The 144,179-nt window shown below is 25.1% G+C and overlaps 3 protein-coding genes and 1 non-coding gene across 5 annotated transcripts; 2 read left to right on the top strand and 2 right to left on the bottom strand.

Moving 5' to 3' along the window:
- Positions 1 to 52,701: 52,701 nt before the first annotated feature.
- On the bottom strand, positions 52,702 to 55,094 carry LOC129609100 (uncharacterized). Of its 2 annotated transcripts, none has more exons than XM_055520971.1 (4): positions 54,687 to 54,922; positions 54,132 to 54,615; positions 53,709 to 53,879; positions 52,702 to 53,642 (listed from the first exon to the last, which is right to left on the bottom strand). In XM_055520971.1, exons 1-4 carry the CDS (start codon positions 54,695 to 54,697, stop codon positions 53,277 to 53,279), a joined length of 1,032 nt encoding a protein of 343 aa, XP_055376946.1. In that variant the 5' UTR covers positions 54,698 to 54,922; the 3' UTR covers positions 52,702 to 53,276. The 2 variants fall into 2 exon arrangements, with proteins under 2 accessions (XP_055376946.1, XP_055376945.1); XM_055520970.1 differs by lacking the exon at positions 54,687 to 54,922 and adding an exon at positions 54,969 to 55,094 and having other exon boundaries at positions 52,703 to 53,642.
- A 1,161-nt stretch (positions 55,095 to 56,255) lies between these two features.
- LOC129609135 (O-phosphoseryl-tRNA(Sec) selenium transferase) lies at positions 56,256 to 57,698 on the top strand. The gene has a single exon (XM_055521025.1). The coding sequence runs from the start codon at positions 56,286 to 56,288 to the stop codon at positions 57,690 to 57,692; it is 1,407 nt and encodes a 468-aa protein (XP_055377000.1). The 5' UTR covers positions 56,256 to 56,285; the 3' UTR covers positions 57,693 to 57,698.
- Positions 57,699 to 58,006: 308 nt separating this feature from the next.
- LOC129609133 (ankyrin repeat and BTB/POZ domain-containing protein 2) lies at positions 58,007 to 89,319 on the bottom strand. The gene is made up of 5 exons (XM_055521024.1): positions 88,360 to 89,319; positions 59,313 to 62,359; positions 58,885 to 59,248; positions 58,369 to 58,693; positions 58,007 to 58,302 (listed from the first exon to the last, which is right to left on the bottom strand). The coding sequence occupies exons 1-5, from the start codon at positions 89,301 to 89,303 to the stop codon at positions 58,039 to 58,041; spliced, it is 4,944 nt and encodes a 1,647-aa protein (XP_055376999.1). The 5' UTR covers positions 89,304 to 89,319; the 3' UTR covers positions 58,007 to 58,038.
- Positions 89,320 to 110,621: 21,302 nt separating this feature from the next.
- Positions 110,622 to 110,695, top strand: Trnan-guu (transfer RNA asparagine (anticodon GUU)). Its single transcript has one exon. It is a non-coding gene; the product is annotated as a tRNA-Asn (tRNA).
- Positions 110,696 to 144,179: the final 33,484 nt, after the last annotated feature.

The raw sequence follows: 144,179 nt of genomic DNA, 5'->3' as shown, positions 1-144,179 counted from the left end.
TTCGCTTTTAATATGTACACAACATACCTACACATAAGTAGGTGGTATAGTAATTTACAGAAATGTTCGCAAATTTTTCTTATTGTTGAATTTTTTAGCAACAAAATATTAAGTAAAAAAAATGAAATATTATCAAAAAAGTTGTAAATATAAGACGCCAATTTATAACATTAAAATACATATTCGTATACATAACCTGTAGTATATTGTGTTATAAAATATGGTATACTGCATAAGAGACAAACATACACAACCATAATTACATTATAAATATTATTATATATAAGTACACGAATAGAATAAAACCAGCTTCTGAATCGGATGCTTAAAAACTGATTTATTACCTCTAGTGCATCCTACATTATATTTTACATATTTATATACATATATGATTATTGTATATAGTACGACAATAGCAACAAAAGTAAGAGACATAATAAATAAAATTTACTTTAAATTGTAACATATCCAATATAATTATTCGAAATTGTCGCACCACAAATAAATAAACTATGAAAATATATGAAATTTTAAAAAGAATCTAATATTCTCTAATAGTGTCTGTAATTGTTATATATCTTAAATATCTGGTGTTATCTGCGACAGGACATTAGCTTAAATACTGCTCCGTGACTTTCACTTACGACAATTTCGAATAATTATATTGGATATATGAAATCCCTCCTCTAATTCTATCTTGTAGTATTACAGTATTCGGTATTATTTACAATTGTTATACGACAGCAATATTACAGTATTATTTACGAATTCTTGTACGACAAAATATTTTTCTAATTTGTAAAAAAAATTTCCACGAAAAATTGCTACAATCATTAATAGAATCTTAATACAAAATTATAAATATTCGTAATTACGTAAATTTACTACAAACATTTTTTTTTGTTATGCAAGAAAGTTTCTCCACAAAAGAATGGTATTACTTCAAAAACGAGTGAAATCACTTTCGCAGATCTAGTTTCACTTTCATGTTGATTAATTTTACATTTGATACGAGTATATTAATTTTATTGGAAAAATATCAGTATTTCTTATTCAGTCTTCCCTACTTATCACACTAGTTTACAATCAAATAGAGTGGAAAACAAAATTCTTTTGAAATAAAATAAAATTTACTCTTATACAGCAAAAATCTCGCCATGAATGTAGTACAAAGAAATTTTATTTATTATAGTAGTTTTAAAACAATTTTTAACCAGTGCAGTCAGATAAAGGGCACTTTATTTTCACAATACATGCAAAATATTATATTAAATCCTGTAGACAGAATTAATTGGCGATGTGACAAACAAAAAGAATTGCACTATTTAATCTAAACTTAAACTAATTTTACGTACCAAATTAAATTACACTGTTTCCAAGACATCTCTTATGAATGCCCATATTTCGTAGATTCTTTTTTTTTACAATTTAAGTTGACAATTAAGACTGAGAGCAGTCTTAATTAAGACTTAGAGAGCATTGCCATCTAATATTGGAGTGGCACACCACTGATAATAAACTTAAATAGTAAAATTAAATTACATTATAAATTTAATATATACCAAAAAAAAAAAAGATACCTACATACTCTCGTTTATCACCAAAAAATAAGAAGAAAACTACAACAATAAATAATAAAAATATTAAAAAAAAAAGTGTAACTATACAACAAACATGTCTGCTTGCCTGTCTACCTTCCTGCCTTCCTGCCTTTTGCGATGATATTAATGTAATTTTAATGTGTGGTATGATTATTTATGACGTTTTTTGGTTCGTGGTTTCTTTTTGTGGTAATTTTTTTTTTCGTTTTTATAGTTTTCCCGATTTTCTTATTTGATATACAGTAATTTGTAAATATGTGCATATTATTTAAAATTAAGTGAAATTAAACTTGATTTAAAGAAACACGTTTAAAAATTTTTTTTTTCAGTATGCAAATGTAAAATTATTTTCGAAAACTTTTTCTTTTTCAATTAATTGAAAACAAAAATAAAACTATAAATTTGCCAGTTCAAATTCAAGATACAGTTAAGTGTGTATGTGTGTTTGTATTAGTAAGAGCAAATATTTTAAATTGAAAAATTTTCATTTAAATCAAGGATTTTAAATTTTATTGTAAAATATTTTAGAGGAAATTAGTGAAAACATTTAATTTTGTATTTGAAAACTAACAATTTCATAAAATAAAATAGAATTTGTTTCAGGATTTTAAAAAGAAGATTTTCAGGATTTTACAAAGATTTTAAGAACAATTATAGGAGAAAAAATTATTCAATTTCACTGAAATTTAAGCGCCAGTCCCTAACTTTTCCATAAACATATGCCAATTTATTTGATTATCTCACAGATTGAACACAACTAAGATAAAACTTCCTAAGTTCATTTAGCATAAAATTGAGATACTACAATATTTTAATTCCGCAGCGAAATTTAATTCTTATTAATGTTAGTAATTAATAGAATATGGCCAACCTTAAGGTATAGTCAAATTATGATTTCGAAAATATAAAAAATATATTTGAAAAAATGTTTATATAAGGCCTGGGAACACATTTTATAAATCAAGTTGAAAATAAAATTGTTTCATAAAAATATTGGACAGAACTCTTTTGAGCAGTTTTGTTTAGGTACCACAGTAATAACTGAAGAGCTTAAATTCTTGTACTCGTATACTGATAAATATAAAAAAATCATTCAAATATATTTAACACAATTGTGCTTTAAAACTTAACAATTGTTCTTTAAAACTGGCGAAACTTAACTTCTCTATCTCGTCAATAAAAACTCATCAATGAGGTATAGCATAGACAATATTGACTCGCCATATTAAACAAAATTTCAATAACTTTATTTAAAATATTTTTTTGTAATGAAATTATCATATCATACACCAAATATTATTGATGCTCTAAAAATAATTATATTGTAAATAGCAAACCATTTTCATTTATTTAAATTGAAAATAACAGAATATTTAATGAAAAAAAAAAAAAATTTTCGCAAGTGATTAATTCATTCAATAATTAAGATGGTTATATAATTAAATAGAAAACAAAAAATCAAGCTTTTAAACTTATAAATCCTCTTAAAACCTCTTAAAAATTACTTGTTCTTTTATTTTTTTCAATTTTGTTTTTTTTTTTTTGCCTGAATTTCAAGTGATTCAACTTCGATTGGTGAAAAGAAAAACTTTTGTATATAAACTCAACCTAATTATAGAATTATTTCTGATTTTCATAATTGTATTCTTTTTTTTAATCGTAAAATAATCTGAAAAGTGATGTTATAAATGCGTTTTCTATCATAATGCCTTTCCATATTTAGTAAATACCATAAGTATTTTCAATATTGGGAAAATTTTATTTATAATGTAATTATAATTTTTATGAATTCGTGAATTTAAAATAATCTATAATATTAATTATTAAATTATTAATCAATTAGACGAATTACAACGGAATATTTACAAATTGTGTATAAATCAATTAAATTTCTTATAAGCTTCTTTAATCAAAAAATTGCATACTTTTAGGGATGAATTATTTTATCATTTAAATTTCGATCTGTTAAAAATATAAGATCATTTAATATTCAAAACATATAATACTTTAAACATTTCATATAACGTAGCCGTCGACAAATTGCAGCCCATGAACAAAATGTGGCCCATTCAACTTTAAAATGTGGCCCATCATACTGTTTGCGAGAGAATAATTTATTCAACTACGACTTTTAAAATTTTTTTGATTTAAAAATTGAGAATTCAATCATAAAAGTTGTAAATTTGCCGACAAAACTTGTATATTAACCTTAAAAGTTTGCCAACGGCTCATATAACGTATACAGGAGGGTTTAATATTTTTAACTACATATTCTAGTATATGTATATGCAGATGGCTCATAACAAAGTGCACTGCTATATGCCATTGTATAGGCCTTCATGAGTAGATAAAACTATTGTATGGAGACCATGTTCACTGCTCAACAGGTTCGGAGCTACAGGGGGCTTAAAGTCAATTTATATTGATTTTTTTACATTTTGAAATTTTAAGTATAACTCCGCGACTGTTCCCATTTAGGAATCACACCACTTTAAAATTCGAAAAAAATTAAATTTTAACTTTTCATTTTTAAAAACCGTTAATTTTCTAGGTGACGTAACATGATAGCTTTTTCCAATGTTAGCACAGATTGCAATCTTGACTACTGAGCTTTAATTTAGTGTATGAGTTATCATGCTACCCGATCTGATTTGGGAGTTATTGAGAAAAATAGAGTAATGTAAACGCTATTTTATTCTACATTTTTTTCTAATAATTGTATGATCGAACCCCTAAAAATATGCGAAAATTTTTAGCAAGTTTTTTTGATTACACAAGCCCACACCAATACGACATGAATAGTAATTCTTTACACCTATATTATTATTAACAAGTCTATTTTTAAAAATACCAATCCTATTATTAACAAGATCAATTATATATAAAATTTATTTTTTTTTTAACTAAATATACTTATATGTATGCATTGTTTTACTTATTCATTTATTTATTATTGTTTTTATTTTTTATTTCATTTTTAATTTATCATAATTGATTTCTTATTACTGCTTGCATCACGTTTTTTTTATTTTTGCTATTTTTCATATTTTTTATATTATTCTATCAACATTAAATGTATATTTGTATATATACATAATATATGTATTTAGGTATATAATGGTATCAATGTATAAATATGAGGTATATAATTTATTTATTTGTTTTATTTATGTATTATATATTTTTCCTTTACATAGGCGTCATATATATGGGTAAATATAATGATATAAATGTAGATCCCAGATTGTATATTGGGAGTAAAGTAATATATTTTAGTATATAATATATACATATATACATAATGTATATTTATTGCAACAATAATATTTCCTGTTATATATAAAATTTTTTTTTTTAATTCTTTTTTATTTGTTTTTGGTATTTTTCTTGTTAAAAAAATTGTTTTTTTTTTTTTTTTTTTTTTAATAGCCAACTTTTATGCTCAATTGAAATATTGTGGTATAATATATACATTTTTATATTAACAAATATATATACTTATATTTATTCATAAATATCCATACACCTATTTATATAACAACAATATTTGTTTGTTTTTTCTCCACAATTCTTTCTCAATATTCTTTTACTCTCTATAAAATATTGAAAAAGAATTGTAGAGTTATTGTTGTGTCTACAATATGAATTATATTATGTGTGTATGTATGTAGGTATGTGTTCAATGCAAAAAGGAGGCTCTTTTTTTGCACACTATCTGGCAATAATTATAAATATACGTACATATGTTTAAACAATTTACATTTTCATATATACCAATGCAATTTTTATTAAAAAATATATATTGAATAAAATAAAGTGAAAATATGAAAAAATTGAAAATAAAATTTTTTTATTTTATATTTTACTCTTTATTTTAAAATTTTCATTATCTTTAATTATTATTAGTTGAAAGTTATGAGTGAATTGAAGTGTATGTAATAAAAAATTTACGCCATATTATTTATTTATGCATATATTTGAATTTTATATACATTTGCATATATACATGGTTATGTATGTAAGCATACGTACATACATATGTATTGTATATATTGGAATTTATAATAATTTTTTCAATTTCATACTTTTAATAAATTGTAAGAACATTTTTGTACGAATTTACAAATAACTTGCATACATACATACGGAATTGAATTGAATTCAAAATTTTGAAGAATTTGTAATTTTGATTAATAAAAATTCAATTTGTGAATGTGGCCAGCACATAATCGATTCCATTATAATAAATTTTTGAATTGAAACCAAACTATATATATTTTCCTCTAAAGAAGATCCAATTTTCGAGCCATTAATATAGAGAAATAAATTAATGGACGCAGTGAAATCGGTTGATTTTTTCTCTGTATATATATGGACACAAATTAAAATTTACAGCCCGCCGTAGCGAGAATTCAATTGCTGGTATCTAATATCTTTGAAAAGTCATGTGCCTCGTCATATTATCATTGAAATTTTAATCATATTATCATTTTAATCAATTTATGTTACTGAGATCTGTGATACTTCAAAAGTTCCAAATTTTGATCACTCGCCAAACTTAACCCAAATAAAATTTTTACATCAAAATCTGTTCAGTCAAAATTGAGATACGTGAATGTATAAACAATTACAAATATTTCAAGTACTGTACAAGTAAGTCAAATAGCAAAATTAATATTCCACAACTTGATAATATGCTACGTCACTATATCTGCTTTATAATCGTCACCATATTTTTAAAATCAATAAGTACATGTTGCTTATAACCGATGACCTTATATAACAAATAGGATTCTACTTTTAGGAAATGTACTGTAAGTTGTATTGTACTGTTATACTGTACTGTAAATTGTGAATGTGCTGCAATAAATTGTAATTTTTGTAAACATATAAGTACAAACATTTAATGTTCAGTTATTAAAAAGAATTTTGAATTTTGAATGGCTATATGGCATGCAACTGTGGATAGGGTTCTACGGGGCATGGTAAATGCGCCATGGTATATACGTAACAGTGATACCCACAGGGACTTAGGATGAAATTGGGAGTTGTGCTACAAGGCATAGGGCTCGTCTAGAACAGCATGCAAATATGGAGGCAGCTCGGCTGCTAGACAATAGCGTTATGACAGAAAGACTTAAGCGAACAAGACCATTCGATTTAACACGAAATACCAATTTCCTTATGGAAGGTACTTAATTCCTGCACGGAAAAATCAAATTAGCGCGGAGGTCTGTAGGACCAGTTTTATCCGTTCAGAGTTTAGGTAATTTTTTAGGGTAGGAGTCACGCTCCCCCACTGTCGGAGGAAAAAGGCAGATAGAGCCGTCCTTCTTTGTCTTTCGAAATTTTTTCACCTAGTAGAGAAAAAATTCAGTAAGTAACATTTCACTTTAATTGGGTCATGAGTAACCAAATTTTTTTAAATATCTTCAATAGTAATGATTTTAAGAGCACACGCAAGAAGAGTTCATTATGTTTACTTAAAGTTATTGTTAATATTTAAAAACAATGTCATCTAAGTGTAACAAAAAATAATTTTGCATCTCTAGGCAAACTTTATCTTTTAGCCGAATAAATACGTTTACATAATTTCCATTCAAAATATTTCAAAATTATCCGTGCAATTATATTATATTTTCAGAAAAATACGAGCGTATATTCAATTAAAATTGCGGGACATTTATTTCTTATAATTATTAAAGTAGTGATTTAACATAAGTAAATTTCAAATTTAATTTTACACTAATAAAAAAATAACTATAAAATTTAAAAAAAAATCGAGATTTCACCGGAATTATATAGAGAAATTGAAGCATGAATGAGTTTTACCCAGCAATTTTTATATACTAACTACTTTAAGGGAAAACTATCTTTATTGCAATTCGACATAAATGGGTAAATTGTATGTAAGTTTTAAAATTTGAAACAGAAGACTCAATTACTAAATGAATAAATTTGGATCACATTATTGATTTTCATAGTAGCACTTTTCCTTTGAACAACTTAAAATACTTTTTCAAAAAAGTCATCTACCAGCATTTTAATGCTAGTAGATTTATTAAAAATAATTACATTTATATACATAAATGTTTAAAATTATTGCATATAATTAGGATGAAAACAAAGATATTACGGGCTCAAGTAGAGTTGCAATTTTTAGTTAGTAAATATTGCGCTGATTATAAAATCGTTGCACATTCATCTAAGTGACTAAATTATTGCGTCAATTCAAATCGATTGCTTTAACTAAAAATTGCAAATGAAGTTTATGAACAATTACAAATTGTTTCATTGCTTATAAACCTATGAAATGCAAATAAGCGTCCAAAAAGTTGTAAAATTAAAAATTACATGTCAGCCTGAGTCCTAAAAGATTCGTTTACATATAATGGTCGAATTGTACGTTTATGTAAGTAAGTTATCTAAATAACAATATTTTTTCATACGCACGACGGACAGACATTTTTTATATTTTGTTGTGGGAAAAGTGCTTAAAATTATACGTAGTGTTATACAAAATTTTACATGTTTTTTTAATTCTTGTGTTTTTGTCATTTGTCATAGAGTGTAAATAACTAAGTAAATTTTATATATACTTATGTTATTTACAATGTGACAAGAAGAGCAAATAACACACACACACATAATATGTGAATACGTACGTATATGTGCATGCAATGTATATGTTTAGTGCTATATAATTTAAATAGATAAAAGGTTAATAATATTTTATCGAAAATTTATGTTAGAATCGATTTATAGTTTAGTTTTTTTTTGTACTTATATATAAATGAAAAAAAATACATGTGTAGTAAGCATGTACCTCAATTATTAAGAACATATTGAAGTGCTCTTTATAGTTCATTTCAAATAATAAATTTTATATTTAAATAGATGTTAGTGTGTCAAACCGATATTATTTCATATATACTATATATAGATATAATATAATGCATGCATAGTCAGTCTATAAATTAAAATTTGAATAATTAGTACATATATGTGTGTATATACTTGGAGTATGTGTTATGGCTAATAATAAAAAATGAAAAAGAAATTATCTTTTAGTTAATATTGATTTTGTTTTTGATTATTTTTATATTAATGATTTTCAATTACATATTAATTTGTGAATATGGCAATAATTCGGAAATACTTGGTTAGGAGTTATTCGCACTTAACACGCAACAACAATAGGTAGCAGCATATTTTGGCAAAATATAGCTACTTATATATTTCCAGAATAGGAATACGAGGCTTAAGATGTTGTCTCTAACTCTTCTTCCTAGGGCCCTCCAATTAGAATGTTATGAGATTGGTAAGGTAATTTACCCATTATTTATCAATTGTTAGTAAAGGCAATTTTTGTCTAAGATATACAATTTATTAATCATTTCATTAAAATATCATAAAAATCAGATTTGCACAGCGAAATATATAAATATAAAACATTTGATAAAATATATAAAAATGCATCTATATCGCTTTATTAATAATTATAATATTTTAGGGCAAGAAAACCAAATTTGTAATTAAGCTAAGACAAGTAGCTCTATTGTTTATTGTTGCCGTCTAACCAAACTATATTTTAATATTCATTTATATTCGTTTTAATATTTTTTAATTTTTAGAAATTATTAATTCTAGAAGATTGTTAAGTTTGATTTAGAAATCAAAATATTTTCAATAATCTAACTAAACTCTGATTACAATTGTAACCAAATTATTATTCTGAATTTCATGTAATCAAACTAATTACTATTCGTATTTCAAATTAGAATCACAAAACCTTTATTAGAAACCTTAATAAATGTAAGTATAACGTTAATAATATTTTTCCTTTTTTACTGTATTCATGGAAAAAAATCCCTTTACTTAGTTATGATTACAAAAGTTTTGCAAGGAAAGATTTTATAAAAGACTTACTTGCGATAAGATAACAAAAATGATGCCATTAAAATAAAACTATATACAGTAATGTGCACAATTACTTCAATACACAAAAACTAAAATAACAAAGAAAAACAGAAATCGTGAATAACATTCCGAAACACACATACTTTATCTATGTTATACTCGTATATAAATATATTGAAATATTTGCAAAAATTTCTTTGAATTTTTGTTGTTGAAAACTGAGCTCTCCCCCCTCCCGCCCTCCGCCATTTTCAAGTTACTTTTGTTTGAGTTGGTTTTATAGTATAATATTTTACTGGTGATATTGATTAATAATAATAATGATGGTTGTGTTGTGATAGTGGTAGCGATAATGGTAATGGTGATAAAATTGATGAAGATAAATTGAAAAAATATTTTATTTCTTTTTTTTCATTTTTTTTTTGTTGGTTTTCTATTAATTGTTTTTTGTTATATTTATATATATAAGAGTACAATATGTGTATATATGAGTTCTTCATCATACAAACTATGTGTCTGCCATCATATTGTTTTATGATTCGTAATGTTTTAATTGTTATTTTAATATTAAATTTTTCTTATTCTCTTTTTTGTTATTTTTCTCTTATTCACAATTTTTTTTTAAATTTAATCGGATCCGTATATACAAACAACAGTGTTTTTTTTTAATATTAGCAAGAGAACAGTAACTAAAAAATAGAATTGTTAATAATTTTTGTGAATTTTTTTATTTTTCTCCCTATTTTAGTGATTACGATAACAGCAAACAAAACAAGTCTATTGGATGAAAACATTTTCATGTTTTAAATAAAATTTTTAATATTTAAATTTTATAGAAAACATTTATAGTAAAATTTAAATTATTTATGCAAAAGAAAACAATGGATTACTTTAAAAATAACTTGTTTCATATGGAAAACCTTTTTGACCTTTAACTGTTTAAATTCGACCACTGTTCATGTGAAATATTTCATGAAAAATATAAAATTATAATGACACTAATGCATTTTAACCCATTATTTTTATTGGTTTAGTGTTCACTAATCCTGTAATTGAGTTTCGACGAGTCGAATCTTACAAAATTCAAAGATTTTGTTATTTCGATTTTCATACACCTGGTTCGATTTCATACACTAAAGGCTATTCAATTATGAAGCGCCATTTTGTAAATTAAATTAACAAATTATTCATTTTTAAACTGGCCATATTGCATACAATAACAGAATTTAAAATCTGTATGAGAAATTATGAAATTATGAAATTATGAAGCAATTTTCTCATATGCACATTTTTTAATGTATGTATAGCCAGGACCTCAAACTCTACGGGTTTTCATTTTTTCAGTTCTAGAATAGTTCTAATTTGTAGTACGTTCGAAAACTCACACTACACGCACTAAAAATATAGATCGTTCGGATATTACTGGCTGCAATAAAGCGTGTTCGGAAATTCAATCTGCAATAAAGAAATTTTAGAAATGTAGCGCAGACCTCTAGCATAAATTTTATCGCTGCCTCATGAAATTTTTTTTTCTTTTTTATTTTAAAATTCAAAATTTCAAAATGTCAGTTTCAGCTATTGAAGGCTATTAAAGTAAATTTTCTTTAAGTCTTCAAATCTTGTTAAAATTTGGTAGGCGAAAAGTATTAGAATATAATTTCATAAACAATGCCATTTATGTTATTTTCGAACGATAGATTATTTAGAAGTTTCAGAATTTGTAGACTGCGTAAACAAAAAAAGCTTAGCTAAAGTTTTTGCATATTCTTTAACGGTTGCGGCTTAAAAATTTTAGTTCTAATGTAGAACTTTCAGCGCAGCGTGCATTAACGAATACAAATTGTGATCAGAGAAAAATTTTAATTGAATTTTAATTACTATTCCGAAAATATTCGATTATGTGTACTTACCAAATTTGAATAAAATTTTTAAATATTTTACTTATTTTGCTAGGACATTACAAAATTATTGTACACATTACACCCGAATGGCTTTAGTTATAAAATACTTATTGTATAAATTTCATATTATCAAAAACCAAACATATATAGATTATTATACAGATAAGGTAGATGTTCTACAGAAATTAATTATAATTTTAAAAACTTGAATAGCAAAATGTCAGTTATAAATACGAAAATTTAAAGATTCAATATTTACAATTTTTTTCGATTAATAATTTCTGTCTAATAAAATGCGGGATTAATGATTAAATTTTCTATTAAATCAAAAAAAAATTTATAAAAAATACAAAAAAACTTTTACGAAATATGGTAATAAAAAACTTTGGTTATCAAAGTAATCGCCTCTTTTAATTTGATTATTTTGTAGGTCAAAACAAATTTATGTTACACCTTTACAGTTAAGGTATTTTTATAATTAATTTGAATATTAATAAAAATTAATTAATTAATAAAAATAAATTAATTAATAAATATTAAATATTTAAATTAATTAAAAATAAAAATTAGTTATGAATTAATTATTACATATATGGTTTATGCCTAAAATACTGGCACGAAATTCAAAGTGAAACAGTAATTTCAAATGCCGGTCTTTAGTTAAGTATTTTAAGCAAAAAATATTAAATTATTGTTATCTCCTTTTAATTGACAAAAAATTAATTTTGTCTTTAATGCAATTCATATAAGCGGCTTGAATTTTTTGTATTTTTTATTAATTTTTATTTTCAGTTTTTTTAACTCTTATTGCTCGTAATTCAAAGAGTCTGAAATCAAATTTATTTTTAGTACAAATTTTACTGAAGAACAATATTTTTTCCTTCAATATTTTTATAACTTTGTTAGAAAAATCTAAATAATCGTTTCAATATTTTATTTGATTTTGTTAGAAGAAACAAGTATTTTTATATAATAACTAAATTGAGTGATCTGAAAGCTGTTGGAAGAATCTAAAGACAAGAACAGAATCTAAAGACAAGATATCCCATAAAAATGCAATTTTTAAGTTTCACTTTCGGTACCTTTAAAATTTCAATTGATTTATTTAAAGTTTCAGATTTTCTTTTGATAGAATATTCTAATTTAATTATTATAAGTACTTCTATTTTATAAGTTATAATAGACAATATTTAAAAAATACAGTAAAAATTTTTATAACTTGAAATTTCTCTGGGGAAATTTTTCAATTCAAATTGAAATAATGTCTAGAGAAACTAAAAATTTAATTAAATCAGTTCAACCATACAAACAAACAAAGGTGAGATTAACCCAAGACTGGTTACGATGTAAGCGTTGTCGTATATAAACTAAATCAAAATAAAATGAAGACAGCGTTTCAGTAATGATAAACTATTCATCTAATTTTGTAGGGCGAAATTTTGGAAATTTTTTTTGGGAATATTAAAACTTATACGCCAAATCTTAAAAAATCACATGATCTCTCACATCATCTCTATGCTTAATCTTTATAAAAGTCATTGTAAGAAAACATCACTAGACTAAAACAAATAATAAAAATTCCTTCCAAGTTGGATATTTCTTAAGTCCGAATTGGATTTCGAATTTCAGACTAAGAATAGTTTTAAAATATAATTCATGGCTTTCTTTTCTGGCCCAAATAATTTTTTTTTAAAATTGATTTTTGTTGTAATTTAAAAAAATTATATCGGGGAAAAATTATATTTTCAAGTTTTCTTTAAAAAAATATTATAATTTCTAATATTTGAATTCAATATTCTTTAAATAAATTCTTGGAAATACTTATTTTTTTAATTGATCAGGTCAAGGTAATCATATATGTGTATTATATTTCAATCAAGGACAGTATAATATATTTGATATTCTCATTTCACCTACAAAATTTATGTATGAAAAAACTTTCTTAAAATAATATGTTTTTTTCTTTATAAAAAATATCAAAAGACAAAATATGCTCAAATATTCGAATTTAAACAACAACTTGTTAAGTAGGAATATTATAATTTTTAATTAATGTTCTTTAAAACATTAAAAATAAATTTATATTATATAAAATATTTTTCAAAAAAATCATCATTCTTTTTACTATATTAATTAATTTAAAAAAAATATATATAAAGTTCTTTGATTCATTTTCACTCTATTCAAAAATTTCGTTTTTTTTTTTTGGTTAATTAAAATAAATTTTATGCTATGGCATATAAATAAATCTTTTAACTCATTTCTTATACAATAGAAACCTACATAAATTATATCACATATGGTGACTGCATTTGTGTGTGTGTGCATGTGTGCAAATTATAGATTTTTTTTTATAACACAAATAATATAAAAAACATTAACATTTTTTCTCTCTTTTCCAAATTTCAAACCATATGCCCCGAGTATAAAACATTGCATATGCTTCTCTTTTTAATTTATTTTTTTTTATTAAGCATAATTCACCATAACTTGTATATAAAATATATTTGTATGTACATTAATTTATGTCATAATTTTAACAAATTGACAAACATAAATTCTTAAAATTAAAAGGAGTCAAAAACACACAAACTTTTGGACATTTAAACTATTATATGAGCAAAATTAATTGTAAGTATATGAGTTTAAATTTGTAAATGTTTTTATATGGTTTACACATACGTACATATGTGCGCCAATACTTAAATTAAATGTAGAGTACATACAAGTATTTTTATACATTTTAAATTTCACTTTAATAATAATAATAATTTTTTTTTTTTTGACAAACTGTTATACTCTAATTTAATTAATAAAAATATTTTATGAATTAATGTAACTGTAATAAAATTATAGATAAAATTTAAGTGTTTCTCATTTTCACATATTTGCTTTTTTTGGTTTTATATTTTGTACATTTTGAAATTTTTGACTTGTAAGTAGCTATTGCAGTTTTTTTGAAATAATAATTTATTTAATATCAAGTTTATAACTACGCATACTGTAATAGATGATTTACATTTAATTTGTTAAAATACATGAATTTGGAGCTCATAGTCGGATTGAATTGGATGAGATTTGAAATTGGTAACGGGATTTTTGTCAAGTACTATGTACATATGTGTTGCAAGATCGACGTTATTTCATGTAACTTAATATAGGTACGAACGATTATTAAAGTTCAGGAGTGGAGTATTTTAGAAGCGGCTTTAAAATACCCTCTAGAATCTTGTATCTAGAAGTTGATTCTCACCTTTGTTTGTTTGTGTGGTTGATTTAAATTTCATCAAAACTTTTACATATCAGTCCACATTTTTCACGAAATAATTGTGTAGACAATAAAATTATTGTTTAGTGAGCAAAGAGTATAGCAATTAACGGATTCCGGTCCGGTACTTATTATATTAACTACATACAAGAGAAAGATATCATGATAATCGGGAAATAGTTCTGTTATATAAGTAGCCTATTCAACCTTTTCCAAATTAACAGAAAATTGTATTATTATTTTTAATTGAATAAAATTTAAATTTGTTATTTTTTGATCAATTGCATGTTACCATAACAGATGATCACTGATGGTTATGACATGGTAGAGGAAGGAAATACAATACGATTACTTCGTTTTAATTTGACTTATGTAAATTTATAATTCTTTTAATTACTATACTTTGTAATCATGTGTTCAACGTTCATGTTCATGATAACAATTTCTCCTTGCTATAGTACCGAGACTTACTATTCTAACTACTCCGAGATTTACTATTCTATTTACATTTCTAAGTAATATCATTGTGTATACAGCTTATAGCGATATATACAGAAGAAAATTTTTCTAGTTACACAACGAAATACTTTTTTGAGTTACGCTAGTTAATAATAATGGTTTTAATTAAATAAGAGCAATTCTAATATGTCAACGTATTTTCGAAATTGCAGAAAATTCCAGAGAGCAGATTGAGAATATAATTATCACTATTAATAATAAAATTTGCTCACCATTTTATAAACTTATAAATTTAAATTCATAATAAAAGTTTTTTAATTGTATTCCTAAACTTTTTTTAAATTTTCGATAAGAAAAGAAAAAAAAAACAACTGCACATTTTACATTTTTCATTCCACCATTTTATATTCGAAATTTTGAAGTGATCGTTATTTTAAAAACTCTTATGATAAACGTAATAAATTTAAAAAATTAGTCTGCCTTTAATTTTTCATTTCTTGAATTCAAATTCAAATCAAGTATTTTTAAATGAATTAATAATGGTGGCGTATACTTATTCTTAACAAATTTATTATCATTAAAATCGAATAAAAGTTATTAACTCTTACCTCTTAATGCAACACACATAATTTTGAAAATTTAAAAAAAAAAATTATTAAAAAAGTTTTAACCCAATTTTCAAAATATTTAAAAAAAATTTTTTTTTTTTTTAATTATACGGTAATTTTTAATTAGGACGAACACATGATAGCATACAGAGCACGTTAGAAATTAATGTTAAAATTCTTCAGTTTAAAATTGAGTGCGATATTTTTACATTTTGCTATTTAAAAATAGGAAAAGAATTTTTCAGTAGTGGTTGGTGGTGGTGATGCGGCAGAATGCTTAAGGTTTTTTTTTAAAGTTTTCCCCTCAATGAATTTTTAGAAAATTATCAGTGTACATGTTGAATACTTTTGAAAAGGAGGACAATTTAAGTTGTCTTTTTCTATATACATTAAAAGGAAGAAGGAAGAAAACAAAAAAGAATTATTGTCCTTTTTTTTAGATGTTTTTTTCTATTTATCGAAAACTTTAATCTTTATATATGAAATTTCTTTGTTCCGTATATACGATATACGAAAGAAATTTAATTTTACATAAAAATTATTATTCATACATTTTAATGTTATAAAAAAATAAAGAAAAAATTCACGTTGCTCCTTGAATACGCTAAATCAATTTAATATCCTTTTTATATTTTATTAAAAGTCGGCTCTTTTCTTTTGTTTCCCCATATACATATATATGTAATATGTATATATGTAATTAGAGAGAAAATATAAAAGAGGTACCGACTGGAATGATTTTTTCTTGCAATAATACATATGAATAGTGTCTCGAGTGTTAAAGAATTTTTGTTACGATATTAAAGATTTTATAGATTAAAAGTCAAGTGAAATTGTTAATATTGTTGAAAGAAACATACTAAGTATACGTATATTGTTGTCTACAGCATTGTGTATAAATTTAAATAATATTTTAGTTCATGTCAGTTAGTTAGAAAGGGATGGAGGTAGGGTTAATGCTACTGCCACCCAGCACTAGGCCAATGGAAGGCCACGTTAATTCACGTTAATTCTGAACACTATTTATTAAAAATAGAAATTAAAAGTTTATGTATAATTAAAGCTTTGAAATTTTGTTTTTTAAACAAAATAAAAATTTTTCGTAATAATTAAACAAATGGTTTCAGATCAAATAAAATTATCAGATATTTGTTGTTTACTACAACAGTATTTCCAAAAGACAATTAGTGTAACAGTCGGAATTTTTATTTTTTACAATTAGTGTAAGAGTTAGAATTTTCGGAAGACCAGAAATTCGCAAAAATTAAACATAAACCGGTATAGATGATAATTAATATTCGCGCAAGTGTTGAAATTAAACTAAAATTAAATTTTGCTTAATCTGAACCTAATAAACAATTTATTTTTAAGTTATTGGAAATAGGTCCTAAATCATGTTCTATCATATTTCCTGCAACCGACCGAATATTTAAATAAAAAAAAAATTGGAAAACGATGCTTAATTGAGGAATAAAGTTCTGCGCAAACTTAATCTTTTTAATTAACAATTTTTCGGTCTGTGGTCGGTCCATGCTCAGGCACCGGTATATCTTCTAACTTATTCTATTCATTTTTAAATTTCTACGTTTCTCATGAGAAAAAATATTAAAAATTTTTTAATTTTACATTTCACTTAAATGCCTGTTAAACTTTCATAAACATGACACTATTTCCAATTCTTTATTGCAGCTACATAGTAATCAGGCATCAATCGTATGGAAAAATGCATCTTCTTTTTAGTGTTGCCGATGTTTTTTTATCTTAATTTCAAAAAAAAAAAAAGATGTTGCTTTTTTTTTTTATGAAAATTTATTTTTTGTCAAAAGGTCTTTTTACTTATATTTTTTAACTCGTTTTTTTTTTATTTTTATTTAATAAAAAATTATTTATAAATATAAAAAAAAAATATATTTTTGTCTTCCACGAAAATATTCATAAAAAAAAGAAAATCAAAAATTTTTTATCAGTTCGGCGGATTTGAGTATGCTCGTCTGTATGTGTAAGTATATGTAGATAAGTAGGAGCAAAGTTACCTACACTTTATATTTATGCACAAATAAAAATAATCAAAAGTTTTTTTGATGCCGCCTTTTCATACACATAATAATTTTATTCAATTTTATTCATATATATACGACAGGGTACACAAAAAATAAACAACTGTTTGTATAAAGCAGGTGCTGCGTTATGATGAAAATATAATATGTAGCATTCTAAGAAAGGAAACATTAAACTATAGACACAGTCAGATATTTCTGAATTTAGAATCGAATTCTGAATAGATTTAGCTATGTTTACCTGCCCATTTGTCCTTCTCAGTGATAACGCTATTTACTTTGAATGCGATCAAATTAGCGATTTGAGTAGCTGCCATACAAGTCACAAAATAATTTACTAATATCTTAAAAACTCTAAGAAATAAATTTAATCTTTTTTGTGTAAATTAGTTTGGTAATAGAGCTAATAAGCAGTTTGATAATGAGGCTATTATTATGATAAAATTTGGTTGTAATTGCATAACTATCTCTTCTAATATCTATCATAGAATTTCAAAAAGTAAAGATGTTATATCTCGGAAAACATAGGTCAAACGACAAAATTTTGGTTGCAATTGCATAGGTACTCACGAGAGTTGCTAAATGTTCAAATCTCAATAGTACAAGTTTATTAACAAAGAGAATATTACATTGAAATGCTAACAGATATTGTATGGAAAATCTTATCACAACACTCTTATAAAAAATATTCGTACAGTTATTTGCAGAATTAGCACAGTCAACTCTATTTTGTTCGACTTGTTTTGCAGTTAAATTTGGAATCGAATATGGATCCTATAAAATATATTGGCTGTTACTTTATGATTACTTATAACTATAACGAATATAACACTTAATTCGAATAAAATTTTGTATTAATTAATTCTTCTAATTTTAAAAATTTTTTGGAACAACATGTATTAAAATTATGAGTCAAATGTGCATGTAGATATCAAATGAATAAATGTTGATATGCGCACATATACACATATAATATAACAATCTCCAAAATAATCTACATAATTTTAATAACTGTATATATAATATATATAGTTAAAAATCATGGTTAAATAAAAATCATAAATATAATAACATCGAAATGTTATATTGCCGTTCTTGTTGTTGTTGTTGTTACAGTTGTCATTATTGTTGCTATTATTATTGTTATACTCATGATGATTTTATTCTAGTCGTTTTCATATTAATGTTGGCGAAAATGCATCTAGATTTATTTCAGTTTTTCGCTTTATATACAAATTTATGTATGTATGAAAGTATAAAATTATTTCTTTTATTACGTTTTTTTTTTTTTTTGAAGTTCACAATACCAGAAATATTCTTTAGCACTACTACTATATATTCCGCCAGGGAAAAAAATTATGATGAGAAGGTAGAATACAGAAAAATAAAAAAACGAGAAAAAAATAGAGTTGACCTTGTCAACTCTGTGATACCCGTACGAATTCGTTATCCTATGTGCGAATAACTAATGTGCCATAACTAACTATGGGACAGACTATGACTTTAAGTTGCCGTATTATCATATTAATTTGTGCAAAATTTCAGTACTGTGAGTTTTTCAAAATACTGTGTGTGTCAAACTACTATTTAATTTGTATGGAATTTTATCAAACACATTGGCCCTACTAATATATTCACTTGTGTGAAATCTCAATATCACAGCTTTTATAGTTTCTGAGATATAGCCAAATAACTTTTGAAGTTGTATGGCAGGTACCCGAACCATTACCCCGATCATGTCCAATTTAAATAGGGTTCTGGCACTTACTACAATAAATCATTTGTGAAAATTTGGTGAACTTAGCTCAATTAGTTTTTTGAGTTATCGTTCGGACGGACAGACAAAGCTAAATCAACTCAGAATTTGACGCTGATAAAAAACATACACTTGAGTCTATATCTAAGACCGTTATTTCTTAGCGTTACAAACGGTAAGGCAAATTTAGTATACCCTTCGAACATACGTTCGTACGGGTATAAAAAGAGAAGTACATAAACCGAATTTAATATTGAAAATGAGTAAAAGAATTCTACCTATACATACACGTATACATCTAGTTATGCTATCATCGTATATAGGTATTGCTTAAGTTATATGAAAGAGGTATAAAAATAAAACAATAAATGAAAAAGGTATAAATGTAATGTATTAATGCAATTTATATGCAATTTTTTTTTACATTATTTCTCTTTTCTTATCAGAGCTGCTTACCATACCCCTTCATAATACCCACCATACAATTGAAATGCACTTTATACATAATCAGAGATTGTGAACCTTATTTATGTGTTTTCTGTTTCCTGTTTCAAATAATAATTAGCATGATATACGAAATGATTTTTAAAGAAAGATATTTATTTTATGACAACAGGGAGTTCAGATAGAGAATAATAATGTGAGGCAGTCGGTGATTATGTTTTGGGTTTTGCAAAAAAAAAAGTTTGTGTGTTGAGTTTTCATAATCAAAGTCCAAATAAATTTCTTTTAAGTATTTTCTTAATTTTCTCTAAAAAATTTTTTTATAAGTTCGGTAGTTTCAGATACGTTAACATGTTTTGATAAAAAACCAAACCTTCATTTATATTTATTACTGATTATAATCATTATAAAAATGTGAAAATTAAAGTGAAAATATTCAACACGTTGATGACATTTATTTAATGACAACAAATGTTATTGTTACGTTTAGTTAAGAGTTCTGATTTTAAAGTACTTAGTGGGTGGTCTAATATAAAAAAAAAAAAAAAGTGGCAAAAAGTTATCATCATTTTTGTCACTAGTTACATTCATGGAAAATAAACTTCACTATATTTGTAAAAATTTTAAAATTTGATCTGAATAATATGATCAGGCAGTTTCTTTATATTCGTTTTACATATTGAAGTAATTACATTGTTAGATTAATAGAAACAGTATTTGCATTACAAATTTCATTCTTTGCCGGTTCTGAAATTTAAATTAGAATAGGGCTACGGTAACAGAATAAGAGTTGAGGAGTCGATATTTTAGTATTTATTCATTGCTGCAGTGGGATTCAAAACCGATTTTAGATATTTAAGAGGGCGAATCCGGATCGGAATTAGAATCACAAAATTTGAAGGTTAAAAACCACAATTCTGTTTACACAATCATGTGTGAAATTACGCGATAGTACAAAATATTTTCAATAGTTTATTAGTGCTAATTTTAAAGGACGCTTTTTCATTTAATAAAATAATATAAGAAAAAATCGCTAATAATATAAATTTACTATAAAATCGAAATCGTTTTTATTTTGTTTAATAAATTAAAATATGTAATTAAAACCTATACACATAAAATTTCTACTATAATAAATTCAAAATAATTGAACAATAATTCTAAAAGCCCCGTTCTTTCGTATTACTACACCATTTGAACTTCTGTATTCTAAATATGTATAAAAGAAATTGAAAAAATATACCTGCAATGACCCAATTATAATTAGTGATATAATTAAAAAGAGCGTAAAAAAATTTTAACCTCACATGTAGACACACACACACTCGTAAATAAAATAACATAAAAAATTTTATTATAGCCTAATAATATGCAATTATTGTTTTATAATCTGAAAACTATATGTATGTACTTATTTCTATTTGTAATAAAAATTATTAAATTTGGCGGAAATCCAAAATATTGTAGATTATATAAAATTTTTATTTAAAATAAAATATCAATAATTAAAATTTATTATAGAATAAAGGCACGTTTTCTTTCAATCTTTGGCACCTATACCAAAGATTTTCTTTTAATACCAATATTTGTATACCAATATAATATAAAAATCATTAAATTATTTTTACATTTAACTTATATATGTATGTATATGAATATTAGGTATGCATGTATGTATACATAATATTATTTCTATACTACATTATATTGATGAAACACCAATATATGAGCAGATTAAAAAAAGAAACAGAAAAGAAAATAAATGAAATAGTAAAAAAAATAGCTACAGAAAAAAAAAATAACAAGTGGTTCGGAATAGTTTTAATGCTATTTTTTTTTATTCCCGTTTTCTTCTTCTTCTTCATCTCTGCTCTATGTACATATTTTGCATCACATTTTGCAATTGCATCGTTGAATTCCTGAACTTTAAGAACGCTTTACTCTTTCTATTTGTTTTTCGCTTTTTTCTTTAGTTGTTGTTGTTTTGCTCCTATGACTGTTATACAACAGAAATTGCTTTTTTATAACCGTATATCCATTATATTTAAAATGGGATTACCATTTTATTGCCCATACATTTATAACGCATTTAGTAAAATTAAGCAATAAGAGAAAAGAAAGCTAACCGTATTTTTAAATGACTAAATAAATATACAATTTGAGAATTAACCCTTTATTACCCAGAGTGCTTTAATATTTAGACACATTTGTGAAGAAGTAAGAATCCAAAAAAAAAAAATTCTTTAAGATAAACAATGTAAAAAGCATTTTAGATATAGATGCAATTTAAAAATCTAGATCAATATTGTAAATTTATTGGAAATAACGGGTTAATTTAAGAAAATCATCACAGGATTTCTAAAATCCATTTTGGCCCAATTCAATATTAAATTATTTTAAAATTACATATGAATTAAGTAAAACAAATATTAACAGAGAAATAGTATTACGAGTATAATCTGGACCACTTTATTGAAATCGTGTACTCGAAGTTCTCTTAACAGCAAGTACATAATAAAACAATTGTCGAACCTACAACTATTCTCCTAAACCAGAAAAAGTTTTAAGTTAAGTCGAATTTTAGTCTTATTCTAAATACTCAAACTGATTTTGGATTAAATTAATAAAAACTCTATATATATATATATATATATATTAGCTCAATAGCAGCGGGATTTAGCAGTGACACGAAAGAATAATTGCATAACATCGTATTCATATTTTATCAAGTTTTTAATCTAAACCCTTTTACCAATAACAAGGAGACACTAATTTAACAAACGAAGGCAATAATTTGAAAATTAATGCTCTAAACTTGTATAACAATAAAATTGGCTATACGAGTATTAATATAACAATAACATTGTATAACAATATATTTCTAATATTTTGCAAATAATCCTATAGTTATGCAACTACAAATTTTCTTTTAACATTTTTTTTAACATTATTTATTTTCAAAGTAGTTTTAAATAATGTGGGTATATATATAAATATATAAATATATGTATATACATGATACGATTTAGAAATAAATTTTCTAAAGAAAATGTTTGACTTTTGAGAATTGATTCATTTGAAAATTTGTCTTTTTTATTATTAGATTCGTTTTTTACAAAAAAAAAAGTCTTTTTGATATTTTAATGTATAACCTTTAAGTGGAGTACATAAAATGTTATGTTTTGTAGATTTTTCCTATTTTTTTTTTTAATTCAAAACATTTAAAAATAAAAAAAAAAGGAAAATAGAAAATTGTAATCGGTTTTTTTTTATACTAAAATCATTAAATGAATGTTAAGTATAGCTATACTTTACTTCGAGTTTAAGTGTATACCGAAGATTTTCTTTACAAACAGGAGAATTCAAATTGAAATTTTATGTAGGGGTTATATGTAAGTTAAATGTATATATATATATGTTGCAAAAAGTAGTTGTATATATATGTAGAATGAATGAAGGAGATTTATTATATCAATAGATTAAAAATATGATTATTCAAGCTTAAACATATTATTGAATATTATTGAAAAAAAAAATATCAAATTCTAGAAACAAATAATGTATAAGTAGTTTATAAAATTTATGAGGATGATATACAGTATGATTATAGGATCACAGAAAATTTGAAATATACCTATATTTGATCAAGTATAAATATAGATTCTTGTATTTTATATTACATTTTTTGCCTAGTACTGGTAGAAATGCATTTCATTAGTTTAGCTTTGAAATTAGTATTATGCTAGTATTGTAAAATTTTGTATTGACATTGTGGCGAATATTTGTAGAAAAGCAAATATTATAGACTATAGAACATTTGTGTAAATTAGAAATTAAAGTTTTGATTAATTAAGAGACTAAATTTTCAACTTATAGCTCTTACTTAAACAGAAGCACTTATGCTACTTAATATAATTTACTCAGATATTTTCTGAAAGCCGAATATGCTCAAGCAACATATTGGGTCAAATAAATTTTACTCCCGAATTTTAAAAGAACGAAACTTTAATTTTTAAAGATAAAATTTGGTACAATCCTTAAAAGATTAAGATCAGTCTGAGGCAACCGGAAATTTGCTTTTCTAAGAAGCTATATTTTATATTCTTATAAGCTAGTAAGTGCCGTTATTACTGTTATATAACTTGTATTATGCTTAATTTTTGGCTAATTCGAATAGGTTTGCTGCTCATTTCTAATTTGTTATACTATATAATTGAAAATATTATTTAAAAACCCATACATTCAATAAGATTAATTCCAATATTCTAACTTAAAATACTTACGAGTCAAATATTGGAGGAAAAATTTTACCAATAATAGTTTTTAATAATTGTCAACAAAATGTCATTGAGTTCTAAAAATTTTCATATAGTTATTATATATATATACTTTCTTTAATAAAATTGGTATACTACTGATGATATTCGCACCTATACTTATTCGATCTTAATAAAAATATTGATGATTAATGAGCAAAATATTGCTAAATAGTTAAAAAAGAAGTTGAAACAATAAACTTTTTATGGAGACATAAGAATGAATGTAAAAAATATTTTAAATGAGCGTAAATAAGTAAACTTTTTTATAGTTCTGCTCTGCTTCTTCTCTGATTATGATTGTATATCAAATTCTAAGAAAATATTAAAACTATACAAGCGATTTTTGAATTAATTTTCAATAAAAATGCCAACTTCGCCGTACTAAATCAAATTTGAAGTAAAAATTAAATAAAAAATTGTAAATTTTTGAAGAAAATCTCGTAATATTTTATAGAGAATGTAAATTTTAGATTGCACTCCTTATAAAATATTATGAGATTTCCTTCAAATATTTTTTTGCTACAACAATTTGGTTTAAAGATTACACGTTTGCATTATTTAATTATTGCACAGCAGCATATCAATTATCAATTAAGATCAATTCTATATTCAATTCTGTCTTACTCATATTTATAGAAAAAATAAATTTTATTCAAATCATTAAACAAAATGATTATTTCATCAGAACATTAATTTTAAAATCATACAATTGCTTAGTGGCAAATACGCACGCATATTTACTTAAATTATAAATTTTATTCTCAAATAATTTTAAAAAAAATTAATTGCTTATATAACTAATTATTTGTGTAGGCATTTTGAACACAGTCACAAAAATCACATTTTTCTTTTAGTTTCTTTTTTCGAGTGCAAATGTCTAAATGATTTACATTACAATATTTATAGTAATGCACTTAAGTTAAAAGATCCCGTATATTATAATATGTAGGTATACGTAAATATTTCATTAATGCGCTCATTATAATACGTATGTATATACAGGGTCATTCAGAAATTCATACTATCATTTAGTAGAGCACTTTGTAAATGGCACTTTCCCGGAACATGATTTGCATACAATTTGCATAAGTCATGAATCAGGCAATACTTTTTTGACGCTAGTATCATGAATCCCATTTATAATTGCTAACGCAAGTGATTAAACAGTTTTTGATTTTTCTTTGCATTCGCTTTTATGTTATTGGATTTTTCAGAAACATTTTTAATAAGTGAATGATATATGAAACAGGTAAGTAAAAATTATTTATGAATGAAATTATTTCTATATATAAATTATGAATAAATTGTAAATTTTTTTAATTGACTACTATAGTAGTGAAGAATTTTTTAAAATATTAAAACGTCATTTGACAAGAATTGCTTTAATTGCATATGATTGTCATTTGCAAATGAAAGTGATTGAAGTGATTTACATGATCGTCAGAATGATAATGTTCTGTAAAGGTGCCAAATTTTTGTTCAGAACTGTAGTTGTCAAATTTCAACGTTTTCCAAGGTAAATGAATTTTAACGAATTTTTCTCTTTCGATAATTTTCTTTTTGAAACAGATAGAAGGTTTATACAAACAGTTCTTAAAAGGGCTAGTAAAGGGTTTAAAAGCGAGGTATTACTTGATTACATATTTTATGTACTTTCGGAATACCAAGCATTTGAACTTTGGTATATGTTTGCTGAATCATATGTTTACTAGCTCGGATTAGAGAATCACCCTATATATTTATATGTACATAAAAGGGTATTGTACAATTATAATTTTTTCAAAAAAAAAAAAAAGGAAATTTTATACAAAAATAATTTTCTTTCTTTCATATTCATCGCATCGCATATACTCAAATAAAATATAAAATGAGTTCAAAAAGGTAATTTTAAGTACATTAAGTTTTCTTTGTACATTTTAATATAGTAAAGAAACTCTAAAGTTTATGTAAAATAAAAAAAATAAAATGAAAATGAGAGAAAAAAATTTTTTATCTTTTAAATAATTAAATAATCTTCGCAGTTTTTTTTTTTTTTCTTTAAGAGTACGTACTTTTAAGTTAACTTTCTCCTGCAACTTCTCGCTTAAAATGCAGATATAAGGAACATTTGAATTTTTATAGTTTTTAAATACAAAAAAAATTTATTCTTTAAAATGAAAAAGTAAAATAGGTCTAAAGACAGAAAAAAATAGTTTTTCATTTGATTTCAAATTTTCTTTTTAACTCAAAAGTATAAAGCATAAGTACATACTAAAAAAAAAAAAAAACAATTTTAAATGAAAATATTTTAATAGTCTTAACTATAAAATAAAGTTGGTCAAACCAATGGTTTGTATTGTAGCACTTTTCCCTTCAACAAGTGAAAATACTGCTTTTAAAAAGAGTCTATGTATACCTATCACACTATTAAAATTATTTTCATTCATATAAGAAACTACTTCTAGGATAGCATATATTTGGGAGGAAAGATTTATGCAGTATTTGTAATAAAGCAAAAATTACTTTAAAGAGAGGTTAACATAATGCTCAATTTTAAAAATAATTATATTTTTTAATGTCATGGAATTTACTGTTAGCTTTTTGCGTTTATAGAAATTTTAAAAAGCTTGCGATTTCGGAAATATAAGGTGTCAAAAATTCAAATTTTACAAATTTCAAGAGGCGATAACTTGAGAGGGGGTGGAGATGGAAAAAAAATTTCTTCTAACAAAATGAACAACTTGTTAATGTCTAAAAGCCCCTAAAATTTCAAGCTTCTACAGGCTGGGGTCTAGAAGAAAAATGACATCAAAAATTTGGAAAAAAAAGACTTTAGATATCGGTAAATTTGAACGGCCATTTTGTTTTTCTAAAGTTTAATTATAGTATAGCGCTAGGGGAAGCAGGCCGCTGCCTTTCTGCGTTTGCAAAACTTCAAAAATGCTTATGGTTTCATTACAACATATAGTTAAAAAAGGCCATTTTTAGGGTTTTTGGGGAGTATAACTTCTAGAGGGGGGAGATAGGTAAAAATTTTGTTCTACGGAAATAAGTTTCTAGAAGATCTATGTACGTATGAAATTTCAGCTTTCTATCTTCAAGGGTGTAGAAGTTTTGTAAACAAAAAAAGTGTTCAAGGACGGACGGACTGACGGACGGATAGAGTGAAACTAATAAACACTTTTTTTCAAAAATTTTTTGGAAAAGTGCTAAAAATACAAAAAATTATGAATTGAAATTAAATAAACTTGGGAGTATTTTTAAAAAATATGCAATTATCATAATAATAAAGTGAACTTGTATACGCATTAGAAGTTTTGTATATGCAAAAATTATGCAAAAATTTTCATCTATATAAGTATGTATAATGTGTATGAATTTATGGTACAGAAATGTGCATTAAATGTGTTTATTATTGCATTGTAAAAATTGTTAGAATTCTTATATATATATATATATAGACATTCTTATCATGAGCCCACTAGAGATCGTTAAGTATTAAAAAAATATAAAAAAAAAAAACAATCTCAATTGCAAGGATCAGACAGTCGACATAATTATAATTTTTGTATTCAAAACAACATTTAACTGCAAATATATATTTTGTGGTAGAAAATATAAGTCTTATAGAATAAAATGATTTCCTATTTTAATGAAAATTTTATTTTATACAAGTTTAATTACAGTAAATGATGATTATATAATCAATTTATTGTATATACATATATTAACTGATTACAATTTTCTTATGTATAACAAGTTTGGATTTTAAAAGCGCACGGCAGTGTGTAATTTAAAAAATTTGTTTTAAACGTCATTTTTTGGCTATCTATCTATTGAAAAAAAAAAGAGGCAAGCAACTAGATTTTGAGTAGAAAGTAATGTATCCTGACATAACCATAACGAAACAAGGAAATGAGAATTTTTGAAATTGCTCATTTACTGTACACATTGACATAATTCAAAAAAATATTCGATTTCTGAGTTACTTAGATAAAAATAAACAATTAAGATCTGTCTTGCGAAAAAACGCCATTATTTTCTCTAGCTTTAAAATTGTCGCTTATACAATGAGTTACAAAATTTTACTATAACGCGAAAAAAATATGTACACCAAAATTTTAAAATTCATTTTTTCTCAAATGTGAAAATTTTGAATTACGCCAGTATTATTTCACCAGCAGCGAATAGGTAAAATGCATTTCGTGTTAATCTACAATATGTGTACTACGTCTGAATTTTTTCTTGGTTCAAATGGTGGGGCGGGGAGGACTTTTCTTGCCCAAGTGGAGATTGTGAATCTTTTTATTGATTTTTTATTTTTAAAAAAATTTTGACTTATACAAACTCAAATTGGAAGCGGAATTGAGCCCAAAAAAAACTTTAGTTCATTCTATAATTGAGAATATGAAAATTGTATAGAATAGAAATGATCTGTTAATTATTAACCTTATTAACAGATCATTCTTCGTTATCCAAATTACCGTTACACAATTAAGTTCACTTGAGTATACTTGCAATTAAACGTTTATTGAGCATTGTGAAAAAAGTTATAGATATTAAATATAGTAAGTATGTTAGTAGGAACTACGGCTCAAATTGTCTACACTTACGAATTCATTCCGAATATATTTTTCAGCTAAACCCTTAAAATGCACAATACAACCTTTCAAATTACAACTCGTACACAACATATGGTTAAATATTCTTTAATAAAATTAAGCTTAAAACATAAAACTATTTCTCAATAAAAATATTTTATTAATAACTTCAAAACTTGAAACAACGATAACATTTAATTTTATCGTATCTATATGATGGATTATACGCCTCTTTTTGAACGTAATTTATAATGAAATGATGAACGCACATATGCAAATTATCAAGATCGTTCGCTGCTGTAGCGTTCATGTTTCATATTATATGCTTTTTTTATATGTCAGTATGTACAAGTAGCATGAAGCAATGGCATTATTAATTTCCTTTACACTATTTTCGCAGTTTTTTAAATTAATAACAATAATAAATGATAAATGTTAAAATATATATGAACATAAGAAAAAAAAACAAGGAATTTTTTACAGTTGATCAGAAGTACAATGGGATAGCAAAGACCAATTAATTGTTATAAGCAAGTGATCATCTAAAAATTTAATTTCACGCCCAAAAGAACAGATATTTATAAAAATTATAATAGAAGGTGTCCAAAACACCTACTTCAGATCTTAAAAATGAAAATCATAAATAATAGGGAATTAAAATATATTTTCGAAATTGAGGAACTGTTCTCCTTTCCTCAGTTACGTATTTTCATAAAATATGATATTTAATATATCCTCTTCTAGATAGAGAACTAATCTATTTAGAAGTAATTTAAATCTTCTAGAGATTCAAATAAGTGCTAAGGCAAAAAAAACAATTGCTAATTGAATAACTCTTTCACATTATTGAAGAAAGTTCTAAAGTTCATCTTCAATTAAGTAAATGCAGGTGCCCGTTCTTTGTTTCAAATTCAGTTTTCTTACTTTTCTCACAAGTTCTGTTTTCCTACTTTTCATACATAATTCCTAAATTCTCTTCTTTCTTCTATTTCCCACAAATTCTGTTCTTCTATATAAATATTAGAGAAAACTTTTATACAAAATTTGTTCAACATTTCATTTGGACATAAAATTCGTTTAAATATTCAAAATTTTCGCAAATACGAAATGAATGAATGAGTATTTCCTCTCCATATGCTCAATTAATGGACAAATTCATAATACCTTTCAAATTATTTTTATTTAATATTGTAATAAAGAAATAGAAAACTTGATATGGTTGCTCCTTGAAATCGGATTAAAAAAAAAAACTAATTAATAAATTTTTGTCATTTCTGTTATGATTTTGACTTATTGTTTTAGATTATTATTAATTTTATAATGTTATGAAAATGATTTAAAAATAAAATCATAATATTAAAAGCAAACAAAAACAAGAAAAAAAATTTATTAATAAAATCATCATAATTAATTAATTAAGTTGACAACAAATTAATTATAAAGTCGGCGTAATTTGTTTGATTGGAAAAAAAGAGAATGAAAACAAAAAAAATATTTTTAACTGTTTTATTATAGTAAAATAATGAAAAAAATAAAAAAAAACGCCTCTGAATATGTTAAAATTTTTCAAATATTGCGATTTGACTCTTCGCATAATTTATGATTTTTTAATTAGGATTTATGAATATATTAAGCATATTATGTGTTTACACGAATATTTTTGGTAAAATTTTTTTGAATATTTTATGAAAACAATTAGCAATAAAAACTGACAAAGTGAAATCGCTCAATATGTATGTATATCAGATGTATATCAGACGTACATATATCAGTTATAAAGAAATATCGATTATATACAGCGATCATTTATCCCGGTCATGTTAAACTCAGTTGGTATTTATTGCATTAGTATTTGGAAATTTACAATAAATTTGAACGAGTTTCATTGATTTCCTAATAAAATCATATTTTTTCATAAATATTTTAGTATACCCAAATGACAAACCGTAAAGGAACGGATGAAATGACAAAATTGATGAATTGATTAAGAAGAAAGTTAAAGAGTGACAATAATTGACATTCTTATAAGATGCGCACATACATACATTATAATATACATAGATACCATATATAAGAAATATAGACATACAAACATAATACAATAATATTGAAGCCTTAAATTTTTATATTCCCGATATTCTTTGATTTAGCGTTACAGATAATAAAACAGGAGAAAGGATAATTAAGAAATTTCGAACTGAAAAATAATTGTTATATATGTACGCATATAAATGAGTAGCCGTCAGCGTTAAATGTGACAGTATATTTCCTATACAACAGATGAAATCAGTTAAGGTTACTACAAGTATACGACGATTACAAATACTATGAGTATAATATTATGTGTTATTTCTAATACTGTTTACTACATGAGAACGATTTCAAAGTTTTTTACAGTAAAAATTATAAAAATGTTTTAAATATTTTCATGATAAACTATATTTATACTTGAAGCAAGTCAAGAACTTCTAGTCTAAACCTAAACTATGCCATATAAATCAAATTTTTTCGAAATTTCTCGCACCATTTTCTCTTAATTTGAAATATTAAATTCTAATTTACAATTAAACCGTAAAATTTCATGAGAATACAAATTTAAATTATAATGTAAATTTTCAATCATACCTAAAATTTTAGAAAATTTTCTTAAATAATTTTTTTTGTAAATGCCTCTACAAGAATAAAATATTAAAATTAAAAAATATGTTCTTAGAAAAATTTAAGAAGCAAGAAATTTTCTTAATTTTCACACTTGTATTTAGTTTAATTAAATTTTAAAAATAGAGAATTAATAATAAATTTAAAACTAGAATGTTAGTAAATAAAAAAATTTATAAAATAATAAGTTGTCACGACATGTTACTCATTAAATATGCCGTGTGACTTAAAATGGAAAACAATTTTTTTTTTGTTTTCCTTTGGAATTCCAATTATTTATTCTGTGGAACTAAAAAATTAATGTTAAAACTCAGATTTCTGTTCTCATGCATAAAATATATAAAAATTATATTTAATAGATTCCATTTATTAAAAATTCATATGATATTATAAAATAATTATTTATGTTAATTATATATAAGCGCCAATGTTCGAATAAATATGCATATTTAAATTGAAATTATTGGATTTAGTGAATCAATCAAATATAATTTATTTTTTTATAAAATTATAATAAAAATTTCTTATTTGATATTTTTGATCACATATTTATAAATTATACTTATAATATTGCATTTCTTTCTGAATTCAATTAAACGTAATTCAATGTCTGATATTATTAGAGAAACAGCATTTCATATTAAATTGAATTCAGAACTAAGAATACATTCCTCAGATTTATTTTTTGTTTAAAATGTAATTTTATATCGGTAGTAAACGGAATTAGTGGCAGTAAACAACTAATAAATTATTCTTTGAATTTAATTTTAATATTTTATACATATAGAATATCAGTGTTGTATATAAAAGAATATCAAATTTGTTTTAAAACTTCAGTATGAATTCTTAAATATAAATTTATTATTATAAAAATTCTAATTTCAAGATTGATAATGCAATTAAATCTGATATGTGCAGACATGCAGATTTAAATGGGAAAGCATATTAAAATCTGATATATGCAGGCATGTTTTATTCTAGATAGCATAATTAAGCGATTCTCAAACTAATTTAAAAACGAGAATGGTAAGAGTTTAACGTGTAAACTATGTAATACCCGTACGAATGAATGATTTTAAATGATTTTGTGAATGAATTATGGTAATTACAGCATTGTTTCACACATACTCCTGATTTTTTATATGTATAAGTGCTTTTATACATACATACATATGGCAGTTATTACATACACTTATAGGTATTATCTCAATGAAATTTTATTGAATATAATGGCTATATTACGAATATTTTAACGCAAAATTTCAGTAGTGTGTAACTTTAATAGTTTTCATAATATACAATCAAATAACTTTCGAAGTTATATATGGCAGTTATCTATAAGCGCTTACGATATTTTAACTTCTTCTTCCGAAAATAATGGTTTCATCATAAAAAATTTCACCATGTTTTTGCAAAATTTTAGTACTGTAGTTTCAACAACCTATTAGTTATGATCAAGAAACTTTTCAAGTTAGTGGCAGGGCCACAGGGAGTCAAATAATTTCAACGATCTATATAACACATAACAGCCCTAATAACATATTTGGTTGTGAGCAAAGTTTCGATATCATAGCTATAATAATGTCTGATATATAGCCAAATAATTTTTGAACTTGTAGGACAGCTACCAGAACCACTGTCTCGATCATATTCAATTTAAAAAGGGTTCTGGTATATATGTATACTGTTTGTAAAAATTTTGTGAGCTTAGCTCAATTAGTTTTTGATTAAAATTAAAAATTTTGTAATCAAATTTTCCTAAAATCAAAAGAAAATTTTAATATTTCAGTTAACAAATTTCTAGAACTGAGTAATTTTATTATACACATACAAATCGATTTTCATTTTGATAACATAAGTTGCAGCTACCAGTTGCTCCACATCAACATTATGCTTGTACAATCAGTCAACTTTTACATGAAAAAATAATTCAAATATATTTAAAATAAGCATGCTTTGTACTTATTTAAATTTCTTTCAAATTTAATAAATTTATTTTATTTTCTCCAAGTTCCTAGAACAATTTAAAAAAAAAATTATCTTTACTTCAATCTTAATTGAAACCTTTAATAACCACAAGTGATTTATAGCCTTAGCCATTTATTTTTAATTAATTTTCTAATCCAATCAAATATGTGCATATAGTTGATCTTTTCAGAAGAAAATCCGAATAATATTTAAGATTTAAAATTGCCAAATTATATTAATTTAAGCCAATTAACTTGATTACGAAAATTTATTGAATATTTTATAAAAAAAAATATGTATTTAAAAATTTATTTAAAATTGTATAATATCCTGACAACCAAAATGCAGTATTAATGTAGTATTATATATACATTGTATCTGTGATCCATATTGCAGGATAAAAACTTTATGCAATGTAGTAAGATTCAAATTACTAAAAATTGTAGTACCAAAGCAAACAGCGTAATGAAAGAATCGAAATTACAATGCAGTCATTTTTGAAGTTTTGATTAATATCGTAGATTCATATTGCAGTTAAACTTTAGTACTTAAAAATATTTTTTTAAATACATACATTTTGGATGTCACGGTTTAAAACAAAAATCAATAAATAATAATTAATTGGAAAATATTGTAGTTATTACCTTTAATATGACAAAATTTATTCCAGCCATTATTGTTGTGCCTAATTTCGTAAAATTTTCCATACACTTAAATACACTGAAATTTTTTTTTTTTTTCAAAATACTTTTATAATAAATTATATAACATTTTCTTTTTGAAATATAAATTTATTATTATTAGATATTTGAATATTATTTATTAAAATTATTAAATTATTATTATTGACGATTAAGAATATTATATTATTTCTATATTATTATTTATATATTCACATTTATTATAATATTAAGTTAAATTTATTATTAAACTAATCAAATAATTTAAAAAAATTTCATCATATCATCACATACTTTTTAAATTTTCATCACCTATTTTGAATTATAATATTTTTTGATTAACTTTTTAAATCGAATTTTCTAGAAATTTTTTCCTTTTTTTCTTCGAATTTTAAAGAAAAACTTTAATTTATTATAATTTTATATTTTTATATTAAATTCACTTTTATTTTTATTTAATATTTATTAAAATATATGCATTATATTATTCGAAATTAATTTATTATACGAAACTTCTTACATAATTTTAAAAATGGAATTTTAATTTTTTTCATTTAGAAAAAATTTTTTTTTCCGTACTCTTATTTAATTTGAACTATTTTAATATAAAAATCATGGCTTACTTATTACCACCGAATATTTGAATAAATTTTTATAATAAATTTTAATTTTTTGATTTCTTCATAGATTACTTTAATTTTCTTTTAATTTTTATTCAAAATTTTTAAATAATTCAAATATTTTTAACCTTCTTATATAGTTTATTTATATATAAGTTCAAGATATATAAATATTTTAATGATTTCAATTCAATATAATATTATTTAAGTTTTAAATAAATGCATGAATATTGATTGATATTGAATTTTAATGGTTCGAATTAGGAATATTTAAAATATTTATGAAATTTATATATAACGTAAGTGCTACTTTTGTATATTTTAATTAAAATGCATTTTATTTATTTGCTTGAGGCTTTTACAATAAAAATTTTCTAATATTTTATATGTAATTATTTGAAAATTGTTATACTTATTATTTCATTTTGTTAAAAATTATGTGGGGTGTTACCCTATTAAATATATTTAATATTATTTTAATTATTGTATTTAATATTAATAATATTTTTATTACAATTTCATTTAATCATGTATGTGTTCAATATAACAAATATAATTAATTGTATAACTTAAAATATTGAACAGCTGAAATTTTGATTAATTAATTTTATATAATTAATTATAGTTATTATTATTAAAACAAATTGTATAACATATGCACGTGTTATTCTTAATCATTTTTTTTAATGCAAATTTATATTATAACACTTTGAATATTCACATGACAAAATCATATAATAATTATTATTATACTGATTTTGAGTTGTTATTAAAATTTAAAATCACTTTTATTTAATTATATAATTAAGTTATTAAATTTGAAATTAATACAAAAAATTTTTGCATTACTGTTATATTGTTTTCTAAACAATTAATGCTGTATTTATTTTTTATTGTTTTTCAATATTACTCAATTGTTATTTTTATTGAATACAATTTTTATAAGTAATATTGTCAAAATGTGTCTTAAGTACGGTTCTGTACTCAAATTTTATGTACCTATATTGCGTTGATGCTAAAATATACACAACAAAACAGTAAATTTAAGGAAATTTCAATTTGATTTTTTTATTGTTATTGTTATAATTGTATTGGTTATACATTAAAAAGATCAAAAATCAAAAACAAGAAAAATAACAAGAAAAAAAAAAACAAATAAATAAACCGGTTATTTTGTTTTTCTCTCTTGTATTCTTTACAGTTTCACTTACAATGTATAGTAAGATAATTTAAAAAGAAAAATTTCTCTTCTCCTATTGGAACTCTTATATTACTCTCCTATTGTGATTATTTGTTATCAGTTTTTTAAAAAACTCCTTGATCTATTCACGTGAAATGTGATTAAAGCTATTAATTACTTAAATTTAAATACACTTGAGCGCTTGTACATAAACTTGCACATAGACAACAAGTATGTATGATTTTTATTAATTTGATAATTAATTTAAATTTTCATTATTTTCAGATGAAATCCAATAATTATTTTTTTGTATTAATTAATTTATTATATTTATTTTGCAACACATAGATTTTCTATATAGCAGAATAATTATTGTTATATATTTTTCAATTAATTAAATATTTTTATTAGTCAAATATTATTTTATTTATTTAATAATTTTGAACTCATATATTAATAATATTATTGTTTCTCATATTATTTACATTAAATTAATTTAATATTTTATATATTTTTTAATATTTGTTACTACTGTTATATTCATTTAATTATTTTCACTAAAGAGGAACTTAAGTTTTGTTTATTTAAATTTTTTATTATTATATTTTCTTTTTTTTTTAAATAATAACAATTCAATTTATTAATTATAAATTTTTTTTTTCAATTAATATAATTATTACAATTTTACAATAATATTATTTAATATTTTTGTTTATTATATAATATATTTATATAGGTTTTTTTTTATAAATTGTAAATAAAAATAGACAAACAAGCAACAAACAAGTTAAAATATTATATAGCAATAAAATAGAATGTTATACATATTAAGTATTATACAGTATATATATCAATATGTTTGGTGCATATTTATTGAAAACATCTGCGATATATATATATTTTTTTTAAAATTTATTTTTGTTTTTTATTTTGCTGTTGTAATATGTGTTCTAAGTTTCTGTCTATATTTTATTTACATTATTGTAATAAATTACAATATAAATATACAATTTGTTATTTATATAACAGAAAAAGCAATGTAATTTATGATTTTTTCATTATACGGTTTTTTTTTGTTTCATTTATTTACATTATAAATATGTGTATGTATGTGTGTACCTACATACATTCCTCTTATCAAAATTTTTATTAAATTTTAAATTTATACTTTTGTTAAAGAATTTTGATTGATTGATTGATTATAAATTGATTGATGAAAAATTTTAAAACTGTTATACTGAAGTATTCATTCAGTATTAAGAGATTATTGGTTTTGTTTTTTGTTTAATGTTCATTAATATACTTTATTTATAGTATTTTCTTGCCTCATTTTATAAAAAATTATTATTATAATAGTGTTATATAGTGTTATTATTATATTATTATTATATACTGTTCATATTTTAGATATAATTTTAATAGTTACAAATAAATCAACAAATTATATTATAAAATCTTTTCCAGAATAATATTTAAATTTATAAAATTTTATAAAATAATGTTATATATAGTTATAACACAAAATTATTAAGTTTCAATATTACACTTTTAAGTCAATTATAAATTATTTAATTTTTCTCTCTTTTATTCTGTAAAATTCAATATAAAAATGAAGAAGTCACGTGTTAATTATAATCACTTTGGTATTATAATAATTATACAGTTTTTATATAACATTATTTTTGGATCTCTTCTTCACTCTATTATTATAATTTCAAAAGCCAATTGAAAATCATCTCTTTCTTACTTTGCACCGCTTGTTCACAACATTATTGTAACACTTGCATGATTCTTATTTAATATTCTTTAATAGATTCCTTCTTGTATATAATTTTTGAGGTATAATATTAACTTCATTATTATAATATTTGAAATTCAAAATCAATTACACTCTCTTATTATTTTCCTTCTTCATTAATTTATTTCAATATCAACTCTTTTAAATGATATTTTCTTAAATTTCATTTGATTCCATTCATTTTAATTATTATTATGCAAAGTCATCAAATTTTTCATATACAAAATATCAAAGTCAAAGTATTCAGAAGATCTGTTGAAAAACACATTGACTATAAAAATTTTATTAAAGAAATAAAATATTGTATAAGAAAAACAAATTAAAAAAAACAAAATTTCAAGAAAAATATACGCGGTCGTGTTTATTTTTGTAATAGTGTAAGTCTATTATATTTCTATTATAATTTCTATTTTAAATTTTTTTTCTTCATTTTTTTTAAATTCTTATAATCCTTAAATTTGTTTATATATTTTCTGTTTTTATTATTATATTTTTTTTCTTTCTTTTATACAAGTGCATATGAACTTTTCTCACACGCGTCAACACTATAATCTACCGTCTTTCACAGTCGACCGTTAAATATTAACTGAAAACTGAAAATATGATATTCTGTTATAAAGTCTGCTGAAATATAATAGTGAACTATACAACAACCATATGGAATTTTTCTGAGTGATGAAAAAAGAAGAAGAAACAAAAACAACATTTTTGTTTTCATGATTTCATCCAAAAAAAAAAAAAAAAACCGATTCTGTTCTGTACCAACAACAATATACACCTATAGATATATCATAGATATGTCGAATAATACATACATATTTATGTTTATCTAATTATATCCATATATAATATGTTTCATATTCATAGTATTTGTTATACAACATGTATATATTTTATCATTATTGTTATACATATACACTTTGTATTAATATGTTTAAAAGAAACATTTTTTTTTCTAACTCTCTATGAAAAGGAACTTGAATTAAAATGAGTGACTGCATATTAATAATAATAAATGTAAATATGCATATATATACATACATACATAAATTATATACGTATACGTATACATTCATAAATACATATCAAATATAAACGAATAACCGAATAAACAAACAAATGGTAAAAAAAAAATATACAAAATAAACATAATTATATCATACCTGTATAAAATATAAAAGATTTATATCGACAATGTATATAACAAAACGAAAAAATTGAGTTAAAATTAAAAATGATAACAAAAGTACTCATTATAATGAGAGAATAGCTATGCACAATTATAAAACACGCACAGCATGATTCATGAACTTATACGAGTATTAAACTCATTTTCCCCTCTTTTAACTATATTTTTTATTCTCAGTAATATAACAGAAAATAATGAGTGATAAATATTTCAGAGAGTTCGAGTGAAATTTTTGTTTTTCTTTTTCAATTTCAGTGATGGAACTTTTTTTTATGTGATATGTAGATATTGGAGTGAAAATTTTTTTCTTGGTAACTTGGTAATATTTTTTAAAAATTTTTAATTTTAGTACTTAAGTAGTGGCATTTGTACGCTTTCTGTGAGTTCACAATTTCCCGATATACTCTTAATTATAATATAAAATTCCTAAATATGCGCATAATTGTTAACAAAAACGCCCGAAAATTTTTATCACGGCATTTTAAAAACATCATTTTATAAAAAATAATGGTAGGACCTAATACTGATATACTGATACATGAAATGTGAGTGATTTTTTTTTCTGCAAATCTGCAAAACACATGGTTTGTGTCCGTTTAAAACCGTTATAATACGAAAATTCAGTTTAACTCAAAATTCAACTCAAAAATATTTATTAGGTCTCAAGTTATACATAATGTCACTAAAAAATTGAAAAACAACTTTTATTAATAACGGCAAAACAATTTAAAAAAAAAACCTTAAAACAATATTTATGCACTTTAAAAAATTATGATGAATTAAGAATTTGCTAAGAGAAATAATAAAGATAGTATGTGCGATATATACACTCGCGAACTTAACACAAGAAAGCCGCTTTGTTAATACTTTGAAGATATTTTCATATACGTGGATAAGATACTTACATAATATGTATATTAAAAGTAAACAAAAATTTTGTTCTTTTCTTTATCAAAAAGATATAAGGATGTAAAAGGACCCCTTATAACATCTTATAAACTTTCACTTTTTGTTTCGTTTTTCAGACATTCAAAAAGAAAATTATTAGCGGTGATTTTGAAAGGAAAAATTATAAAATTTACAAAAAAAAAAAGTAGAGTAGAACACATTATTTTGGTTTTAAAATTAGAAAAATTACAAAAGAAAAGAGGACACCCCGTTTATATTTTTAAAAGGAGTATTTAAAGCCTATTTCAAGGAATTTTGTCACACACAAAATTTCTTGGAACATAATTTTTCAGTATTTACACAAAGTAGCATTAAAGTGATTTGTATAACACATTTCTAAGCTGTTCATTAATTTAAAAAAAATGGTAGGATCTTTTTTGCTTTTGAAGAAGAAAATTGTTTAAGTCTAAAAAAACTATCGGAGATTCGCTCATGTAGACAACCTTATAAAATTGATAATACAAAGACAATTCAATATAACGAAAAAGACAAAACTAAAAACAAAAGATGCAAAGGTAAATTTCCTAAAAAATTTGTAATTTATCAAGTAGTCCCTATTATATTTGTTAGTGCTTTCCTCTTTTGTAACATATGTGGTAAAATATGGAGAATTTAATTTTGTATACCGTACATGCTTCTTCCCTCACAAATTTATCTTTGATAGGATTTAGTATAATGCTCCATTTCTTTCTTTAATTTCGAAATTATTCTCGAAAAATTTAAATTATTATAAACGATACGCTGTTATTTTACAGAAATTCTGTTATACCTGACGTAACAGGTACCTTTAGTATCAAACATTTTTAATTTATTTTTCACATCACGCTATCTATTGGAACAAATCTACCTTACTACCTCTCTGAAATTTATTTAAAATGGTGTTACAAGTGTTATGCACTTGGAGTAATAAAGTACCTGAAAATTTACATGCAACCTATAAAAAGGAACGCACTCATTGTAATAAGGATACTTTTTATATTCACCATTAACTTGACGCTCGTCAAAAATAACGTTTCATAAGCATTTGTTCCAGCAAGATGTCAAAATATTTCATATTGCTAAATATGTTTATGGTTAAAATATAATGTTGCATAAACTTGGGCGAACTAATATAATTCTGCAATATTAGTTCGCCGAACTTTATGCAAAATTTTCATTGTTCTTAATTACTTTAATAATATAAAGTAGTAATAAAAATGCTCGATTGTTTCTCTTCTTAATAAATATTTTGAATATCATTTTTTATTGAATTATTTTATACAATATAAGAGTTCAGATTATTCAAGATAATTTTAATAGTTTATTTTGTAATTTACTTGTTTTTTAAATAACTTCATTTAATAAACATTTTCAACTATCCAAAAGCCACATAATATTTTAATAGTTAGTTTTTTCTTTATTAAAATTATTATGAGTTTCGCATTGCATTATATAATTTTTTTCTATAATTTCAAATTAAGTATTGTATAAATAATTATTATAAACTAGAAAAATGAGTCCTTGCATTTCTTGTTTTTTTAATAAAGTGCACTTTTTAAAAAAAAATGTTAGTACTTAAGCAACATATTAAATATAAAATATAATATGTTAAGTTGTTATATTATGTTTGTTAGATAGTTTGTTATATAATGTATAACAGAAAAATGTAATTATCATAAAGAAATAACATTAATGCATAGTGGAAGTTTAAACTTTAACTTAACCTACATAATTATTTAAAAAAAAAAAAATTTTTTTTTCCTACTGTAATTTATGACTATTACTTGGTGTCCTTCAATCTTATATTTAAAATATATAGTTCTATGTGTCTTACATGTAAATATTTTTTTAATGAGACAAGAATATAATAATATAAAATATAAAATAAAATATAATATAATATAATAATTTTTCAGTTGAAAATTTTAAATCTTAATTCGAGATTATATATTTATGTAATTATAAGAAACAATTAATAAATGGGATATTAATAAAGTTGGAAGTACATTTAATATGATACTTTGTTAATTTTACTGCAAATAAATGAATATCTATTTAGTAAAGGATGTTCTTAAGTAATATTGTTTGTATATTGTATCATTGTTTTAATTGAAATTTATTAGTTATAAATTTTAATCACATTATTCCTATAAGAACTCTTGAAAATATGTGCTCAAAACATACGCATTACCGATTGCTACACATATTAAAATATTTCATTTACAGTACCTTTCTTACAGTACAGTACCCTTCTAACATCTTCCATTCATCTAACAATGTTTTAATACATTAAAAATTTACCAGTCAAAACCAATAAATATTTTAAGAAATTGCTTAAATTTAAATTCGTTATTTAGAAGAGAGTATAACAGAGCATCATGCATCCGGACAAAATAATCAAAAAGAAAACTATCTTTCGCAACTTAAGAGTTAATGGTACCAGAATTAAATGCTACTGACAAAATGTATTCGATTATCGAATGAGCTACTGACAGAATTAATATCGGAAAATGTCCAATTATAAATCGATTGCCAATGAACTCAATATCACAATATGTGTCCGTTTTACTCCTATTTATATTGAGGTATTCGAAGGTTAGCCTATACAGCAATTTGTTTAATGGTATTATAAAGGTCATATTTCTGACTGACAATCTCTATTATGCTGCTCCTTTGTGGAATTATCATCAAAATTAATTTTTTAAAATTTAATAAATAATTTTCTGAGAGTACTGTACTAGCAACTGAAGTAATAATAGATTTCGTAACTAATTTAGCAAAAATAAATATCTCAACAGTTCTAATTAAATTTAAGCTATAGAAATTAAATTATCCTTGAATCAAGTATACATTGCACACAGAAAATTCAAATTTAAACACAAAATTTTACAATTATTTCAGTTTCTTACAAGAAACAGAAAATCCTATACAATCGCTGAAGAAATGGCTAATTCTACACTGATAACAAATTAAAGAATGAATTGCATTTTTCAAAATTTATCAAATACAATTATTTTAAATTTTAAAGGATATATAAATCACCATTCTAAAAATGTATAATTAGCGAAAATGAATACTTAAAAATCAGCCAACACCGTTTCGTTTTTAAGAACTAGAAATAAGAAAAAAATTTAAAATTCAACAAAATTTTAAATGGTAAAGTCCTTACCTACGCCGTTTGCTATATAACAAAAGTATAACTGAAACAAAAAAAAAAAATAACAAAAAATGACGAGAGAAACAAACAAAAATCAAAAAAACGAAAAAAAACTTCCCGTTTATTTTCATTTTAATTTTTTTTTTTTTGTGTCCTTAATTTCCCTTTCTATATAATTTTTCTTTCCAATAAGCACCATTGCAAGTTTTCATTTTCTTACTAATTCTTTTTTTTTTTTTCTGTGTAAAACATTTAAGGAGTGCAAAAATCTCAAGTCTGGCGATGAAAATACTAGAACTGCTTGCATTTTTTATTTTAGTTAATGATTATGATTATATTATAATCATAATGATTGTAATGATGATGATGATGATTATCATTGTATACTAATTCATTCTCAAAAATAAATTTTTTGATATCCTTAAACACAAGAAGAAGAAAAACTACAAAAATTTTAGAAATCTGATAACGCTAATGCGTATTAAACGCGATGTAAAATTTTCATTCTTTGCTATTTTTCCTTGTTTTCCCTGTTGTTATTATTATTATTTTTATTGTTTTATGTATATCCTTTTTAGAACTTTTCCAAAAAAACATTGGAAAAAAGGGGCTTATCAGTTTCGCTCTGTTCATTTGTATGTCTATTTATAAAATTTCTATATGCTTTAAGATAAAAAACTGACAGAAATTTATTTCTCTACAAGAAGGTTTTAATGTACATAAATCTACTGCCCCCCTCCCCCCCCCCCTACCTCTTCAACCCCCATCAAAAGTTAAAACCACCAAAATTCCTTAAAAATGCTAATTTTTGTCTATTTATCATATCGAAACTACAATTATTTCCTAAGTTCCGCAAACGCAGAAAGATGGCGACATATGTTTCTTCTATCGCGGAACTGCATAATGTCTATTTATGACAAAATTACAATGAAAAAATTACCATTATCTGAAACCAGTTTTTTTTTTTAATTTTGGCTGTCATTTTTCTTCTAGACGTAAAGTTATAAAAGTCTAAAACTTTCACAACTTAAAATACAGAATTTATTTTTATTAGAAGAAAATCTTCGAAATTCCTAAAATTTGAATTTGAGCTTGTATTTCTAAAACTGTTAGATTTTCTGAATTTCTCTGAAAACCAAAAACTAACCGTAATGAAGCTAATTTTAATACTGCAGTGAAGTGTTTTTAAAATTAAAACTCCACTTGTTCAAGGAAAATGTACTACTTTGCATACCTTTGATTCGAATCGAGTTCATTTCTTATACTTTTTTGTTCCCTTTCTTAATATTTATGTGTATTTTCCTTTTTCTTTATACCGTTTTTATTATTTTTGTCGTTTTTAAACAGTGCACTTTCATTTTTTATATAAAATTTCTGTTTCAATTGAGATACACAGAGGTATCATTATATATAGGATATACATATTACATTATTTAAGAATTTTGAATTAAAAAGATAAAAACAAGAAGAAGGAAAAAATTTCTGAGAAGAAAAACGGTGTTTAAAAGAAAAATTCTTTTTCATATTAAACTAAATGAAAATGTAAAAATACACAGACATTTTGTATACAGTTTTTGTTAGATGTACCGGTATTTTAAGATAAATGGAAGAAATTGAAGATTTACATTAAAAGTGAAATACTTATAGCCAGGGATTTTGACGCAAAAGTAAAATACACCCTTTTTATAAAATTTTTAGAAAAATTAGTAATGATTTGCAGTCCTTCAACTCAAATAATTTCGTGGTTTTAAATATAAGCTACTTAAACCAGCTATAAAATATTTTAAGCAAATTAAGAACAAACTTGCGATTTAATTTGAAAACGTTTTATGCCCTTATCAATTATTTAATAACTAAATTTTGATAGCATAATTATTAAATTATAGAGAAATTGAATTTATAAGCTACAAGGAATTCAACTTATATAGTTTGTGTTCACGACCATTGAATTCATTATTTAATAATATTTTCAAATTTGCAGCGAAAATTTTTCATTTTCATTCTTTTAAATGGTTCATAAAGCCAAAAATTGTAGAAAAAAAATGTTCCTGCCCAATATAAACTATGAAGTCATAATTTATGATGCCATTTCCTTATAAACCTAAATATAACAACTTCCCTTACCCTTAGTGGTATTCTAATATCAGATTCCTTTCTTCCCTTAAAGGTATTCTAAAATATTAGGTGCTTTTACCACTTAAGAGCTCAAAACAAAATTTATTTTCACGAATTCCTCAATTCAAATAATTCGAATTTTCTTTAGCACCCTTTTCATTATTGTGCCTTAAAATTTTCCTCGTGAATGACTTCAACTTTAAATTAATTACAAATTTGGAAATAGATACAATCAGCCTGAAGATATCAATTCAGATTGCTTTTACACGATGCATAAACTCAATGAAAATTAACTGACAAAAGGACAAATCAATTTACATACTATGATTAGAAATCCTTAAACACCCTCCAGTCCAGCACTTTTTTATTTTATTTTCCTCATTTTTTGTTTTATACAATTTTTTTTTCCACAAAATCGCTTGTCGACAAAAAATATACCTAAGAAAATAACGTCATAGACTTACAAGTACATATATAAATACACGCTTAAGATTAAAGGAGGAAAAGCAAAAAATTTAAAAAAAAATGAAAGGGAAAAGAACTCTAAATAAGCATTAAAATTTAAAAAAGAATGAGAAAAGAGAGAAAATGATAGATAAAAATCATTTTAGATTTAAGAAGATTCCAAATCTCCGGCATGAATACAATTTAAAAGACACAGATTTGAAATGAAATAAAAAAACAATTTAGTAAATGGTAGGCAGTAAGTAAGTGAGTTTATGCAAAAATAATTCTCCTATAAATAGGCAAAGAAAAAAAGATTATAAAAGTACACTAATTTTCATTTTATTTTTTTTTTTTATTTTTATGAATGAAAAAACTGTATTTAAGGATGCAAAATATGAAAATCTTTCTTACTTGAACATTTAAAGATAAAAATTACTTTTGTTAATAAAAGATAACATAAAAAAATGGCAGAAAACAACTTGTGAAATATTTGTACAAAAGGACTTTCTTTATCTAACTTGAATCTCAGAATCAAAAAATGAAAATTCTGTGTGTTTAGGTACAAGATTTTTGTTTTTATATTTTTGATATTTATACTTTTCAGCACATACCCTCTTCATGTTTGTTTGAATGTATATTTTGCTCTTTGTAAAACAAAAAGGGGGTAAAAGTTTCATCAAAATCAAGGCGAAAAGCCAGAAATGAAACTGAAAATAAATAAAAAAAACAAAAAGAAATTTTAAAAAGTAGAAAGAAAGAAAAAACGTAAATATTACCAAAGAAAAATATTGCAAAAAATAAAATAATAACAACAAACTAAAACAAAAAAAACGTTAAAATATCAAACTAACTATAAACCAACTAGACTAGAGTATTTTATGCAAATATTTTATAGCTATAATAATAATGTCCTATTTGCTTATCTTAATTAAGAGAAGATTATGAAAAGATATGAAAATGATATGAAATATTTGTTTGTAAATAAATATTAAAAAAAAAAATGTTGTTTAACCCCATAATGCATTTGAAATGAAAAAAAAAAAATGAAGTAGAAATATTTTTCTGAAAGAATTTATTTTTTGCTTTAATTTTCGTTTCTTAACAAATTTATTAACAAAATATGGAACCAAAATTATTGAGGAACAAAAAAATTTATAGTTTGTTACTATTCCCCAGTTTTCCCAGTATATTAAAAATTTCCCAAATTTTTTATAAAATAATTTTAGGATTAACATTTCTGCTGAATTAAATAAAATGGGTATTATGTTACAAAATGCAATATTATTCCATAACAAATTAAGTGTCAGTGAATTTACTGTCATAAAGTTACAACAAAAAAAAATGCCTAAGAAAAATATATATATCGTATTTTTACCGTACCCTTCTATATCTGTTCTTCTATATTAAATAAAAATCTGGTATCCATGTTTTCGAAAATTCAATTCCATCTAACTTATTATACCACTTTGGCAGCTTGTGGAAAAAATAACCACTTATCTAGATGTTTTCCAAGCTAGAAAATACAATACTATTATATCAGTATATTAGATATATTTTATTAAATATAGATTAAAAATGTCATAATTATCAAGACTAAAAACAGTACAATCAATATTATAATATTAAAAAATTGTATGTGTAAACTATGTATAATAACGAGTATTCAAAGTTCTAAGAAGAGTAGTTTCAATATTAATACTAGTAATTACAACATATTATTACTATACAATTTTGATATTATACATTCGTACATTCGTATGGTGTAAGTAAACTCAATTTTGATGACATTGAATCGGTAAATAGTGAATGGTGCCTCTGCCTAAATTTAATGTGCTTCTGAGATGTGATAATTTTCCATTTAGGAAATTTAGAAGAAATTATATTGAATGAAAGAATAGGTTAAACAAAATTATGTTCCCAAACAATAAATAGGGGGTTTTCGTTTATGCACGCTGCACTGAAAGTTCTACATTACAAAAGTTTTTTTTGTTTACGCAGTCTACAAATTCTGAAACTTCTAAATAATCAGTCGTTCGTTGGAAAATAACAGAAATAATATTGTTTATGAAATTAAAATTTTTTTGAACTCTAAATTTAAAAAAAAAAAAAAGAATTTTTATGCGGCAGCGACAAAATTTAAACTAAAGATTTGCGCTACATTTCTGATATTTCTTTATTATAGATTGAATTTTCGAACGCATTTTATTACATCCAGTAATTTCCGAACGATTTATATTTTCAATGTATGTAGCGTAAATTTTCAAACGTAGTACAACCTAAAACTATTCTAGAAGTGAATAAACTAAAACACCCTTAGTAGTTTGTTAGTTTTTTTTTTTGATTCTACAGCAGCAATTGAATGGATATTTTCGCATAATACTATTATAAAAATCAAATTAACAAATCATTTGCTATAATGTACAGGCTATGTCATGTTAATTATGTAAAAGATTTTTTAAAAAGTGAAGGAAAAATTTTAAAGACATACCAATTCTTTATCGCTATATTTTTTTAAGTAATTTTTTCTTTTCTTATTTAAACTAATTTCTTCTTTTGTAGATTAAATTATTTTTTAATTATAATAAATTAAATAATACTAGGTATGAATTAGAATAGAGAATTTATGGTGGGTATGAGTGAAAAATTTGTTATGAAAAAAATCTCGTAAAGGGTTAATATGCAAAAGAAGTAGAAATTTATATGTACATTATTGCTCTATATATAATATGCTATAAATAGCATGTAATTGTATTTATATTTATAAATATCTAGTTATATAATGTTATATAACATAAATATAATGTTGTTTTTAAAAGTCTTTTCATTTTCAGTTTTAATTTCTATTTTCTTTTCTATATCTTTTCTATATTATATTAAATACTAATTTTTTTTTATTCTTTTGATTTAAATTTTTTATAATCTCAATCTAAAATACTTAATTGCCTTTAGGTTAAGATGGATATGACTACTAATAACTAAAATATAAAAAAAAAAGTAGTTAGATTATAAAACAAAAAAAAACAAAAACAAAAATAGGTTATCATCATTTTTTTTTTCTTTTATTTCTTATTTTTTAAGATAAATTTAGTGAGGTTATCTTTAATATGCGAAAAAAAAAAATTAAAGTTTTAAATATTTAATATTGGAAATGATTGAATTTTTATTTAAAAAATGATGTTAACAAATAAAGACTAGATAAAGAAAAATAAAGCGAATCATCCATATAAGAAAATTTAAACCAAATAGAAATAAAAGTATCTTTGCTGTTGGTCCTTGTGTTTCTTAAAAGGTATCCAAATATTTATTTAAAATAAATGTTTTCCTATGTTATACTTGTATAAGATAAAATTATAAGAATTTTATATTTAGTATTTGTAGGAAGAAATGAACATTTTTTGTACTATTAATATTATTTTTTTCATATTTAAAAATGAAAAACGAAAATAAAATCTTATTTTTCATATCCTTCTTACATTTAAAATAAGTATGTATGTATATATCTACATACATATATAAAATCTAGGTCAGTTATTATTTTTTTATTTTCTTAAAATTTCAATTTTTCCATACTCAAACTTAATGTTTGTAAAAATAAAATATATAAATCGAAAATAATGCAAATAAATGCATTCATAATTGTACAAGAGAATAAGAAAAAAAACAACAACAAATAAAACAAGGACATAATAGATTTCTTGCAATATAAAGAAAATGAGGTTTAAAAACAATTTTTTTTTTTTTGTTTTGTATTTTATAAATTATTTAAAATTTGAACGAGTTTAAGAATAACAAATAAGTATAAAACACATAAACGGGAAGTAATTAACTTGATATTGTGCATATATGTATAAGTATATATCTTTATACTTATAAAAATTTTTAATACCTATAATTGTTCTTACGCGAATTTTTAACTATCGCTCATATGGCTTATACATGTGACACAATTCAAAAATATTTGATTCTTAATTTAAATTTAATTTAAAGATTTTGATCCTTGACTTCTAAAATGCAATACGGTATTAATACAAAATTCAGCAATTCGAAATTATAAGCAATGGTGTTGTAATACCGAATTGGTGCATTTTAGAAATAAAGGAATCTTTAAATAAAAATTTTATTATAATGGGTGAGATATTAAAATTTACAGTTTTAATTTACTGGAACACCTTTTCGTCTTTTGATTAATGATTTTTTTTTTAAATTCGGCTCAAACTTTGAGTCACTCTACATTTTTAGTCAACTACTTTTTCAGTTCTAGCCCAACAAGGGCGCTAATTTACGAATATGGTAATTTTTTGATTTGAATAATTAGGTACTTTGAATTAAAAAAATGTGATTTTTAACAGGGAAAATACTTTATTGCATAGGTAGGTACCAACATTCATTAATTATTTAATATGTTTCTCAGACTCCAATACGTAAAGCACTCAACATTCAAATTGACAAAATTAAAAATTTTTCATATGCTTAAAAAAAAACACTCTCAAATTACAATTTTAAGGTTAAATCAACTTTTATAATCAAATTTCTATTTATTATTCTAGCAATTCTTCGTTAAAAAAAAATTATTGAAAAATTCATTAAAATAGAAAAAATGTTACAACAGTATTGGCTCATGTATGCAAAAGTATCATTAATACAAAATATTTGTAAATTATAACGATTAGTGAATATTACTGGAGAACGCTTGTTTTATTGAATGAAATCGGAAAATAAAAATGTTATTTTTTAAACGGAAAATTTATAATTATGTTTCATGTTCTGGACAATATGTCCAGCATATTAAAATTAACAAAATACTAAGGTCTTAAGTTTAATAATAAGCACAGATACATACCTTTGTTCTTGTACTAATTAAATCTTATATTATTGAATCCTTCATTGGAAAATATTAATAGCTAGCTACATAATGTACATACATACATATTATGTTATGTACTTGTATTTCATTATTTTTCCACCTAGAAAGCAAACAACTTACATAGTTACTTTCTTCAAATATAACTTCTTTTCAATATTGTTATAATCAAACGGAATTTTACCCTCTGAATTTCAAAATGTTTCATTTTTCTTTTATTTAATATAAGAAAAAAATCAGAGCTTTCATTTGTTAATTTTGAATTAACTTATTTAAAGTCCACATTATGCACCAATAGCGTCTTCTAATTCCATGTACTCCTCCATTTTGAATTTTGTTTAATAGAAAAATTAATTTTCCATTTCTTCGATTAAAATTAGAAATTGGTGCCAATCAATTAGTTACCTTCACACTAAAATTCATAAAATTACTTAATATTGCTATTAAAATTTCTAATTATACTTACATATTTCCCATTTTCTTTAATTTTTATTTTACAGTAACTCTTAAACCACAGTTGACCGCAAAATATACGCGGCTAAATGTGACAAAAAAAATAATATGACATTTTTTACAAGTGCGTCTAATAGAATAGCATTCCAGACGCTTTCTGAAATGCTGTTCATTCAATATTCAACTTGGTCCCTCAACTCTTTTAAAAATACAGAAAGTTTTAAATACGTTGAAAACAACAACCTTTTAACACGTTAAATTATTAGCAAACTACTTAATCAACCACTTGATGGTTCAAAACTTAAAAAGTTAAAAAACATTAATTTTTTTGTGTTGTTTGTGTGTTGTGTGTGTGTTGTTTTTAATATTTAAATAGTGTAAGAGACACTATGTTGATCAACGTGTTTTTGAACGTGCTTAAGGACCAAGTTGAATAGTGAACAGTCAAAATAACAAATAGTGAGACGCACGAGACGCGCATCTAATAGAATCGCAAATCTGTAACGTCAACGTCACAAAACTTTATGTTCGGGCGCGTCTAGTAGCATAACGCTGGTTTTTATTTTATTTAAATTCTGTTTAAAATCCAAATTATTTGCAATAAAATTAAATATTTTAGTTAATCTAATAAAATATTTTGTAAAATTAAATAAAGTAAAATTTAAATCCTCAATATCCAGAATAATCAAAACTACTAACCTAAAGAGAAACGCATTCGTATAGAAAAATTTGCCATGAATACTAAAGTGTGTGTAAGTTTTTAAAATTTAATTTTTTTTTAGTATAAATATTATGATATTTAGATAAACTTAAGTATTAAATCAATTTATAAAAAAAAAACAACCCAACAGATGTAAATCCAAACACTAAATAAAAACTAACACCTATGCGTATGATCCCAAGTTTGCTTAATTTTACAAAATCACAAAATCATTAACGGTAGAATCTAGTTGGAATTAGTAGATAAATATGTATAACATTTTAAAATAACAGATGAACTGTGATTTTGAAAGCTTTTCAAAATTTACATTTTTATTTATTTTTTTCGAATATTAATATTGAAAGGGCCGCAATCTAATAAATCGTAACCTATAACACGTACATAATTCTATTACATGTCTTAAACCAAATTATAATCATCATGGTGGTCTTCTCAAAAACACAATTTTATCCCGTGAAATGTTATAAACTTATAATAAAATTATTATTACAAATAAATAAAAAAAAAATGAAATATTCCAATAGAAATAATGGCAGTAATCAGTTTTACTTATTCTGTATTCCTATTCAATATTCTTGTCTTCCATTCAATAATAAATAACAAATATTATTCATAACATCAACCATTCCATAGAATCTAATGCATTAAATTTGTAGCAAAGAATTTAAACTATTAACAATATTAAAATTCCATTAAATAAAAAAACCATTTTTAAATTATATTGAAAAAAGAGTAATTATTCTTTTATATTTTAAGCTAAAATTAGAATATTACCGAAGATACAACCAAATTATTAAATTTCATGACTTATCAAATTATTGCTATCAAACCAAAGTTTTTTCTTGCTTTTTTGTAAATTTTTATAAAATTTTATTTAATGGTTTATCAATCTTTAACCCTACATAATATTTATTCACTTATTTAATAATAAGAATAAGAAAATCATAATTTATTTTTTAAAGGCTTTATTTAGTTCAAATCAATTTGCTTATATTTTATACAAAATATATGTGTAGGTTTGTATACATGTACTTAGTAAGAAACTTTTTTAATTGGAAATATAATTTATATAATTTTTTAATTACTCTAATTAGCATCTTTACAAAAAAAACAGCAGTTTTTGTTAACATTATAACAATCATCATTTTACAAAGAAAAAATTTTAATTCCGAATCATTTTTGGAAACCTATTGATTTGAAATAATATAATGTGCGCGATTCCCATTATATTTTTATTTAAAAAAATACAATTTTCTAACAATTAAAGCTGTTTAGTGAAATTTAAATTACAATATAACAATATTTTTTTTTTTTTGATATTCAAATAAGTACAAAACCATTTAGAATATTGTTAAACCAACTATTTTTTACAAAAGTGGTTAGTAGCAAAATTTCAAATTTAAAATTAATAATTTTTTTTATTATTGAATATTAAATAAAAAAAAAAATAGTTTTTGTTTAATCTAGATGGTTATATTAACAACCAAAATATTGCTTTAATAAATTATTAATCAAATATTAAGAAATTTTTTGAATGTTTTTGTTTGGGAAGTACATTATTTTTCTTTTTCTAATAATTAACAAATATTTTATTCTTTAAAATCAGCTTTTCCTTCAAATGTACAACCACTGCGTTGAATAATTTGACGTGCTGCCCATATTCCACAACGAATACATACATCAAATGATTTTCCCTGTACCAATTGCCCTATAAAACCACCAACAAATGCATCACCAGCTCCATTTGTATCAACCATTTTGTCATGTTCTAAAAGTGGGACATTAAATTCGGAAATTTTATCTTTTTCAATTAAAAGAACTGGATCTTTTCCTTGAGTTAAAATCACAACTCTTGATCGCTTCTTATTAGCTTTCGGTAGTTGTAACATTTTTTTACCGATTTCTCTTAAATCTTTAGTATCCCAATTTTGTGCTTGCGCAAATGCTTCGGCTTCCTAAAAAATAATTTATTTTAAATAAATTTTTAGAATAATTAATATTAAGTAATATTTGTAATTTACCCCTTCATTTCCAAATATAATGTCTACATAAGGTAAACATTCCTCTAAAGCATCTTTGAAAGCTAACGGGATGTATGGTGCACTTAAATTCATTATGAATAAACGATTGTGTTCGAGAGCGGTTTTTGCTATTTCAATTATAGTAGGTACACTCACAGCTACAAAAAAGCCCTATAGTAAAATTAATACATATTTTCATATAATAATCAATTTAAGAAAAAGTTTTAAATAAAAAATGTATGTATGTATGTAAATTGTTTTTAATTGGTTTGATTTATTAAAACAATTTATTTTAATTAAAGCGTATACAAAAACACATTGGGTTTCATTGCTCAAATTTTTAAAATACAAATTTCAGTATGTTGTTGTTTATTAGAATTTCTTATATATATAATGTATAGGCAAAAAAAAATTAATACTTACAGATATATAATAATACTCAGCATTATCAATTAATTTTTTATTTTCTGGTTTTTGTATATGATCAATGGAAAAATGGATAGCTGCTGCTAAATTTGCACATAGTGAACGATGTGTATTAGTAACTAAAACAGCACATGTTCCAGTTGGTGCTTCAGATGTATGTTGATATTGTACATTAACACCATCTGCTTTAGCTCTTTCTTCTAAAATTTTTGCATACTTATCATCACCTACACATCCAAAATAAACTGTAATATTTGGTTTTTCTAAAATCCACTGGGCTACACGCAACGAATTTTGTACTGAGCCACCAGCAATATAATCTGGATTAAAATGTGTTATTAGATCATCGTATATTGGCATGTGCTGAGGTTCAGCTAATATTGCATTATCTCGTTCCAAATTATATTTTTTCAGAAATTGCTCATCGACATTGGCTGAAATATCAAGTAATGCATTGCAAACTCCTAAAACAATCCCTTCTCTGAAATGATATCAAAAATATCGTATAAAAAATAAACTTACGTAAAAATATGGAATTTATAAAAATATAACCTTAAATTCATGACTTCAAGGAAAATGTATGCTAATAAATTTGATACTCTCGATCAACCTTGTAATTCTACACAGTAATTAATCTTAACTAAAAATTCTAGTTTCTATGTTTGCTTATCGCTTAAATTCACAATTAAAGCTCTTAAAAACACAAACAAAATTTGATTGTTTACAAAAATTTTAATTCCCACCCCAAGAACCATTTCCACATTTTTTGTAGGTCATAACAGGTTAATCGTTATCATATTATAAATATTTGGGACTATCATCCTAACAACTTACTTCACATCTTTCATTTTTTCATACTATAAATTTCTAATCAGTTTAAATAAATTAAAATGTAAAAAAATTTTTTAATTGTTAACGATATAAGTTTCAACTATTTTTTTGTTGTCTTTTTTTTGTTTTCAAATTTGACTTTTAAAAGGTACTTTTGCCGAGCGATAAGAAATCTGTGTGACAATGCCACACTATAAAACTGAAGATTGTCATGAATTATAAAGGCGCAGTCATAATTGATGTAAATTGGCAAAATTAAATGCTAAATAATAATGATGTAAAGTTTTAAAACGGTCACTAATTTGTTTACATTTTTATGAATATTTCATCAGAATTGTGCGATGTACAAAAGTACATGTTTTACTTTGCGTATAACTTTATATTTTGTGAATTTTGAATACGTTATCATTTTGATTGAATTGGTGAAATAAACAAATGACAAGCTGTTGTTGGTGATTACGAGTACAAATTTGTTTCTCTACTCATGTTGTAACTCATTTATTAGAAATGAATAAATCTCGAGCCTAGTTTTTTAATAACTTGATTAAAAGTAGCGAGTTATTTTTTGGCAACGTCAAAGTATAATATTATATTGTGGCTTTGTACTTTTGTATTCTTAACGATGCTGGAAAAGCTTTAAATGCGGTTTAAATGTACAATTTAAAAAAAAATTTAACCAAATAATTTAAATTTTTTAAATTCTGACAACCGAATTGTACAAAATTTGACAAACGAAAAAATTATATTATGATTTTTTCATACATAATTTATTTTATCGTACACAATTTGAAGAAAAAAGAAATAGTTGATGCTGTAGGTCAAGTAAAATTTCTAAGCAAAAAATAGAAAAACAAAACTACAAGAAAATGGATGTAGATTGTTTTTTTTTGGTTTAAATTAGCAATTTCGAAGTATAGGCGTTAATTCTTTAATAAAGCGCGTGCTCTGATGGAGAAGGTTTTTTTTTTATACCGTTCAAGGAGTTAACAAAATAGTAGATTGGAACACAATCTCTCAGCCAAATTTTATTGTGTTTTATTACTCATTCAGAATAAATTTTTACGTACCGTATGAAACAGCAAATGATTTTCAATGTTTATTGTGAATTATAAAAATTGTGAACTGTAGGCAGTAGGAAATTAGACAACACAGGTGATCTCTGACATTTTACATTATTATTTACTTTGTTTCTTTTGCTGTAAATAATTGTTTGCAGATTTCAAGAAGTTAAAATTTCAGATTATCAATAAGGAATTGTATTAATTAATATTTCTATGCTTCATATAACGATTTAATATTTTTATAACATATGTGTTTTCAATGGATCAAATATTTCAAGAATTTGCATCAAATTTTGTACCGAATAATTATTTAACTATTTCTTTAGATGCTAAGAAAAATGTTTTGAAAAAATTTCGAATAATTCTTGAAAAAAAAAAAATTCCCAAAAATGGATGGAAGGATGATGAAATAGAAGAATTTATTAACTATATTTCATCTTTAGATAGCAATAATTTTCCTGTGACCTGTGGCATTGGTGAAAGGGAAGGTAGAATTGCATGTAAATTAGTTGCCCGGCGACACTTAAATTTTAGTCATGGTATTGGACGTTCTGGTGATTTATTAGAATCACAACCCAAAGCTGCTGGTTCATCTTTATTATCAACATTAACTAATTCATTAGTCTTAGATTATATAAAAAATATTGCCGGAGTAAAAAGTACAGCTTCTTGTTTTATAGTACCCGTTGCTACTGGAATGGCATTAAGTTTATGTTTTCTTACTCTTAGAAAACAGAAGCCCGATGCAAAATATATTCTTTGGTCGCGTATAGATCAGAAATCCGCTTTCAAAACAATCACCACCAGTGGTTTTATTCCAATTATAATTGAGCAACAATTAGATGCTTCAAGTGAGTTACATACAAATGTAAAAGAATTTGAGAATCAAATTAATGTATTAGGACCGGATAATATTCTATGTATATATTCGACAACGAGTTGTTTTGCTCCTAGGAATACTGATAATTTGGAAAAACTGGCTATGTTAGCCAAAGGGAATGAAATATTCCATATAGTCAATAACGCATATGGTTTACAATGTAGTAAAATTTGTCATATAATTGAAGAAGCTCAAAAAAATGGTAGAATTGATTTATTTGTTCAAAGTACGGACAAAAATTTTTTGGTACCAGTTGGTGGCTCAATCATAGCTGGCTTTAGAGAAGAGCAAGTTAAAAATGTTGCAAAAACATACGTTGGACGAGCATCTTCGTCTCAAACATTAGATGTTCTTTTAACAATTTTATCGTTGGGAGAGTCAGGTTTTAAAGAGCTATTGGCAGAAAGAAAAAATAATTTTATTTATCTTAATGAAAATTTAAAAATTTTAGCTGAATCATTAAATGAAACTATAATTAAAAGTGTTAATCCAATATCTATCGGTATGACTTTGTCTTCATTGAATATAAATGATGTCACAAAATTAGGTTCAATGTTATTTAAACGTGGTATTACTGGTGCTAGGGTTATTTCATGCACAGATTCAAAAACAATTGATAATTATAAATTTGATAATTGGAATAGCCATTATACTTCAAATAATCCTAAAATTCCATATATAACTGCTGCAGCAGCTTTAGGTATGAAAAAAGATGAAGTTGATGTATTTTGTTCTAAATTGAAAGAGTGCTATTTGAAATGTAAAAATTCGCTAGAAGTTGCATAATTAAGTACGTATTAATAGAAATCGAAATTAGAAGTTATAAAATTAAGATTTATTTTATTGCAAATATTAAAAATTTTTATAAAAATAACTTCTTTTTATACATTTACAGTAAAAAAAAATAACTTAAATAACAATGATATAAAAAAAAATAATTAACTCATAAGATTTATGAAATACAGAAAAAATAACTTCTCTTATTAATGTAAATATGTATGTGTATATAGGTTTATAATTTGATATGCTCAAATATCTTCATATGAAACAATGATCTAAAAATTTAATATATAAATAATATACGAGAAAATAGTATTCATTTTTATTTTTTAAAATATTCTTTAAAAATTTTCTATTTCCTAATTCCAACATTATTTGGTTGAATTTTAGAGCCTGTTACACCTGCAGTAATTGGGCTATTTAAAAACGTTGGAGTTGATTTGCGATTTTTAATTCTTGATTGTAGTGTTAACAATAAACCGCTTAAAACATCATGATTTGGAATTCGTTTTGCAAACAATAGACGTTTTACTGAATCATCATAGGTTAATAGCGCCACCATATTTTGCAATAAAAATCCTTGACAATATTCCATTAATTTTGGAGCATTGTAGACCTAAAAAATTATTTATAAAATTACAAAATTTTACAAAGCAAGGTATAAATATTTATAATTTTGTACTTTTGCATGAATATACATTGCAACAACATTATCAATATCAATCATTTCAGAACATCTCGCCTCCGTAAATCTCAAAAGTCCTTCTAACTGAAAGAAACTTGATGCTGCCATTAATTCAAGAACGTCATCGTTTGTTATTTCTAAGTTATTGCAATCACCGCTATATAAATATTGCATGACCAATTGGAAAATGTTGTATCGAATATCGTTAATCTGAACCGTTGGGGTATTGCTTTCACTTAATTTAGAACTTAACATACTTTGAAAGCGTGGTGACGCAGTAACAAGAACAATTTTATGTCCATAAAATATTTTCCCTTCAACTCTGTAATAAAAATGTTTAAAATTTATCACTGCAAACTTTATTGTTACTATTTTAAATTTTCAATTTACAAATATGTTGACCTTGATTTTATCAAAAAATTAAGGTCGTAGCATTGTGATTAAAAAAATATTTAGGGGATAATGACTTCGTTTAATTTCTAATTTAAAAAAAGAAAAAAATTATGCACAAACCTAAATGTGACATCACTCAATTCTGGGTTATTTACAAACTTTGGATCGATACGTGACCCATTTACTGGCTGTACAACATTTTCTTTAATAGGCTTTATTGCCTCCCATCCGAAACATGTTGCAAATATATCTGCCAGTAATAGTGTTGTACCTTCATTTTTACTGTATCTGAAAATATTGAATAAAAGAGGCAGGCATTCTGAAACAAATTGAGAACTGTAATCATCTGGGCAAACTTGAATAAAATCTTGTAATAATTGATCAATAACATTATCTAATCGAAGCTCATGTGCAGCAGCTAATGCGTGCATCCAACAATGTAATGTCCATGGTACACCTAAAGCTCTCAACTCAATGGTAATATCTAAAAAAATTAAAAATAATTAATAAATATTTAAGAATTTTATTTGAAACATTTTATTTCTTGCCTAAATGATTGTTTTCGGCACTGTGGTACATGGCTTCTTGTAAACTTTTGACTTGAGTTTTATTCAATGAAGGTGGTACTTCATTTTGCCTTTCTTGCGCCTGCCTTGAACTGTTGTCTCCTTCTGCCAACATCTCCTCTAAAGATAATACTTCTCTTGTGCCAGGAGATAAAGGATGTGATAATAATTTTCTAAGACAAGTTCTCTGACCATGAGCTGCTGCAACTGAAATAGATGAATAGCAACCCCGTTGAGCAGACCCCGCAAAACACATTGAATCTTTTTGTTGTGTAGTTAAAAATGCATGTGCTCCATGTGATAGCAATAATGCAACTACATCAGCGCAACCTGATCCACTGGCAACCTGCAATGGTGTCAAAGTGCATTTATCTTCGCTTAATCGTGCTCCGCCCTCTACTTTAGCTCCACGCTCTAACAATAATCGAACAGCATTATAATTTCCTTTACAGGCAGCGAATGTAACTGCAGTCCAATGCTGCGTCTCCGGATGAATAGCAGGACATCCAGCAAATGAGACTGATGGAACTTCAATATTTGGATCTGCTCCTGCATCTAGTAAAGCTTGTATGGCAACTTCATCGTTTCGTACACAAGCAATCATAAGAGCAGACATACCGGCATGATTAAGTGTATCATACCTTGTAGTTGGAGGTAATAAATTTCCAGCTTGGGCCAATAGTTCAGCTCTTCCTGTTAACATCATTCTAAATGCTAAAGCTAATGTCGCCCTTTTTCCAAGTTCAGACGTATCATCACTTGGATTTGCATTCATGCTGGTAGTATTGTGTGCGAGAATTGTTTTCTTAGACGGTAATTCCTCATCGTGAGCTATTGGTCTTGCAGGACAGTCCACACCAGGTAGCAGTAATCGAGCAGCCTGCATTATATCGTCACGATCAATCAAAATACCATTTCTATATTCCGCATGGGCTGAAGCTACTCTTAACCATTCTACAAGTGGAGGCAAAACGATATATGCACGTTCATAGCATAGCTCTTGTATACTTGTATTGCTAGCACTTGTACTTCCTATATCGCTATGTTCTAATTGAGAGCATCGCATAAAATAGAACAAAGTTGACGTCGCTGCGTTCGAAAGCGCTGTATGCTGGAACTTTTGTTGTGCTCTTGTAACTAAGTCTTTCAATTCAATAACATTTCCAACACAAGTTGTCAATAGACACGGCTCCAAATTGGCGTTGGTGTTTAGGCTTTGCGAACCTGAACCAATTGATGATTGACTTGCCCACCGTGGCATTTTTAAAGCACCGGATGCAATTCGACCTGCGTTTAAATGTGCATATGGCTGTAGCAGTCCCCATAAATCGCCAGAACTTGCAATGGCATGTTCAAGAGCAGATGCAGTTAAATTAGAAGACGATTCACTGGCAAGACATTGCAGGAGGATTTCTTCCAACAAATTTTCTAAACCAGCACAAAGATATACAGCAGCATATTCATGAATAAATTTACCTAGTCTAGCATCGGCCATCCACCTATGAAAACGGCCAACAGGTAATTGTAGTCCTGCTCTAGACGATTTACTTTGCTTTAAAGCACTATCACCTGTAACGGCAAACATAGCAGCAGCTCTAAGACATGCTTTCGTGCAACTATCTGCCAGCGCAGGGCATAAAACAATTTTGAAAGCGCTTGCAACTTCGTGCTTTGAACACAATCCTAAGCATGACGAGAGCCTCTGAATTTCTCTAGCAATACGAACCAACGCACGTTGCAGAAGGTATCCTAAGCGAGGAATCGCTTCGACGGAAATTTTTTCGGAGTTTTCCCTGCATCTTCCTATTTTTATAACTCTCGTTAAGCAATGTTGACTCCACGGAGGATTCTGTAATTCAACTAATCGATTATGTGAATCAACCCACACAAATTCATCCGCACTCGTAACATTCGTATTGACAGTTTCTAATGACGAAAATCTTCCTAATCGTCTTGCTGGTTCAGAACTCTCACTTCCAGCACTTAGACTGCTATATGTACTAGTGCTTGTTTGAGAACGCATTGTTAACTGTTGTATAGCTAACTTGATATCTTCTAATCCACCGCCACCCCATGGGACTTTAGCTGGTGTTGCACGATGTCTTGATCTTGAATGATTAGTGCTGCCACGTGATCTAGTTGACCGATTACCAACTAAACGATCTTCCGGTAATGGTCCTAGTACACCACCACCACTTGGGGATGATGAACCATGACCGCCGGTATCTGACATACTTGCATGACCAGAAGAACGATTTTCGTCTGAGGAACTGTGGCATTCATGAACTCGTTGCAAAGCACGAAAATCATGATGATGTGTACGGGTTCCTAAATTCATATTTTTGGTTGTTTCTCCATTTGATTTAATACTATCAATTGCTTGATTTGAAGAATGATGATTTATTGATTTGCTATTTTGTTGTGATAAACTGGAACTTATCATTGGTGGCTGTGATTTAACTGGAATACTTTGAACTGTTAATCGTGTTGGCCCAGCTATTGATCGATGTGGTAAAGGTTTTGATGATGAAACATGATGCAAATCATTATCTAAACTTTGCGAACCATTTAATAATTTATTTTGATGTAAATCAAAATCACGATCTGATGTTGAGCATAAAATTGCTGATCTACGATTCATTTGATAACTGTTATGATGATTTTCTACACCAATATTTCCATGGTGACAGTTAGATGAAGTTAAATTTATTGCTGGTGATGAACAATTCAAATTCATATTTCCAGTTACGGTTTGAGCTGGTTTTAAGGCAACTTCTTTGGATATTCTCGGCGCTGGAGTAGCTGTAGCAGGACTTTGTATACGGCCCGATGGTATTCCTATTCCATTAGCTAAATTTATTGGTAATTGTTGATTATTATTGTTATTATTAGTTATTGCTGGAAATCCTCCTCCAGATCCATTATTTGCTGTATTACTAGATAAATTTAGTTCATTTGAAGGATTCTGATGTGAATTGTAAGGTGAGGATGATATATCCGCTGACGTTCTAAAATTATTTCCAGATGGTCTACGAAAAATGAAAAAAAAAACACTACATTAAAAAAATCCTAAACCTGTTGCATCAACAACAATAATTTTTTTATTTGACTGAAATCAATTAAACATTTAACTATAACTTAAAATAGAATTCAGTCTTTAAAAGGTTTTTCGATACAAGGAGCAAATTTTCAAGAACTAAAACTATGAGATCAATATAAAACCTTCCAGCTTGCCCTTATTAATTTGTCCGTTGCGTTCGTTTTTTTTTTGATTTATTATTCTCCTCCTAAATGTATGCAATTATAGAAGGTAATAAAATATTTTCACTGAAATTTTTATTCTTGAATTAAAAATAAAATAATAACGGAATTTACTTTTAAATTGCTATACAAACACTTTCATTTTTGGAGGAATAATTTCATATGCCACTAATTATATTTTTTATTAATTATGACCCTTGTAGAAAATTTAGGATCAAAAATTAAAGACTAGATTTTTTTTGCCAAATACAATTATTTTTAATATATTTTCTGAGAAAGGGAAAAGTGCTAGGGAATATAACGTTCATAATGTTAACAAAACTGGCTAACATATGAAATTGAGCAACACAATAAAATTTAAAATTTAAATGGGTTCACCCTTTGTACTCTTTTTTTCACGGTAAATCCCAATTACGTATATAAAAGGTCAGAATAATCTTGTAAAACTTCAAATACTATTTCCAGAAAATTATTTTAATCAATTTATTTTAACATAAATGTGGTGCTGTTTCTGCTTTCAAGCTAAATAATTTATTAGATTTCGACATTAGTATTGTAAAGAATGCATTCTAAAGCCTTACATAATTGAAATTTTATACACATAATACATATGCTGTACATTGTACATAAGTACTTAAAATAAATAATTTAATCTAGAATATAATTTTAGAATTTTAAGTTAATATTTTATGGTTCACACTGACTCATCAGAATATAATATAGAAAATTAAAGTCGTGAAACTAAAATTTTTTTTCTTAACCCTTTCGTTCCAAGAGCAAATTACCTACATATATTATTTTCCTTTTTAATTTTGAGATTTGGCAAAGAATGACTTTAAAAAAAGCTGTAATCACTAAGTATGTTTATTTTCTTTTAATTTTTATGATAAATTTGGGTTTCAAGCGAGATAAGATGTAAAACGCCATATAGAAACAGAATTCTGATTTTTTGTCTGAGGGTACATGGTAATTAAAAAAATAGTGTAATACATTTGTTGTATTTGAGTTGTCTTCATATAAATTACTTCTCACAGCGATTAGTCGATATTTTGCTTTATATGACTTATAAAAATTTTCGAAATTTTTTCAACATTCATAGTTGCTAATTTTTAAAGAAACAAACTAAGTTGCTAATTTTTAAATAAAACTTTTATTTTAACTCAAAGCTTTGAAATTTTTACACTCAGTAATTGTGAATTAATGAATTTAACCATTAGAAATATTATGAATTTCTTGAAAGACTTTTTTCGGGAAATTTTCCGAGACTTGGAAGGGCATGGCATTTATATTTAAAATAGTTATCGCATAAAAACTGTAAAGTTTTTTGAGACATTTTAGATTTTTTTCCAACCCAATTTTCAGGACTTAAACCTCTTTTTAGGACTAAAACCTCTTTTTCAGAACTTGTGACCTTGTAAATAACGTATTTCATCTATTTTAATGCGACATGAGTTTTGAAGTCACTAGCTGTTTTCGTTCTCAACTGAACGCTTTAATAAGAGATAGATGAACGTACATAGTTAGATCGACTTAGAATTTAATTTAGAGAGAAGATATTTAGAAATTGTCGAATATTGTTGAATACAAATTGAATATGTCCCTTATATAATATATGTAGCCGGGTATAAGAAATGCTTCTGTTTTATTTAATTATTTATAGCAGAATCCCAATAATTTACATTTTCTCCAATCCAATGAGGCTGCTATATAAAATTTAATAAAGTTAATCCAATAAGTTTTAAAAATTTATGGTTTTTGAATTGCTCTTTATGCTATTTAAAATTCGACATAATATGTATAATAATAGGACTTAATAATAGGGTTAGATTAGAATTAAAAGATTAATTTAGAATTATAAATTACTTTAAATTAATAAAGGAGTTACAATTTAGAGTTAATTTAAAATTTATTACCGAATTTAAACAATATAATTGGAAGAAGAATAGTACGAAATTTTTCAATTCTAATCAATTAGAATACTTTATTGAATAAGGTGGGCTTTAATAAACATAATGATGAATTCTTAAATCTATAAGAGCAAAATGATAAGATCCATGTGCTCTTAGAGATTTAAGAATTTATATTAAAGATGTATTGATTATATTAAAGATGTAGATTATATTAAAGAGATTATATCAATGATAAAATTGAAATTAGAAAATTCACGCATTAATTATTTTCCAAGAGTTAAATTTATATTTAATGGAAGTGCTTTCTAGATGGCATTTATTTATTTCAACACAATATTAGTTTTTCCGCTGATTAATACGCTATGTAAAAATTTTGTTTAAAATTTCGAAAACATAGAAAAAAAAATATTTTTTTTTTTACTTAATTTTTAACCTTGTACGCCATTCTTGTACAAAACTCCAATCAAATGGTTCTGGAATTGATTCAATTTCCCATTTTTTACTACTGTTACTATTACTATTATTATTCAATATACTGTCATCATTATAATCCGGTCCATTATTATAATTTTTATTATTTCGATTTAAATTTGTATTGCCACCTTTTTTAATTGTTTTTATTAAATTTTTAGCTTGCTCATATGTTCCTTCAATTTTAATATTAATAATACCATCTTTAATACTTTCAATAAATGATGGTAAAATATTATTATCATTATTATTATTATTATTATTCTTTTTATTATCATTACTAATATTTATAATACTATCATTGTTGCTACTATTATTATTGTTATTTTCACTCATCATTTTATTTGCACTATAATTTTTCTTATTAATCTCATATTCTTTTAAATTTTCAATACTTTTACTTTTAATCTCATTATTATCATTATTATTATGAAATAGAGTAGAAATATTATTATTTTTATTATCATTATTTTTACAATTCATTGATTTATCATTAGAAATTTTATTATTTTTATTTTCCTCTTTATCATTTATATCTTTACTAATTATATTGCACTCATTTAATCCGATTTCTAAACTATTATTATTATTATTATTTGAATTATTAGAATTATTTAGATTATTATCTTCATTACAACAAAAACTACTACTTTTATTTGATTCACTTGCTGATGTATTAATATCTTTAATATCTGGTATTTTTGATCGTATTTCATCAAGTAATCGACTGGCATGTAATAAATCATGATTAATTTTATTATTATTATTATTACTATTATTTTTTTGTTCATTATCATTATTTCTATTAATACTAGAATTAGCATTTAAATTATGAATTTCTAAATTAGATGAATTTATTTCTGATATATTTTTAAATTCTAATGAATTTTGTAATAGATTAGATGTTGATGATGAGGATGATGGTTGAAATGATTTTAAATTTTTCTCTTGTCCATTACCACGATTTTGTATTGAATCACCAAAATATATAACAACTTTATGTTTACCGATGCCACCGGCATTAGTATCGCCACAATTACTATCACCATTATCATTATTAACTTCAATATCATTTGATTGATTTTTTATATCATTATGATTTTCTTCAATAATATTTAATTTATTATCATTATTATTATCATTATTACAATGATAATTTTTACGATAAAATTTTGGTGACATTTGTTTCTGTTGTAATTCTTTAAGAAATATTGATTGAAATTTTGTTGTAGTTATTTTTGATTTTGGTGTTTTTATAATATTATCATCATTATAATTACAATTATCATTATTATCAAAATATGATATTGTATCAATAGCACGTCTTCTTAATATAAAATTATCATCATTACCTAATGGTGATGAAATTTTTAATGGTAATTGATAATTATATTGTTGTTGATATTGTTGTTGTCCTTGTTTACCTTGATAATATCCTTTATTTTTTAATATTGCAACTGATGGTAATAATGATGATGATGTTGATGATGATTGTTGTATAGATGAAGATGATGATGATGATGTTAAACGAAAAAATTTTCTAGCACTTTGACGTGCTGATGCTGATAAATTTTTTTTATTTGATGATTGTTGTATTGGCAATGGTTTTAATAAATTTTTATTATCCGTATTTTGTAAAGATAATGGTGATATTGTTGTTGGTTGACGTAACTCACGACATAAACTGCAATTGCAATCACGAGAACAATACATTTTTATTCTAAAGTGATTTTTATTTATTCTCGTGTATGTGTGTGTATTGATATAAGGTTTGTGTATGAATATTTCTAGTTTATTCGATTATATTTTTGTTGTTTTTTTGGTTTAGGTTCATTGATTCTATTCTGATCGGAAATAGGATTTTTTTTTTTTTTTGGTTTTTGTTGTGATTTTTCAGGTTGAATAGTAAATTATAATTGTTGAGTATTTTATAATGTAAAAACATTGATCACGTTTCACAAAAAAAAAACAAAAAGGGATAGACTGCAGGGATTTTTTTCCAATGTCTTTTGTGTATTGTGTTGCATTTCATGTAAACCTATAGGTTCCATATGGCGTGTTGTGGCAGTAAGATGAATATATTGATAATACAAAATGTTGTTTTTGTGTACAATGCAATTGCTTCACGGGTTTTTTTTTTCTTGTTGCTGTTGTTGGGAATTTTTCAATGAAAACCCTTTAAATTTCGTAAATTAAATGGTGTCATTTACAATATACTTTTATGTTATTTTTAATCCTATATAATTTTACTGCTATTACATGAGTATGTTGTGTGTATCACCTATTCTTACTGCTTTTAGTTTTTGTTTCCATTCAAAATTGCATTGGAACGGTTCGTTACGTTCAATTAAATTTACCAAAGTTCTTCATTTGATATTTTTTTTTTTTTTTGAAATAATTTTGTGAGCTCGTCTTCTTTTTACGTTTATAAAAGCAACATTTAAAATCTTCTAATTTAAAATATAAATGGTATGGAAATTAAAACCATGAATTTTTTTTTTTTTTGGGGGTGGAAGGAGTTTAACGATGCATGTTATTATTTAATTGTAATTGTCATGATAACTTAATTTTTTATTTTAAATTTTTAATTTTAAAATTAAATTTTATTTATTTTTGATTGCAGTATACAGAAAATTAAACACAAAATATGAAATTTGACTTTTTAAAATTTCAAATTTTCAAAATTATGTAAATTTTTTTTTTGTTTTAATCCAAGTTTTCTTTTTATTTTAATTTTTTGCAAACCGAACCGTAGGCGGGCGCGCTTTTAATTTCCAAAATTTTTAAATCCCGTAAATCATTATTTTATGATCTTAACATGATCGTATTCTAAATGAAACTGAAATTTAAAAATGAATGAAAATATTTTTAGTTTCTTTTTAGTATTTTTTGCGTTTTCATACATATACCAAAGAGGGTCTCAATTTTTCATTTCTTTAAGATTTTCTCATATCGTTGATATTTCGTCTTCTGTGCACACACACATTTTGAACATTTTCAATTTCATTTCATATATTGTTTTTGTATTTTTAATTATTTTAACTCTGTTTTTGTTTTTCTCTTACTTAAATAAAATAGGAGAATTACTACGATTCATAGTATAGATTTTAGTATTAAAATGAAAAAAAAAAACAAGCAAAAAGAGGAAAAAAATCGCAAAAGTATTGTTTTTAAGACGGATGTATGCATGTATTTTATTTTTTTTAATTTTTTTTTTTTTGTTTGCTGTCGGATAAGAGAGGAATACGTCAAGTGTAATATGAAGTACATTTAAAAGTAATAACAGTTACAGTAGTACTCTTATAGTACATATTATAGGTACATAATTTTAATATTAAGTACAAGATAGTTAATTTTTTTTTTCGCTTATTTTTTGTAACTTTTTCTTATTCTGTAGCACATTAATGATAATATAATTTGTATTACAGTATGTGGCAAAAAAAAAAATCCTGGGGTTTTAAACATTTGTGAATTTTTTGTTTTAAAATTAAAAATTTTTCATAAAGAACGCACTGAAAATCTAGGTAAAATTACTGACATTAAACATTGCACGTGCAAGTGAGTTGGTTAAATGATGGCGCTTGAAAAATGCAATCTAAGTATTTTTTTTTTTTGGAAACTTTAAAATTTTTAAACGTTGCTCTAACAATATTAAAATTTAAAATCATTTACAAAGTGAATTTTAATTTTTTTAGCTTTTAAAGATTTTTCCAATAATCTCAACGTTCTAAATGCGGCAGGAAAAACTATGAATTGTACTTGCTTAATAGTATGAAAATAATTCATTTCCCTTTAACAATTTAAGTCAGAAGCTTATATTTTTATAGACACCAGCTTGAAATTAATAAAAAAAATCTATTAAAACAATTCTCTTATTTTTATATAATATTGCATAAATTTAGGATAAAAATTTAAGAGGAAATTATTTTCAAAATATTTACAACTAATAGCTGCAACCTTTAGTTGTATTGCTTTGTAACTAAATATTTGCAAGTAACAGGACGATTACGGTTGTAATTTTCCTTTTATACAAATCAAATAGATTTTAATTAACATTTTGTTATGCAAAATGCTCTGATAATTGAATTCCGGAGAAAACCGATTCGAGATAACGGTTAATCACTTCGAAAGTACTCAATAAATTAGAATGATCACTTCGACAGTACTTCATATGTTTACAGTTTTTTGCGACAGTAGAAGTGATTTCTGACCTTTCTGCGTTTACGGAATTACAAAATTTTTAAATAAATTAACTAGAATTAGAAAACAAATGATAAAATTTTTTTAAATATTTTTGAACATATGCCAATTAAGGGAGATCATTTAAAATAGTTTATTACATTATCCTACTTCTCCACATCCCGACATATCAACTTAAACATGTCTAGATATCAAAAACTTCGGTACTCAATAAGTTAGAATCTAAAATTATGATATAGGGAATTAATCTTCTACTTAATTACCATTTTTTAAGCAACGATTCTTTTACAAATTTTACAATGCATTTTACAAAAATATTTTTTTTTTTTTTTAATTTTTTAGCTAGCATTTTTTTTTTATTCCCGTACTGTTAACGAGTCCGTCATATCTATGTAAAAAAAGGTAACAAATTATTTAATTTTCCAAATGAAAATGATAATAATAGTTTTTTGCTCTCTTTTAACGTCTTACAGACACACAAACGTTTTAACAATAACAAGAAGAATAAGAAATACTCGCAAAAAAACATTGTGGAAATTAAAAGTAAAAAAAAAAAACACATGAAAACAAAACAAAAAATTCATCAAAACAATAGAAATTCAAATTATCATGTTATAGTCAATAACAGGTGAATATACAGGTGAAAAATTCTCATAATATAAAAAAAAAGAAATAAAAAGTGAAAAGCATAAACAACAAAATATAAAAACAAATACACCGTTTGATTTGAACGTTAAATTTATATACGCGCGTTGTTTACAATCTCCACCGCTACTTCCCCCTCCCCCGCCTCTTCCTCTCTCTCTGCATCTCTTATAATTCCCTCTTATATTTCATTTTATTTCATTTGATGAGGAATTGTGGTAACTAAAGATATTTTTGAACGCAACTGAAGTCAAAAAAAAAAATTTTTTTTTTTAGATTTTATTTTGTGTTGCTTTGCTTTGTGTCTTATAAATTTTAAATGATCTTTTCCGCCATTCAAACAGTTTTATATATTCAAATAAAAGCAAACTCAAAACACTATATTTCAATTTTATTAAGAACAATATACAAACCAAAAACAATAACAACAATAATCAACCATAGTAAAATTGTATGTAGTAGCAGCAAAAATAATAAGCGTTAAAATTTTCATATTTGTAATTAAATTTACTATGAAAATATTTTTGTAAAATTTTCTTTGACTCTATCTTATACTATAATATTATGAACTTTATGTTTTGACATTGATGGGTGTCCAAAAACTGCGATGGAATAACATACGCAAAAAAAAAAAAAATAGACAAGAAAAAAGAGAGAAAATTATTTTTCATGTCTACCATTTTGGTCAGTATGCCAATCAAATAACTAAATTTCAGTGGCGTAGCTACTTAAAAAAAAATTAAATAAAATCATGTAATGAGAGTAAATTAAATGACATATGAAATTGAAGGGAATTTAAGTTAAGCATTTTGTAGGATTTTGATATCCGAAATTATCTATGCTCAAGAATTTTAATATAAAATTTAAAATACGATAAATTTACATTATATTCTGCATTTGTAAAATTTCCCTATAAAAACGAAGAGAAAAATTTCTGTAAAGAGAAATATTCCAAAAAAAAAAAACCAAAAACAAGTAAAAACGTTTCAATTGGTATAAACCGACCGAATTATACCCTGCATCATAGCAATCTGAGTTTAAAATTTGTTTTTGAAATATCTAGAATTAGTTCTCGTTGTTGTATACCAAGTATTCGAACCTGACAAAACACTCTATAGAAACTGCATGGATATGTCTGACCTATAATTGGGCACACAAGCGCCAAGTTTCATGAATACAATTTTATTATTTTTGCAAATAATTAAAACTTGCTTTTGGAGTTTTTATGGCAGCTACCTGAACCAGTGCAGCCACTCCATTTAAATTTTCAGATCATATGTAAAGCGTAATTGGACACATTCTTACAATAGTAGCCGTCGTTTGCACAAAAGAAACAACTTGTGGAAGTTTGGTGCCGATTGCATTATTCGTTTTTGAGTTATCGTGCGATCGGACGGACGGACGGGAATGGCTAAATCAACGCAGAAGTTTACGCTGAGCAAGAGTATATATGTATGTCCGTACCGTCCAAACTCCATACCAAAGTGAATATACCCTTCACAAAGGTGCAGGGTATAAAAATTAATGTGATCGAATCCATTTTATTGTTTAGTTCCTGAATGACACTTGCGAATTCCAATAAATAGTTTTAATGGAAGAAAAGCTGCAGATCGTATTTTCAAAATTCTAAAATCCTTAGTGTAATCGAGTTTTTCTGAAGAACTCTATTAACTACATAACTATTTAGTTGCCAAACTGAACTCATAAATATTAAATCTAAAAGAAGGTTGTCAGGTAATTTGTTAAATATAAAATTAAAAATTTTAAGTTCTTAGAGTTTTGAGTGATTTCTCTGAAAATTTTGGTCCTTCGTGCAATTGTGGATTTTTGTAGATTTGTACAACGGGGGCAACAGTGCGCCAACCTATAAGGATCTATTGTGCGCCCCCCCTCGAGCACGGAGCATGCTCTGCAACACACGCTCCTTCATGTCATAAATTACATTTTAAATGTCAAAAACAATTTTGAAAATTATCAAGTGAAATATCTGTGATCGCAAGAATGTCATATAATGTATTCATTTTGAGCACCATTAAAAAAAGTCAAACAGCTCTAGAATTTATTATTTAATTGGCTAAAAGACAACTTTATATGGAAGTCCTTTGTGCCGAACTATTTCTATTAAGGCTCATTAACGAACCATATCTCAATAATTTGATTTCTCTTATTGGAATTAAATGACAAATTAAATTAGGAAATTTTATAATAATTTGTTATCGTATTTTCTCTAATTCTTTTAAAGCAACTTAAATCCACTTTTTATATTCAGAGTTGATTGCTTTTTAAACAATTTAATTAAATAAAAGCTACGTCACTGGTCTAATTATATATATTTTTTTTAATTTTGCATTTCATTGCTTACAATGTAATAAATTTTTATACTATAGTAGAAATTATAATGTTATTAAAAATAACTGTTATATATACATAGAAAATTAAGTTCATTATTTAAGTGTAATTTTATTGTATTTGGCCTAAATGAGTTTTAATATTAAAAAAAGAAAAATTAGAGAAAACAAAAAAAAATAAACAAATTTAGTAACTTTTGATTTCTTCTGGGCAAAAGGCATGTACCAATTCTTATTCCTAAAATCTACCTATGTATCCACAAGAAAGTAATAAAAGAGTGGAAAGTGAAACAAACTAAGTAAAAAAAAATTAATTTTTAATTATTTTCGTTTCTACAGTCCAAGATTTAAAATTAAATTAAATACAAAGATCTAAAAATAATTATTTTTCATAATTTTAAGAAACCTACATTCTCTTTTAAGATTAAATGGGAGTTTTTTTTTATATTAACCTAAAATTTTCAAAATTTCGTTGACCTTGTATAAAGGTTTAAATTTGTTCTAGATCTTTAAAACTAAAAGTGAAAATTGTAATTCATTTGTGGTACAAAATATTATCTTGAGTATTAGATGCTACCAAATATTTTCTGTTTTTAAACGCCTCTAATATTGATTTAAGTGATAAAATGTAGCTTGGATGACCTTGGCTTTAAAGTTTGGATATTTCATTTAACAGTGGTACAATTTTGCGCTGAATTCCCTTCTCGAATACTCGTTCAGTTCGAAAGAAAAAAAAAATTACTGCAAAAATTATTCTGGTAGCGTTAATGTCGGCTCGTTTTAAAAATTTCCTTGTTATTTTCCGGAGATAAACTTAAAAATTCATGAAATGATGTCTTAATCTTAATATTTAATAATATTTTATTTATTGTAAAGGAGAACACAGGTCTGTCTGTTAAAGTTACATCTGTCAACTCGTTTCAATGATATCTATTGCGAAAGCGTCATATATCACAATAATTTCAAAATGAAAATTAATCGCAACTTTTTGAATATTAAAATTTTTCTTATAAGAATTAATAATGAATTATAAACAACTACACGTCGCATTATCTAATTATTAATATCATTAGTGTAATAGGTATAATACCTATTTATATGTTCTTGTGATTGTGTGTTACAAATAGAAGATTGCTTCTTCCACTATAATTACACTATAAAGCAATGTGAAGAACAATTTTCCGGCAATTTCTTTATACCTCTGTAGGTCAGTTGGTAGAACGACCGCCTAGAAAGCAGTCGTTAGAGGAGAAAACAAAATTTTAATAAATTTTTTCTGCTCAAAACTCTGACAACTCAGCTCTTAAAATGACCTGACGAACTGGCTCGTTAGAATGGCTTCGGTAGTGGCTATTATGTTTGGATGGGTGGACAAGGGGGTTGGTATTTATTTTTCATCTTTTAAATATTTTCCTCTTTAACATTTACAGGGGAGCTAGTGCGACTAATTTAAGAACAAAAGAATACGAATTTTCAACTATTAAAAACTTGGTATTTGCCAAAAACGAAGTTTATTAATGACTTTTATTAATTGTTAATGAAAAAATTTCAAAACACGCTTTGAATTTTATTTTAAACAATAATTAAATAAATTTCAAATTAAGTAATAATCTTAATTAAATTATGCATAATTCATAAGCAAAAACAATCTCTGAAATTTTAATTAATTATAATGCAAAAATCTTAATTAAACAACATCAAAATATTCGCCAACTTCTATGTGTGCGCGAATAGTTGAATATTTTTAAGCCATTGAAGAACTCAAGTTCATTATCGTCCAAATATAAGAAAAATCCCATAGGTCAACATATTCGTTAGGTTTTTTTGAATTAATCATAACTTCATTTCATAATTTTATAAAAGTTAGTAATTTTCTTGTGTAAGACTCGCGCAATTATTTTCAATTCCTTCAAATGTTAATAAAAATTTCTTGTTTTTTTTTTGTTTCTTCCTTTGCTGCTATACGCGAATTAATTTTCTCTGTATGAACTTGAAAATTTTTTTCTGTTCAACGTTATTGAACTTAATTCATAGTATATAAATTACAATTGACTCCGATTATATTCTAATCAAGTAATTAATGAATTAAAATAATGAATATACTGAAATGACAAAGAGTAAAATAAGAAAAATATTGAGTTTTTTTTAAGGGTTTAAGTAAGTTGTGTTTTTCTTTTTATGTTTAGCAAGTTGTCACCAATTTATCATGTTCAATTATAAAATAATTAAGTTTTTTTCATTTTCAGTTTTGTTTTTATGTATTCGATTGGAATTTAATTTTTATATTAAAGTACTCATTGAGTGATCAGTGATTGCTTGATAGAACTTTTGTGTATGCAGTTGTGGTGTCATTGACAATAATGAAATTATCTTCTGAAGATTTAATAATTTTTTTTTTTTTGTAAAATTTTCACTTATCATTTGAGAATTATTAATCGATGTTAGCAATATGGTAGTATTTCAGTATAACAACGAATAGTGCGTGAGTATAGTGAAAGAGAATAGATTCTGTAGTTTCTGAACAGTTTAAGTCATTGATGAATTCAATATTTTTCGAGTACCTTTCGGACATTTTTAAATTTGTGATCATGTCTGAGGTAAAAGTTGAAGAATTTTGTTAGTATAACAAAGTTAATCTCTACATTAGCAAATCAACTGATTTAATAAATTCTTCGAGATATTGAATTCAATCGAGGAATGCTCTTAATATATAAAATCATACTATGTTTAAGACAACAATTAATGCCCATTAAAAAACATTCGCTTGTAGTTCACTAATTGAGTTAAAGTTTTTTTGCAATTTGCAAATTCAAATTTCAGAAAGTGCGAATTAACACATGCATCTAACACCAAATATAGTTTTAATTATTTGTTTATTCCAATTTAATTTTATTTCCGTAGAACAAAATTTTTCTCCCCACCTCTAGAAGTTATACCCCCCCCAAAACCCTAAAAATGGTTTTTTTTAACTATTTGTTGCAATGAAACCATAAACATTTTTGAAATTTTGCAAACGCAAAAAGGCAGCGACTTGCTTCCCCTAGCGCGGTATACTATTGTTAAGCTTTAGAAAAACAAAATGGCCGTTCAAATTTACCGTTATCTAAAGTCCGCTTTTTCCAAATTTTTTGATGTCGTTTTTCTTCTAGACTCCAGTCTGTAAAAGCCTGAAATTTTAGGGGCTTTTGTATAAATGTTTGTATAATTTTGTATAAATAAATGCTTCATTTCGTTAGAAGAAAATTTTTTTCCATCTCCACCCCCTCTTAAGTTACCGCCTCTTGAAATTTGTAAAATTTGAATTTTTCACACCTTATATTTCCGAAACCGCAAGCTTTTTCAAATTTCTATAAACGCAAAAAGCTAACGGTAAATTCCATGACATTAAAAAATATAATTATTTTTCTTAACTCACACAATTAACCCTTAAAATCGAGTATTATGTTAACCCCTCTTTATATCAATTTTTGCTTTATTTCAAAGACTGCATATATGCATCATCCTAAATATATGCAATCCTAGAAATAGTTTCGTATATGATGAAAATAATTTTAATAGTGTGGTGGATATACATAGACTGTTTTTAAAAGCAGAATTTTCACTTGTTGAAGGGAAAAGTGCTACAATACAAACCATTGGTTTGACCTAACTTTATATAATTGTGAGTCAAGCCATAATTATTTTAAAGGGAAGCTACCTTAGACTTAGCTAAATAATTAAACTAAAAACTCATAGGAAATTTAAAAATTAATTGACACCATGCATTCGATTATGGCCTAACCCAACCAGTATTTTTTTTTTTTTTGTAGCTCGTATATTTTTATTGTAATTATTTTGTTTTTTGAAATTCGATATGGGTACTCATAATATCGAAATTCTAGCAATTCTCGAATCTAATTTCAAATGTAATCTTTATTTTAACAAAATAAAAATTATGTAATTTAAATTTTTAAAATTACTTTGAGAATTTTTTAGTGTTTATTTATAATTGTTTTAATTTGTACTTGTATTAACACACACAAGAAGTTTTCAAAGGATCCCATAAATAATTATGTTAAAAATTAAATAAAAAAAATTAAAATTAAAATTCAATTTTATTTTTTTTCGCTGTTAATTATGGTATACCACCATAATATAGCACATAAAGATAACGCTCGATTTCGTAACTCTCTGATATATTTTCAGTTTTCATTATTATTGGTAAAGGTGTTTAAATTTTGACTGAAAACTGAAAAACCAAAAGCAAAAAAAAAAACAAATTTCAATCAAAAACAATAAACTGTTTTTTTTAATTTATACTTGCTATTGTTAAAATATCATAAGAAATTTTTTTAAAAATAAATGAAAAATAAGTGCGCTAATCTTTAAAAGTTGCAAGAAACAAGAATACAACCGTGATGGTGTCTTAAATCGTTAAAAGTTTTTCAATTATTAAGGTTAATAATCGTTGAAAGAAAATTATTTTTTTTTTATTTTTTATTATTTTAAATCAAATAAATTTATTTTTTTTTTAATGAAGTATTATTTTTAAGTAAGACAACAAGTTAAGTACAAACCACCTTGGTATACGCGATATATTTCATATAATGTACGTGCATTACTTTAGTGCTGCTACTGCGGTGCGCTATTACATAGGTATTTGAAAATGGAAAATGAAAATTTTTTTGCATCGTATATAAAAAAAACAATTGAATTTGAAAAGTGGAAATTTTTTTTTTTATTTATTTTCACATAACAAAACTGTAGCAAATAATTTTACAGTAGATTCTCAATGTATAAAGTGAAAATTTTCTATACATAAGAATTTTTAATTAAAAATGCTTTACTTTATAAGTAGAGAGCAAAGATACTGTCTTTGGATTAAAATTTTGGAAAATGTTAATGAGGTTAAAGCAATAATTTAATTATTTAACAACACTATAGAATTCTACTCAAAATATCCAAGGATGATTTTTTTTGAAATTCTTAAAATAGTTTTCATTGTACAATCCCCATTTTTTTATACAGGGACTTTTGTATATGGTGGCAAATAATTTCAGGGATGATTTTTTGATAAATTTTCAGCAAAAAATTGTATTTCTGGGGGCGGGGGTTTTTGCATGAATTTTTCGCATGTTTTGAAAACACATTTAACACGTTTCAGTGGAAAAACTGTAAGGGAAAGGGGGAAAATGTTGTATGGGTTAAGTTTTAGCTCTCATTGTAACGCATCGAAAATTCCAAAAAAAAAAAAAATAACACATGTTTTTGAGAAAATTTGATATTTTTATTTGATAAAAAGAGCAATTTCAAAAAAAAAAAAAACAAATTTCTGATTTTGTCGAGCTTTATCTCGAAAACTGGCTCAAATTAAATTGAGTATAAGACTGAAATTAAAGAGCAATCAATCGCCTGTAAAACAAGTCACAGATGGTTAATCTATGTCGCATGATTCCAAAGTTATAAGCACTTATTTTTATGCAGGAAAAATCTGGTACCGTTTTTTCAACAGGCTGATAACTGGAAAACGAGTAATATCAGCATCCCCCCGTCACCTATAAAATTTTTTGCTGGACATTAATCAAAGAATCCTTCGTGAAATTATTTGCCATCTTATGCAAAACAGCGCAAAAGCAACTCCCCTATAATTTCAATTCCGCAAAAAATTTTTAACCCTCTGTATTTCTTGTGGCATAAGCTTATATGAACAAGGAATCAGCGTTAAACCCGATTGTTTTTGCAAACAGCTACGTTGCGTAAGAAAACGTAACATTAAAATAGAATGGTTAGTTTATCTAAAATTGGCATTTACTGTTAAAAATTTTTAATTATAGATGAAACAACAAAATAAATAGTTTTTCACCTGATTTACTCATTTTGTTGTTTTTTTTGATTAACAAACGGTAAATAAAATTAATTGTTGGGTATTAAAAATATTTTTATATTTTTTGTCTTTCGTTACATTTTTATTAAATTTTCATATGCGTCCATACTTCTATACACTTGTACTATGTTTTTTATGAACTTTATGTTTCACATATATAAAAAATAAATAAAATAAATTAAGGCTGAGACTGCAAAGAATTAATTATGTGTGTGACCTTTTTGTTGTACCATTTAAAATTCAATTTAGTTAAATAAATTCGCGGTATTTTTTTTTTTTTTACATTAAATGTAACACGTACATACTCACGTATTTTGTATTTACAATATTAAAACAATTGAATCAGTTTAATGAAAAAATCGGTTTTTTCTTCTGTACAATTTGTATTTTATTTAATTTTTGATTATTTCTGTTAAAAATTAGTATATAAAGATTGTAAACTTTAAATACAAAAAATTTGCGAATAAATTTTGCTCATTTACTTATATCGAAGTATGTAGTAATTTGGAATTGTAAAATCTTGTAAGTTTAATGTGAGGTCATCAACATTATAAAAAAGGTGATTGATTTTTTGCGCGAATTACAAACAACAAAATGGTCAATAAATTTGTGTGCGGTGCTTATATGAATTTTTTTTTATATTGTTATTATAGTGTTAATTATTTAATTGTATATTTAATAGAATGATGTTATTTATTATAGCGTAATTAAGAAAATTTTTATTTAATAACCAAGTATTTATGTTCTATTTACCATACAGTTCAAGTTTTTGTTTCATTCAAATAAAGTTATGTAAGAGTAATTAAGTGTATTATAAAATAATAATAAGAAATAAAATTGTATAATACAGGGTGATTTAGAACGGTATGCCACAAAATATTCTATTGGTTAAGGGGTTAACAGTTCCAAATGTTCAGGAATTTCAAGAAAGTTTCAGATAATTTTATTATCTGAAACTTTATGATAACTGATAATTATGGAAACTTGGCTAAAAGAAACGGTTCTTTAAAGTGTTAATAAAGGGCTTAACAATAACATATCTTTTAATCAATTTCTTATATACTTTCGGAAGCCAAGCATCCGAATTTCAGAAAAATTTAAATTTTTATCCATTTTTTCTATAAAATTTTCTGACATGATCCAATAGATATAGCAACAAAACCTCTTGAATTTCAGGGTTTTGAAAAATTTTTAAAAATTATGAACTATTAATGAAAAACTAATGTTTTTTGGTCCATTATTAATAATTTTTTATTAAAATGGTCATTGTAAAAATTAGGAACCTTTATTTTGAGAAATAATATTTCCTTAAAATCCCTGTACCTACTTACATATATCAGAAACCATCGAAATTTGTCACACTATCGTGAATAAAAATTTTACCCATTTTAGATCTTCTAACCGATTGTATATAATTTTGCACACCATTCCGAATCACCATGTATTATAAGCATAATAATGTTATATTAAAGGAATTAGTATGAGACTAAAAATTTATTTTAAATAATTTTAGTAACATTTGATGAAGTATGAGCGTATGGAATCGGACTCTATAATGGATTTATAGAGTCTGTAGCATGGCTATACAGTTTCTCGACCTGGGGTATTATACCTTAAAAAAAGCCTACTTACTATTGCATATACATATGATGTTTTGATTTTAATATGATCTTTGCTACGAATATTGCCATCTTTATAAGTACAGACACAATTTAGATTTTAGAAAAGGGCAATATATAAATGATCTTTCCAAGATTAGAATGCGTATTTGGACTACAAACATCCGTATGCGACACCCCTCCCGTTTCCACTTTTGTAGAGCTAAAAAAGGTCCAAAAGTCTTTTAATCATTCTCGCCCAAGGACATAAATAAAAAGGTTTTTATTTACTCTACAATAATTGTTTACAAATATTTTTGGAAAGGCGTACTGTGAAAATTTTTTGCAGAAACATTGTTGCAGAAAATTGTTAAAAATTTGAAAAATCTTTGAAACAGTCTTATTTGTGTGCGTTTTATGTGCATTTTTTTTGATTAGCACGTCTATTTCTAGAAGAATTTAAATATTTTAGATTTAAAGAATCGTGGAAAATTATTTGGAAAACCTTGGTAATTAGAATTATTCGAAATTTGGCTATCAAAAATGTAGAATTGTAATATTAAATTTTGACAATTGATAAATCATACAAACATACATACACGTATTAGATATCTATATAAATCATATTACCGTTCTTTGGTACTTAGTATACAAAACACGTGATAAACTATATTATTATTATTAATTTTAAAAAGAATTTACTTTCATTTTCTAAGACAAAAACCAAACCAAAACAAAAAAAAAACAATTTCCCTTTTACTTTTGCCATCTTTTAAATTGAAGTAAAGAAAAAATTTCCTTACAATTATTATTTTTAAGGTACTAGAGATGGGATGTTTAAATTGTAAAAAAAAAAAAAAACCATAAAAACAAAAATTGTAATTTTATTTTTCACAATATTTCAATTTTAATTCCGACTAGGAAGTCATAAATTTTTCATATAAAATAATAATGGTATGAAATTATTAAAATGGAGAAATAAATAGAAATTGAAAGTAAATTAAATTAAAAGTATAAAAATTGGCGGAAATATCTCATACATTTTTCCATTTTTTGCTTTTTTGAGATGATGTTAATGATGGTTGTAATAAGAGCACATATTCACATTAACATTAATATTTGGGTAAGTTATTAATATGTGTATACAAGTATGTACAAGTATTTTCATTTTTTGATTTTTACAATGTAAATTAATTACGATCACGCACTAAAAATACATGTATTTTTTTGCAAAAAATTTTCATCTAGACGGTGGTGTAGGTGGCAATAACATTTTAGAGTTGCTGTTTTTTTGGGAATTTTAATTAACTATGCTTTTAAAGCAAAAAATAGAAAAAATACAAGTACAATTATCCTAAATTAATGAATTAATTTTTTTTTTTTGTTTTTCACTTGATTACTTGTTTAGTAAGAGTGGGTACTTATGCAATACTTAAAAAATATTTTGAAAGGCAGGATATTTGTAAAAATTTTTTTTGTTTATACTTCACACATTGTGATTGGAGTTGCAAACTGTCAATAATTAATTATGAAATGAATTGTGATAGTAAAATTATTATTAGTGTAATTTCCGGGTAAATATTCAAAAATATCTTAGTAAAAAATAAAATTTATTAAAAGTAAATTTAAATGTATTTTGCAGTTCTTAAATTATTTAATAAAAAAGCCGCATAGTTTAATCTAAAATCTATTAAAATTTGGTTGATTTAGTTGACTTTCTTCCAAAATTTGACCTAGATTCAATTAATAGATAAACCAAATTTCTTTAATTTAAAATCAATAAATGTGTCTTATTTATTAATAGTTCCGAAATTATGGTATATCAACTTATATTGTTGTTTGGCCATGCATATTTTCTTTAAAACAACAGAATTGTCTTCCATAATATTTAAATGCTCAACAAAATGAGTGAAATTAATTTATCAAAATCAAACAAAACAGTTCTGATTTGGTCAACACATAACCGCTTGAAAGGTGCATTATTTAATATAGAAAAATAGAATGTTGTGCGATACAATTATGAAAATGCCCTTTGAACACTTCAAAAATGTTGATTTTGCTCTTAATAGAGATTATGCCATCCGAATTGTTAGTTTAAAAATTTTTATCACATAATTTCATTTGGACAGTTTTTTTCATTTTATGTATTTGAACAGTTTGTATATATATATTTATGGTTTAGCACCTCTATTTCTAATAAACATTATATTTATATTTAACGATTCGGGCGAAATTTTTTGGGAGATCTCAATAACTTTTTAAAATTTAATTGCCAGAAATGTTTAAATTAAAAACATTATAAATTTAAATTTCGACTAAAAGTATTCCATAATTATTTTCAAATATTGGTAATATGATAGTTTGTAATAATAAAGAATCTGATGCGATCAGCACATAACTGAACACAATGTGTATTGTCTAGTTTACCCTGTGTATGTTATGTGTATTCCTTGTTTTAGCAATATAATTCTATTTACTATTACACACTCATCGATTTTGTCAATTTGTTTACATTTTAATCGTAGAGCTTTATTTCAAATATAGGGTAACTAGAAATGTACAGGAAAGAATGATATTTAGGTCATAAATTCAAAAACACTTAAAATTTAATTTTCGCCTAATGGTATGGATAATATTGTAGCAATAATTAAAGATAATATATAGCTATTTCTAAAAAATTTTCAAAGTTTGTAATTATTTATTTCAAAAAAAAATTATGTTTAATTACTGATCATTGTAGCCTCAAAAGTTTTTGGCTTATAGAAATTATAAAATAGGTAAATTATTATTAAAACTCATAGTGCATAATTCTATATAATTAATTTGCTATCTTTATTCTTAAAATTCCATTATGTTTCCATCCAAATTTCTGAATTTTAATATTTTACAATAGCTAATCATTAATTTTACAACATATTGTTTTATTAATTCAAGAGAGTTCAATAATATTATTAATTTTACATATTATGTAGAAACTGTGTAAATAGTTTGAAACATATATAAAAAACCTACTTTACTGAAATAATAAAAAAAAAACCTATTAAAATTTTAATATTATAATGAAAAACTAATTATTTCGTGGGTATTATTAAAAAATTTAATTATTTTAATTAAAATTCATTCGCATTATTATTAACAAAACAGAATTTTTTCTCATCATCCCATACAATTCATAATAATTCATAATGAATTTTAAATATGCAAAGTTTACAGATGACACTCTAAACTGAATTGAATAAAAAATTCCACTTAATAACTTGTAAACTTACTTTTATACCATTGCAAATTAATTAATATAAAATAAAGGGTAATTTTAATGCAAATGCAAAATATTCAAATTTTTTTTTTTTTTCAATTTTCTAAAGAAAGTAAAAGCAAAAATAATCATTAAGATACTTTTAAAACAATTACATATTAGCTTGCAAGTTTAAAGAAAAAATTTATGTAAGCATTTCAAATTCATAAGATTTTAGATGAAAATATGAAAAGAGTTGAGTCATTCATTAACAAGATTCAAGAAAAAACCAAAAGAAAAATCTCGCACAAAAAAAAAAACACACAATGAAAAGAAAAATGAAAATTTACGCGACTTTTTCTCATTGTCACTGTCGTTGTCTTCCATTTGTTTCCACTAAAAAGTCAGCGCCATCATTCTTTGATCTAACATTTTTTTTTTGTTTTCTCATCACATTCTTTGCTTTGTAAATTCTTGAAATTTTGTTTTTGTTATTTAATTGTTTCTATAGCGTAAAAAATAATATTTAATTAAGGATTATTGTCGGTTCCAATTACTTTTTACTTTAAAACTTTATTTTTCCAAAACTATGTGGTTTTTGTTGTATTTCATTTGTAAATACTTTCATAAAATTTGTAAGTAATTCAATGTACTCAAAAATATTACTAATTTATATAAAAAAAAATGTGCTAATTAATTTTTCTGTGTCCATTCATCCATCTATTTTCAAAACTTCTGCATTCTTTTAGGTAAAAAGTAAAATTTTATACTCAAATAATTTATCACTTCCAAAAAATCTATACATACCCAAACTTCTAAAGATTTGGTCCCTGAAAATCGTAAGTACACAAGTATTTTTGCAAGTTTTATGGAATTTATATCAACTTGTCTAAAAATTTGTATGCAAACAAGGTTTTAATCCTATGCAACCTCACAAAAATAGAAATTTCCTTTTTCAACCGTAAATAGTTTAAGTAAGCGCTATATTGCCGGAATTATTATATGAAATTGAGTGTTACTTTGAATTCATATTTGTCAAATTTTAAATTTTACCAACTCTTAAATTTTTAAATTGCTGGGCGTTAATTATTATATTATTTCAATTCAATATTTCAGGTTTTTTCAGGACATTGGGAGATACAATTTTTGAAATTATAAGATATGATATAATTCATCGAACTTCTATAAAATCAAGGAAGTAAAGGTAAATATTTTGTTAACAGAAATTATATTACCTATTTTACATTATTGCCTCTTATAATTTTTATTCCTCCCCTCAATGTATGCAATATGAAAATGCATAATATAAATTGAGTAATGCATATCGAGTTTTCGGTGGAAACGCACTTCTCCGTGGTAAGTCGGTTTTTGTGTGCACGCGCGTATCTCAAGTTCGGCTGAATCGAATTGATCAACTTTTGGGATATGTTAGAACTCGGAGACTGGACTTTTTTCGGGAATGATTTTACATTTTTTCATGTATACAGAAGATATTAAAACAATAAATATTCAAACAATTTCTTTGAAATACTCCAAATTTAGATGTTAAATGAACAATAAACCTATAAATTTTTTGAAAAGATGAGAAACTCGGAAACCGAATTGGCGGCCGATTTTACATTTTTCACTATATCTACGGAACTAGTTGACCGAATATCTTGAGATTTAATATTCCTAATAATAATTTCGGTAGTAAGTTACCGAAATTAACTTTTCAGAGAAAGTGCCACATAGGTGTGAAGAGTGGCTTTGAGTGGCTCTAGGTACGATAACTAAAAGCTTACTTAAAACTTCCGTAAAATTGAAAAGAAGTGGTCAAGAAAAATTTTCATAATGTTCTGTAATATTTTCGCTGAACAACACAATACACATTGCGGTCGGCTATATGCTGATCACAGCAAATTTTTTTAATTGTTTAAGGAAAATGTGCTCCTTTACGAGCCTTTTTAATTTGATTTAAGTACAATTAATGAAATTCTTAATTCATTACTACCCATTAAAGGTTAAAATTTTAAACAATAAAATATAAAATATATTTGATGGCTCCATAGAGAGAAAATAAAAATTTATAATTTATAATACTGTAACCTACGAAGAACCAAGATCGCGAGAAAATAATATTACAATGAATACACACGCAAAAAAAAAAAATGATAAAGACCCTAACCTAAACTTTGAGTTTTATAATGCGGTAGTGTGAATAGGCCCTTTTAGACATGCAAAACAGTTGAGAATTAGAAAAAATGATTTGTTTCTCATTTCATTTATAATCTGCTATACCTTTATTTTAAGGGAATAACGCGTTAAATCTTGAATTTAAATGCCAACAATTTTTAATTTATTTAAAAATTAAAATGAAAGAAAAGGAGTACAGTGCACGCGTTTTCATTTTTGGTTTTTCTCTTAAATTCCACTGTCTTGCATCATATTTTATTTGTTTTACTTTTTTTTGTAACTGATTAAGATCATGCAGTTCACAAAATAATTGTGTGCAAAATGTTATTAAGTTTTTTGATTTGATTTTTTAAAATTGAATAAAATGTAATAAAATCAAATAAAGTAGAAATAAAAAAAAAGATGAAAGTGTGAGAGTTTTCTTCGGTTTTGTTGTATTTAATAATTATTTTTTTTTTTTATTGCAGAATAAATTAAAAATTAAATAATTTTGCGAGAAAATTTTTCACGGTGTCATTGATACTAGCTATAAAGAAAATAAAAGTAAAAGGAAAACTTTTTATTTTATTGTTGAAAATAAAAAATTGAAAAATTTTATCAGATAATGTGGCTAAGATGGTTTTGAAAATTGGGGGACAAAATTACTCTAAACAAAATTAAATTAATGTGCTCTGTGTTTGTCCAGCAATCGCTTTAAGGATCATATACAATTACAATTAAAAAGTTGAAAAAATTATTTGATTTTTAAAATATTTTCACTTTTGAGATCGAATTCTTAAAATTTTTTAATTGTCATGAAATTGTTGTATATTTCATGAAATTCGATAATGGTTTTTATTAAAATATCAAATAGACCGTAGAATATATCATTGAATTCTACAAACTTGAAATTAAACATAAAACAAGACCTTTTCAAATTATTTTTCCTTTACTACAAAACTTGTACTACATTCAGTTTAATTCTTTAATTCATTTGAACTTAAATGAATTTAAGAATTAAACTGAATGTGTAGCATGAATCACACTTTGTCTAACTCATAGAAAACTCATAGAAATTTCATGCGAAAGTAATTACAGAATACCCTGAAAGTCCGAATTTTTTGCAATTTCATAGCCACATATATACAATACTTATAATACTATAAAGGATCCCTACTATCCAGCGGAATTACAAGTAGTTTGTAATTATAACACTTAATTTTTACGAGAATTTCGTCCTATAGCAGTAAAACATACCTATATAAATTATAAACCTATGAATATCTCAAATTTGAAATTTATTTTCGATGAACGTAGACGCTTCTTTTTTTGGAGTTAGAACTATTACAGGCTAAGAAAAGGTTTGAACAGCTTAAAGGGGCAAATTCATTATATTGTCTTAATTGAATTTCCTGTCATGGATATGCTTAAGTGGCCCCCGAAGGATACACTTAGGCCACTTACGCCCATTATGGTATGATAAATATTTTGTACACAACAATTAAAAATTTAAAATTATTAAAAAAAAGAAATTTTCAAAAGTGTCTGTGAATGTTTCGGTTATATCAAATTAAAAATACTTTAATCACAAGCTTAATTTCACAAAATCTTGAAATTAAACTCGAAATCTAATAAATTTTCATCTCTAATTTATTGATAAAAAACTAACTTAACTTTAATTTCACTTTAAGGAAAATTATGCACCCTATAAGAAATTTCCCTTTCAACTAAATTTTTATGAGAGATAAGCCATAAGATTAATGAACAATTTGAAACTGAATAATTTTTTCTCTATAGGATATTCTGCTTAGTTTCTCGTTTTTTCTTTTACAATTACTATTATTTAATAAAATCTTCTTAAAATTTTGGTAATTATTGTGAATGGCATTATTCATTCATCTTATCAATAAATCCAATCTTCTTAAGAAAAAAAAAAAACAGTAAAACAAAAATTATTGTTAATCATTTTAAAGGAGGAAATTTTAAATTTCATTTATAAAAACAGAGACGAAAAAGTAGACATTTTAATTACAGTAATTGTACAGTAATTTTTTCTTTCGTGTAATTATTCGGATTTTGTGTATAAGCACCGAGTGAACTTAAAATTAATTTTTTTCATAATATTACGATATTTCCTGTATAATCACAAATTAAAATATCAAAAAATTTAAATAAAAGAAACAGACATAAAATAATAATTTTCAAAATGGAAATAAAATTTAAATAACACCTATACCTAAGAGTAAGATGGACTGAAATCAGGTGATTATTATTTGATCATTAAATTTGGTAATAAAATTAAGAGATTTATTTCTGTCAATTATTTTCTATTAAAATCATATTTATTGTCAACTTATATAGAAATTTGTTGTTGATTATTACAATCAACTGAACTGCATTATACATATTTGCTACACAGGGTGTTTTTTTTTTTAAGTTAGATAAAACATTAGGAATGATGGATGATGTAAAACTAGCTAATCTAGTGTGGTCAGTTTTTGGAATTAATGATTTACTCAGATAAAACGTCATTATCAAATCGTAATACTTGAGCAACATTTCCGAAAATTTACCTTCAAGTTTTTGTGGTCCATTCACGAAATTTGTAAGTTTTCCAACAAGTTTGTAAGTTGCTAAAATTACCGAATAATTGAGTGAGCCCAATCAATAACAAAATTAACATATTGCTTTGTTTTCTAAAATATGCACTACTTAGTGTGCACTTTATAAACTTATGGAATAATTACACGTTATTCTAATAAGAATTAAGTAATAAGGTCAATGACTCAATGAAGGTCGATACTTTTTCATAATAAATCATTGTTTGTTTTAAAATGTAAATGACATAAATTTCGGGAAAATATAAGGATTTCAACAAAATAGTGGTACGATAGCCATAAAATAAAATCACCTAACAAACAATTTCGGAAAACAAACTTCTCAATTGGACTTCAATATCATTAAATTTGACGAATTTAGATTATTTTTTAAGAAGCAACTTAAAGAGAAGTTATATTGATGCACCAGCGGCGTTTGAATGCTCAGTAGAAACCTCTGTACATTGCACCTATTATTATTGTTTATAAAAAATGGCAAGTAGCTTTCAAAAGGACGTTTGCCCTTTTGCCAAAAGAGATCGGGATTGCATTTATTAATTTAACCATAAATAAAAAAAATTTAAACAAAATCCCAATCTATATGGGACTTGAAAAACACCCTATTCATTAACATATACATTCATAATATAAACTATGCAAATGCAAAAACTATTGTGTATAATTGGGTAATTTACATATAAAAAAAGAGAGACAACAAAATAAAAAATAATTTTTTATAATAATTACCTTCTTGGTTTTGGTCTAACAATTTCATGTGTTGCATCTGTTATACATAATGGACTTAAAGCACCAGCTAAATGTTCAACACCTAATTGATGTCCTGATGATGATGTTTCCCAACTATTATGATGCTGTTGTTGCTGCTGTTGTTGTTGCTGTCTATTACTATTATTATTACTATTACTGCTACTATTAATACTTATATTATTTGTTGTAATTTTATGATTAACATTATTATTACTAATATTTAAATGGCCACCATTTAAAATAATATTTCCATTTATTGATGATGTTATACAACCAGCTGATGATCCTGATACTGATATTGATGCCGATGATGACGATGCTGACGAAGATGATGACGATGATGATGATGATAATGTAGAAGATGATGGAGATAATAAATTTGATGGCGATAATATTTTTGATGATGAAGTAATAATAGTTGGTGTTGCTGTTACAATACTTGTATTATTACTATTATTATTATTATTATTATTACTGTTATGATTGTTATTATTTATATTACAATTATATTTATTATTGCTATTATTTATTGTTATAGGAAGAATTTTATTTGTTGTATAAGGATAAGAATTTGATGTACGATTTGATATTAAACCATTTGTTGTTGCTGTTGTTGTTACTGACGACGATGACGTTATTATATTCTTATTATCTAAAGAATCTCTATTTGATGGTATTACTTTTGTAATGTTTTTCATATTATAATCATTATTATTTTGATTATTTTTATTATTACTATTATTGTTATTAGCACCTGCAGTAATATTATTTGTTATTCTATAATTATTATTATTGCTAGATGATAATATTGCAGCTGAAGTTATAGCAGATGATGATGCAGATGATAATAATTTTGTAGATGATGATGATGATGAAGTTGAAGATGATGGTGATGATGTTGTTGAAATTGATATATTCGACATTGATAATTATGTAATGCCTATATATTTTATAATGGTTAATAAAAATTTAATGACTGTATTTGTTGTAACAAATACGATAGTTATAAATGCCGTAACAATACTGATAATTATAAAGTTGAAAGTAATTGTAATTTTTCATCTTGCTTCCTTTACATCAACAACAATAAGATTTTTTTTTTAATGAGCATGAGGAAATTTTTCTAGAAAATTGTTTCATTTGACAAGACAGATATTTGAAGTATCTATTCTTTTCTTAAAGTTTTACCACATAATTTTAAAAATTTCAAATTAATCATTTGGATTCTGTGATAAATCTGAAATGATAAGATAATTGTTAAATTGTTAAATTAACAGTTATAAATAGTTGATATTTTATAAAATATTTGAATTCTTAAATAATAAGTGTAAATTGCTTATAAACTATTCTTATTCTAAAATGTTCTATTGATCGGAAAAAACGTTTTTAAGAAAAATCATTCACATAAATATTTCAAAGTTATTTGTGCCAAAAAATGTGGTTTTTAACATAACAATTCTGATATTTTATTAATAAAAGAAAGAGAAAACATAATGTAATTTTTAACGCTCTTATTATTAAGGCACTTATTTGCATGTAATTAAACTTAATAATCATAATAAATTGAGCATTGAAATAAGGTAACCTATTTAGAATAATGGCATTTTTAAAAAGTCATAATAAATTGTATGCCAAATTTTAGAAGCAAACAAAGAAAATTTTGTATTCTGGCTAGGTAACAACTGTGAAAAATAATAATTGTACAATTATTAAGTAATAAAAGTTTAAGGCAATTATTTTATATATAAACATAACCATATTTCTGCGGGTAAAATGAACTTATAATTGGTATAATGGTATTATAAGTTATCAGCAGAAATATTTTCATTGGATTGGTATATGTACGGTTGATATAATGTGTGAAGATATTTTGAAATTCTGTTACCATAACATTTCTACCCTTAAATTTGCTTATTTTGGGATAATAAAACTCTTATAAATTCAAAATATTTTTATATGATAACCAAAATATTTAAATTATTTTCAAACTTAAGACGACGTAACTGGCATAACACTAGCATACCATTTTACTTGACATTTTACACTATGCTATTAATATAAAATATTCGTCCTTATTATGGCAATATTATGAGTTATGGCATTTGCAAATATTTTAATTATTTTAATTGCACGTTGAAAATTCAAAGGATTTTGTTTAAAATTTTGTTGTAAAATATCTTAAACAAAATATATCGCTTATACTCGTATAAATACTATACTAATGACTAATGTAGCCACATATTTTTGGTAAGATGTACAGCTTGAAGCTAGTACAATTAAGATTAGTAGAATTAGTACAGATTAAACAGCTCTACATAAAGTATTGTGAATTTTTAACAAAGTTATCCGTATGATTTCGTTTTAGCAACATTTTACATGAAAGTTTTTTTGGTGGGAATGCGAAATAAACCCATATGAATGTAAATGTAAGGCATATAGGGAAATTTTCTTAAAATTTTAAGTTCTGAAAAATTGTTTTGAGCTACTGACGGTAACATAGTAGATGGAGATGTTCGCACATTCCTATTTTCATAGCATAAGTCGATGAATTTATATTTTATTTCTCTCATTTATAATAATCGGAATTTATCGGATCGGAAGATAAAAGTTGTTTATGTATACTTAAATTAGCTTGTATGCTGAATTTCCTATGAATTTTTATTAATGATCATCAGTGAGTCTGTGAATTGTGATTTTTTTTAGATGCCACTAAAACCTAAAATCCATCAGGTTTGCATCTTTCGCCCAGATTCTATCTTACGATTTTGTTTGCGTGGTATAATTCCAACCCAAGTTATGAGACCTCAAAAAACAAAACTACAAAATGTTATTTATAGAAAAAGTAAGTAGAAGTATTCCTATACTTCACTTTCCTTGGCTCGTCTTGACTAAATTTTTAATATCTCTACCTTCCTTAGCGCTATTCACACCCCGTACGTTCAATTACCAAATTTTAAAGTTTTAAATTAAATTTATTTATAAAGTTTTTGTACATTTTTGTAATATTTTTTAAAAAAATTGCAATTGTTAGTATTTTTTACAATAATCTTAAGTAAAAATTTTAACAAATCTGTCCAAGCTTTAGAATCCGAACGTTAATTTCTAATATTAATAAAATCACTCATATTATTCAAAAACAAATATAATTTGTTTCTTCAATATTTCAAAGGTTTCTTTATTCTTATCGATTTATTTATAACACTAACAATATATTTAACACCTTGTTAAAATTTAACACCATTTTCAAATTTGTTTTTAATATCAATAAATTTTTACCAAAACAAGAACTAAGAAAACCAAAAAACACGATTTCAAATAAATTTTCAATTTCTGCTATAAAGTCAAATTAGTTAAGAGTGCCCAATTTTAAGTGGTTGTGGCCTAATAAATTCTTGTAGTTCTATTGTTATTTTCTATAAAATTTATGAGATAAAAATATTCTAATTTTGACTATATATTTTTGCTAATTTAAGTAATAATTTACTTACCATTAATAAAAATATTAAACAACAAATTTGGAACAAACCTCTAAGAATTTGAAATAAAATGAAAAAGAGAACGTAAAATTGAAGCGCCTCTAACGGAAATTTTATTTCTAATTTAATGTAATGGCGATTGTTTTGTTTTTTCATTTTTTTCTTTTCAATTTCAATAAATTTTCTTTTCAATTTGGTTAATAACAATAATAATAACAATAAATTGGAATTTTATTTTTATAATCTAAAAATATTGGTTAAAAGGTAAATAACCAATAACAATAAGACATAAGCTTTAATGTTCCTTTTGTCATTTTTAGCGGGAATATTCGCGCATATTTGGTGTGAATTCACGGTTATTTTTTATTTTATTATTTTTATTGTTTTAAAAATATATGCTAATAGACAAATTTGTTTATTAAAAAAGCTGAAAATATTTGTTTTTTTGAAATGAATGCACATTAAATTAAATTTTACGTTTATGAGATTCTCGATTACATGGTAAAAGTTTCTAGTAGAAATGAAGGTTATACTTAAATAGGACTATGCCGTAAATAGAGCTAAATATGGAAATTTTCACGAGTAATCATAATTAAGAATTTGATATTTAATGAAATTTTATTAAGTGATTTATAAGCATTTCTTTTCAATAAAAAATTTATTGTTAATCCAAAATGGAGAAAAAAAAAACAAAGTTATCCAATTATTTTTCGGATATAACTTTTCATATACAACCATAAATGCGGAAATATTTGTATATACATAGATATTAAAAAGTTTTCGACCATTAAAATAAAAATTTCTTATTTAACCTTAAACAATAGAAAAATTATTAGAAATAAGGTAAATTAAATTCAAATTATAAATTTTGACAGAAAATTAATATTTTAAAGAAGTTTTTTGATAATTTTCGGCCCCGTTTTTCAGTTATGCAACTCAGATGACTGCCAAATTTTAAAAATTTATAGATATCTATAGAGATATAATTATCTTACCTGATTTTATATCAGGATTTGAAAATAGAAAATTGAAATTTACCCGATTTTTGTATAGCTGTAATGGTAGGCACATTCAATATTCAACTTTCAGCCCAAATTTTCAGTCGTTAATGACCTAATTGAACAATCGTTTAATACTTGCAACTTAAATATAAAGTTTAATAAATAATTAAATTAATAATCCCAAATAATATAATTCTTGAACATAAATAACACCAAAATTAAAATTACCCAGAGTTATTTAAAATAAAATTTAGTCCAAGTTTTTCTCAATACCATCCAAAATACCTTAGTATTTTTTTAATAAAAATATTAATATGACATTTTGTAAACGTGTGCACAATTATACATATATTTTGACTATCCTGAAAGTCTTAATGAAATGGCTGCAGTGATTCTAATGTAGTTGTCATACAGCTTTAAAAGCTCAACTTAAATTATTTAATAGACTAGCCATTATAATCAGATTGTTATCGTGTAGGGTGAATTTGAGTTATTGAAGATCGACTGAAACGTTTTTGTTTAATTTAATCGAGTGTCTTTTGGTTTTGAAGGCGAATAGCCTTTTGAATTCTCAAATCTTTATTGCTATTAAAGACTATTCATGAAAATGATTAATATGTTAAAATTTAAATTATTTAAAACATGTAATTTACATTTATATATGGTTTTTCACACTTTTGCACTACAACGCCTTAAAGTAGGCAATGTTCGTTTGTTTTTTCTTTATATTAATTCTTGGTTTTTTCAATTTTGCTAGCTGGCTAGTTTTTAAATTAATAATCTAAATTCACAAAGAGAAAAAAAAAATCAAAATTAATGAGGAAATTTCAAAATATTTTTTAAAATTTCAAATTTTTGTGACAATTTTTTGACATTTAACATTCTTTTTTCTTATTTATTACCTGATATTTTTTTTTGCCATCTGTTTAATATTTTGTAAAATGTGTGTATATTTTTTTTTTCTTAATTTTTGAATAATTTATGATAAACAGTAATTGGATAGGTTTTTTTTTTATTATTTTATTGTTATCATTGTTGAAAATTATGTTCTACGAGTATAAAAAGTTTCTTATCTTGTTTTTTTCAGTTTTTTTATTATTTTGTATATTTTAATATTTGCATTTTTAATAGAAATTAATTTTAAATAATTTATGTTTTTTGTTTATTTCTGTTTTTGTGTTAATAATAATAAAAGTAAATAATATAAGAGTGAGAAAAAAAAATATTTTTATTGTATTGCTATTATAGTTGACCTAAAATCGCTATAATCTACATATACTCGTATATTGACGGTTTAGTGCTTGTTTCGGGCAAACGCCATTTAATTTTTTTAATGTTTTTTTCGTATTAAGCATGTTTTTTAGTATTTCTGGGGGTGATTTTTCATAATTTCAAACTAGATTTGCCCTGTATTTAAAAAGTGTTGGAATATTTTATTTTTCAACGCAGAGTATAGTTTTAAAATTAAATATTCGGATAATTCCAAATTGGTTTGGAAAATTCCATGATAGTACAACGAAAAATTTCTGACTTATATTGAACTAATAAAATAGGAATAATAAAATACATTATAATTTTATAGTGAAAAATTCTTTTAAATATTATTAAAGCAGTCTATGAATAAACTTTAAAATTTCAAGTGTTATTCCTCAAAATCTGGTCTATTGTACTTATCCGAAATATGCACTAAGTCCATCATACGTATATGTATGTACTAGCGTATTTTTGCTATTTTAAAAGTCAATTCGATCCGGTGTCTCTTTTGTATTTCTTTTATTGTATTCTTTCATATACTATAGTTGTTAACTCTTATATTTTTTAAACTTTTTTTTTAGAAATTTATTCACAATTCATATTAGAAAATCACAAAAATTTGTCAAATTTCTTTTATGAATCATTAACCATTAGCTTTACCAATATACAATAGCATACGCATTTATACAAATTTTTATATTTTAAAAACAAATTTGAAGAAAATAGAGAAGATTTGTAATAATATGAGAAAAGAAAGAAAATATCAACAATAAAAATGTAAGAGCTTCTTAATAAATCTTTTATATATTTAAATTTAAAATAAAAACACTTAAAATTATGAATAATTTTTAAGGAAAAAAGAAAATTTTTTGTTATCACAAAAATCTATGAATTGATATATTTTTTTATATTGTGTCAAATTACTATAAAAAAATACTATAAAAATGCTAAAATGTAATTCAATACACACACATAAAACATTTATATGGGGAGAGTTTGACAGCTCATCAATAATTTAGCTTTATTGCACCTGCTTGAGATTTCTTGTTCATAAATTTTTACATAATATTAAAAAAATGTGACAATTATATTATAACAATTAAGAGAGGATTAAGTATAATTACTCTGCTTAAATGATTGTGCGAGAAGAGAAAATTTTTAACATAAAGTTCTCACGTTGATAAAAGATGATAAATTTAGCTATGACTAGTTAATTTAAATTGTCGAAGAATATAGGTTTGAGAAGCATCAGCCCTTAAATAGAAACCAAATTGCTATTTAAATTATTGTAATATTATAATAAATTTACTTCGATCGTATCTTGCGCATGTACATATGAATGAAAATTACATGATTTTCGAAATATGAAAGAATTTTTATAATTTTCAGTTAAAATTTACCGTTATCTAAAATCCTTTTTTTCCAAAATTTTGATGTCGTTTTCCTTTTACACCGTACGTTGTAAGAGCCTGAAATTTTAGCAACTTTTAGATATTCATAAATAGTTTGTTTCGTTAAAAGAAAATTTTTTCTCATTTCCACCACCCTCTCTAAAATTATCGCCTCTAAAAATTTGTAAAATTTGAACTTTTGGCGCCTTATATTTCTGAAACCGCAAGCTTTTCCAAATTTCTATAAACACAGAAAGCTAACGGTTAATTCGTTTAAAAAAACAATAATTATTTTTGTTAACTCCCACAATTAACCCTTAACCCCACTTTAAATTTATTTTTTGCTTTATTTCAAAGACTGCATAAATTGTTCATCCTAAATATATGCAATCCTAGAAATAATTTCGTATGTTAATGAAAATTAATTTAAATATTGTTGTATTAATATATTGTAGTATAGATTGTTTGTAAAAGCAATATTTTCACTTGTTGAAGGGAAAAGTGCGACAATATAAACCGATAAAATTTGTTTACCAATGCACCGCATTATCAGAAATGTAAAACACCTCATTGTGTAATTTGAGCAAACCGCCCGTCGTTTTTTTGGTAGCCTTGAAATTTCATCTTCAATATTAAAATTAGACATGTATTTTATGATTTACAAATCAGCAACTATCGTTTGAGTATAAATTTTGACTATATAATTTTTTCATATATCTTAAGAATTGGGCCTCATGCAAATTATCGTTAAATTATTCGAAAAAAAAGAACACTAAATTCCAAATAACCGGTAAATTCGTAGATTATTGAAATGTGTTATAATAGAAGATATTAAATGTAAAGCAGAGTTTGCGACATGAAAAACTATTCTCATACAAATGCAAAAGGTTCTACTCAATGGAAAAAAAAACTAATTAAAAGATTAAAATTTTAAATTACCTTGGTGCCCTAATTTAATCACAATAAATGAAATTTTTCAAATTTTTTCTCCCGAAAATTGTGTTAATTTAAATTTTAAAAAAGTCACAAAGAATACAATTATAATAATTAAATAAATTTAAGGTCAATAATATGAAGTGTTCAAGCCAAACTTTTAATTTACACTAACAAAAATTTTTCAAAAAAAAATTTTTTTTTTTGTTAGGCTTAATTCAGAATTAATTTTATATTCCAAAATGAAAAAAAAAAAATATTGAATTAAAATCGAAAACAACTTTCAACTTCAATTCAATTATAAATGCATGAATATTAAAAATGAAAAAAAAAATCTAATAATTCTAAAGACTTAAATGCTTCTGAAAAGGTGAGGTTACAAGGTGTTTTTTGTTTTTTTTTTTCTTCATCGCAGTAATTAATTCAATAAAAAAATTAATTAATACTAAGCTTTCATAATTTGACCGCTTGGGAACATTATAATAAAAATAGAAATTTTTAGAATATTTAATTAGAAAATCTCAAATTATTAAATCTTAAGAAAAGTAGAATAAAAATGGCCATACCCAAAAAAAATGAGAGAAAAAGAAAAATTATATTTAATCATAAAATATCAAATAGAAACAAAGAAATGAAAACAAGAAACAAACAAAAAAAAAACATATCTATACACCTACTTAACATAATTATAAAGGTGTAGAACAATATTATATGGGGCGGCTTTCGGAATATATTATTGACTGCGCCAATTATTCACATGGATTAATCGTAAAAAAAATTTCTAAATTTTTAATTTTTTATTAATTTATTTATGAAATTAATTTATTCTTTTTTTTTTTTTTGAAAAAATTAATAATTTTTTATGTATTTCCTTTATTCATGCAGTGATACGAGTAATAGAATTTAAATAAAAATTGGATTTATAAATTTTGGTTTTAATTTGTATTTATTCTGGTTGAGATCCAATTATTTGAAGGGCAATTAGAACACAAAATACGGCCTGCAATTCACGATAGACAATTGAATGAGCACAATTCAATTGATTTACGGTCACAATTAACTCGTCTCATTTAAAAAAAAAAAATATAAGATTCACAGTTAACTGCACTTAAAATGGCACTATTGCTTGCATAACAGCTAGTATATTTCAAATTTTTTTAAATTTGTCGCACAAAATAAAATTTTATCATTATTATACGATTTTTAATGAGAACTCTAACAGAAAACCCCTATATCTTTTATAATTTAATTAGAAAATGCATCCTAATGTACATTACCATATGAAATGAATATTAAAAGAAAGTATACGAGTACGTATACATGTTAGGTAATGTGATGTGTTTGTTTTTTATTCGTTTCATAAAATCTCTGTTCTTTTAAAATTTAGCCTAAAATAATTTGATGATAGTTCTTTAATATACAAAATTTCTCACGAATGAATCATTGAGAGATTCAAGGTTCCGAAAATGCGCTTATCCAGTTTAATATGATTTTTTTTTTTCAACAAATTTATTTGATGTTAAAAACCTCCGTGGATCACTAAAAAATGTGTATGTATGTTACCTGAGAAAAAAATTTTTGCATGCACTTTTGATTGGCGTATATTTTTTACGATAACCGTCATCCATAAGGCAATAAGGTGAATAAAGTTATTTGTCCTTAATTTTTAAAAATGCGTTCTTTTCATGTGCATCTATTAACTTCTGATGTGTTTATTCAAGCGTTTCAAAATTCATTGTCATTTTTAATGAAGTTTCATTTGTTAATCTAAATTTATTTTTTATTGCACATACTTACATATACATATGTGTTCTTGAACATTATTTGTTTATTTTTTATTCAATTGATTTCATGTAGAAAAACTGACATTTAAATTTAAATATTAGATTTCATCGATGAAACCGAAAATTTTAATTCGATCTGACTGAACTGAAAAATTAGATTGGATGTCAAATTTTTATATTTTTCATGTCAATAATTTTTTGTTAAATGCATACGTAAATATGTATGTATATGTAACTCAAGAATACACAACAAATTAATAATAACGATTATACATATGAAATTTTCTTAAATATCGTAATTATTTCAATATATTGATCGCTCATACTTACATACATACATTTTTAAAATAAAATTTAATTCAATTGAAAATATTAATATTATTATTTTACATTCATATTACATATTGGAATTTTACATGGCCTCAAAATAAAAATATTCCAAAATAATTCAAATAATAAGCCAATTATGCTGAAAAATTATTGTTCTTGAATATCAATTAAAACAATTGAACTGAAAATTGAACAATTGAAACAATTGAAAAATATAAAGATGCAGAAATGGCTTTTGAAAACAGAAATTTTGTACTGCAAACATTTTAAGTTACAAAGCAGTTATATTCGAAATTTAGAAGAATTTTAATAGAATATGTACGTGCTTTCCATTTAAACCATGATTCATTCATTCTTCGAATACATTAAATTCTTTATACCGTTTTGAAAATTATTATTTTAGAAAAATTATTCTGTAACATCGTATTTAATAAAGTTGGTTCAAACCAATGGTTTGTCATTGACAAGTGATAAATCCCTTATTAATTTACTTTTATTTACATAAAAAAGTATAACAATTTATTGCATATATTTAGGATGAGATAAAAAAAAATATAAAATTAGAAGAGGCCCTAACATAGCAGTTGAATTGGATGATTATATACTTTTTGATAATATGGCATTTACCGTTAAGTTTCTGCATTTATAGAAATTTGAAAAGCTGGCAGTTTCGAAAATGTAAGTCACTAAAAATTCGAATTTTGCGAATTTTAAGAAATGATAAGCAAAATAAACTATTTATTAGAGTCTTAAAGATTTTAAAATTTCAGACTCCAACAAGTTTCCGTCTAGAAGAAAAATTATAACAAAAATTAAAAAAAAAACGTGCTTTTGAGGTGTATCTCGGTAAAAACAAAATTGCGCTGCCTTTCTTCATTTTCGGAATTTAGAAAATGTTTTTAGTTTCATTACAATAAATAGCCAATAGTAAAAACTTTTACATGACGATCTACTTCTCTATAAAATTTTAGCTTTCTATCTTAAAAGTATATTGACGTTTCGGAAACTGACATGACACACACACACAAACGAGCGGCAGTACACTTTTTTAAATGTTTTTTTTTTTTAAAGTACAAGAAAAATATTTAATAAAGTAAATATGAAAAAATTTCCTGTTTGCTTACAATAATTTAGATTTTAAGACTATTTAATTTTAAATTGCAATTAATATTTTGTGACTTTCTTAATCTTCAGAAAAAATAAGGTCGAAAATTTAAAGAACAATTTATTACCAATTATTGTAAATTAATTTTTTTCTTAATGCAGCTTCAATGTTGGTTTGTTCAAAATATTAGGTTAATTGAATCATTTTGACACATGATAGCATTTGTTTTTATCCTTGACGTCCTCTCGGACCTTGGAAAATTTACATAAATTTGAAATATTCCAATAAAACTTGTGAAAGTTTAATTTTTCATCTGAAAAACTCATTATCTCGGAATTCATTTATAATTTTGACGGCTTCCATAGCTCGGCATAAGTTGATTGTAATTGAGCTCAATTTCTTTTAAAAACTTCGTCATATTGATTATTTTAATTTCATCCATTTTGTTATTCATTGTAAAATTATAATTTAACTCTAAATTTTTTTCTATATTCTATTCAAATGTTACTCTGAATTAAAAAAGTTTTGACTTATAATATTTTAATTTTTTAATTGACAGCAATTCTTCATTTTCATGAAAAACGAAAAAAAAAATTTTTTATCCCTAAAAACATACGCTTGAGTTCGAATCCAAATTTTACCTTTTTTTTAAAAAAAAAAATTTAATATTTTCATTTTGAATTGAAAATGAAAAAAGAAAAATTTTATCCTCGTAAATATTTAAAAAATAAAAAATTTTGAAAAAAATATATGTATAATATAATTTGGTGGTTTATATTAAGAATTTGTTCCTATATATTTTGTGTGAATGTTGTTGAGTTTGTTAGTTGTTGTGTGAATGTGTTATTAGATTAAGTTAAAAGTTTTCAAAACAATTTCTATACTTAAGTTTTTAGGATTGGAGTATGACCGCACAAGCTGTGGCTAGAAGCTGGTCAATTTTTAGACCGGACTTACGTCTGGATCCGTCAAAATTTTGACATTTTTTGTTTTTATACGAAAATAATACGCTTGAGTTCAAATCCAAATTTTACCATTTTTTAAAAAAAAAAATTTTAATAATATTTTCATTTTGAATTGAAAACAAAAAAAAAATTTTATCCTCGTAAATATTTAAAAAATAAAAATTTTTGTAAATATATGTATAATATAATTTGGTGGTTTGTATAAAGAATTCGTTCCTATATATTTGGTATGAGTGTAGTAGAGAGAGTCGTGTGTTGTGTGAATGTGTTATTAGATTAAGTTTAAAGTTTTCAAAAAATTTTCTAGACTCAGATTTTTAGAATTGCAGTATGACCGCACTTAGCGCTTGATCCGTCAAAATTTTGACATTTTTTGTTTTTATACGAAATTAATACGCTTGAGTTCGAATCCAAATTTTAATATTTTGCTGAAATATAGATACGCGGGTTCAAAGCTAAACTTTAGAATTTTTTTTTATAATTTTTTTCTTTTTATAGGATTTGTAAAGTTTTTAGAATGCATTGGTTTAGGCTGGGGATTTTGATAAGGAATCATTTTGGTTTAAAGGTTAGGTTATGTTCAATCTATAGCTCTGAAGATTGTGTTGAGTCGTTTATTTAATTAACAACCAGATACAATTTTAGTCTTTTTAAATAATTATGAAAAACTTTTAATCGGAAAAAAATTGGAATAGATTTGAATTCGGGATTTTAATAAGGAAATTATTTGTTTGTTTATAAGTAGATGTTATTTATTTTCATCTCATTTGTTCATCTAATAAATTGGAATTTTAATCTGTTAAAATACAATTTCAAATTTAGTATACAGTCTTTATTTTATTAAATGTTATGTTTGCTTCCCTTATGTTTTTAAATTAGCCTGCATATACATACATATATGTCTCATAATATATTATACAAAATGCATATTTATATGGTCACAATCTAACGTACAGGACTGTAATGAAGAATTCAAGAAACTTGATGTTTTTTTTCAGCTGATCCTTTTACTGTTGCTGGTCTTAATATTCGTATTGTAAAAATATTTCTTTGATAATAAATTCCTAATTTTTCGAATGTTTCAACTTGAAATATATTTTATTTCTTCTATGCTTCTTGGTTCTAAACAATTTTAACAAGATATCCCACTTCTTATCCCATTAATTCTGTTTCCATCTAAAATATTATGAATTATTTATAAAATATAAAATATTTGAAATTGCAATATTTTGATTTTTAAAGACTAAAAAATTAATTTTTATTTAAAATTTGACTATGTGTTTTGTTTTTCTTTCTATTGTATTGTGAAATTTAAAACATCTGACATTATGGTTACTAATAATTTAATTATAAAATAAATGCTCCCATAATTATTATAAATTATACAAATATGTATCATGTATGTATTATTAATCACGGGATGTCAAAATACATTTTTAATAAATTTGGATAATATAAAATAAAAAATAAAATAGAAATTATGTAAAATAATGAATTTTATATTTTGAACGTTTTATTCTTCTCTCAAATGTGAACGTATGCATATAAAGTCACGCACCCTTATTTGCGAAAGCCTGCAATTCGCATCCAATAAATATATATGTACATATTCAAACATTCAAATAGACATTTTCATATGGTGTCTGAAAAAAAATGTATTCAACGTATTTTTTTTTTTTTATTTAAAGAATATTTCAAGCATGTTTTCTAAATAATTATTCTAAAATGTCGCCGTGATCGTATATTTTGTTGTTGCTTTTCCTCTTATTTAATTCCTCTCAATTACCATCCAAGCATCACACAAGATCAGTATACTATATAATTTAATGGCATGGCAGTTACCGCTACTTTTCGATTTTATAGAAATTTGAAAAAGCTTGTAGTTTCGCCAATAAAAGACACCGAAAATTCAAATTTTACGAATTTTGAGAGGCGATAACTTGGAAAGGGGTGTAGGTATATTGTTCATTAGTTCTAAAAGCTGCTGAATTTCTATTTTTTAATATCTGCATTTTACCTACTTGAAATAAAGCGATATTAAAAAATTGAAAAAAAACGTGGTTTGGATAACGCTTAATTTAAACGGTTATTTTGTCTTTTCAATGTTCAATTAAGCTGTTCTGCGGTAGAAGTCGCTACCTCCCTGAGTTTGGGGTATTTTAAAAATGCTTCTACCGTTTTGCTACACTTAATGGTTATAAAATGGCATTTTTGAGCCTTTAAGGGGGTATAACTTTAACCGGGTGGAGGTGGATAGATGAAAATGTTCTTTGTTTAAGGAGGGGGGGGGGGGGGGAGAGAGAGAGAAGTGATAGTTTTCTCAGATCTCTATTTCTAAGGGTAAGGAAGTGTTGTAATATACGGACGGTCGGACAAACAAATAGATTGAAACTAACAAGTATTTTCTTCAAATTTTGTTTCGGAAAAGTACTCAAGATCAAATGTATTTTAATCAAAATTTAAAATGAAATAATTAATGCAATTAATGGGGTGCCTATCAAAACAAAAAATGATATATGTACGTTACAAAAATGCACTAAAGCACCAAATTTTATTTTTCTTATTTTTATACTCGCATGAACGTATGTTCGAAGGGTATACTAAATTTGTCTTACCGTTTGTAACGCTAAGAAATAATGGTCTGTGATATAGACATAAGTGTATGTTTTCGATTAGTACCGAATTCGATTTAACCATGCCGGTCCGTTCCAACGATATTTCAAAAATTAATTGAGTTATTTATAGTAAAAATTCATTTAGTATATCTCACAAATTATAGAAAGTCTGGTATTAAAATTTCGCACAAGCGAATATATCATTAGGGCTGTTATATTTGGTAAAAGCCCGTGAAATTTCTTGACTGCTTTTGGTAATTGCCATATAACTTCATAAGTTGTTTAAACGTAGCTCAGAAACTTTTAAATTTACAAGACTGAGCAATTTTGAACAAACGAATTAGATTATGTGGCCATTATTTTCAGTAAAACTCGCTAAGATTGTATGGGTTTATATGGTAACTACCATATTTGTATTAAGTAGCACTAGACATAAAAAAACAAGAGATTCTAAAAAACTATTTGTCGACATTTAAAATTATTTATTCGTACCGGTATGACAAAGTTGAAACGTTCAACTATATCTATTCTCGTTTTAATCTTAACTTTTTAATATTAATAAATACAATGATGAAAATGACGACGAGGTGGATTTCTTTTTTCTAAAATATTAAAATAAAACTACAAGATAACCAAAAATCAATTTATTAAAATTTATTTTTTCTTTTTTCATTTTCATTATATAAATCAGTATATCAATATATTTGGTCACATTGAGTAACTGATCTATTATAAAGGTGTACAAAAGGATTAAATATCACAAAAAAAAATTTAAAAGAATTGAAAAATAAATTGAAATTTTTAGGTTGAAAAATGCATTCGTCACATGCATTCTTAATAATGAAAAATTAAATTTTTAAAGAATACAGTAAACCGTCGTAATATAGCAACTATCAGAATTTTAAACGAATGATTATTATCTATAATATTAATTGAAATACAATAAGTGAAACTAAGAAAATTCTACAATTATTTTGAACTGGATACAATTTGTCTCAAATAATTCAAATAGTAAATCTTAATTGAATAGTGGAATGATGTTGTAGTTGTTGTCGCCTAGAATCTTACAACTGAATTTTATCAATTACTTTACTTATATAGATCTTGAAATTTTAATCTGCGTGTATATTTTATAGATTGAAATAGTATTACCTGAAATTGACTTGAGTTTGGCATTAGCTAACAAATATTATATATTATATTAATTTGCCATTTTCAATTTTTAAACCCGCATATAAGAAGTCGAATTTCAAGTCAAACTAATAATTTTATCAGATCGAGTTGATTTGAAAATTTCAGGTTAAATAATGGTTTTATGAGCTGAAAATCCACAGTGGCATACATACGTTAAATTTCTTGATTAACTACATATATATTAAAAATTAGGGGCATTCCAACGAAAATTACTAAAATTTTTTAAAGATTAGAATTTTAATTCGGAATCAAAGGATGAAAGCTAAAATTTTTCGGCTGTTAATCAGGTCGATTAATTTTATGCAATTGCTTATTAAAGATTTTCAGGGTAAATACGTACTTTAACAATTATACAAAAAAAAAACTCGTTTTGATTTTTAATTATGGAAGAAAATTCAAAGAAATTTATTTGTAAAATTTTTTTAAAATCGGTACACCTATCGAAATATTTTAATCCATCTTAAACTAAAATCTTTATCGCTCTATTTAATAGAATCTCTATAGGCAATAATTAACACCATAACTGCTTGATTTGAATGATATTTTGTGAAGTCTAAGAGTTAGCATTTTGTAATTTGAAGGTGAAAAAATATAAGGAGTATATTCAAGGATACTGTACTGTTATGCTTCATAGAGGCCAACCTAAATTTTATGTGTTGTATAAGTTCTACATATGCATGTGCTTTCAAAAATTTGATATTTAAAAATTATCTTTTAAATATTTGTGATTGCATTGGAAGTGCCCATTCCCATATGTTCTCCAATTTATTTCTTTTTTTCGATTTTGTTCTTAAAGAATTTTTGTTTTTTCTGCTCTTAAGAAGAATTGATTTAGTGTGGGATTTATTTATTTTTTTTTTTTATTTATTTTATTGTAACGGTGATAATAATACGGTTTGAATGTGAAGTTTGTGTGCAACCAACGACAATATGACAAAGCAATAAAAATTTTATTCATTTAAAAATTTATAAATTTTTTCACTTACAAGTTTTGATTTTTGTTATTTTTTCGTTTTTTTTTATTCTTTTGTTGGCAGTCATCATTGTCATTATTGTAATGCGTTTTTTTCTTCTTCTTCTTTTCGCTGTCAGAAAATTTTATCAATTTTTTTTTTTTCAGATTAATTTTCGGGTATTAGAAATATTTTGAGCCTACAATTCTGTTCAGTTCTGTTTTAATAATGGTATACATTTAAATTTAATAATAGAATACAAAATTTTTATACAAACATACACGTATACATGTACATTAAAAATTTATAATAAATTGTTTACAATTTTTTATAATAGCATGTATAGAAAAAAATGATAATTGTATTGAATATTTGTTATTCCACTTAGAATACAATAGAATTAAAAGAATTTGTTTTCATTTTTAACCTCATTTAATGAATAATTCTCTCTGAGGAATTTAAATGATCGAATTTATTGTATTCTTTTAAGTGAATTGTTATGGTTAAGGCAATAAAAATCATATAAGAACTTTATTACTACAGGCTGTCCGTTCGTCTAGTAGTTTAGTGTAATATTCAACATAACATTCCTTTATTACAGAGCATCATTTTTTATAAATTCAAAGAATATGAGAGAGGAGAAGTTTATATGAAAAAAAGTCAGCGCAGTTTGATGAAAATCTCATAAACACAATGCGACAAAAACAATGACTACAAAATACAGAACTACTAAATTACAACGTAATGGATAATGCAATATCATTCTGACTATGTATTTTATATTCTGAAAGGCAAAACAGTTCATTATACTCGTATGTTGCTAATAATTAAGCTTTGTTTATGAAAATTTTGTGAACACAACTATAGCGCACTTTTAACTATATAAGGTCTAATTATGTCTAAGAGGGTTGGGTATTTGTTCAATATATTAAAAGCTTTACATTTCATTTCATATTCTTCATTTTATGAGTTATTTCTATGAGCTTATGAGAAATATGATATAAAATGAAGTATGTAGCTTTCGAATAACATATTTTAGATTAGAGTGCTTCTAGATTAATAGTAGCACTCTAAATCATGATATCTTTGTTAAACTGTTATAGCAAATTAAATAATATTGTGAGAAAATATTTTTAGACCATAAATTATATACCTAATTTTTAAATTAGATTAACTCTAATATTAAATAATTAATCCATATTGTAACCCTTATATTCTTTTAAGTTAATAATTTTAAAATTCATAAATTCCTAAAATATCTTATACACTCTATTCATCTTCATAAAACTTTTATTTATATCCAAACTGATAGAATAATTGATATAAAAAAGCTTTCAAAATTATTCCCTACTTAAAGCCACCTAAAATATATAATTTCAATCAAATAAATTTATACTCTATTTATACTCTACTATATGAATTTGCCCTAAAAATTCTAGATGTTGTAAGAAGAAAAACTATTTTGCATTGAATATAATATAGAGCAAACTATAGGAATTTTGTTGATTTAAAAATAAAATTTAAGTTATGAGTTTCTTATTTATCAAACTTTATCTTCTAGATTAAAGCCTATAGTAGTTGGAGTGCTCACTGAATATTGGTTCATCTGAAAAAATGAAAAGTGAATTGTTACGTCTCTGCTTGAAAAAGGATGAGACTGCAGAGCATCTGCTATAAGAATATGAGGTTATGACGCTAAGAATATGAGCTAGAATGCTTCGGGCGGGATTTTGGTACCCCTTTGAAGGCCGCACGAGTCCAAGTGCACGTAATACTAAAATTTGTCAGGGTCGTAGAAATACTGCTCACGTTACTACATCGCAGATCACAAAAAGTTCTATTGGTCGAGGGGCAAGGGGTAACGGAGCCAAGGTCCGCCCTTTACAAAAAAAAACATAAATGTATATCATCTAACGACGTGAAATTTGAGTCAAAACTGAATAGAGAAATAATTTAATAAGAAATTCCCAATTTTCTATTAATTTTAATTATTAAAAATATTTAGGCAACTCGTGCAACACTGGAATTTAAACTAAAATTGATTTTTTTATCGTTCTTATTTCTTAAGACATTTTTGAGGTTGATTTCAAATTCTTAAAAATGTTATAGAAAAAATGCATCACATACAATAATAAAACAAATGTAAAAATTTAAATTATTTTTTATATAAATAAGAAAAATTTGAATTTTCTGATTTTTGTTACTTAATAATTTATTCATAAATAATGAAAAACTCATCTTATCTTTAAGCGTTACAAAATAAGAAATTTGATATGGGGATTTTAAAATATTTTCCTTTTCTTTTAATTGAAATTAATCGGGTAAATGAGTTTTCATATTTCATTTAAATCATTTTCTAATCTTTTATAGAATTTTCATTCTTTTGTATAATTTTCATAATTGGTAGGGAAATGAAATATTTTTATTAAAGATTATAAATAAAAACACACGTACTTTTATGCAAATAAAACCAACATCAAAGGGAAAAAATTATAATTTTTAGAATTTACATAGAAAAACAGAAAGAAAGAGAGAGAATTTTGAAATTAGACCTCACAAATGTAAATATGCGTGGACACTACAATTTTCTATAATAAAAATATTTTCTGTAGATTACAAATTATTTCTACCGTATGCGATTAATAACAATAAAATAAAATTTCTTACTTCCTTCTTAAGTGAAATATTTTTAAAATAACTGTAAAATGCATTCTAAACAAATTTTTTTTTATACGTTGTATTTATGTAAAAAGCAATCTTTATATTTTATAAAGAGCCTGCTGTGCGTTACAATATTGCAATATTTTAAGAATATAAGGCATGATTGTACAGGAACGAATAAACTAATACGCTAGCGAAGCAAAAGGTCAATTCCTGCTTTGTGGCACTACAACCCTTCTGCTAAATATTGTCAAGTAAAATCCATAAAATATACTATGAAGCGAATTAGAACAGAAAATGATGAGGCAATGGAGGATGCGTTTGAAGTTTTGGCAAGCGAAAAAGCTTTTGAACAATTACAATTGGAAGCTCATTAAAACGATTATAAGAATACCGAGAAACCATGTGAGAAAATTGCCACTGGTTCCCTAACGGAGCATTGCAGGCTTAAAGAACTAGATTTAGCGACTAATGGTTCTGTAGGGAATGAGACTAGGCATAATACTCCTTCCGAATGAATGTGGAATATTGATTCGCAAGAGAAGGTGCCGGCTAAATGTCCTCTCAGTGGTAGGCTTGTCGTTTTGGAATATATTTCTGAAAAAATCAGTTGGATTTATTATAAACGTTGGGCTTGAAAAGATTCAATAGACAAGATATTACGCGCTTGTGGGCCATAATAAGCCCTTTAGTTGGTGATGTATCAGCACCCAAATGACAACCTTCAATCTAAAAATGACTCTTAAAGTAGTGGTAAACGTATTTGCAACAAACCTTTTTTGTCAGTGTTTATGCTGATTACATTTTAAGTGTTCCTCTTTTATGTAACTTAAGTAATTTAATTTTAACTTAAGTAATTTAAGTTTTAAAAATATTCGATATTTAAATTTTTTTTTCGTAATATGTATGTTAAAAATACATCATAAAATTTAGTTAACTGGAGATTGTTGTATTCGAGGGTTCAACTTAAATAATTTGAAAATTTGCTAGTTAAATTGAATTTAAATTGTGGGTTTTGCACATAATTTAAGTAAGATTCGATTTAAAATTACATTTATTTTATTATTTATGGATTTTGCATCAATGTTGCTTCTTATTATCAACTTGCTGCCAATTTTTCTACAAAACTAAGTTTATGCCCCTAATATTGTTGTACAAATTACCATCCTGAATATTATAAAAAACAGATACAACATATACTGTTATACTGTTATATAAATATCTATAAATATGTATGTGTGATATGATTAAATAAAAAAATTAAAAATTTTTTTTCCTCAACAAATTATTCACAAATACTTTATTAATATATTCATGATTTTCGTACATAAGGAAACCTTAAACCCCGCATGTTAATAACCAACATCTTATTTTAAAATATTCATGTAACATACTATTTTATAACTTGAATTTTCTTCTTTTGAATAATTTAATATTTTAATATACGGAAAGAAGAAAATTATGATTTTATGTAATTTTTAGCGATTTTAACATATTTTGCTACTGTTATTAGAATTTTTCTAACAATAGGAAATAAAGTTGAATAAATATTAACAGGAAACTGCTTATAAAATTCAAAATTAGGAAAACAAATATGTTGATTTAATTAAAAATTAACCATAAAAATAAAATTCTTATTTTCCTTTTAAGCTCTTGCAAAAAAATCTGTTTAAAGTAAGCCTATATTACTCTAATGCTCTACGTGTAAGAAGACTTAATTTTTTTAGTTCTAATTTTACCATAGCTTTAATTTGAACTAATAACATTAAGATGTAAATTAAATTTATTTTGAAAATTTAACATGATTTTACTGTTCTTGCTATGTTATGTTTAAATTTATTCGCACAACTAAAAGAGGAATATACAGACTGTAATCATGCAAAATAAATGGAACAAAATTTTGAACAAAATTAATTTCAAACTTAAAGTTAAATTTTCCAAAAAAAAATCATATTATGTACATATGCTTTTCTTTTTAAATCAAATTCATATTTTAGAATTTAGAAAAAAAATTTCTATAATGAATATTTAAGAAATGTTTCAAAGAATTCTTAAGAACAAAATTTTGTGCTCAAAAATAAATTTCAATATGGTTTAATGGAGAATCAAACTTAACCAAATAACAATTAGCCGAAGGAATTGGTATTTAAGTTATATCATAGAATTGGAAGTGAATTTGGTATTATGTTGAATTACACATATAATTACACATATACACAATATTGTGTAAGATTGGATCAGGTAAACCATATGGCATTATTATATTTAGAGATAAACACATGCGTGTTTAAATGTTTAAGAATATATGTATCACCTAAAATCTTTAAAGTTCAGAAAATGTTATCAAAATATTGAAGAATAATCCAGATAATTTAGCATTACTAATTTATTGTATTTTTAGGTATATGTATATGCGTATATGTACATATGTATGTAATCCGTCAACACATCCATGTAATGAATAAGATGTGTAAATGAAAATCAAATCATCAATTAATTCCATTTGTGATCAATTTTTCTTAAATATTATGGAAAAACTGAATTGTTTGAATGCCGCAACTGGAGCAACTTATTCAAGTGCCTTCGTGGCGCAATCGGTTAGCGCGTTCGGCTGTTAACCGAAAGGTTGGTGGTTCGAGTCCACCCGGGGGCGATCAAATTTTTTTTTTTTTTTTTTGTATTTCCTAAAATTATAAAAAATTAAATTATATTCAAAGACTGTTTTTTAAGTAAACATTGAGCTAGAAAATTAAAAAAAAAAGCTTAACACCATAATATGGCGGCTATATCAAATATATTTCGCCAACATTTTGTATGAATTTCCAAAAATCAATCTTGTCCATAAACAATATACTAATTAAGAATAGAAAATTGACATTAACTTAAAATATCTAACATTAGCATTAAAGAGGAAATTTTATTTTAAAGAATTTCATTGTTATTTATTCACGCGCACACGCACACACACACTAGTGTCTAATTTTATTACAAAGTTTTTTGTTTTTTTTTTTGGAAATAAGTGCACGTTCTGAACTAGAATTTATTTTATTTATGTTTTACTCTTTTTTTCTTAATTATATTTTCTAACTAAAAATTTTTGAAATTACCGAAAAATAAAAAAAATTCTAAAGAAGAAACAAAACTTTTAATACTCGTGGAATCTTTAGAAAACAACAACAATAACAAAAATTTTATGACTAAACGATAAAACAAAATTTTCTTACTGAAAAATTAACAAAAAAATTTTTTTCTTTTTATTAAAAACGCGATTTTAGAGACCTTCTTTTAAAGAATTTTAAGTAAAACAACAAAAAATACATAAATAAAAGGTGTTCAAGCATTTCAAACAGCCACTCTTGACTTTAATCCATTACGGCACGTTGTTAATTTTTTTTTTGAAAAAATATTTATTTTTCACAAAAAAAAAAATTAAAAAAATTAAATATTCATAGCCTGGCCGGAAAATCATAATTAATATTTAATCACATATTCTTCTTCATCTAACTGACTTGATTTTAAGACACAAAACACGCTAGATTATATCGTTTATATATGTACGAGTATGCACATAATGTATACTCGCATACGTTATAAAATGTTATTTATTTTGTACTGATGTACATAAATGTATGTATGTACAGTGATAATGATCTTAATATTATGGTTGAGCATCATAAAAATGCAACAATATAAAACCCATTATTATGTATAAACATGAGAAATTCTAAATAACTCAAAAAAAAAAAATGTACATGTATGTTGTAGAAAGACCTTCAAAAAACGTACGAGTATAAATAAAAAAAAGACAAGAAGGTAAAAAGAATAAAAAGAAATTAAACTAACTCAAAAATTGTTACCTTTCTTTGAAACATAACATATTTTTATATACCGGGTGTCTAAATGACGAAAGTACTTACGAGGCAAGATGATGATAGAATGGGAAGACGAACAGAATAAAATATATTTAATTGACTTCACAAATGATCTACAGCTTATTATTCCAAAACAAGAATACTATTGGTTGAGATTTGAGCTCAAACGTTTACTTCGTATACATGTTATTTATGACAGTTTTTCCAATATTTGCTCAATATTTTGACTTCATTTTAATTAAGCTTCATGAATATTTGTTTTCCGTGAATAAATTTTATGCCATGTTAAGAATCTCTACATAAACAAAAAAAACTTGTTGGAAGAATAAGAATTTTGACTTTGTATTTAAAAATTTCCTAAACTATAAAAGTTATTTACATCGGCAATGCGTTAGAGACTCCCAATTTATACCAAGTTCACTCTTTCTGACATAATTCCTAAATTTTGAGAAAGAAAAACAAAATACAACGCATTAGATGAAGACAAAAATATATGAGTTCCAATTACTAAAGAAGAAGAATAGAGAAATATGACGCTCCTTCGGGAGTACCATCGGGCTTTGTACACCTTGTATATAAAAAATAAATATACTCATATGAATTTTAAACACTTTAACAAATTAACTATCATTAAGGTTTCTTTTCAAAAATTTTAATACAAATTTTAATTTTTACACCCAAGAATGAAGGAAAAATGGATCAAAATTCGAATATGTGGAATAGAACAGCGTTGTTACGTGTAAAGAATTATCCAGCAAAGGGGGAAAATACTGATGTTGGATTAGAAAATTTTGAATATATAGAATAATTTAGAATTTAATGAAATCAAATTTTAAGAATATGAAACCATCAAATAATGCATGTGCAAATGACATTTTCAAACTTCAAATTATATTTGACTGCCAGAATTTTGACGTTGTATAGTTTCGCGGTTGTTCTAAGATTAATTTTTTGTGACATTAATTTTTTTTTAATACCACTTTAATTAAAATTTTGTTTTTTTTTTTATTTTAGGATTTGGAAAAAGTGTACAATATACTTGTACCTCACCTCAATTCAGACAATGTGAAATCAATTTAAAATTTGGAAAATTTGGGAGAATGTTTTGTGAATTCTAATGATGAGAAAGCCTTATTAAATAGAATGTTATTTGAAAATCAAATGATTGCATTCAAGCAACTTATATGCTAAACAATATTAATGGTGGTGGCTTTTGACCAAAAGTGAAATATTTTTTTGTAAACAGAACCATTTCCATAACGGATTTTAAAAAGCATTAATCAACAAGGATATATCAACATAAGGCATCAGAAATAGGTATGAAATATTCAGAACAAAGTACAACAAAATTGATTCTTAACTCCCAAGTTTCATGTAAGTAAGTTCGAATGTTTTCACAAATAAATTTGTTGAAACATTTTTAATAATTTCCAAACTAATTTTACAAATTTTCTTCTTTATACCAAAAACAAATACTGTCTATTGCTTTATTCATAAATTTATATTAAAAAAATTTTATTACACAAAAATATACGAGTAGGCATAGTCGGTTAGTAATCACTTGATTACCCAAATTAACTGTCCCTCTGCATTCAACGAATTGATTCGATAGCACATTTCCTTAAAATATTTACGCTACCCTATGCATTTGTGAAATAATTTTTGCGGATCTTTCTTAGTATTCACATAAGTTATTCAAATTTGAAAAAAATTTCCTTTACATTTCGTTAAGAATTCGCAATTTTTTGAAGCATCTTTAAAATTTTAAATTTGGAAATCTAATTTCTGCAATTTAGGATTCTGTTTAAGTTAATTACAACATTTAAAATAAAAGTTATTTAGCGGATTGAATGGAAAGTACAACTTTTCAATAGAAAATGCTTTTCTGAATACACGCTTCTATATTAGAAGCATATTCTCAGCAGCATATAGGAAAATTTTTTTTTAATATGAATTCAGAAATATTTACTAAATTCGCAAAATCTATTAATTGTTAGTTTGTCTTCACTTTCGGAAACTAATAATTAAATTCTAGACTACAAATGTAGAAAGTAGCCATAACTCATATGTGAATTTTAAAAAATCGAAATATTTTTTTGTAAAATTTTGAAAAATATCGGAAAGGAAAGCAAAATTAGATGAACCAATACAACAAAAAATACTTAATTTTATGTTTTATTAATGGTGTTTGTTGATAATAGATGCCGTCTCAATCGTTTTGTACATTTTCTACTTTTGTTCTTTTTAAATAAAACAAAGACTTTGAAAAATATTCTAAAATTTTTTTTTTTTTCATTTTTAATTAATGATCTGACATTTTGTCTAATCTTTATTAGTTGTACCTTTTTCATGTTATGTTTTAAAATTAAAATTACCAAAGAAAAACTAGAACCTACGAGTATATGAAATTTAATATTATCAAACTAAAGTAAAGTTTACAAAAAAAAACAACATTTTTCATATATTGAAGACCCAAGCCCACGTCGACCTATACGATCAAAAGATTTTTATGACTTAAAAAAAAAATTTAAACTAAAATAGAATTTTAGACTATTTTGCCGCCGTCGATAGAATTCGCGGCGGAAATTTCGTTTCATTCTAAACAGCCAAAAGTCAAAATGCTCCCAAACATGACTAAGTTCGGGGATATACTAGTGAAGATATAAAGAGTTCACTATTAGAGATACTCTTTTAACATCTTGACTTTGGTCCGCAACGTGGGCACACAATGACGCTCGGATTTTCTGAATTAAGTTCCAATTTCCGAAGCAAACTATTTAGCAATAGAATTTTTTCAGCTATTAAGATTATTTCCCGACAAATAAAAATTAATAGATTTGACAGAAATAGTAAATCAATTTCTATAGCTTTACAAACATTTTTAAAAATATCATAGTTAAACTGATTAGAAAACAAACGTCCTGGGATATTATTTGGAACTTTACGAAAATTTACCGTTTAAGAATTTGCACTTATGTAATTAAAAAAAAAACAGAACTAAGCGGTCAACGGCAGCAGCGAACAATTTCCGTAATTAATCCATAACATTAGCGGAACGACAAAGTCAACTGTTCAGTATTTTGCATATAATTTCACACACACGTGGAAACAAATAACATCAAAAAAAAAAACGCCAACGGTAAAATAGGATTTTGTTTTATTTTACCGCCATCGACGGAAATTTAGCTTCATTCTGGGCAGTCCCATTTAGACGTGTCTGTTCTCAATTAATTTGTTGAATTAATATGAATTTTAACATTTCGCCGCGAGATATCGAACTTTTTCAGCTTTCAACTTGATTGGGAACGGAAATGTCAAAAGATCGTATGGGTTGACTTAAGAAAAAGCAATTTCAATCTCGCTTGCAATGTTATGTGTTCCCCTTTTAAATTCCTAAACTTTTTAGTGTCATTATTTCATAGCCTTCCCAAAACTGTCAATTATGAACCCAAGTTTTGAAAGCAGAGCAATATACTTTATCGGTTCATTCAACCAATTTCCCTCAATTCTGTTCATCCATTCTTGTTTTTAATTTGTGATGAGTGTAAATGACTCTTCAAATTTATATGTATGTAAAATAACAATTGATTATACGTTATAAACATATTTTCGTTCTTTTTAAAAAAAATAAAAAATTGAATTATTTCAGGTAGCTAGAATATCTCACCATGGGATATCTTTTTTGTTCATTCCTCCTATCATATACAACAACCCATGATTATTGTGTGGTTATGCCAATAGTGTGTTTTTGTGTTCATATAAGAATGGAAACAATTAAGAATTTGATTTCTCAATGCATTTCTAAAAAAATTAAAAATTAAAAAAGATGATAGGTGTAAAAATTAAAGTCATATAGCAATAACAATAATCTTTTGCTATACATCAATAGATTTCAACCTACAGTTATAGACTCGTTTAAAAAAACACAATAAAAACGTAATATATATATTCGTTTTGTGTTCCTACTTCTTTTGTCTTGTTTGGCTACGTGTGGTATAGTCGCCTGTAATAGAAGACCCGATTTGTTAGATTTTTTATATTCTTAAAATTCTTATTGAAAAAGAAAGCATTCAAATATAAAAGATGATAGTTGTGGTGCCCGAATATAAAAGCAGTTTTAGGTTTCTTTCAAATTTCAAGACTAAAGTTATACCGCACACTCGTTAAAATTTTTCATGTTTTACAAATACATTCATAATACAAAATTTTTTTCTAATCAGATTTAATCTATATAAACCAATTAATTTTTAAATTGTTTAATTACAAAAAAAGATTTGTACGTGGATTTCTTAAATAACTGAGTGTGGTGTGCGTTTTGAATTTTTTATAAATTCGTCAATATTTGAGGCACGTAATGTTTTTATTTCACTTTTATTATTTTTCATTTTCAAAAATTATTTTATAAATTGTTTAATTTTTTTTTAAGAAACTTTAAGAACACATTTCAAGTTCCAAGTTTTAAAATTTATCGTTTTTATTACACTTCTCATATGGTATAGTGGAAACAGGTGTTACATTGATACAAATCTTGATTTGTCGCCGAAAATACACTTAAATTAAGTAAATATAAAGCATACCATGTAAAATTTTTAGGGTCACAAATCCAATGTATCGAATGCAATATAATTTTCCTGGATTTTCTTAAAAAAAGTAATTAAAATTAATTTGATTTAAGGCAGTGAATGGATACAATTTAGCAATTATTAGCCCGTTTTTATAGCAATTAGTAATTTTTTCCCATTTTTCTGATATGGAGGCGTGCGTCATACAGACCATATCAAATTTCACTAGTTTATAGATATAATTAAATATAACAGGAAGACGTACGCAGAATAGGCTTGTGAAATGAGACTCCGGGACATTTTTTCGTCCGGATATGATAATATCTTATTTAGCTTTACCTCTATTCTTAACCTTTAATTCGAATCTCGTTTGAAGTTGCTTTTACAATTTGATCACAGCCGACTGAAAGCCAACCTGACAAATGATTAATCGAACAGGACTCCCTTTAAACACAGGCAAAAGAACCAAAAAGAAGAGGATCTGAAGAATTTAGAGCAGCTAGTTTTTCTTTCGTGGGACATTACCTAAAAAAAGGGTAACGCCATAAAACGTATTATACGAAATTTAGATTATAGCTGTACAAAGAAAATTGACGGATGTTTTTCTTAAATATTTCTAAATCAAACGCAATACCCTGTAGATTGTTCGATTACAAAGCTCGAATCTTAATTTGCAGTTATAACTGGAATTACAATAGTTAAAAGTCTATTCCAAAAATTTCTTAAAATTAATTTAAAATTATTTTTCTTAAATAATTTTTTTTTTATAAAAAATTTAATTTGTTTAGACATTTTTCAGAAATTCATTTTAACTAAATTCATAATTTTACCATAAAATCTAGTTCAAAAGGCGCGGTTTCATCTTGCTTTTGAATTAATTTTGAGGAAAATATCTATATTGTGCAGTTGTATAACGCTATATTAGTGAACTACTTTTAATAATAATATTTTGAACCTTTTAGCGTTTTAAATTTAGTTTATTAAAAACCTGTTTAATTCTAATAATGAGAAATTTATAGTAAAAAAATGCAATGAGAAGAAAAATAAATTTATTCTCTAAGAAAAGCTGTAAAATTCAACTGAAATAAAACAGCTGTATAGAGAGAATATTTCTGTTATGAATTTGATTCTTACTCTACATAAAAACGAGTATGTACCAAGATCTCTTGTATATAAGGGGAAAATCTTGTGTTATGTCTGCTACCGTAAATATTTTTGAATTTCAAATTTATTGAATTATATAATAATTAAAGTGTTATATAATGCAGTTATATTAGTTAATTTTAGTTCACTTGAATGTTATTTGTACTACAGTTACTGTTGTATATTTAATTTTAGAACATTAACAATAATTAAACTAAATTAATTGTTTGTATTAAAGTTAGTAGGGTTATTTTATTCTTAGAGACAAATGGATGCGGCCGGAAACATTAAAAGTTTACGAACCTTAGGTATACATAGAATGTTATTTGGAGTAGCGGGATTATATAAACTAAATCAAAGTATGTATGTTTAATAATGGTAATTCTCGAGAAAAAAACCTAGACATTCAAATTAAAACCTAAATATCCAAATTTTATAAAAATACAAAAATTGTTAAGAATTATCGAACGGTGAATACTCGTAATTATGTTACTGGAATATTGTTGATATCGTAAATTTCAAGTCCCGAATATAATGCCGCATAAATTTATAGTGCTCATCCTAAAAACTGACACGATACCACCATATGTCAAAGTGTATACCGATTTGTGGTATACGATAAGAATAAAGTAGGGCTCTTTTGAATTTATTTTCACAAATCCCATATCTTTAACTTTATTGCAAATCCCTTACGAATTTTTCATTTATATATTATGCAATATTTGGTTATCTATAGCGCAGAAGCACTAATTTTTAGCACTTTTCCAAAATTTTTTTGAAAAAAAGTGCTTATTAGTTTCACTCTGTCCGTCCGTCTGTCCGTGAACACTTTTTTTTGTTTACAAAACTTCTACACCCTTGAAGATAGAAAGCTGAAATTTAATACGTACATAGATCTTTACTAAAAACTCTAGAAGTTATACACCCCCAAAACCCTAAAAACGGCCTTTTTTAAATATTTGTTGCAATGAAACCATAAGCATTTTTGAAATTTTGCAAACGCAGAAAGGCAGCGGCTTGCTTTCCCTAGCGCGGTATACTATAGCTAAACTTTAGAAAAACAAAATGGCCGTTCAAATTTACCGTTATCTAAAGTTCTTTTTTTTTACAAATGTCGTTTTTCTTCTAGACCCCAGCGTGTAGAAGTTTGGAATTTAAGGGGCTTTTAGACATTAACAAAGAGTTTATTTCGTTAGAAGAAAATTTTTTTCCATCTCCATTCCCTCTCAAGTTATTGCCTCTTGAAATTTGTAAAATTTGAATTTTTACACCTTATATTTCCGAAACCGCAAGGTTTTTCAAATTTCTATAAACGCAAAAAGCTAACGGTAAATTCCATGACATTATAAAATATAATTATTTTTCTGAACTCACACAATTAAACCTTAAAATCGAGCATTCTGTTAACTCCTCTTTATATTAATTTTTGCTTTATTTCAAAGAGTGCATAAATCGTTCATCCTAAATACATGCAATCCTAGAAATAGTTTCGTTTATGAATGAAAATAATTTTAATAGTGTAATAGGTATAGATAGACTGTATTTAAAAGCAGAATTTTCACTTGTTAAAGGGAAAAGTGCTACAATACAAACCATTGGTTTGATCCAACTTTATTCAATATTGTGTCAACAATAAATAAATTTTTAATGCGAATAATAAAACAATTACGAGTATTCAAAATTTTTTAACCATATTGTAATTAAGCACAGATAACCATAAAAAATAATAAATTATTTTTTAAGGATAAGTGGCGCTTTTATAATTACTATGATTAAAAATAAATGATTAAAGATGAAAATTACAAGAGAGAGAAAAAAAAATTTAATGACATTATTGAATAACGCGAGAAATTATAAAATAGTTGATAATTTATTTACATAGTTGAAATTTTATATAAAAAGAAAATTTACGCAAGCAAATGAAGAAATACGCGATAACTAGAAAATAAAAAAAAAAAAACAATTTATAACGCTGACAATAAAAATGACATCGGTGATGACAAGGAATTTAAATAAGACATACTTGTAACACAAATATGGAAAGAAGATAAAAGTAAAATTAAAGCAAGAAAAAATTGCAATACAAACGAAGCATTAGTGAGTATCTATGCTACTAAATAGCAGATTACACAAAATACTTTGAAAGCGATCCATTCTTCTTCTCATGAGATGGTGATGAAATGATTAATTTGCTTATTAATCAACTTTTACGAAATTCATTGGAACTAGTTTCTAGTAACGAATTTAATTTTTCATGATAGAAATTTTTTTTGATTTTGTTATTATTTCATTATGTTAAAGTTTTATTCAAATTGTATTTACAACTGTGACTATTCTATATATTATGCCAATTCGATATAAAATCCTCAGCACACAATAAATTCTTACTAATTAATTAAATAACTAAGATTTCACTTCTCTAAGATAAAACCTCTCATTCTACAACATAGCCCTATAAAATTTTTATAAAGAAATTTAATCAAAATATTAGAAAAAGTCAATTCAACACGGGTTTTACATAAAATGGTTGGGCAAAATTTTAACAAAATGTCGAATTTGATTTTATAAGTACTCTTTTGACGCTCTTTTTATGACATTTTAAGAAGTATGTATCATGTTATAATGATCAGAGGTGCATAAAGTGGAAGGAAACCATCCAGTCAGTGTTTTGCATTCTAAAATAACTGACTTTGTCTTTGATGTGCAAATTATTTGTTTCGGATCTAATTTTAGAAGACATTTGGGGCATTTCTGAAAAATTTAGAAAAAAATTTTTGATTTTATTTTTACTCTGTCCGTTTTAGCGCTCTTTGTGTTCGTTTGCAAAAGTTCTTGATACAAATAGATTTACAAAAACAATTATAGGACTTACATAGAAAATAATTCATTAAGAACAAAACTTTCACCTATCTTTTTTACATTTCAAAAATTAAAAACTCTCAAAATGTCAACTTTCAATTAGACATTATTGTGAAAATATAAAAAAAAACTTTGATTTCTGAAACTACAATAGAATTTACGATTCTTCTCTTGTATTCTATAATTATTTTTTATTCCCGTACGAACGTATGTCTGAAGGGTATACTAAATTTGCCTTAGCGTTTGTAACGCTAAGAAATAATGGTCTGAGATAAAGATTCAAGTAAATGTTTTTGATCAGCGTCGAATTCTGAATCGATTTAGTTTTGTCTGTCAATTCGTCCGTCCGTCAGATAACTCAAAAACTAACATAATTGAGCTAAGTCAGTGATCGAGGTACTGGTTGGGGTATCTGCAATACAACTTTAAAATTTATTTGACTATATCTTAGAAACTATGAAAGTTGTGGTATTGAAATTTCGTAAAAATAAATACATTAGTAGGGTCAATGTTTTTGCTAAAAGTCTTTGAAATTGCTTGGCTCTTTTTGGTACCTGCCATACAACTTCAATAGTTGTTCGGCCACACACAGTATTTTGAAAAACACAGTACTGAAATTTTGCATAAATTAATATGGTAATACGGCCACTTAAAATCATAGTCTGTCCCATAGTCAGCTATGACATATTTATTCGCACAAATTCGTATGTAACTCTATTTTTTCTCGTTGTGATTTATTAACGTTGTAACGTCACTATATTTAATATCAACTCTCTTGCACTTAATTTCTTAAAGTATTTTCTTACTTATGTTTAAGTTTCGCAGTCTCATCTCTTCTAGATTCCATTACTTTTTCTCTCATTTTCTTAGAGTACTTGTAACTGTAATTCTACATATTAAAATTCTTAAATAAAACTGTTATAAGAATTTTATGTAGAGAAACTAATTAAAATGATTGTATGCTTTTCAATACTGTTATACTTTACGCTAATTTAACCAACTACAATTTTTTCCTTTCATTAATCTGATAAAGTTTTCATACTTTAATTCGAATTAAAAAGATTGTAAACGAGAATTAAACAAGAATTTGCGTCATAAATTTGAAATTGTAAAATCAAAATTACAATAAAAATTTTTCTTTCCTTAAAGATATCTGAGTTTATTTCTTTACTGGCTCCTCTCGTTATCTCTTTATTCAATATAATCTATACAATAGTAACAAATTAGATGGGTGCATTTCGTACAACGTCCACTTTTCTCAACGTTGGTAATTTTGAATGCTATTTTTATTTTAATAAAAACGCATTTACTTTACACGTTAATTGCATAATTATATTGCAAATTTTAGAATTGAAATGATTTTAATGATAACAAGAACGTAATAAAGTTTAGTAAAAGCAGTAAAGTTCATATTAAATGGTTTCAAAAAATATTTTTATAAGTAAATCTTTCAATGATATTAGAATTTAAATAGCCTTTGTATATACCATTGTAGAAAATTTTATTTATGGCCATTTATTTGTTTAGAGAAGATAGTTTTCTTGAATTATTGAGATTTAACAAATAAAAATTATTTCCAAATTCAAGCATTTTGAAATCGACTTGGCGCCATATATAACAATTGCTTATATTTATTTGACTGCATTTGTTTTGGAAGACATTATTTAAACTGGTGTTAATCAGTCTCATTTTATTAAGTTTCTCCTTGTATTTCATATCATTTCCACTGGCTCAAGTCATCAATACAAAGGAAAATATTGCTAATTCTAAATTTAGTTGTCCTTCTTGTTCAAATCCAAATCTTATGTAAATAGGGCATGTCAATTTTTAAGTCACTCTAATTCTCCCTCCGTTAATAAAACGCTTATTTGAAATTTTACAGTTTTCAGAATATTAGAACAAATGCACATTTTTACTGTAGAAATGTTGGCATTTAAAATAAGTATAAGATCAGTTAATTCGAACTAAATCATTTAAAACAAATCTATTATTCCGAAAGACACAAATTGTCTAGCCAGCTCCAGATTCTTTCATATGTTGCATCATTCACATCGAACTAAATGTCTCTCCAAGACATGATTAAGGTTTTACTGGTAAAAGTCTAATATTTTACTTGCAAAAAGCTTACTAGCTTGTACAAGTAAATTTTAAAAAAATCAGATAAGATTCTAAGAAAACAAATTTTTAATCGCAAAAAAATTTTGAAAAATCTATAACCCGTAGCTTTTCAATACATTGCTCCACACATGCAATAAGCACGTATGTCTTTGTCATTTCAAAATCATATAGCAATCATATTCCACACACTTTGCCAGTATCAGAAAACAAAAAATTTTATCATAGTTTTAAATAGCACTTGAATACCGTCTTCCTTATGACAAATAATGTTATTATGAGCTTCCTACTGCTTTAATTGAAAATAATTTTCCATAATAAACCACTTATCAAAATTTAAATTTATTAGACACAATATTGAATAAATTTAGTTTAAATCCGTTTTTAAACGTCAATTATGTCACATGCAATAACAAATCTTTTAAACTTATTTGTGAATGCGAACAGTTCCTTGTTATACCACGTACATTATGTTTATTTAAATTCCTTCAAGAAGAAAGTTCAATCATTAATAATATCGCATCATAATCATAATTCAGTTATTTAGTGCAATAGTATCTACATATTCACTAACATAAATGCTTTTGGAAAAAGGCCACTTATAAAAAAAAAAAAAACTAGAAAAAAATAAAAATACTTATAAGCAAATTAACACGAAACTGTGCATGATACTGATTCATAATCTATTCTGTCATATTATATTTAAGTAGACCCATATGTATGTACATACTATAAAGTAACATTGATCGTAAATTGAATTCTCCAGTTCTTTATATCAGTTAAATTGCTACATTGTTGCAGTATCAGAATTTTAATACATGTACATCCTCCATAACAATATTTGTTTACTATAAATAAATGCGTTTAGATGTATGCGTTAGTATACCTATAAAAATATTCTTAATATACAAGGTGCTTTACTAACGTTTAGGGCATATCAAAAATTTGTTAAATTATAAAATATATTGACTATTAATTCCTGTAAGAATAACTAATGGAAATTTCTTCATGCAAAATTGCCAGAAATTTCTTCATACCTATGTAGCTCAATTGGTAGAGGGTCGGTCTGGAAAGCGGTAGGTCACTATTTCGAGTCCTGTTCAAGGAAAAAATTTTTCCAAAACTACAGGTTTTCCAAAAGTAATAAAAATTGGAAAAGAAAAATTAATCTGTCAATCCCTTCAAAAACTGTTTATTTGAAACTACTGCCTGTTTCGGAAGCAAAAACAATTTTAGTAAACAAAAATTTCGTCCGTATATTTCTGAAACCGTTGAGTTTTGACAGCTAAGTGTCTTATCCAAAATTTTATGCATTTTTAATGGCCTAAACTTTAATGAGCTGATTACTAAATCATCCTGTATACATTTAAATTATAAAATAAATATTATATGATGAACGTACAAATGCACATTTCTGAATAATTTTCTTCAAGAAAATTAAAATGAGGCTTTATATTTTCGTATCAATTTCCGTAAATGTATACGTGGAATTATGCATCTAAAATTTTATATGCAAGATTATAAAATGATACTGGTGTGAAAGTGTATTAAGTATATACAGTGAAGAATTTATCAAATGGTTCATATAGTTAACTTGAAATTTTTCTGATTAAAAATTTGTCATAAGAATTATAAAACAATGTGAATTACTAGAATGTTTATGCTATAAAAATGATGAGGCACAGTAATCTTAAGACGCACTGATTTTGCCGTAAAATACCGTAAAATTCATAGTTAAAAACAAGAAGTTTTTGTTAAAATATGCTGAGGTTAGGAAACAGCAGTAATTGTAATAAATTAAAAATGTTAGGACCCAAATTTTTGCCTGAGTTAAATTTATAACTCGTAATTAATTAGAGATAGGTAAAACTCAAAAATAAAAACTAATTTGAAATAATAAAAAAAAATAGAAATTTATGAAAAATTAAAAAATTTACTTAAAATTGCAACCAGTACCAAAATATTTCCATGTTCTGTTCACTTATACTATACTCAATTTAAAATATAGAATTAAACTGTTTATTAACATTTATTAGACTTTCAATTACTGGAGCCTGCCAGTGATCGATCATAAGTACCTGTAAATAAAAAAATAAAAATATTAGTTTAAAATTGCTATTTAATTAAAATTAAATATTAAAAAATTTAGAAAAAAATTAAAAAAAAATTCAATAGATCTTCTTCCCGTTCCCATATAATTAATTTATCCTTATTATAGTCAAATTTATCGATTAGTGTACGTTACCCAATATGTACCTTAGCCTGGCAGAACCCAAACTTTCTCTATGAAAATAGTTAAGCGGCAATCCGGAATTTTTGCGTGTATAATTTTATAACTTATTGCGTGAAGAACAACGTCTTTAATTACGAATTTGCACCAATTAATCACGAGACTAATTCAATATTCGTTCTATTGTTCTTAATTTAGAATTACGATTACACTCTGTTTTCGTTAATTCAAATATTTCACTGGGAAAAAATAATTAAAATTTATTGATTTAAAATTCTGGTATGTCTCGAATTAAAGCGAAAAATTCTAAACCTGATAAGTCCGACTCAAATTTATAAAATGAAATTTACTAATATTCAATAGTTTTGTGACGTTATTAAATTTATTGTTGGAATTGAAAGGGTTTTCATAAATACAATGTATCGTGATACATTACCAAAACTGCGCTACATGAATGTTAACAAAAAAATTCTGTGAATCAATGTTGCGCAAAAATATTTCTAACTTTTCAACAATTAAGTGAAATTGTTATGAGAAACGCAGTTAAATCATCTGTACTTATTTACTTTTACACAATTGCCAAAATTATGTTAATGAAAATCTCTCATATCATAAGAGATTACGAAAATCTCTTAAGCCATAATAAATAGTTGTATTCAATATCCTTTTCTCACAAATATTAAGTAAATTTACACACAATTAATTATCAATTAACAACCAAACACAAATATTTAACTGATAGCACCCTATACCTAACAACAATTTTGACTTATTTAAATTGTCAATTTCAAAGTTTGATTACTTTTCTGCGATTACTTTTACAAATATTTAAAAATCAAAAACGCCATCTCTAATTGACTTTTGAATGTTAATAACTGTATAGTGCGACTATAAATATAAAATAAATAGGCATTGTTCTATGGGTGTGAATAATAAAAAATTCTATAGGAAAATAAATTTTTAATTTCTTCTCTTATTTTTTGTATAAATTCTATTTCTTCTACATCTATTAAAAAATTTCTTTAGAATTTCAAGAGAAAAAATATATTTATACAATAGCGAAGAATAAAATAAAGTAATAACAAAATTTGCAAAAGTAAAACTATACTTAATTCATAGCTAAAAGAGGTCGAATTTGAAAATAATTGAAGATACTGGTTAAATGATTTACGTTCTTTGAATTATAATTTGTATATTATTTACATAATATTAATTACATACATATATAAAAAATAATATTGTACGCATATTATCGTACATAAACACAATATTTATACCGCGTTTTGTAGCGATCAAAATGAGCGAGGAAAAAAAGTAAATAAAATTGGGTTTTTACATTTTTCACAGAGTAAATCGTACACCCTACTCCACCACAGATTAAGTAAATATATGAAATTTTTTCAATTGAGAAGGCTTAAATTTGGGTACTTTTAAGTAATCTCACGACCACGTAATTTCAGCCAGTCAGTCGCGTTAAGACAACATTTTAGGCTTCCAAATGAACACTCATTAACCACATTGTATAAGTCACTTTTGTGAAAGGCTCAACAAAAGCTTTCGGACCTGTTTTAATTATTTCCTGTATAAAAGTTTAGGATATTATAACAGTAATTTTAGAATTTCTAAAATTGGTACACTCAACGTATTGCGTTAATGTCAAATTCAACGAGTTTTCTTTAAAAATCTTTGTAAAAGTCTTCGAATGTACTATAGCAGACAGCAATGCTATTATCATTCTAGTCATTTTAAATAATACTATCGTGCCGCTTCACTGTCTCGTAAAATGGGGTTACCATTGTGCGTCAATCAATGGTCACCGGCTGAATTTACAGAGTAAGGAGTAAAGTTCTGTTGAAGCAGAGTAATAGGGAATATACATCCCTATTACTCTGCTTCAACATTAAATTTTACATATAGTTTAATGAAATCCCAATAAAATTATTCTAGAAGATACAATCTAAGATCATCTTACGTCATTACACATCATTACAGTTTACTATTTTTACGCCATGACACTGTAAACAATATTAATAAAGTATCCGCTACTTCCTGCTCCCCTTCCCCCCCTCCTGCTTCATTATCGTATGAAATTGGTTTAAAATTAGCTTGTCCCCACTACTTTATTTTATATTTTAGTCACGAATTTATCGAAGAAAGTTCCGAAAGTTAATCTGGTGTTTTTGTATTAGAAATTGTATTTAAATTTTTCTCCATAACATTGTTGCTTTTAAATTCGAAAAATACCAAAGCACATAAAATCTTGAGTTAAATTCAAATTGACACTCCTGCAAACAGAACATAAACATAATTTAAATATATATGTACATATACACATACACACATATCTTTTATTCAAAACAAAATGACAGGGTACATAATAAAAACAAAAAAATAAACAACTTTTCCGTTATACAAACCATGTCTGCTCTAATCTAATGTTTGTATAATGTCAGATTCTTTTAAGTGTATAGTGCAACAATGTTGCTAAATAAAATGTTGATCTTGTAAATTATAAAAAAGAAAAGTAAGAAAGTACAAAATTAAGAATTTGCAAAACGAATGTTAAAAAGGAATTTTAATTTTGTTGTTTTAATCAAATGTATGTGTATGTTCATGTGTGAAGAAATATTTTGAATGAAAACAGAGATTAAGCCATTATGTTCGTTTACAATAGATAATTACAAAGAGGCGAATACTATTTATTGCATTGCGTTCATTTTTTTTTTTACGAAAACAAAAATAATGATAAGCCTACACGTTTATGGCATAAGTACATATATAAATTTATGGAATTGAGAGTATCTTCAATATTTTCATATATACAAACTTGGAAATTTTATAAAATTAATTGTATGTATGTAACATAATCTCTTCCTTAGAAGTTATAAAATCATTATTTTATTTATGGAATAAAGTCATCCATTACTAATTAAGGAAAGTAGTAATTTTGAAATTTTATTGAAATTTTTGGTATATAAGACTGTAATTGAAAACAAACTGGGATATTGAAGAAAAAATTAATGCAAGTGAGTAGGTGAAACGGACTAGAATATCTTATAAATAAATTTCATAGAAGAAGAACGTTAAGAGGCAAAACGAAAATATAGTGCTTACTGTGAGAGCACCATTATTTAATTAAACACAATATGTAGGGATATTTTTCTAATCATTTGATTTTTAAATTTAATTAAAAGCATGAAAGAATAGAACATTTTCTCGTAACTTTTGATTAAACTAATAGATCAGCAGTTGACATTTACTTTTTAAAAAAAAATTTATGTTATTATTTACAAGGATTGAGGTGATGATCCATTTGAAGTATTGAATTTAAAGCCAATTTTCGTATTTTAATCGTATTGCACGTTTAGCATAGTTTTTCCAATGAGAAAATAAAGTGATTACCAAACCAACTTAACGGCGATAAAAGAAAGGGAATCAACGTTCCTCCAAAGAAAGTAATTTGGTGGTCAATTGACAAATTCCAAATATGAGTATTGAACAATTGTTCACAAAACGGATTCTTAATTAATATTTGTTAAGAAAGCGTTTTTCGGTCTTGAATTATTGTTCCATGGTTGAATGTGAAACTTAATTAAGTATATTCGGATTTGAAAACTTACGATTTACGCATCAGAAAGTGTCAAGTACAATATTTGCAAAAACAAGCTAATTCAAGTTTTATAGCTCTTTAATTTATTTAAAGTTGACCCTTCATATAATTTTTCCATATTCGGCCAAAACGTTAGTGGTTTAGTGTACTTTACTTTAGAATTTATAGTCTATATTGCCAATTCAATTTAAATGAAATATGCATGTATTTTTGATTTATAAAGATTTTACCTAAGGTATTGAATTTATGCAATTTTCCTGTATAACATACTATTTGAAAACATTTTGTCCTATAGAGGCGCATGTTTTCTCACCTTAAATTTAGAGCTTTCAATTTAATTACACATTTAAACCTCTTGGTTTTTATCTGGATCCTTGACATTTAAACCCAGATAAAAACCAAGAGAGTGCGGTTATACGAAAAGTTATGTCAGCTTATAATAAATTTAATTTTCTGTTTCATATTAACTCTTTATCAAAAACACAAAAATTTCAATGTAATTCAAAAAATTTCTGCAACATTGTAAAAAAATCTTCAAATATTGGAAATTAAAGCAAACCTCTTCGAATATAATTAGTGAAAAAACATCTCTTTTTATGAAACTTTTGATCTAAACACCATAAATATTTTTTTTTCATAAGCATACAAACTTATTTCCTTCAGGCATTTATAAGATTTTCAAAACTGCAAAAATATGGGAAACATTAACTATATGTTAAAACAATTAAAATTGCCATTAAAATCATAAAAAAAATTGTTGAAGCTAAAAATAAGAAAAATAACCAAAATCCTTTTAAAATATTGAAAAAAAAATTCAGAAATTTTTCTTAACGGTGATAACCATATTTTTAGATTTTTTATTACTTTTTACTCTTACGTACCCTATAAAGCAGCAGAAGAAAAAAACCAGAACCTTTTATTTTTTAAAACTGAATAAAATTTTCAATCTTTTGACCTGGAATTTCTAAAATTACCTTGTTTTTTTTTTTTTTTGCTTTTCGACATTATTCAGTTTTGGTCCTTTGATTTTTGAAGGAAAGATGAAAAAAATATTTTCACCTGTTCCACTGAGAAACTTAAAAAAGAAGAAAAATTTCCAAAACAAAAGCCGTAAAATCAAAAAATGAATCCACAATAACAACAAAAATGTAAGAAAGCAAGACTTGATCGATGACTTAAATAGCATAATGCAAGATCATTAGTGTTCATTTTAAAAAGTATGTACTATAGGCGAAAAGAATCAACGAACCAAAGGTAAAAATAATAAAAAAAAAGCTTCGACAACGCTATAATCACCTTAAAAAAAAAGAATGAGCATCAACGAAAACAACAGGAACAAGAAACAAAAAATAAACCATCGAAACCGTTTATTTTGCTACTGCCAAAATAACATGGAAAAAAAAAATGTTTCTTTCATCCCAAATTCATGTACGAATATATTTGATTGTCTTGTTCTTTTATACTCCAGATATAAAAGCAAATTTACCATCAAACGTATACAAAGTATTGTATCATCATTAGCACCATTAATATTCAAAATGGTGGTTTCCAAAAATATGTACAGGAATAATTAACAGTAAAATCACTACGGCACAAACTTAGTGAACCAACAAATAACTGATATAAGGTAACCATGTAACGCCAACTAAAAAGAAGATATGTAGAATCCCAGAACTACCCTCACACTTCAAGCGCAATCTGAATCAAAACTAGTCTACAATAATTTTAGAAAGTTTCAATCAACAAAGAAATCGGTTACTTTGACATATAGTTAGATTATACTCGACTATAATCAAGCTCGAGTGCACACCGCTTTCGTTCAAAAACTTGTTGCAATTTCAAAATAACTTGTTACAATTTCATCTTCATCTTCAAGATGATTCCATTATAGAACTCTAAGAGAAAGCGTTGTGCATATTAGAAAAAGAAGTGGAACAACCAATCTTCGAAAATTTCTGTTAAGTCGATGTTTTGATTAGCAAAATAAATCGTCATAAACTGGGACACGTCGTAGTTATTTGAAACCAGATCAGGACTATAAATTTGTGCGTAAAAAATTTGAATTGAAGTTCATGAAGCTTTTGAAATTGGCTTATGTGTAGGGTCGTTTAACATTATTTGATTCGGAAAGTCTAATTCAAGTGGTTAAAAATATAAGCAATGTTTAGTTGCAATTGTGCATAATTGCGAATATTATTACGAGTATTCGATAAAACTAAACCCACATGTGTTTGGCTGCTTTAATATCAGAGGACAATAAAAATTTTTATCGATCTATGTTCTTAGATAAAGATGGCATATTTTGCAATACTCAATTTACTAATCTGAACTTCATCTGAATCGGCTGTTCTGAACTACAATACTACTTTCCTCTTATGTTGTACTGTCCGATGACTGAAAATTTGAACATGAATCCCACTGTATAAAATAACCATAGCGATGTCATATACAAAGGCATTAAAAGAATATAAGAAGAGAAAAAAAAGTAAATGCAAAAAAAAACGCACGATAAAAAAAATGATGTTTAGCACACGCCATCCCGTCGATCTACTTTTTTTTCTTTTTTTTTTGTTTATAAAAGCGAAAACTAAAGTTACAAAAATTGGTTCTTTTTTTCTTAAATGGTTCACTCACACAAAAAAACTGAAATTTCAAAAAAGGAAGCAAATTAAGTAAGAAAGAAGAGCAAAAAATAAGAACGAATTTTTATTTTGCGATGATTTTTTAAAATGAAAACAGAGAAGGCATAATGAAACTTATTTAACTTTTGTACCATCACAAATTTTTAATCGATAACCTGTTTTTTGGCTGTTCGTGCCTTTGTGTGTCTGTTCATATCTCATACATGTGATTTAATCTCTAGTTTCTAATTCTAAAACAAGTTTTTTGCCTATCAGTTACCTTCTTCAATTGGCGATCTTCCAAAGTATTTAAAAATGTCATTTTTAAACAACCCATTCTTAAGAAACCATAAACACTTTTTAGTGTGTGTACACATAGAAAGAGAAATACACATGAAAAGAATACTTTCTATAATTCGCATCTAAAGCGAACGAGAAACTGTCTCCACTATATTATATCCACACGCACGTTTTGACAAAAATAATTGCTATTAACACATCTATTTCTTTCCGGGACATCTCCAAACTAAAACAACCGGAACAAATTTTACTAGAATAGTAAGCTAGAATAATATTTTAATAATTTCTCTAGAAAAATATTTCAAAAGCTCATTGATTTAGGCGAAATTTGAATAGTGTAGGTTTTATAATTTTCGAGATGATAACTTTTAGTGATTAGTGAAAAAAATGGTTACCGCAGCTTAACTGGTTTTAGAATTATCGTTGAAACACACCACCAAATACAGCTTAATCCACTCAGAATTAGATATTGATAAAAAGAACAGACTTTATGTTAATATCGCCTATGTCGCCCATTTCTTAACGTTACAAATAGACTTCAAACATTGGTTCATGCGGATGTAATTGCCATTTATAGAAATCATATAGGAGATCCATCATCTCCATATTAATTTAATTTTTAACTTAAATTCAAGAGTTCTATCATTTCGTATTCTAATAACAATGCGTTCTATCACCATAAATTTTATGAAATCAATTTCGAAAGTAGGTTCATGAGAAGACGACTATTACATTTTCTGTATGACTGCCCTTATCTGGTCATCAGAAGACACAGATGGTTTGAGCAGGGCTTTCTCAATGTTGCAGAACGCACGTTCAACTCCCTGAGTGATATCTCAGGGTATTTACTTGGGACCGGGGTATAATGTAAGATATAGAAGAGCTACAATAAGCCATGGTCGGCTGTGGTGGTGGTGAAAAATATACAACGCCTAAAATTGTGCAATTTTTTAAAAAATAAATATCTGACTGATAATCTCTTAAATCTCCTTCACAAATTATGCAGCAATGTAAATACAATGGTATATTTATTTACTGTCAAATGAGTGGGCGGGAACTAAGCTGTCACAGATCAATGTATTGTTAATTTATTTAAAATACTGAAAATGAAAAATTAATTAAATTTCATTATTTTCCTTTTTTCACAATAAAACTCATTTAATTCAATTGAAAAAATGTTCACCTATACCATTTATTTTTTTCACATGATATCTTAGAGTTGAAAAGGTCAACAATTTCCGTTCATTGTTCTTCTATGTTTTTTTTTTTTTTGAATTTTAAAAATTATTTTTCCTCTTTTCCTTTATTTCATTTTTGTCGTTTTTGGTAATTTTTTTGTTTTCAGGAAATTCCTGTTTTTATGATGCTATCCTTTTCTAATGCATCGAATTTATTTATTTTTATTTCGGTTTGATGCAAGCAAAAATCGAAGGAAAAAGAAAAACAAAATTTTTATAAAAAAATTTCTTTTGTTTTTTTCTTCTTTTGCGTTGCAGAAATTTTGAGTGGCACTTTTTCAAACTCATCAAAGAAGAATTTTAGATATGTCGATTAATTTTTGCTTTTCTGATGTTTTTTTTAACTTTTTATTATTTTGATTATTTTAGTGATTTCATGGTTTTCATTTTATGTCTTTCTTTGATTAAAATGAGTTACAACAAAAAAAAAAAATTCTCAGTGAGCAATTCAAAATTTTATTAAAAATTTCAAACAAAATAATGAAGATGAGAAATTATTTGATTTGGGCAAGAAAATTTTGGGAAAGAAATAAATTCTATAAAAAAAAAATGTGTATAAAATTTTTACAATTAGCCTAGCTGAATTAGATATTAGCATAGATCATTGATTCGAATGCATTAAAAAACAAAACTGTGTTAAAATCTTTTGATTAGAGGAAAACAAACGGGCTAATTTTAAAGTTTAAGAAAATTAGAATGTGCCCATATGTAACAAAATGACGGCATACAGCATCACATCAGTTAAAACATAGAATACAATTAGATATTCGTTTCAACATTTTATAATTCGCCCAGCCTATATTCATTCTACTTTCGTCGTTTTTCGAAGAAATATTTTGCAAAACTTTTGAATGCAAATCTGCAGCACAGCCAAATATTTTTGGTAACACTATAAAATCCGCATTGACTCAATGTCAGATCATTCCCAAATGATTTCTCAAATTTTATTCTGTATAGTGAAATGTGGGAAATCATCTGGGAATCATCTCTATTCTTACTTACTGAATTTATTCAAAATCAAAAAATCATTAATTTTTAATTAAGAATAACAATAGAACCAAAAATATATAATCCGAATATTATTATTGAAATACATAAAATAATTTTCATCACAATAACATTGTACACCACCACGTATTGAATTCACCATTCACCTTTAATGTCATTGTAACCATTATTATTATTAACCTTTTACATTAACATTCATTACAACTTTTTAGAATTTAATCAATATAAAAAAAAAAATACAGAAATCAAACTACACAACACACCCATCTTAAAAGAAATTGCCAATTTCAGGAACAAATAAGAAGAAAAAATGCCTAAAGATTTTAGAATACCAATTGTTTTTATGTGTCCATACTCGCACTCTTATTATAATTAATGATTTTCTTGAAAGAACATTTTTCATTTTGAAACTTTCCCAAAAAAAAAAAAATACCAACTTTTGACAATTGCATATCTTCTCTCATACACATTCACACAAACTATGTATACACAATCATATTACAGGTTAAATACTGGTTATAAAGCAATGAATAACTTATAATTATTCATGTGGAAATGCTACAGAACAGGCCAGTATTTTTCATAATGTAATATGTAAGTTTGCAGGTATTCCTAAACTACTTTATACCCAAAGACTTTTTCGTCTAAAAATTTTAGAATTTATTTTTTTTTCCCTCATTTCTTCATAATTACAAGCCAAGATGAACTCAAGGTTAATGGTTTTTTTTTTCATTATAATTTTGTATTTCTCATAATATGCTTGTACTCAAATCAATTAAAAATATTTTCTTCATTGAATTTATGTATAGAAAATTCTTCGATTGTATATATACAAAATTCAAAATGAAAATCAATTTAAAAATAAGAAAAAGAAGAAAATGAAAAGAATAAAACGAGTTTTTTTTTATTAAATTCAAAATTCATTAATAATTAATCATCGATTGAGAAAATCCCTTAAAGGAAGATGTTAAAAAATATGTTAACAATAACGTTTATTATACTGATTAATTATACTGAAGATTTTAAAATTTTGTTTCCTTTACTATTTTTTTTTATTGTAGAAGAATTAAAGCTATTGACTGTAGAAGAATTCAAATTATTAAACTATAGATTAATTTAAGGCATTTACTATATTCTTCACGTCTACTTTTGAACTGTGATTTTATTTAACTTCAAAATTGCGCTTATGTTCCGATATTTAGTATGCGAAATACATGCATTTGATGTTAAAACACAATTAATTTTTAAATCAATGAAATCACAAGTGACACATACAAATTGAAATATATTTTTCTCATTTGCCATCAAATCGTAAAATACAAAATTGCAGAAATTTGGGGACAGTAAACACGATTCAAGAAGAGAATGTATTGTATTCGCAGTATGAATACCAAACATCATGGCCACAGTAATCGCTCATAATTTTTGTAGTCGTTTATTCAATTACTACATGACAAATTACATAATTCAATCTTATTTGGAAAATCATTTCACTGTATGTACACTAAAATGTTCATTTATAATCTCATCTTCGCCTTAAGTTACTTGCTCTCAAACTCTTAAAATTGTCAGTGGGATAATTGTCATGGTAACATGATTGTTATGTTACCATGATGACATTCCAAAATATAGTTTTTTGAATTTATTTTTTTTTTTTATAATTTAATTAATTTCCTCCTAAATATATGCAATCGGAGATAATTACAATTACTTACGTATAAGTAAACAAATTTTAATTGAAATCCCTCTAGCCTGTAGAAGCTTGAAATTTTAGGGGCTTTTAGACATTAACAAATAGTTCATCTCCACCCCCTCTCAAGTTATCGCCCCAAATTTAAAATTTGAATTTTTGACACCCTATATTTCCGAAACCACAAGCTTTTGCAAATTTCTATAAACGCAAAAAGTTAACAGTAAATTCCATGACATTAAAAAATATAATTATTTTTCTTAAGTCATACAATTAAACCTTGAAATCGAGCATTATTTATGTTAACCCCACTTTATATTAATTTTTGCTTTATTTCAAAGACTGCATATATGCATCATCCTAAACATATGCAATCCTAGAAATAGTGTTGTATATGGATGAAGATCATTTTAATAGTGTGATAGATATACATAAACTGTATTTAAAAGCAGAATTTTCACTTGTTGAAGGGAAAAGTGCTACAATACAAACCATTGGTTTGACCCAATTTTATTTATTTCTGCTCTTAAAATTCTTAAAATGTCTCAGTTTTTTTAACTCAAACTACCGAAAATTTGAGAAATTTTGAAATGTGCTACTGCGTAATCACACATTTTTTTAAATTTTTAAATAATTTGAATAAAATTCGAAAATATTATAATATCGTCACTATTTATTATACAGATAAGTAAATTGTAAACTAAAAGAAAGAAATTTTATTTTTTTAAAAAATTACAGTCAAAATTCCTAGTAATATGAACTGGGTAGGTTTTCATTAATTGCAAATTATTTTTAAAATTTATTGTTATGTTCAATAGAGGGGTTTGCCCAATATTTAGTTACTTATTTCGTTAGAAAGTGGAGGTAATATTCTTAACGCTGCCACCCAGCACTAGGCCAATACAAGACCCATCCGCACCCATAATTAAAAATTCATTTCAACTTATGGGTTTTCCCCCCTGAATTCAATCGGTATTTCCAAAACATTTCATTGCAATAATATTTCACTTTATTGTTCCCTTAATTCTATCGCTATTCCTTCAAATGTAAAATAAAATTTATCATAAATACTTGAACTCTCAGAAAAACAAGAGAAACCAATCATAAGTCTATATTCATAACAGGATTTAAAATTCATATATGAAAAATAGTCACTATAATAATTTTTTATTTATAGAACAACTTTATATAGAATATTTATATATATGTATGCAATATAATATGGGTATATATGGGTATGTATGTATAAATAAATTACAATGGATGTAGTTCCTACACAAATGTTTGTACAGTATTTATATGTATATGTACGTACATAATACGCATATATAATGTTGTTGTCTATCATACCTGTTTGACCCTATATGATTTTTATTATTTCTATTAAAATTTATACAAGTTAGTAAAAATATTTGAGTTGTGTAAAACAGCATTTGTTATTTTTTTAAGATATTTGGAGTTGTGTGGAAATTCATTCTTCATTCCTTAAAATTTTTTAATTTTTACTATATAAGCTATTTTGAGTTTTACAAATGAATGTATTTTAATATTTACAGGAGAAATTTCTGTAGCCTTCTATTCGATTTCAAGTTGTGCCCTTTAAAAATTCAATGGTTTAAGAAATATGAAAGTTCTAAGAGAAAAACTTCTCATTCTGGAATCTTAAAATAATTTTTGATTCCTTCAGAGTTCATTCTTTCACGTTACAAAACTTACATTGGCAAGTTTTAAGTACTAAAAAGCCCAAGTACATAATTTATAAACATATTTCAATTGATCGAGTCCTGTATAATTTTCGATATTATTTTAATTTTAGATCTCATTATTGCTATTCTGTTCACTTGAAACAATATAAATCAAATATTGATTGAAATGGTCAAAATGTAGGTTTATTTCCATTAAATATTTCATTACAAAAATCATATACCACATGTATGATATTATCCGAGCATAGTACGAGAAACAAATACATATGTACATATATAAATTGATTTTAACATTTAAAAACACAATTTTGATTTACTACATTTATTCATTTAAATTACCCTGTCTATCAAGATTTTTAGTCTGTTTGCTTTTATAAAATTCAAAACAAAGAAAAAATGTGCAGTATATATTTTGTATAACAGATTTAATAAAATTCTATATAAAACTCTCAAAAATGTAATAAGTGATAGTATGCCAAAGACTTTACGGAACTCCCGAAAGAAAATGATAGAATCGATTCTGACGAACAAATGATAATGAACCCCTTCTATAATCCTCCTTCTCAAATTCTTGGGAATAAAACTTGATTTTTCTAGCAAGCTGCTAACATTTACAATATTATCTTTATATTAGAACCTTACCAGTCTTTTTTTATTTGTAATCCCTAAAAAATTTACTAAATCAAAGAAGCTCCATCATATATTATGGGGTCACAAAAAGTGAGTCATTTTAGAATGGTAACTCCTTTTCATACAATATCCAAAAAAATTTCAACCAATCTTAATTTTTATATTAGTCCTACCATCATTACACTTTTCCCTACTTCTCTGGCTCCTTATACCAACATGTACATGTACATATTTATTAAACACATACACTCCTCATTAACATCAGAATAAAATTGAATCGAACTATAAAGAAATTGTAGATTTTTGTTTGTGCTGTCTAAAAATAAATACAAAACTAAAGCACTTTATTTAACTTCCCTTGCATATCTAATTTAAAATATGTACCAGTGCAATGTACGTCTATGTACACAGCGATAATATATACTAAATAAGAAGAGAAGTGAATATTAAACATACTTTAATCAACATCCAACAATGTTATAGCCAATCTAGCAATAACGAAAAGATAGCGACAATGTAATAAATTTAATATAAAAAAAAATAAAAAGAAAAACTGCGCCAACTAAAAAAAAAAATATATAAAAACGCAACCAACAAACTGTAAAGGCAAAAAAAAAAAAGCAGAAAACAAAGTTGGAGAAGTAAAGAATCTTTGGAATTTTAGATATTTTTATACTAAATAAAAATTTAGCGATTGGAATGCACTTGAATTGACTTTTAACGCTTTACGCAATAAAAATTGAAAGATATTATAAGGATAAAGAGAAAATTGTAATGAGATAGAGAAGAAAAATTAGCAATCCAACAAAATAACAACTACAAATCAATAACAACAGCAACTACAAATATTTTTTGCGCGCCTTTTCAAATACACATGCAATATGCTTATGGTTTAAGCACGCTATTATGGCTATGGAAAAATTGTGTAGTCGTCCGATTATGTTATATATGTAAAAATAGAATTGAATGTCTCTTTAGCATTTAACATTTTCTATGAATTAAAAAAGCAAGTTTTTAAATATAATTCGCACAGAATGAATGTACCTATGTAAACGAAATTTGTTAATGTAATTATAACATTTTAAAATCAGTTAAAGTGGAGGACAAAATTTTATTTCATAATTTCCAATAAAACCAATGATTTGCACAGACTCACATTTCCTTTGAGCAATTAAAAATATATTGATAGACAAAAATTTATGTTCTCATGCATTAAGAAAATATTGCATACTTTGAGGATGATGATAAAAATTATCAGAAGAAGCACTATCGTAATAGTCGAAATTCGATGGCTAATTAGGCCAATTAATATAAATAACTATATTTTTGCCAGAATACTAACTGTTGTAAGTATTGTGGCTTGTAACACTTATAGGTATTCGGACAGAAACAAATAGAATAAAACGAACATAGAACATGTTTTTTAATTTGGTTAAAATTATAAAATAAATAAAAATTTTAAAGGAAACTGTGTAATTATTATGGAAAATTGATCGAATGTTGCTATTACATAATTATAACTGTTATACTATCATGTCTATATAAAAAATTTTCGTAATTTTATTTAAGCGATTTTACTGTTTAAGGACAGGATCCAACCCTCGTTATAAAATCATAAAGGTTTCTAAACGAGTCAGGTTAATTTTTTTTAAATTTAATGAAATGACACTATCACTTCAAAATTTTCGAGCGACAATAAAGCGGGAAACTGTCCATTCTGTGGTATCCAAATCACCACAGAAATAAATAAAACAAAATCTGTGCTTTCTTTTCATTGCAAGAGTAAATAGCAATTTTTGCGATGTTGAATGTTATGTAGAAAAAGGAAGAAGTGAGGACGTGGCAGAGGAGGCTTCACGTATGTTTGGTGAATAACGGTAAATAATAAGTCTGATGTGTTTTCATGGCCATATCGTCAGAAATTTCATTTTTTTGTTTAGATATTTAAAATTTCAGCATATTGTAAAATTTTTTTAAAAATTTCTTTAGAAATTTTACTGCAATCAAAAGTAGTTGATACCATATTTCGCGGTGAAATTCGCCACTTCATAACTTGAAACTCAGAGCATGTTTCCTTCTATAATTGAAATGCTTGCATGCTTATCATTAAATTTGTAACATACTGGGGAACCTTCAAGTGCGCAGTATTCTAAAATTTAAAATTTACATAAATACTGTCGTGTCTCTGATGTCTCTGGCTCATATTTCTTAATCAAATCAATTTCAAATCTTGTCACAATGTAAATTTGAACTTTTAAAAATTTAAAATTGCATATTTTTCATCAAAAATTAATATTAATTTTCTACAACAGCTAAAGAAGCTCAAAAAAATTTTTTTTCTATATAAAAAATAATCTTTATCAGCTTCTTGTAAATCTATTTTTTAATTTCATAATTCTAATGGTAACTTTAAAGAAACGGGATTTATTGAGTTAAATTAAACACAACAGGCTACAAAAAAAAAGTAAAATTTCCAATTTTGGGAACTCATATTGTTTATCTCTATAATGATTTCCCGTGAAACTATTAAAAAAAAAATAGAAAATAAAAAATCTTATCTTTATTGCCATTGTAAGAATTCCATTTAAAACAATTCTTTTATACTATCAATTAGGTGTGTTTTTGATTCAGAATGAACCAAATCAAAAAATTATAAAATTTAATCATTAATTTTTAAGTGCTTACACACAAGTATTATATTGGGTCTTAGACACGAACGGAAAAAAAAACCAAAACTCATCTTTTTTTTTTTCATCTATAACATTCGATTTTCAACTTATCTGCGTTTCTCAGATTTATCTTTGTTTTTTTTTTTATGGTTTTATTGAAAATCTGGAAAAAAAAACATTAAATTTTATATTTGGAGAACAAAATTAGCTGCTTATAGTTGAATTTTAAAAATTTGGAAATTGGAATTTTTTTTTCAAAACCCAAAACAGAAGAAAAATTCAATTTGATTTGAATTAAAAATCATTGATTCCATAAAGAAAATAAAATTTAAAATATGTAGGTAAATGTAAGGATTACCAGCACTCTAAAAAAAATTTGTTGAATTTTACTACAATTATTGTAGGCAACCAATTTACAACAGTCACTGTAGTAAAAATACAACGCTGTTGTAAAATTAAACAAGCAATAGTATATTTACATTTATTTTGTTTAAATTTTTTACAACAATTATTATAGTAATAATAAACATTAATTGTAGTGAATTTACTCGGGAAATTGTGTAATATTATACTATAACGACGTATTTTTACTATAATTATTGCAGTAATTATAAACTATTAATTGAGTAAAGTTACTCTCGTCATTGGAATTTTACGCATAGACTTGTTGAATTTCCCACATAAGTTGTGCAATTTTATACTAAAATAAAAATTTCACTGCTAATTTACAAATGAAACTACTTTACCGACGTGTGCAATTATAAAATTAATTGATTGAGTTTATATTGAAAATCGTAAAAAAGAATATTTCAGTGTATTTTTATGTTGGGTTTATATATTTATATATATATTATTGCATACATCAGCATATTATATGCATTATTATATAACTTTTAATTAACTTCTGAAATTTTCTTATATTTTTTGATAGCATTCATTCAATCAAATTTTATAATTGCAATTGTCTGTTAAGTCGTTTCACTTGTGATTTAACAATTTATTTTTTTTAACAGTTTTATTTTACATAAAACTGCACAACATTTTTTTAACCTTAAGATTATGAGTATGGACACAATTTATATAAAATATAAAACATAATAACTTTTTATTGTGCAGTTTATCTTTATTAATTCAAAATTTACTTCTTATACTTTATATATACATCAAAACATATACATAAGTCACAATCTGTACACTTCTGTTTTTCTATTTTTTAACAGGTAAACATAATTTATATTCATAAAATTAATAAATATATTTTACATAACCAACAATTTATATTCCAATAACCTTTTTTCACATTACTAAACTCATTAAAAAAATATAAAACGTACAAATGTTAAATTATTATTTTTGTTATCCTATCATTATAAAAATACAATTTATATTTAACTAAGTTTCCAATAAAATTTTTAAACACATTGCATTTGTTTATCATTAAAGTAAGTAAATTAGTATCATTGTTATAATTATATTGATGTACATTTTTTGTGTTAAAACATAAAAAACAGTTATAATCTCTATCAACAGATCCAAAATTTCTGGATTCTCATGGAATGCAACTGCAGATTTTTCCAAAATAATGTACTCCATTTTCTTCTCTACGGATGTACATATCTACAAATTAGAAATTAAACAAGAATTATGTTTTGTTAAAATTGAAGAATACGTTTCTCGAAATTCCTCATAATTTTGTGGTGAACTTTTTAATTTTTTATAATGTAATAATATTTATATTTATCAACTTACCATGATTGCTATCCATGTCCATCAAGTTGGGGATGATTCGATTATTTCGTCTAAAGTAGTGCCAAACTAAAACACAAATTAGGTTAGATAAGATAAAAGTTCGATAATAGTGACTTTTATATTTAAATATAAAAGTTTTGTTTATAAATAAAAAAATTTTTTTTCAGCCCATACTCACCTCAAACTTTTTGTAAAACAAATTTTGATCCTCTTTAAAATGCATTATTACTGCACATATAATTTTGTCATCATTTATTTCATTTGCAAAAAAGAAGCTTTTTATTGTTTTGTTTTGCATAAAGTGTTCATAATGCACCGGATTCTCAGATGAAAATTGCTTCGGGTTTAGGTGAAAATTGCTAAAATTTCGGGTTTAGATTGGTTAATTCTGTAAAATATATGTTCATGTGTACAATTATATCTTTAAAACCAATTGAATTATATTTACATAAATTGCAAGAACAGGTACAGAGTAACATTGGGCGAGAATTTTTAATTCTGTTGACATAAAATCTGTGAAAATGTGACTGATAAGGTATATACTTTGAAAATGTTGAAACATTTTGGCCATAAACAAACGAAATCTCATTTTTTTTAACTTATACGGACATATATAGGTTTGTTATATAAAAGTAAATTCTGACAAACAAAATTACAATTATTGCATTTAAAAATTTTTAAAATTAAGTTTTAAATATTTTAAACATTTTAAAATAATATAAATTTTTTTTAATATTTTACTTTGTATTTCTTTGAAATACTTAACAAATGTTTTTACATTTCGAAAAAAGCACACGCGATATGTATAAAGTCCAACGATCAACTGATTTTAATATCGCATTTCATAAAATAATTGCGTATAATCTTTACACTAAAATGTTTAAATTAACATTTGTTTTTGTTTATATTTACACAAAATGTTTATTTTTACACTTTTATATGTGTAAAATTAAGCAAATAACATTTTTCTGTTGAAATTTACACATATTTCTGTAAAAATACACGATTTTTTGTTGAATTTTACACAAAAAGTTTAATTTTACCATTTTAATATTATTTACTACAATCACTGTAGTATTTTTACTATAGCAGTTTAATTTTAAACATGAGAATACTATAATAATTGTAGTAAATCGTGTTTAATTTTACACACTTTTTTTAGAGTGAGCTGTCCAAAACCATAAGAATTGTATGCCAGATTTAGTGCACGCGCATCGTATATTTTCCATTGGCCTTCAAGCATCTAGCAGATTTAATGCTAAATACGAAAAAATTAATAATTTTATTTAAAATTCAAATTAGTTTTTAAACATCTTTTATCCAAAACAGTAAAGTATTTCAAAAATCCTATATGATCCCAGTCGAATAGTTAAATTAATTAAAAGAGAGACATAGTCTTGGCACAGAAACTGATGAATATTTCGTTTTTTGCTAAAATTTACAAATTACAAAATTTATATAGCAAAAATAGGAAATTCAATACGGAAACTTATTTAAAATTACGGAAAAATTTAACTGAAACATCGTAGTGTAAAATAAAAACCTACAAATAATTAAAAATAAAATTCATCAAAAAAAAAAAGGCAATACGACCACCCTAACGCAATCTACGATAATTTATTAAAAATTATTCCAAATAAAAGGTGTACAAATTAAAGAAACTAAAGAACATAAAAAATTGGCATTATTTTATTAATTCGAGCCTCTTTTTTTTCGTATATAACTAAATGGTAGTTTTAAGAGCTCTATCGGAATAATATTAAATAGGAAATTAGATTGTAAATTGAATAAAATTATCTTATTACTGTTGAAAATAAGTTTGACCAAACAAAATTAGAATTGCAAAATTTTTTGTTAAATTCTTATGAAATTTAAATTAGAGTAATACTAAAATTGTAAATCTTGTATTAGATCTTTTAAATACTAATTGTATTTAAGTAAAAATTAGTTTGAAATGTACTTGGTTTCTTCGTTTATAGAATTAAAATTTTAAAAGTTCAAATATCTCTATTTGAACTTTAATTACTATGAAAATTTTTACTTAATTGCTATAATAGTTGGCAAAATTAAAATTAAATCTCGTATATTTAACACAATCAAAATAAAGAAAGTATAGTAATCAAATTTCCTGTGCA

This window comes from Condylostylus longicornis, unplaced genomic scaffold (assembly GCF_029603195.1).
Source record: "Condylostylus longicornis isolate FDR11 unplaced genomic scaffold, ASM2960319v2 ptg000038l, whole genome shotgun sequence".
NCBI lineage: Eukaryota > Metazoa > Arthropoda > Insecta > Diptera > Dolichopodidae > Condylostylus > Condylostylus longicornis.
The sequence above is the reverse complement of the archived record's forward strand: the minus strand, read 5'-3'. Positions and strand labels throughout refer to the sequence as shown.

What these genes read in the sequence shown, in the direction of transcription:
- LOC129609133 (XM_055521024.1), bottom strand. Translation starts at nt 89,303, where the DNA reads ATGTCGAATATATCAATTTCAACAACATCATCACCATCATCTTCAACT. An exon ending in TTGAGTGATGTCACATTTAG is followed by an intron (nt 58,694 to 58,884) that starts GTTTGTGCATAA and finishes TTTTTATTACAG; the next exon opens with AGTTGAAGGGAAAATATTTT. An exon ending in CAATGTATATTCATGCAAAA is followed by an intron (nt 58,303 to 58,368) that starts GTACAAAATTAT and finishes ATAATTTTTTAG; the next exon opens with GTCTACAATGCTCCAAAATT.
- LOC129609135 (XM_055521025.1), top strand. Translation starts at nt 56,286, where the DNA reads ATGGATCAAATATTTCAAGAATTTGCATCAAATTTTGTACCGAATAAT.
- LOC129609100 (XM_055520970.1), bottom strand. An exon ending in CTGAGTATTATTATATATCT is followed by an intron (nt 53,880 to 54,131) that starts GTAAGTATTAAT and finishes ATTTTACTATAG; the next exon opens with GGCTTTTTTGTAGCTGTGAG. An exon ending in TTATATTTGGAAATGAAGGG is followed by an intron (nt 53,643 to 53,708) that starts GTAAATTACAAA and finishes ATTATTTTTTAG; the next exon opens with GAAGCCGAAGCATTTGCGCA.